At 45.3% G+C, this 144,179-nt stretch overlaps 1 protein-coding gene across 5 annotated transcripts; it reads right to left on the reverse strand.

Moving 5' to 3' along the window:
• Nucleotides 1-904: 904 nt before the first annotated feature.
• Nucleotides 905-118,714, reverse strand: LOC147630901 (nicotinamide adenine dinucleotide transporter 1, chloroplastic-like). 5 transcript variants are annotated; one of them, XM_086809273.1, is made up of 10 exons: nt 118,401-118,714; nt 118,241-118,297; nt 117,387-117,482; nt 100,569-100,675; nt 61,902-61,965; nt 40,272-40,396; nt 9,056-9,150; nt 8,863-8,951; nt 1,605-1,699; nt 905-1,499 (listed from the first exon to the last, which is right to left on the reverse strand). In XM_086809273.1, the coding sequence occupies exons 2-10, from the start codon at nt 118,293-118,295 to the stop codon at nt 1,125-1,127; spliced, it is 1,101 nt and encodes a 366-aa protein (XP_086665399.1). In that variant the 5' UTR covers nt 118,296-118,297; nt 118,401-118,714; the 3' UTR covers nt 905-1,124. The 5 variants fall into 5 exon arrangements, with proteins under 5 accessions (XP_086665399.1, XP_086665400.1, XP_086665401.1 ...); XM_086809274.1 differs by having other exon boundaries at nt 118,241-118,307; XM_086809275.1 differs by lacking the exon at nt 117,387-117,482.
• Between the last annotated feature and the right edge of the window lie 25,465 nt (nt 118,715-144,179).

Below are 144,179 nucleotides of genomic sequence, written 5' to 3' on the forward strand. Positions count from 1 at the left end.
GTTGCCTGGAACCATGGGGTCCCCACTCTTAAAGAGTGGTACAATGGTATGCTCTGTCCAGCTTGCCGCGAAACCCTCACAAATGGCACGATTAAACACATGTACAATCAGTGGAGCCAAAGTATCGCGCGCATATGAGAAGTGCTCTCCAACTAGCCCATCATGATCCTGTGCCTTTCCATTCTGTAACCTGCCTATTGCATCTAGCACCATCTGAATAGTAAAAAAGTGGGGCGGGGGGCTGTCCTGGTGCATCATATAGCTCTCTAGCATAAGCATGCCATGCCTCAGGTGATGCTTTTCCATCTCCACTTACAGTGGAATTGTGAGCAGTTGAGCAGAAAGATACAAAACTCGCCCATTATCTGAAATTGGGCTTAGTATACATTACGAAGGGGTCACGAAAACCTCGCATGCATGTTGTAGAGATTTACCCTGGTCCAGGAGCCATGATCATTAGCACGGTGGGGGAAGAGAAAACCAGGTTATATCTTGCAGCAGAATGTGCCAGGCATTACGCATAGAAAAAAATAAATTATATATATATATACATACATATCAACTCACCCTCGATAAGACCAAAGAACCATATCAACAATCAAATGCTAGGTGCATCTGTTTAGCTCTAGCTCCAATCACATTGCCCATCTTAATAAGCCAATGCCAGATGCTAACTTTGTCTTTTGACTGTATCGCTGCCTTAGACTTAAGACCGATGATTGAACACTTCCATGTGCTTATCTAAAAGAAAATCAGGATTAGAATTTTGAACACACTGGATCAAGCTACTTGGCTTGATATAATCCACAGCCTGTAATAGTGAGTGAGTAGTGTTAATTTTCCGTTTTCTTTGGAAGAATGTTAGTTGCCAACAATTTCGTTAGCCGTACTAAATCAAAGACAATTTAAAAAAAATTCTCATCACAGCGGGAACTCAATAGACCTAAACAGTTTCTAAAGAGAGGGCTGACATCCAGTCACAGTTTTGTAATGATGTACACACATGCTGTGAAGCATGTTTGGCTCTGTATACCAAAAGGCGCCATTTCTTGCTAAATTCAGAATGTAGCACACTCCAAAAAAATGGAGTCGAAGGTACAGAGTTTCAGGTATGAAAAGTTTTGTCACTGGCTCGAGGCATGCAAGTGATCTTTTTGGCACAAAGGCAAAGGCTTCACTTTTGCAGATGCAGAGCTCCCTTCCTCCAACGGGACTGGCGGGGAGTGCTCAACTAGCCTTCCGACTCCAGAACAAGATGAGTTCGATTTGGGCTGTGATTCGGGTGGAAACATCTTTTCCAACTTCCTCATGATGAGCTCATAACTGGTAAACGTGATCACAGCAGCAGGTGTCGTCCTCATGAGATTAGTTGCACAACCACTGTAAAATCCCGCAATTCCTTCTTTCAGGTAAACCTTTCTGATGCAATCAATGACACCTTTGTACCGAACTTCAGCACACTTGGAGCGCCTTTGCTCTTGCAGTCTAGACCTTACAACCTGAGTTATGATTGAAAGAAATGCTGGTTATGTAATCATTGTCGATATGCGAATGTTCACTTGAAAGGGATAAATTCATAAATCGCTTGAAAAAGTGTGCTTTACCTCATGAGGATAGGTTAGAGTTGATGCTATAATCTTGGATATTGAAGATGCCAGCGCAACATCTCCACTGTTTAGCATTTCTGGACTAGTTCCCTCTGTTTATTCAAAAAGGAGAAATAAGCAAAACATAGGTTTACTGGTTTTTTTAAATTTTTAATCAAGCAGAAAATGGCATTCCAAAACAATATGCACTGGAAACACACTCATTTCAAGAAACTGCATTCAGGAAAACTACGTCCCTTTTCTTTCAATAAGTACATAGGTATGTATGTGTGCACGTGTAGCTACTCCAGCTAACCCACTAACCCAAACATGCTTTTGAAATAATTAGTTTGCTCGCCTTGAATAGACTGGCAATGGTCTTCCCAACAAGCCTGCTCTGATCTGATTCTCCTGCTCCCATGCATGCATAACCTGTTTAGTTGCCTTTTGGAAGAAGTCACATAGAATTGATGTGTGAACTACCGCTTTCACCATGCACTGCTTTTGGAGTCTATTTTATCATTAGTTTAAGGCTTGCCCAAACCCTGGGTAAAATTAAGAATACTAACTGTGCAGAAACAGGCTCCAAGCTTCATTCTGCCTCTTTTAATCAACTGAGGTGTCAACCTGGGTAAATTTAAGAATACTAACTGTGCAGAAACAGGTTCCAAGCTTCATTCTGCCTCTTTTAATCAACTGAGGTGTCAACCTGCTGAGAGTTCAAGCCTAGACTCTCATCCATGCCTATCTCCTCTTGTTCTATTCTTCAATTGCTTGGTTGCTTTGCATAACACTTAAAATCAAGAGAACTGCCCTTGACAGAAACTAGTAATATGGACAAATGCTATGGCAGACATGAGTGTGTGAGTTTTGCAAGCTAAATTTGGTTAAGGTTTGATCAATAAACACTTTGAGTACAGGTCCGAAACCTTACGCTTGTTTAATAGTGGCCCAATATCCACCTCCTCCCACTGTCCTTGTACCACACCATGGAGAGGAGAGTAGTGTGTGCCTCCTTGTTAACTTTGGGGTGCCTCAGTCAAAACACTAAACCTCCTATGATTCAACAGTCCAACTAAAAGAAACCCATCTTAACTTGTGTCCAAAAAGCAAAACATGTTGAGATTTCCTTCAATGGTCGAAAAGTCTTCATTTTTATTTTCACCCCAAGAATAGTTCCATATATTAGTAGAAAACAGAACATTCAAGGGGGAGTGCTATGGGCCTCCTTGTTCTTGAGGATATGGTGGTACATGTGCTCGCTGTTCCTGCAAGTGAGCACGACATAACCATTTTCATACAAGCTTCAGTGGCCATTATGCATGTAGCATAATTGATTGATTTCATCTCTGGTTAGCCTCCTCCAATTTGTCATTGACGAGTTAAAATTTGTGTTTAGATTGCAATGCCAAATTGTATGGGGTGCATGATCAAAGGTTCATTAGGTTATTTGTGGGTGACTTCGTGAAAGGGGTGAAAAGATGATTTGAGAGATTCATGCAAGAATCGAGGGTAGCATGAAATTATTTAGGAGGTGTGGTGATAGTCTAGGTGATTTGATGGAGATAATCAAGGAGTGATTAGTGGATCTAGAGATGCTCTCATAGAGCCATAAAAATTGATCTGACCCTTGCTCAATTTGAATGAAAGCCTATTGATTAGTGTGTTTATCTATTGTTAATCTAATCATTGCGCCTATTCTTAATCATGGATTCCCTGCTTAGCTTTGATCTGCCCTTACTCCGTAATTTTTACTAGATCATGGTGCCTTCAAGCAAGGCCCAGTTGGCATGGTCATAGGCCTTCTCAAAGTCCAACAAAAGGACCACCATATTTTCCTCACGGGTCTTGGCCTCTCAAAAGGAGAAGATGTCATTGAAATCAGGGACCCGGAGCAATAGACCAACACTTCAAATATACCAGATAGAGCTTTGAAACACAACGGAAGAACCATAAACATATAAAAACACCGCACTGAGCCGGAACTGCCGGCCTCCCGTAGGAACTTCTTTATTATGTACAAGCTTTACAAAGAATCCAGGCTGGGGGTGCAGAAAGCACCAGATTTTCCACACGTGTCCTGGTTAGCTTTTTCACAAAGCATACAAGAGATTCTGACAAATCCCTCTTCAGAAAAGACAGGCCAAGTCGGTGCCACAAATAAACAGTCCTGTTCCGTGCGAGGGAACCCAGAGGACAGCTCACTATTGTACGGCCAGTATCAGGTTATGGGTCTCCCCTTGCCTCGGGAGGATGATGTACTGGTCTTCTTTTCTGTACAGGATGGATGGCAGTTGGAGAGATGTGACGTGCAGGACCTTATTGAGGGCCCCCAGATTCGTCCAGTCAGAGTTGTTGGCAGGTTAGGGAAGCACCTGTTTGTTGACCCTCCCCTTGGGATGATCACAGAGAGTGTTAGCCTTTGGTTGTATGGTGGCTGCCCTATCAGACATTTGCATTCGGACCCCGGTGAGTGGGTGTGGAAGGATGCTTGTAACCCCTTGAAAAGCATGCCTTTTTTCAGTTATACTACGGTGCGGAATGCTAGACATCTTATCTTGGGACACATTCAGAGTGTCCCTACTCTTAGACCCCATTGGGAATTTTACGGCATTACGACTGACATTCAGAGGGTTTTTTGGCGAAGATTGTGGCATTCTTATAGGAAGCCACATATTTCCTCCTTTATCTGGGTTTCTCTTCATGGTGGTCTGCCCACCAATCAGTGGAGGTCAGTTACTGGTGCTTGCCCAACATGCCCTAGATGTGCAAGAGTTTCGGAGTCAGTTTACCATTGTTTATGGGAATCAGGGAAGCACAGAGGATTTGGTCTGCGATTGCTCACCTCTTTGGTAGGATTAAGAGGGATGTTATCGTTTCTTTTGGTTCTATCATTTAGTTGACACAGTCTGGGCCACAGCTGAGATTCGAGGGGACTGACAGGAGCTTGGCCATTATGGTTAGGCAAGGAGTTGCTCGGCAGTATTGTCTTCAGGATTTGCACTTTCACACTTTGTCCCTTCGGCACAGAGGTTAGCCAGTCCTTGGGAGATTATTGCTAGCATCTCAACCTGGAATATCTTGAAGGCTAGATGCACCGAGGTTATTGAGGGTACGCCCGTTTTTGTTTCTCAGTGTCTTTGCAGGATTTGGAGTGATATTATTCACACCATCATGGCTACCTGGGCTAGAATCCAAAGATCTGTGAGGGCTGCGGAGAGGAAGCGCGGCCAGTTTATGAGAGAGTGGAACATTGGTATCGTTTTCACGTCCTCTCATTCGGGACTCTATTGGCAGCACAGGGCTCCTGATTGGTTGAGATCTCCACCTTTCTTGGTGTGAAATCTCCATTTTGTAAAATTTTTTCATACTTAATAGAAGTCTCCTTTCTGGAAAAAAAAAAAAAGAGACAATACACATAGTGGCTACTAGCAAATACACCACCTGACAGTTGTCAGCCAGCTTAGAGGCGAAAGAAGAGTGAACAATAGCTGCTGCTGGCCTGTGCATCTCTGCATATAAAAGAGAGAGAGATCAAAATAACTGTTGCCGGCCCTATGCTCTCAAGTGCATAAGAGAAAAAAAAGAGGGATCAGCTGCAGTCCAGCTTGGGCTCTCATGCGCATGGCTGTAAAAGACAGCCCCTTCTCCCCTTTCCCGGCTTTAAGCACATGTAGGACAGCCATGGACAACCCACAACATTCCCACCTCAGCCCGGGACAGCCCTGTACGGTTGTCTCCAGCCCTATACGGTTGTCTCCAACCCTGCCAAGCCCATAGAACTCCCCTCAGGTCGACCAGCCCTCAGACACAAATAGACAGAAATGACCAGCTTTCTGGCACACTTAGGATGAGTCGATCAACAGATTTCTGCATGAAAAACAAGTGGACCAGCTCTTTGGCATGATTGGCAGAGTCGACTAGTAGATCCCCACGCCTGGAAGTAGTCGACTAGCACCAGGTCGGCCAGCTCCGCCAAACACTTGAAAAGCATGTGACCAGCAAAACTCGACCTCTCTGCCAGTAATAGAGCTTCCCCGCCAAAAATATCAGCTCATGTGCTTTTTAGGTTCAGAAGGGGGCGCCTACAAGTAAACAGCCCATATAATGTCCAGTGCCCGATGCATTGGCCACCATGTGTATTAAAATAGTTATGCCCAGTGTGTACACCTTATAAACTTGTCCGGTCACTTATAAGTGAGTGTGGACCTGCATCAATAATTATTAGCATGTGAAAACATAAAGCTGTAAATTGAGTTTTCAAGAACACTTACCACCTATAAAACACATGTAGATCGCCTGTCAGACCAAAACAAGTGTGCACACAGTCCAGAGGGTGCCTAGGTGTCCCCGATCCCATGGACAACACAGGCAGTAATCTCAGACATTGTCCAAACAAACAAAACAAGTCATTCAAACATAAAATTAAGGTCATGAACGCACATGAGGGCAACTAAACTAGAAAAAACACCCATCTGCTTAGTTGTATCATTCAAAATAAAATGTCCAGGGATACAAAATCCTTCCGGAATCTTCCCAAAACATAAATACAAGTGAACACATGATAGCTAGTGCTGGGAAAACACGCCATGTCACACTCCATATGCCATAAATTTACTGTCACGAAGCTCCGTATGCCACACATGTACAATAGCAAATAGAAGCAATGAGGGGTTTTGTGACATAGACTACATATAAGATACTTGCTAAGGCAGTGAGGATTAGATTGCAGCCAATTTTGCAGGATGTCATTCATGATACTCAAAATGGATTCTCACACAGGAGGAGCATCTTTGATAACATTTTCTCATTTTGGGAGGCTGTGGAATGGGTTAAAGCAAGTAATCAGCCTCTAGTCATTTTGCTTTTGGATTTTGAGAAGGCTTATGATAAAGTGGATTGGGACTTCCTTGAGGGTACTCTTAGTCATATGTGTTTCTCTTAAAGATGGATCAGGGGAGTTTCATGTATGTATTGTGATGCCCATAGTAGTGTGCTCGCTTGTGGTGATAGGGGTGAGCTGTTTTAGATCTCTCGCTCAAAACGGCAAGGATGCCCTTTAATCCCATTATTACACATCATTGTCGCAGAGGCCATGAGCATCTTCCTCCACTCTACTGCCGGTATTTCTGGATTGAGGTTTCCTCTTCGTAGTCGGGAGGCTGGTTGACTCGGAGTTTGCTGATGACACAACCATGTTCTTGGAGGCCTCACAAATATGTTTATGTTCCTTTCGGTGGCACTGAAAGAGTTTTGTTTGGCAACAGGGGCCCTCATTAATTGGCACAAATCTGTCGGTTTTTGGATTAGTGACTTGCTGAGAGTTGCTTGGGGTGCATAGCGTGGTTTTACTTGGATCAATAGAGGAAGCATTGCTAGATACTTGGGATGCCAGGTTGGGGTTGATATTTCTCCTGCACAATAGTTTGTCCTGGTACTTTTGAGTATTCGGAAGAAGCTTCTTCATTGGAGCTCTAGGATTTTGGATTTAGCATCTACAGCATTGGTGGCTAATCAGGTATTGCTTGCCTCGGCTTGGTTTATTGCCTCTCGTTGGTGCTTCTCTTGTGCGTGCATTGGTCAATTGCGGAGGTTGATCCGAAATTTTCTTTGGTCGGGCTTGGATGGCACCACAGACACTTGTGCTAGGGTAGCCTGGCTTACAATTATTCAACCTAGACATGAGGGGGGGCTGAAAATTATTGATCCAGATGTTCAGTGCAAGGCTTTGCTTTGCAAAACTTGTGGTTTAGAGGCTTCCTACCAAGCACCGAGCCTTGGAAGGATTTTTTCTTATCTCAAATTTTTGGATGTACACCCCATGTTGGGAGAGATTGGCTGCCCAACACACACTTTTTGTTCATGGAGGCAGATATCAAGGCACCATCTTCCCCTCTAATTGTAGCCATTGTTAGAGCATGGAGAAGCATGAGACCTTTCTTGCGAGACAGAGGCTTCCTAGGTGTTTCGATAAGGTTGACCGACAACCTATTATGCGGAATGAGTTCATTAGGGATGAGGCAGTCGGCCACTTGCATCTCGTTACATGCACTGGTCAGGATGGGAGAGATGTGCATATACAGTTCTTGCTTGGAAGACCTTCTCTGGGATCTTTCATGGAGATTATCATTTGAGATGGCTGGGAGTTTTTTCTAGGATTGGTATACCTCTGCAGGTCATTGCTCTCTCTAGGGCCAGGAGGCTACAGATTGCATCATCTATTCTATCATGCCTGGATGGAGATTGAGGAGATGTAGCACGGAGGGTATCATCCCAGACACCAGGCTTAGTCCAGTGAGGATTGTTGGTCATTCGGGGAAGCACTGGCTCATTGATCCTTCTTCTCAGATAGTGACTCATGGCTCTTGGTGTTTGTGGCTGTATGGTGGGTGGTCTATCAGGTATCTTCAGTGGGATCTATGTAAGTGGGAGTGGATTGATGCCTCTGATCCATTGAAAAGCCATCCATTTTTCAGCTTCACTGTCCAGAATGTGAGGCTTCTCATCATTCGACAGATGTGGTAACAGTGAGTGTCTCATTGATCCTTCTTCTCACATAGTGACTCATGGCTCTTGGTGTTTGTGGCTGTATGGTGGGTGGTATATCAGGTATCTTCAGTGGGACCTAGGTAAGTGGGAGTGGATTGATGCCTCTGATCCATTGAAAAGCCATCCATTTTTCAGCTTCACTGTCCAGAATGTGAGGCTTCTCATCATTCGACAGATGTGGTAACAGTGAGTGTGGCCAAAAAGGGAGGCAGAGCAGGAAGAAGGCAAAAGTGGGAGGCTGGACGAGGGTGAAGAGGATGAAGGCGAGGAGGAGGGGGGATGGTGGTTCTTTTTTTGGGGGGGTGGGGGGGCGCGTGGGAGAGGGGGTGGGGGGGGCCCTAGTGCCGCACACGGAATGGAAGAGAAAAGCGCAGGAAGGGGGGAAGGCTTGCTGCAGCTCAGCTTGTGTTACCTGTGATCCAGAAGTCTTGCTGCAAAAGGTCATGATACTTTTTTGGAAGCCCTGGACCTTGAAGCCTGTGTCTCAACTTGAACCTTTACTGAAGCTGTAACACCCTTTTCTGTTCTTTCAGTTCTCACTTAACAAACTTGTCAAGCTCAATGCTATTTTAAAACATGAAGCTTGAGTGTATTCCTTGCCGGAAACTCGTACTTTTCATAGATGAAGTCCCCATGTCAAGCCAAAACTTAAACAGAAAATTTGAAAAGACAGCATTGCCAAAGGGCTTTCAATGACTCGCAACGTCTTACAGGTATGTTGGCTTACTTTTCTCAGCAAAGTGTTCTTTTAACGATTCATACACAGGGAACTGGACTGCTACATGACTTACTCCTGCCAGTGCTGGTACAATCCCACTGCCCAGAAAAGGTTAACATAACATGAGATTGGCCATTTCATATCAAAAGCATAAACCCCTTGCTAAGGACCATTAAAACAGGAATCAATATCTTGACCATACCTATAGAGGCCACGAATACCCTCCTCAGCATATATTCTACGAAGAGCACCAACAGTGCTTGTGTAGGGAACATGACTTGGCCTTAATTGTTGTGTCTGCAAGAAAAAGGAAAACTTAGACATCAACATATATTCAAGAGCGCACATCAGGTGGTGACACCCTTTTAAAAACACTCCCACCAAACACAGTCCAAGTGTGTAATCATTACTAAGTATGCTACATAATAAAAAAGACAACCAGAATATGTAGCCACAAAAAAACAGCCTAGCCAACAGAAGGCATCACTAGCAAGTCACTATGGTGGGTCATGTGCGACCATGCGTCTTAGTCACGGGGCTCCATAGTCGGCTGTCCAAACCCCCAACTCTTGAGAAAACAGAAAAGTGCAAGGTCACTTTACAATTCGTTAAAAAAGAACTTTCAACAAGACATTACACATGGCAGCGGGTTGTGCTGCTGACACCTGCCTGACTGAAACTGATTGAGACTGACCCAGTTGAAACCGGCTGATTTAGCTGCCTCAATTGAATCAGAAACTCTCACTCACGTCTCCTTTGACTCTCTCCGACCCTGAGGCTGCTCTAAACTCAAAGAGATATCACACTTTAGGCTCTTTGCTGACTGCAGCTGACTCCAATCTTCCTCTTCTCTGCGTCCGCTGACATTTCTAGATTCTCAGAACACTCAAACCTGGTAAAGATCTAACACTATAAACACTCAACTGACACTAGCTGACACAAAGCTTTCTCTCCTCTGCGTCTGCTGACACTTCTAGATCCTAAAAACACTCAAACCTAGTAAAGATCTAACACTATAAACAACCAGCTGACACACAACTGACCTTGCATCAACATTCAGCTTACAAGCCCGTCTGATTGCTAACTGCTGATAGATCTCTATCAGTCAGCTCTGACTCAAGATCATTACCCTGAAACCCAGACAAACCAATCCAAGTCCAATACACCTACAACTGATCATATTTGATGCTCAGCTAACCTGATCTAACTCTCTACTCTCTCATCTGATGCTGACTGAGTCAGCACCGACTCAGTATCAACTTTCCGGTCATCAGATTGATACACACAGACGCTCCATCACCATGAACGCTATCAAATCAACTCACTCACCTCAACAGAAACTTCAAAACAAAAGACCTTGCAATCATTCACAGTTGACACAAACCAAACTTGCTGACTTTTTCTTATAGACAAAAACACAACAATGTCTCAACAACCCTGAGACATGGGCACAAACGTATCAAAAGAAAACACCACAGAGCTCAAGGATCCCCCCCCCCCCGGTAGACCCCGGCAACACAACTTCAAACTTTCTGAATCCACTGTCATGAACGACAAGTCTTTCTTACACATATAAATCAGCACTCAACTGACAGAAAAGCAGTTACAATTGAGCAAAAATTAAATTGGGTCAAGTCTCTAACAGAGATGCTCCTCAGAGAACCTACAGGACACACCTCCTAGCTGATCCTCTGGACTTCAGCGCTCCCTCTGCTCTGACTCAATCAATTCCTCTCACATTGCACTATTCTCTTCTTTACAATCTTGAAAATTTGCAAGGACCCCAACCTACCACCTTCGACAGACCTGCAAGACTCCACTCCACTGCAGTCTGCGCTCTCTTCTCTCTCTGGTGGTCGCTCCAACCACCTCGTCTTGGAGAGTCCCTCTTGGTGAGACACCCACCACTTCTCTTTGAAAGTCCCCGAAAACTTTCCAATTCACCCTCTTCTACTTGTCACCGCCTTGCCTTCTGCTGGAATGTTGTGCCGCCCGTCTTCCTCGTTCGCCCATGCTGTTTCTTTTTTCATTTGCACACCTGCGTCTTTCCACTTGGCAGCCATGCTGCTTTTATCATCTAGGATTCTCTACACACCATCGTATACACATTTCTTCTATCTACACATGATGATGTTTGGATTGGTCTCATGATTCTCCTCACAGCAGGAGTAAATGAATTTATTTATGAATGATATCCACACTATGATAACACCTATAGTGCCTTAGCCTCGCCAACTGCGGATACCCATCCCTTGGGTAATCGTGGGGGTACTCCGGAAGAGGGATTAAAGCCAAAACTTGCACTAACGGATTTAAATCCACCAAAGTACACTGGCACTTTACCTTCTCTATGTGATCACACAAATGAGCACATTAGAATCCAACATGTTGCATATAATTTATAGGATGTGGCTCATCGTTGGTGGAGGAAAATTCAAAAGAACAAGGCAATTCTGAATACTTGGGAGGAATTTAAGGATATGTTTATTCAAAATTTTGTGCCACCAGATGAGCAGAGTAGAGCTCTTGATACTTGGTTTTTTATCTCTCAAAAGAATCTTATAGTTCAGAGCATGCAGACAGTATCGAGAAGTGCTTATGAAAATTCCCCAAATTTTACCAGATTTCTTACAGGTTCATAAAGTCGCCTTGGGATTAAATGATAAACTTCAACCATTAATGCACCGTGAGAAGTGTCAAATCTTATCTAGAGCTACATGCTTCTTAGTCCTTCAGCAAACAAAAAGCTCAATGACAAGAACCAAATGTGCATTACTAACCTGGTAGCTAAATAAAAGTTAAACCTGCCTTACGCTTCCAAACTGCTAACAAACCCTGCCAAGATGATGACAATGTAGAACATAGCTACCCCTAAGGCTTCTCACAATGGAGGACAATAGACATGACACTCAACAATCTCTTTCCAATATGAGTTGAGCCTCAATGAGAAGCATCATGGCATGTTAACTTCAAGACAGATGCCACGTGAAGTTCCGATTATTACCCACACTTAAGCATACTGTGTTTGTCTCCAAAAACTGATTTATTAGCTTTCCTCCATTGTCGGGGTCCTATAGCTCTTTCCACTGGTGCTCCAACAGCTTTTCAAATCCACACTTCCTTGCCCACTCATGATGCTCTTTCTTCATCATATCGGGGATGACCATGGGCATGCAGAGGCTTTTCTTAGGCCTTTTGTCTGTCCTCTGGGACTTGTTGATCTTTGTCATGGTGATGTTTTTTGAGAAAGTGCTGCATATAGGTGTGAGAGATGTGCGTAAGAGTGTAGATTTTGTGAATGTGTGTTTTTAGACTCCTTGTGTGTGTTTTTAGACTCCTTGTGTTCTTTGTTGTGATTTTTTCTCTTTTTTGCTCCCTATTTTGAGGTGTTGTCATTTTCAGCTTCCCGCTTTTCGATATGATGTGACCCTTGATTCGTATCATGGCCGCCGTTGACTTAATGGCATTAAAGCATTCTCACTATCTTCCCTTCTTACCGTTGTTGCAAGTGGGATTTTAATGATGTTGTCCTCCATGCAGTTGCTTATGCCGTCCACGTGGCCTTTTGAGTTGTTGACGTGGATCGGATTAGCACACACTTGGTCACTTCCATAAGAGTCTACTCACAAAGCTCTATGGCATGGTTAACTTCAAGACCACCTATAACCACAAAGGGAGGCGATTATGCAACAAGAATATACATAAAGTTACAAAAGGTAACTTAGGAGTTTGTAACTGCCATAGTCACAATGTTTTCAAAAGGTTTTGTTAGGTTTAATTTCGTCTCTTTGGAAGAAAGGATGGGTTTTGAAGTGACACTTGTTATATAAGCATACTGGTAAATGATAGAAGTCACATTTAAGTCTATAACACAGAAAGAGTGACATTCAAGACACATTCTTCACAAAATTTGTAAACAATACATTTTATGCTGTAACTCCCATACTTACTAATCCTCCCAAATGTCATCTTGATTAGGGGATTTGTGGGAAAGCATGATGGAAGAGGGGTCAAGATTTGCAATGGAACTGAAAAATTTGGGAAAAGTAAGAAATGATAGTGAAGAATTTCAGCAACTAGATGTGCAATTACTTGAAATTGAAAAGGTAAATGAGAAATTTGGGATAACATCAAGTGAAATTGGTCATTATTTGACTTCAATTTCAAACATATATATCTACATCTCTATATATGAAAGAGAGAGACCTCGCTTTACACCAACCGTGGCCTCTCCGACAACAAGAATCCCTGGCCCCTCCCATAACACCAACACCAGCACTGGCCCCTTACTTCTCCAACAACAAAGCCCCAGTCACCAGCCAAGCACCCCTCCCGCCAGCAAATGAAAGCCACCAGCCACCCCGCAACTACAAGACCATTGGCACCCCAACAACAAAGCCCCGGAGGAGCAAGCCACCGGCAAACTATACCCGCCAACAACTTCAGAGCACTACCACGTCTGCTGACCAACAAAGCCAACAGCCAGCTTCATCAAAGCCATCGACAAAGTTTTAAGCCCCCCGGTAAGACGCTGACACGCCAACCCCCAAGCCTGCACGACCACATGTAACGCTCGAGGGCACTGGCATACTGACAAGCTCAACGCACCATCTGCAACCCAACAACCGCAAGCAACCACCGGTACATGATATATATATATATATTTATTTATGTGTGTATGAAAGCTTCAAACCTAAGGTTTGGAGAAAAAAAAGCCTTCCAAAAAATGTTTTTACCTAAAGAAATGACTTTTGGGCGAAACACCGTTTCAGCAAGGAGGTTTCATGCTAGTTTGAAACATTTTGTCATAGAAACATTCCATCCCGATTAAAAAAATTACCAGATAGGAGTAAGTCTAAGCGCTCGCTGAAGCTCCCGCCCATCCCTGCTTGCACTTCCTGCACATCTGCGCCCCTCGCCTGCCTGCCTGCTTGTTGCCTTCTCTTGCCCCCCCCCCCCCCCCCCCCCGCCTGCTGTCGCTTCTACGCCCCCCTCCCACGCTGCTCTGCTCGCTGCCCCTTCTTTTGCCCCCTCCGCCTGCTTTCTTTGCTGCGCCCCCCTCCTCGCCTCCTCGCCTTCCCCTCCTCGCCTTATCGCCTCCCCCCCCCCCCTTCTTCGCGCCCACCTCACCTCTGCAACGCCCCGACCCCCCCCCTCCGCCAGCATTTCTCCTCCCCGCCCCTCTTGCGCGTAGCATCCCCCCCCCCCCCCCCCCCCCCCCCCCCCCCCACAGGGGCCATTGTGGATCGAGGGATCATTGCGCCTGGTAGAGCACAGTATGTCATTCTGAGGATGCATGTTGAGCGATTGGGCGTGCTCAACGTCTATGCGCCTAATCATGCTAGTGCCAGAGCAGAGTTCTGGACCCAGGTTACGGATGCATTGCCAGAGGCCGCACATTGGTGTGTCGGGGGAGACTTCAACATGCTTGAGGACCCAGCCAATAGGGTGGGAGGCAATCATGTTACAGTGCACGACACGGAGCTTGCAGCTTGGGACCGGTTTTGCATGTCACTGAGGATCACTGATGCATGGCAGCATGGGGCCTTCTCCCGCTCTCAGGACAGTCTTAGTTTCTCTCGATCGGATCGCCGACAGGGAGGGACTAATCTATCACGGATTGATCGCTTTTATGTGGGCGACTGGTTAAGGGAGCGAGGGGGCTCCGTCGGCATTCTCGCTGGCACCTCATTTGCGGATCATGCGCCAGTTATCCTGACATTGGAGGAGAGGACACGGGAGCCCAGCTTGCAGTTGAGAATCCCAGAGAGGGTACTTACAGATCCCAGTCTCGCTGAGGACATTGAGAGGATCTGGCATGATAGTCAGTGCTCTGACCAGGATGCAACAGGCCAGTGTGCCCAGGGACTCATCGAGCTTACCTCTTTTCTGCACGCTGCAGCTTTGACACGGCTGGGAGAGATTCGCGAGCGGGAGCATCGGCTAAGACGCAGCCTTGCTTCGCTACAGCGCCTCAGGAGCAGCAGCCTGCATGTGAGTGGTTGGCGTCGCAGCTGAGCCAGGCACGCCAGGAGATTAGAGAGGCAGAGGAGCAGAGACATGAGTTTTACTATCGTCGTCAGGCCTCTCAGTGGACGCAGCTTGGTGATAGAGTGACTGGGGAGTTTTTTGAGATCACTGGACCCCGCCATGCTCGGGCAGGAGTCCGTCAGCTTGGTAGACCGGATGGTTTGGTAGCTACTGAGCCCGGGGAGATCAGAGAAATTGCCACTGCATTTTATAGAGACCTGCTTTCAGCGGAGCCAGCCACTGAGGACAGAGATGCTTGCAGACAGACTGTGTGGGCCCATGTGCAGAGGAGGGTCACAGATCATATGCCTACAGTTCTTGGTGCGCCTCTTTCAGAGATTGAGCTTGCCGAGGCCTTGAGGGTCCTGCCGCGACATAGTTGCCCAGGGGAGGACGGACTGATGCCGGCCTTTTTTATGCGCTATTGGGACCTTTTGGGGCCAGGCCTCCGCAAGGGCTTTCAGTATGTTTTGGACACTGGGGTGATGCCACAGCTTTTCAGAGGGCTTGATCTTTCTTATCCCCAAGGGGGAGGGAGTATCAGATGATATTCGGCATTGGAGGCCTATTACGATTCTCAACACTGTCTACAAGGTCTTGGCAAAGGCCTTGAGTTTGAGGATCCAGCCCTTTTTGGGGGAGTTGATTCATGCTACCCAGACAGGATTCGTCAAGGAGCGCAGTATCCTTGACAACATCTTTACTTTCTGGGAGGCAACGGCCCGAGCTAGATTTCTTGGCGAGGACTTGGTCGTGATGCTTCTCGATTTTGAGAAGGCATACGATAGAGTTGATTGGGGTTTCTTAGAGGACACTATGCTTCGCCTGGGCTTTGAGCCAGGATGGATCAGAGGGGTGGCGGCACTGTAACCCTCCCCGGCTCTCCGCCCTCTCTCGCCGCAGCCTCCCCCACCTCCTCCCCTAGTCTTGACACCGAATTTACCTGCCACCGCAGCGCACTCCGCCCCGCCTTTATCATCCGAGCCCTCCCTCCCCCCCCCTTTTGCCTCTCTAGAGCACTCTCGTTGCCCCTAGCAGCCCCTGACCCAAAGCAGAGATAGCCGACGGGATCAATCCGTCGCTTGATTCACCTTGGTGAGAGCAGAGGTAGCCGGTTGACGAGGGAGGTGGTTTCCCCTTCTCTTCGGTCATTCTTATTGACACCATTTACTACTGAGGAGTTAGCAGAGGCATTGACGGCACTTCCCACGAGCAAATGCCCGGGGGCGGACGGGCTTCCAGTCTCCTTCTTAAGGTGGCCTTTGAGCTGCCTTCAATGAGATTATGATTGCAGGTGCCATGCCAGAGAGGATCTCAGAGGGCTTGATTCACTTGATTCCCAAGGAGGGTGGTGACAGATTGGAGATCTGGCAGCGGAGACCCGTCACTCTTCTAGGGACAACCTATAAGATCTTGGCCAAGGCCATCAGTAGGAGACTTCAACCTTTTCTCCCCGACTTGATCGACGACACTCAGACTGGCTTTGTTCAGGATTGGAGCATTGTGGACAACATCTTTACCTTTTGGGAGGCAACAGCTTCGGCCAGGATGAGGTAGCAAGACCTCATTGTGCTACTCTTAAGACTTTGAGAAAGCTTATGATAGGGTGGATTGGAGCTTTTTGGAGGGCACTATGAGCTGGATGGGATTCCCCATGGAGTGGATTCGTGGAGTCTCAAGCTTTACTCAGCCTCACACAGCTAGGTTCTCATTCAGGGAGCAGATTCCCCCTCTCCTGCTTGGTTCGACAGGGCTGTCCTTTGGCACCTTACCTCTTCCTATTTCTTGTTGAGGCCATGAGTAGTTTTCTCTCCGCCCAGGAGACCTGGCTTCAGGGATTGCGTCTTCCCCTCCGCACGCAGGAGGGGCTGCTGGACTCAGAGTTTGCAGACGACACAATAGTCTTCCTTGTAGGAGATGTGGGGAATCTACAGAGATTTGCAGAGGCGATTGAGGTTTTATGCGGTGCATTAGGAGCACATATCAATTGGCACAAGTCGTGTGGTTTTTGGGTAGGCTCAGCACCCGCCCGACTTGTCGACCAATTGAGGATTTCCAGTGGATCCCGAGGGGCCCTCTACTTCGATATCTTGGTTGCCAGGTTAGCATTGATCTCTCTCCCGAGTAGCAACTCGCCCCGCTTCCTCTAAGTATTCGGAAGAAGCTTCTATATTGGTGCTTAGCAAAGCTCTCCTTAGTAGGCAGGGTGGTGGTGGCGAACTAGGTACTTCTTGCCACCATGTGGTACATCACTTCGTGCTGGACCTTTTCTCGGGCATGTATTGGCCAAGTACAACGATTGATTCCGAATTTCTTGTAGGCATATGCTCACTTATGGTAGTGCTACGTGTGAACTGGGCTTAACCAAGGGCACTTTTTCCCATGTGGTTTTTCCCCTTGGATATCGTGTGAAAAGACACTCTATCCATATAGCTTTTGTACTTCTATATTATATGGATGTGTTGACTTGCATTTTGTAATCACCATACATTTGGTGTTTAGCTTCCTCTCTCTCTCTCTCTCTCTCTCTCTTCCCTCCCGCCTGCTGTTCGCCCTGCTCGCTTCCGCCACCTTCCCTCCCGCCTGCTGTTCCCCCTGCTCGCCGCCACCGCCCTGTTCGCTTCCGCCGCCCTGTTAGCGCCGCCTGCTTCGCTTCCGCCACCTTCCCTCCCGCCTGCTGTTCGCCGCCCCCTCTCTGCTCGAACTTTCTTCCCCCACCCACCCACCGACCCACCCACCCACCCACCCACCCACCCACCCACCCACGCTCAGGCCCCCAAGGCAGCAGCATAACTCTCTCTCTCTCTCGCTTCTTCCATGGCTTCCCCCTTGCGCAACCCGACGAAGGCGACCTTTATGGTCACAAACAAGAGGATAACAAATGTGGAAAAAGAGATGAAGGAATGGAACACAGAGATGGAGGGATGGTGGAAGGAGAAAGCCAACTTTCTCCAAATGGTATTCAATGACGGTAAGCGGTGGAAAGAGGAGGAGGAGGACCTCATAGCGGAAGTCAAAGACCTTCACAGGGAAGTCAACACGCTCAAAGGCGTAATTTCAGCTCTTCAAAGGGAGCTTGCAGAGGCCAAGGCAAATGGTGGACTTGAAGAAGGTGAAATTCAGCCATCCATGATAGAAGAGCTCAAGGTTATCAAGGAACAAGTACAGGCAATTAAGGAAGAAGAGAAGCAACACGAAGCAAAGACTTCCTCATGGGTAGAAGTCATTACCAAGACTCAAAAGAAGATGGATGAAGCGGAGAAGTGGATAGAGGTCGCCAAGAAGGGTAAAGGTAAGGAGATAACAATCCCTACACCTACAATCATTAACATGACTTTGGAAGAGGAACTGTAAACCGGCCTTCAGAAAGCAAAGGGCGGTGAAACAAACACTCGCACATAAAACACTTCAACACCATTGAGGACCTAGAAAAGGAAAACAAACAGGGGGAGCTAGAGTGCTCCTGCAAACAGTACACGGACACCGATTGGTCCCAAATCGCAGTGGCGCCCCTTGCGGTATTTCTTTAATTGATTAAAAGAGCTTTGATTACAATATAAGGCTGGGAACTCAGCCGTCAAAATGGAACCCCTGAAGCCTGCAAAGAACCTGCATCTGGCTTCTTGTCCACACGGTATCCCCAAACAAGTCCAGCCATTGTTCATATCAAAAGGCTCTCTCACATTGAGTCTGCATACAGAAGCTTTCTCCCATGATCAAGGCTGCCACAACCATCCATAGCCTCTCACACTATGAACAGCATCACACCCTGACACATCCAGTGCTTCTGCATCACAACACAAACTCCCAAACTGTCTCTCAAAAGAGAACTCGCATCACAGCACAGCAAACCATACAGTCGACACACCTGTACCAACCCTCTCTACCTTCCAAGGGTACTATCCATCTCTATCATGGATTCCCTGTCCCCTGTCCAATCAGTAGCAAGGCTGTACCATACATGTGTCCATTCCTGTACCTTCTGCCTGCATGTGACCTATCTCTTGGAGAAACCCAAAAACATGTTTCCTCGAGAAACCTACGACCTGTTTCCATGTGAAACCCTTAGGCATGTTTTTCTTTGAAACTTTTGTCCTGTTTCCATACATCTAGTTACCTGTTCCCTCATGAAACATCTGGCAACATAGAGATGCCCATAACTATAGGTCCCACTGTTCCTTTCTAGCAGGAAGAAAACAATCTGCTCCATGAGCACGCAGCCATGCGAGCTTGCTTCACTCCCATGCCAAGAAACATAACCAAATGACCTGTACTTGCAGCCAAAAACCCAAGTACATTGCTGAATTTGCAACCAAACAAAAACAGCCCATAAATTGTCCCAAAACAGTCCTGTACCAAAGCTTAGAGAAGCTGAAAGTTCCATCAGTTGAACACCATCATCATGATGTCTATGTTCATGAAAAACCAGCCCCTCCTTTCTGTAAGGCTGCCTGTGTGTCTGGAGAAACCAGCCTGTAAGCTGCAGCCTGACTCTATACTGTCGCTTCAGCCCGCCAGCCCTCCTTCAGAAAAACACACACGCATGGCCTAGCTTCTTATGCGCCGCTTATATCCTGGTGTTGCGCCGCCTGCAACAGTACAAACCTGAACTGTCCCGCCTGTACCTGCTAGACAGAATTGTCCAGGTCCGCCGCCTGCATGTACTTGCACAGTAGGCGCCTGCAGCAACAACCGCCACCTACTCTGTACGGCCTGCAGTCTTCAGGTCTGTACGGCCAGTTCTGTACAGCCTGTCTGTACGGCCAGTTCAGTACGCAGCAAAAAACCCAGATCTTCAGCGCTGGCCGCCTGTATATCCAGATGAGCAGCCCTCCTGACTGGAAAAGCACACCCACATCAAAAGATAGACGCCTCTTTTCTGCCCGACAGCCCCTCTTTTACCCCAAAAAGCACACGTGGCCCCAAAATAGCATAAGGGCCACGTTTTTCTTTAATGAAGGGCTTTATAATAATTTTTAAAGGTTTTTAAACCTTTTAATGCTAAAATCTCTTTGCCCCCTTTCACACATGGGGTTGTCCACACATGGGCTCCCTTTTTGACTCCAACTTGATGCCATTCACACTGTCCACCATGTCCCCGTGCACATTTGCATCTTGTCCAGAGAAAAACACAGGGTCATGACATACCCCCCTCTTGAAAAATGGCAAGCGTCCTCGATTGCACTCAATGGCACAGTAAAGCATCTTATGAGCAAAGACACCCCATATGACAAAAACAATGGCCTTCCAATGCATCTGGGTGATAAAACAATCATCCTGCACAATAAGCCACACTGTCCTCTTGCTTGTTCCTTCAGAACCTACAGCAGAAGTCTAAAACCAAATGGAAACACGTTAACTGTGTTAGCCAAAAACAAAACCATGCATCATTCTACATATGACACACATATGCATGACACATATATGCATACGCAAACAATATGCTCCTCAAAATGCTCTACCTACTCCAAAGTAACAGTCTAAGGGCTGCTCGCAAGCCTTACGCCCATGGGCATCCCGCAGGACCCATGACTGATGGTTAAACATGAGCATATGCAAGCACTCAATGCATCCAAACACTACATCCAGTAAGTACTTTCCCACATATGTCTCATGGCCATCCCGCAGGAGTTACACCCAATGGTGCATCCATGAACATAATAAAGCACTTGATGGATCATACCAATATACATGCAGCACATGACACAATGCAGAGTATTTCCCAATGTATTCTCAATGATACCAGGATCCAATGGCACCAGAATACAAAAATACGTCTACCTCAAAAAGTGTATGCATACATGCACAAATAGAGTTCGATCCATATTTCCATGAACCAAACCAACTCTAGGACTGCTCGCAAGACTTATGTCCTCCATAGAGTCATCCATAGTTGCAGTTAGAGTTCCAGGTGCGCGCGACTGTGAACCATACTCAACCACCATCTCCTCTGACTAGTACACAATATCATAGAAGTCCCATAAGCAGATGTACTGTCAACCTCAGTACCTTCGGGTGAATACAAAGATGTCACCAAGCGACTCCTAGATAACAACTGAGCCTGTCTGTAACAACAAGGGAGCGGAGGTGCTACCCCCTCTTGAGCATCAGGCAATGCTCCAGACCTATGCTCTGCTGAACCTGAATGAGTCGTAACAAGAGTCGACTCCAACTCAAAGGCATCAAGATAAAGCTACAAATCCTGAGGTGAATCTGCTAAGTCACCCTCCTCCATCCACTTCGCATCCATCAGTGAACCTCCTCCATCCACTTCGTATCCATCAGTGAACAGCTCTTGAACTTCACAGGATAGCGACGGGAAACCTTACCCGGTACCTTTCTTTCCTTATGTGCCAGTATATGCTTTAGGAATAAGAACCTCGTCAAGTTCCTCCACTTCCATCTGAGCCTCATCTGATACATCCTCAGGCACCCAAAACCTGCTTGCACTCCACCAAAGTGGTAAGCAAAAGTCCTCGATGAAGCATAGTAGATCACCACTGCTAAACATAGAAAGAAACTGTCGTCCGAACCCATGAAGCCTCTATGAAGATACCACTGGTGACAAACTGTCGAAAGCCATAGCCTTCAACGCATCTCCTGCACCATAACACTTCAACTGCTTCTTGTTCCTGGCCGACTACTTCTTAACAAAAACAGCCCATAAACTGTCCCAAAACAGTCCTGTACCAAAGCTTAGAGAAGCTGAAAGTTCCATCAGTTGAACACCATCATCATGATGTCTATGTTCATGAAAAACCAGCCCCTCCTTTCTGTAAAAACACGGCGTCCTCCAAAAAGCACCCACTTGGCTGCCTGTGTGTCTGGAGAAACCAGCCTGTAAGCTGCAGCCTGACTCTATACTGTCGCTTCAGCCCGCCAGCCCTCCTTCAGAAAAACACACACGCATGGCCTAGCTTCTTATGCGCCGCTTATATCCTGGTGTTGCGCCGCCTGCAACAGTACAAACCTGAACTGTCCCGCCTGTACCTGCTGGACAGAATTGTCCAGGTCCGCCGCCTGCATGTACTTGCACAGTAGGCGCCTGCAGCAACAACCGCCACCTACTCTGTACGGCCTGCAGTCTTCAGGTCTGTACGGCCAGTTCTGTACAGCCTGTCTGTACGGCTAGTTCAGTACGCAGCAAAAAACCCAGATCTTCAGCGCTGGCCGCCTGTATATCCAGATGAGCAGCCCTCCTGACTGGAAAAGCACACCCACATCAAAAGATAGGCGCCTCTTTTCTGCCCGACAGCCCCTCTTTTACCCCAAAAAGCACACGTGGCCCCAAAATAGCATAAGGGCCACGTTTTTCTTTAATGAAGGGCTTTATAATAATTTTTAAAGGTTTTTATACCTTTCAATGCTAAAATCTCTTTGCCCCTTTCACACATGGGGTTGTCCACACATGGGCTCCCTTTTTGACTCCAACCTGATGCCATTCACACTGTCCACCATGTCCCCGTGCACATCTGCATCTTGTCCAGAGAAAAACACAGGGTCATGACAGGAACAACGAAAACGTACACGTGCTTTGCATGTGAGGATTACCGGCCTTAAAGACGGGGATAAAGTTGAAGAGGAGGTCAAAGAGCTTATGGGGTTGATGGGGATTGACAGTCCGGCACACGCAAAAGCCTGGAGAGTGGGCAAAAAAAGCGGAGGCAACGGGGAAACATCAAAGGAAAGAGCTCTCATACTTCGCTTCCCCTCTATTGAGGCGAAGAAGGAGTTCTTGAAGAGACGACCCACTTTAAAGAATACAGGCATTTTTCTTGGTGATGATCTTACTCTTTCACAGCTTGCACATATGAAGGAAGTCATGCCAGAGATTAGGGCGGCAAGAGAAAAGGGAAAGATAGCATTTTATGGAGAAGGGAGGGTGGTCATCGTGGAGCCACGCTCTACATGACGGTGCGAGACCTATGGGACCAAATTAAAGCTGGCAGCCTGGAACTGCAATGGATCCCTCAGACTTGATGTAGGTGCCTTTGAGGACAGCTTTAGAGATAGAGATATAGTCTTCTACTTGGAGACTCACCAGGCCCCTGGCCAGATGATGCCACAGGTGACAGGATACAGATGGGAGACAGCTTGCAGAGTAGAGACGCAATCGGTACACAGTAGTAGAGGATCAGGGGGGGTGGCAGTTCTTTTCAGAAAGGAGCTGCAACCGCTTCTACACATCGTTCGGAGAGATGATCAGGCCAGAGATATGTGGGTGAGACTAAGGGCCGACACAGGCAGATTCCTGTATATTGCCATATCCTATTTTGCTCCTAGTACATCGACATATGCAGCACCTAGAGGGCAGTCTCCTTTCTCTATGTTAGATGATGACATATGGGAGTTCTCTAGGGATGGAGACATCATCTTGTTAGGGGACTTTAATGCCCGGACGGGCAACCGCCAGACAGCCTTTTATGATACCTCAGAGGAGATGCTGAGAGCGCTGGACACTCTGGATATGGGATTAGACAGACGCTCACAGGATGTGGAGTGCACAGAGTATGGGAGATATTTGGTAGATATGGGGACTACACATGGGTTGGCCATACTTAATGGCTTGCAGAGGTTTCCGTCAGCAGCTAGATTTACTTACTTTCCACATAGACATGGTGCTAGCACAGTGGATTATGTTATGGCTATGCCAAGCTTTGTTTCATGCATCGAGGACTTCACAGTTGGATCTCGGCCCATTGGGGTAGTAGTGGATCATGCATTGTTAACATTGACCATCTCTTTTCACTTTACCGCCACAGCTCAGAGGACACGAGGGGCAGATCACACTCGATATACTTTTACTTCAGAGACTGATGCTGTCTACAGAGATGGGATTTATAGACGTCTGTACACAGAGGAGCCAAGGAGACCTTTGGAGGAGCTGACCCATATACTGACAGAGACTTTACAGGATGCACCAAGAGAGGCATATCCACATACTCAGCCTGGACAGAGACAACGTTCTGGGTGTATGCCCCAGAACAGCTGGTATGATGAGGAGTGCAGAGAGACAAGAGCCCCACTGCAGCTGAAGGTTGCTTTGGGAGTCACTACTCACCGACAGTCACGTATTGCCTTCCGGCGCCTTGTGCGAAGGAAGAAGCGGGCCTTCCTTGCTCAGCTAGAGCAGGAATTATACCAGCTGTTCTTGAGCCAGGATTCAAAGAGGCTTGGCGTTTGTTTCATGAGTCCTCCCGTGCTTTGGCCATCACTTCTACAGAGGTCTGGGGTAGTTATGCACCATCTCTATATACAGTTCCTGGACAGACACCTTTTCCTGACCCGCCAGCACCATGCCCACAGACATGTACTTTCTTTACCGCAGAGATGGTAAGGAAGGCCATTGATAGGATGAAGACTGGGAGAGCATATGATCATGATGGATTGGTCGCTGAGCACTTTATTCATGCGAGAGACATGCTGGCAGAGCTTCTAGCAGTGATGTTCAATCGTGCTATGTGGAAAGGCTTACCCGACACTTGGAGTAGGTCCACCATCGTGCCTATCTTCAAGTCAGGGGACCCTACGGAGCTAGGGAATTATCGCACTATTATGATTGGTCACACACTAGCACGATTGTATGCATCCATTCTTGAACAGAAGTTGAGTAGATGGGCAGAGAGAGTTGGCATTCGAGCAGAGGGACAGGCAGGGTTCAGGAGAGGTTTCTCTACTCTTGACCACATCTTGACTCTGCGGGCCATTATTGAGGAGGGCAGGTCGCATGGGCGACGGATTTATTGTAGCTTTGTGGACTTCCGCAAAGCATTTGATACAGTGCCCAGAGCCAGATTGATGAGGCGATTACAGGAGATGGGGGTACCCACAGAGCTCATATGGGGGATTATGGCTTTATATAGATCAGTTGTTGCAGGATAGGTACGCACCCCAGAGGGGTTCTCTACTTTGGTTCACTCCACTATAGGAGTGAAGCAAGGTTGCCCGTTATCTCCTTCATTGTTTGGTATGTATGTATGTGGATGAGGCTTCTGACTACATTGAGAGATTGGGGGACAGAGGAGCCCAGCTAGCAGCAAGTACTTGGATCCCACTATTGTTATATGCTGATGATAATCTCTGACTCCCCTGAGGGTATGCAGCGTCATCTGGATGCTTTACATGAGTTTGCACATGATAGTGGATTGTCTGTCAACCTTGGCAAAACCAAGGTTATGGTGTTTAACACCACGCCACAGTGGGTTAGGCGATCAGCTTCCACATTTACATATGGGCAAGAGATTGTGGAGTATACAGATGCATATACATATCTTGGGGTAGTATTCAGTGGGCCAGTGTTTTCGATGAGGAGAGCAGCAGAGACTAGATTGACTAGAGCACATGCAGCCCTGGGTGGTTTGGAGAGGATGTGTTCGCAGGTTCAGTTTCAGGAACCTCGAACGAAACTTTGGTTTTTTGACACTCTAGTGACATCAGCTATGCTTTATGGAGTGCAGATATGGGGACCTTCAGTGGGCCATCACAGCGCAGGCGGGTGGAGAGGCCTTTGGTATCTATGATTGCTAGGATTATTAGAGCCAAGGCCGTGGTACCTCATGAGATTATTCGAGCAGAGCTGGCGGCTGCCCCTCTGGTGATTGAGGCTCTTACGAGATCAGTCTCCTACATACATGGCTTGTGGGATCTCCCCCGAGACAGATATGCAGCCTCGCCCTGGAGTCCTCCCGACAGTTAGCTTTACAGGGAGACACGGCTTGTTGGTATGGACAGATGACATCTTGGTTCCAGGCACATGGTTTTAGCATGGACACATTGCCTCCCTTCCAGTATTCTCTGGAGGCACCCTCTCTCACTCTCACACGGACAGAGATTACCAGACTCATCCGTCAGGATTTAGTTCAATTGGACATTAGGAGGACATGGATACAGCCGACTGAGGAGCTGGGCACGAAGATGGCTTTCTACAGAGAGCATTTTCGTCAGCTCACAGCAGATGGTTTTGTGATCAGACCCAGTTACATGGATGTACACTTGTCTCATGCAGTACGATGTGCTATTGGTCAGATTCGCACATCCTCACACCAGCTTGAGATTGAGATTGGCCGATATAGAGGTATACCAGCTAAGGCCAGGATATGCCGAGTATGCCATGGGGAGCCAGAGACAGAGCTGCATTATATATGCCATTGTACTGCATACTATGAGATACGTGGTCGTTTCCACTGTTTATTCAGAGAGGGTTTTGGACCACTTTCCAGAGTCATGGGGTACTAGGACCAGAGGTGTTTGGGATTGTTCTTGCTTGAGCTGCGGAGACATAGAGATAGCCTGCTTAGGCGCACAGAGAGCCAAACTCAGAGGCACATTACAGACTTCTTTAGTCCAGCCATCACTGCGCCAGATGGACCACAGCAACAGCAGGACATGGATACCGCCCACACCAGGGGTACACTGATTGATCGTGCGATTGAGCTTGGGTGGTCCAGACGCCCACGACTACGGAGGAGGGCATCCCAGCATAGACGGAGGTTGCAGCGGCGGATTCGGATTATTCTTGCAAGGCATGCGGGACACCCAGTCAGGGTGCTGACCATAGAGGATATTGAGGAGATCCGCCAATGTCCGATGCGGCAGATATTATGAGATGGAGGCACCTCCATAGTGTACTCCTCCGTCCCACATGATATTGTATCCCCTCACTATATTCCACTCACCTCCATAGCGTACCCCCCCTCACTATATTCACACCCTATAAGGGTTTCTATTTACCTTCCAGTTCCAGATTCATTTTCTAGGTGCCAGTAGTATCATCTTTATTTTTCATTTTCTGGGTTTTTTTATCCAGACATTGTATCAGATCCACCATGATGTAACTTTTGGTCTCATAGGTCATTATGGCCTTTTGATGGATGCATTGCCGCGTGTGAGTGTGTGAGTCCACCAACAATTGGTATCAGAGCTGGGCTGCACCCTCTGCCCATATAGTTCTGGCACCGGGTTCCTTCGAAAACCCTACGTTTTTCCGTTGCCTGCGTCCGTCCGTCGACGCTGTGGAATTCCGTCGTTGCAGTCGGTCCGGCAACCTCCGTCGACGTTGGCCGCCCATCACCGCTCCTGCAATCCGATTCAGCCTCCCAATGAGGCGGAGCTAGTGGGGAGAGCACCACCGGCCCAGCTCGACAGCGGCACTCGTAGCAAGTGAGGCAGCTAGAGCGCAGCGCTGCCTGCTCCCCATCGACGGTTTGCAGATCCATCCGTCCTTCCCAGTCCCGGCCGCCGTCCAACTACCGGACTGCTCCTCCCGCAGTCAACGTCACCGGCGCCCACACGGCCCATTCCGGTCATCGTGCACGTCGCCCAGCTGCGCCCTCTCGCCCAGTGCCGACTCAGCCTGGCCACCTGCAACTGACCCTACCCACCTAACGCCGACTGACCCCGGCCACCTATGCTGCTTCAACGTCCCGCCACCTCCACATCTTCAATCACGCTTTCTGTACCTAGTCATCTCAACGGATCAAGTCATCTAACTTGCAGGTATTTTTATTTTTAAAAAATAATAAATTATTGCAGACATTCTAGTGGAGGTTCAGAGAATTTTGGGAGTTTGGCAAAATTTTCCTTTGCATGGAAAATTGCAGGAAGCACCATAAGTACACTTATCAATTTGATACATAATTGCCAAAAATTGAACATGTTGCTTTGGTTGGAATTTGGGGGTTTTTCAAATTAAGTTCAAAATCAGCAAATTAAGCCTCTTCTAGTTACAGAAATTTGGGGCTTTTGTGAAAATTGGGCAATTGATTGCACATTGAAGCAATTGCAGTGCATAAAAATTGGGCCTTTTTATTTTGGAGCATGTAATTAGGGATTATAGCGGTGATTTGTCACATATGTATACACATTGTGTGTAATTGGACAATTTGGTGCAGGTTTATACTTGCTTCAGGTTGCAGGCAAAAATTTGCATAGGACATTTGGTTGCCTGGCAGTGCACATTGGTGCTTGCTTTGCCTGCAGGTGTATTTTGTCGACATGGCTCAAAATGCTGCAGATATATTTGGCGTGCTCACCTAGGAGGACAAGTTGGATGGTTCAAAATACTCCCTTTGGAGTTTCATGATCTATAATTTGATAGTAGCCAAAGGGCTTTGGGGCATCGTGTGTGGTGACGACACACACACACTTACCATACAGCCAGCAACGCCTCAAAGGGGAGGTGCTCAAAGAGCTCCTGAGGTAGAACCTGCTCCCACACAAGAGCAGAAGAGATGGGACTCTAGGGATGCACAGGCCATGTCCTTGATAGCCCTTTCAATGAAAAGGTCTATCATTCCAATTTTTCGGTCTTGCAAGACATCGAAGCTTGCATGGGCCACATTGGAAGCAATGTATCAATACGCAACAAGGCAAGAGTTGCCTACTTGAAGAGGCAATTGGATCTTCTTTCTATGGATGAGGGTGACTCCATGTCAGATCATCTCACCAAAGTGAAAGATTTGCAGGAACAATTGCTCAACATTGATGAGGTTATCCCAGACAGACAGCTGGTCACCAACCAACACTCTTCATTCTTTACCACCTTCCTACTTGGGCTTTCACACGTCTCTCAACCTCTCTATGAGAGGAGGTGGTGATCCCGTCACTTTTGAAGAGCTGGTGGGTTTACTCTTGTAGGAAGAGCAAACAAGAACAAACCTATCTAGCAACCGTGGTGGAGACAAGGCATTTACAGCCAAGGATAAGGGTAAAGCAAAGAGCTTTAAGCATGGGGGAGAACAGTCTAAGGCTGGTCATGGACAGCCCTCTTCTGGTAGTGAAAAGTCTGACAAAGGGAATGCAAACAAGCCTAAAAAGGACAAATGTCACTACTGCCATAAGCCTAGCCACTATATCAATGAATGTAGAAAGCAGATTGCAAAAGAGAAAAAGAAAGATGCAGGCAATGCGGTAGCAGACTCTTTTGATGACAAAGCATAGCAATCGGCTGATGTAATTCAGGAAGAGTACACTTTTTTGGTTACATGCACTAGTGACACACCAAGTGCTTCAGACAATGATATGTCTTGCATTGCATTTGACAGACAAGATGTATCATGATATTTTGATATAGCGGTGCTTCAAGCCACATCACTTCATGCAAACAAAGATGTATTTCAGCACTTGGTTTATGCTTCAAATGGCCGCACTGTATCATATGCAGATCATACCACATATCCAGTAAAGAGAATTGGCAATGTCATACTTGTTGCAGCCAATGGTGTCAATATATGTATGACAAATGTGTTGTATGTTCCAGGGATAAAGAAAAATCTGCTCTCCGTCTCAGCCATAAACGACCAACGTTTAAAGGTTGAATTTGAAGATGGGAAGTGTTTGGTAAAAGACTCATCAAAGGGTTATGAAATAGTCACTTCCGGAACACGATACAAAGGCTTATATAAGATAGACAGCTATGACAAGCATACTTATGATGCAAATACAAAGGCTTATATAAGATAGACAGCTATGACAAGCATACTTATGATGCAAATACAGTGGCTGCCCACACTCTTGCTATGCATGATGCAGAGCTATGGCATGCTCGTTTTGGGCATGTAAATTTTCTGAGTTTGATGCTTTTGATGCTTTTGTAGAAGCATCATATGGTTGATAATATGCCGCCTTTTGAGTCTCCAACAAGACATGTATGTGAGGAGTGTATTTTGGGAAAGATACATCGAAAACAATTCCCTAAGGATGGAGCTGTTAGAGCTGAAAGTAAATTACAGCTCATACACTGTGATGTATGTGGTCCAATGCGGACACCATCCATAGGGGGGCATCTTTATTTCGTCACATTCATTGATGACTACTCCAGGTTTGCTTGGGTTTACCCCTTGAAAGCAAAAGTAGAGGTGTTTACATGCTTTTGACACTTCGTAGCAATGGCTAAAAATATGTGTGGATGTAAAGTCCAAACACTCCGCTCAAATAGAGGTGGAGAATACATGTCAAATGCATTCAAGGATTATATGCTTCAAAAGGGCATCAAACACCAATGTACAGTGCCTCTTATACACCGCAGTGGAATGGTGTAGCTGAGAGGAAAAACAGATCTCTCATGGAGATAGCAAGATGCATGGTTAAAGCACAAAAGTTTCCTCACAATTTTTGGATGGAAGCTATAATGTGTGCAACTCACGTATTGAATAGGTGTCCAACAAAAGTTTTGAAAACCATAACACCATTTGAGGCTTGATATAGCCAAAAGCTAAAAGTGGATTATATGCGTACATTTGGGTGTTTGGCATATGCACATGTGCCAGAACAACTCCGAACAAAGCTAGGTGATAAAGCAATGAAATGCATTTTTGTGGGCTACAACAATGAGAGCAAAGGATACCGTCTTTTATAATCCAACAACACGCAGGATTTTTGTCAGTAGAGATGTGGTATTTGCTGAAAATTCAATACAGCCCATGTACAGCTTGTATAAAAGTCATGATACAGGCATACAGGACATGTTTGATGGACTATTACCCATTGCAATTAGGGGGGATTATGATCAGCCAGCCCCTACACAAGAAAATCCTCATGTAGAACATGTGGAACAGCCAACAATTCAGTCCCCTTCTATGGAAGAAGTAGAAGATCTTGTCAAGGAAGAGCAAATAACCATAGACACAGCCAAGTCGGTGCCAAGATGGTTGCTGAAAACTTTGCAAGAAAGCAAACTTGCAGCTCCACTCAACAAGTAGAACAAGGGCTAGTTCTAGCCATGCATTGAATATGCATCATGGAGTCTGCATTAGCCATGGGTGGACTCTTCTATCATGAAGAACAATACTTGGGATCTTGTAGACTTGCCGAAGGCAAGAATGTCATTGGAACAAAGTGGGTGTACAAAGTCAAAAAGAAGTCTAATGGTACTATTGATAGGTACAAAGCAAGACTTGTGGGCTAAAGGCTACTCTCAAAAAAAGGGAATAGATTATGAGGAGACTTTTGCTCCTACTTCGAGAATGACTACAATAAGATCAATGATTGCATTGGCTGCACATCAAGGATGGAAAGTGCATCAATTGGACATCAAAATTGTATTCTTAAATGGGGATTTACAAGAGGAAGCATATGTAAATCAGCCCATTGGTTTTGTAGTTCCTGGTGAGGACATAAAGTATGCACGTTACACAAAGCATTGTATGGGTTAAAGCAAGCTCCAAGAGCTTGGTATGATAAAATACATGCTCATCTAACCAGCCAAGGTTATGTGATTAGTCCAGCTGAAAGCACATTGTATGTGAAGAAAACCGGTGCCGATATTCTCATAGTCATCTTAAATGTAGATGACATGCTCATAACAGGGACTACCAAAGCACAAATTTCAGATTTCAAGGCTGATTTGAAAGCTGAATTTGATATGTCAGATTTGGGGTCTTTACACTACTATCTCAGCATACAGTTTATGCATAGAGATGATGGCATTGTTATGCAGCAAACTAAGTACATAAAAAGTTTGCTAAAAAGGCTTCACATGGATGAATGTAAGCCAATTTCTACTCCAGTAGAACCAGGTGTACAGCTTACTATGCATGATATTGGTTAGCCTTTTGAGGCCGGTATTTACAGCCAAGAAATGGGATGCCTCATTTACTTATGTAACACGAGGCCTGACATATCTTTTGGGGTGTCTTTGTTGAGCAAGTTCATGCACAGCCCAGGCACAAAGCATTGGCAAGCAGTCAAACGCATTTTTCGTTATCTTCAAGGTACCCTGGATCTTGGTTTTTCTATCCCGGGGGAACAGCTTGCAACTTTATTCATACAGTGATTCAGATTGGGCTAGTGATTATGATACCAGGCAATCCACTAGTGGGAATTGCTTTTTTCTTGGCAGTTCATGCATATCTTGGTTGAGCAAAAAGCAACCCATTGTTGCCACATCTACTTGCGAGGCTGAGTACAGGGCAGTCTTCACAGCTACAGTAGATTGTGTATGGTTGAGGAGATTATTGGTTGATCTTCGTGAGTGTCAGCAGACACCCACCCCTATTCTCACTGATAGCCAGAGTGCAATGGCCGTGGCACGAAATCCCATATTTCATGCACGTAGCAAGCACATTGAGATTCATTATCACTATGTCAGAGAGAGATTACATGCAAGGGAGATCAGTTTATCTTACTGTGCTACACAGGATAATGTTGCAGATCTATTCACAAAGGCTTTACCTTGAGAGAAGTTTGAAGCTTTCCGCAAAGCTTTGGGCTTACTCTCATACAGAGAGTGATTTGCTACCTTGTACAGGTTCACACTTTCACTACAGGGGGGGTTTGTAGACATGTGCTCACTTATGGTAGTGCTACGTGTGAACAGGGCTTAACCAAGGGCACTTTTTCCCATGTGGTTTCTCCCCTTGGATATCAAGTGTGAAAGGACACTCTATCCATATAACTTTTGTACTTCTATATTATATGGAAGTGACACACATGCAAAAGTTGACTTGCATTTTGTGATCACCACACATTTGGTGGAGGTCTCTCTCTCTCTCTCTCTTCTGTGTGAGCTTCTTCTCCCTGCACCTAACCCTAATCTGCAGGATGCATTGCCGTGTGGGAGTGTGTGAGTCCACCAACATTTCTTATGGGCCGGAAGTGATGGGAGGCCAGCCAGGGCCAAGGTCGCATGGAGAGTGATTTTTCAGCCACGTTGTAGAGGGGGGCTAGGCCTCATTGATCCGGCTATTCAGAGCCATGCCCTGCTGGGCAAGCTGACTGTTAGAGGCCTCCTTCCCGGTGGTGAGCCATGGAAGGATTTCCTATTGGCCCGGATTTCAGCCCGCACTTCGAGTCTTGGGGGCCCTTGGCCACAGAGTACCAAATGGATCTTCACACAGATGCGAGCCTGTGGTTTTAGCTTGGCTTCTGAGGACAGATTTGCAACCAGTTTACTTCGTGATTGGGAGCACCTTAGGATTGCCCTAAGACAGATAGCTCCAGTTGCCTCAAAGGAGTAGCTACGGCAGCCTTTGGTCTGGAACCCCTTGATCCGTTTACCCAGTGGCCACATGCTAGGGGCTTGACCGCATGTTTCTTGGGGTGCCTTGAGCATGGAACCAGCTAGGTCTCTTGGGGATTGGATCGCCCACAGGCAATTACCTCTGGAGGTGCAGGAGAGAGGCCTAACAGGGATCCGGGGTAGAGATAGGCTCAACATCGACAACGACTTAGCTATCTCCCAGGAGTGGCTAACTCCCCTAGACCCGACCCCCCCAATGTGGCTAGGCGTGTTTACCAGACACGATATCCTAGCGGCGGTCCATGGAGTAGATGAGGACAGTTGTTTGCTCACTTTTTCTATTGGATCCCATGGCAGACTAGAGAGATATGAGTTTCCTTTGAAGGATCTTAGTGGCTGCACCTTGCAGAGGGTGAGGGTAATTGGTTTTTGGGCACGGAAATGACACATAGATCTAGGTGGCCAGGGAGAGATTATGGCGGCTATGGATTTGGGAGTACCGACCTCTCATGCGCCTTCAGTGGGACCCAGGAGAGTGGACTTGGCATGATCTAGTGAATCGGGAGGAGACTCTAGATGCCCCCTTCTTTGCATATATTGCACGGCTAGGCCGTAGGATCCAGATGCTTGAGATAGATGGCGCCCCGGTAGCAGCAGCACATTGGCAGTCTTAGGGCCTCTCACAACGCTTCCTTTCCGATTTCTGGAAGAGACTATGGGATAGCTTTCGGCCTAGAAAGATCACTCTCTTTCTTTGGTTGATGGCACATAAGAGTTTGGCGGTCGGTACTTGGCTAGCAGTTGGAGGTCGTCTAGCAGCTTGCCCGCGGTGTGGCCACCCCCAGGAGTCTCAGAGACATTGCCTTTGGGATTGCCCGAAGGCTCAACAGATTTGGCAGCGGATTCTCCGCATCTTTGCTATGGACAGGTCATAGACCCAGATCATTACATGGGGCACAGTCACTTGGGCCACAAAGGTTGGAGTGGTCAGGGCCTAGAGGAGGATGGGGGAGGGCTAGGCCTTCAGGTCTCTAACCATCGTATTGCAGCAGTACTAGTCACATCCCCACCTACACGCGATTGGCGTCCATACTCATAGCAGCCTGGCACATTTGGCGCGCTAGATGCACACTCCACCGACTGAGACCATTAGAAGCATATGGCTTGATATCATTCACACCCTCCGCGGTTAGTGGGGGAAGTTACAGGGAGGTTCTGACCGCATGCGGAAGCGGCAGGAAGCTTTCTTGAGGCTTTGGAGGCCTGGCCCTTTCCTCAAAGATAGACACGATGACCCCATTTGGCAATACAGACCACCTGTGTGGTTGTTCCCCGTCCCCCTCCCCCTCCCCCTGTATGAGATAGCCTTCTCCTCACAGAGTGGCCAGCCGGAGCAGAAGCGTCTCATCCCCTTGATGATCATGTGATTCCCGCCCTTAAATGAGGCGAGTCTGTATTTAGCCCTTTGTGGTTGTATCTAGCCCTTTGTGGCTGTTTTTTTTTTTAACTAATAGAAGGATCTTTTTCTTGGGAAAAAAAAAACATGTTCATCCACAACTGGTTCCATATGACACAGATTCATGCAACACAAACACCCAGACAACCTAATCATCTCATCATATACCATCATCATCCCATTTACAATATATTCAAACCAAACCCTCTGTTATCTCCACTCTTGCAAAAACAGATGTCTCAACAACCCTGAGACATAGGTCAAAACAAAAAGAAAACAGAGCATAAAAGGGGAACCTTCTCAATTGGAACCCAGCACCAATCTACACAGCTTCATCTTCAACCACAGATTCCAACTTCAATTATGTATATCTACAACTACTTTGCAAGTCTTCTTCTTCAATCAAACAGCAACAGTTGAGGAAAGATCTGAGTGCATCCAAGTTCTAACAGAGAGGCCTTACAGAGATCCTACGGCAACTCATCCTAGAGGATCCTCTGCCTTCTTAGCACTCCCTCTGCTCTTGATATCCACAGCCTTCTCACACTGTCTCCATCTTCTCTCTCATCTGGACGCTTCCACTACGTACATCCACTTCCTCAGAGTTCCTCCATCGCCTCAATGATCTCGACCCACAAAAACCCAACACACAGAAGATTCACAATACTACAAAGCCTAAAGCTCTCCAGCTATCAAAAACCTCACCTGCAACTCTTTCCCAAGACCTCTACTGGGCTCCCAAAAGAACTCCACCTCCTCGTTGTTTTTTCCCTCCTCTCTTTCTTGCAGAGAATCATGCATACCCAATTTGGAACTCATTCAGTTTCCATTTCCTACTCCTGCCCTTTTCTGGCTCTCCTTGAATGGTGATCTCTCCCTTGCTGCCAAGTGGACAAGCCTTCCATGCATGAGTGGTGGATGCATGTGACAATGCATCACCATCATGTGTATCATCAGCAAAAACAGACCATCCCCATCCATTCCATCATGGGTCCATACATACCATCTCATGTCTTTTCCATTTTCTCATTCCATAACCACCCATACACATCCACTTTCTACATTTTGCTTCTCTTCCTCTGGGCTTGTCCATGTCTCATCTGCATCCATTACAAAATGCCTCACATATTGCCCAAATCCCCATGGTGGAACACTTTAAAGTGTTTCACCCTATTCTCTATGCTCTAACTTCATCTGCCTGCAAAAAATCTCTTAAATAATATCACCATCCTCAACACCCTCCTGGATCAAATGGATATATCATCTCTCTCCATGGCCATTCAACTGAACTTTCCCTTATACCTGCAAACAGTCTTCAAACAACATCCGAGTCTTGCCTCTATCAAATGGTTGCCCAATCCAGGCATACCTATTGTCCAGCCTCCTTCCAATCTCTTCACTCCTGCCAGCTCTGAGTTCTTTACACAACTCAGAATTCCTTGTCAAACTGTGTGCATCCATCAAGCTTAATCACCACAGCCATTTGACTAGATATCCACCTAACCCACATCCACACGCTCAACATCATTGTACATCACATCCACCTGTCACCTGCCTCTGTGAAGCATTTGTATCATCATCAAATACATCCTCTTCCCTAAACACAGCCTCACCATCATCAGAGATCTGTCCATCCAGACCACCACTTAACATTCACATAAACAAGATGATTATCTTTCAGCATAGAACCATGAGTTGTTTTACAACACTCTTCTCCCTACAAAACAACAGCTGCATAAACATCATCATCCAAACTCTGGGTCTTCTTCAAACAGTCAACATCTTACAAGCCACAATTCTCTTCAATTACATCACCACAGCCATTTGACTAGATATCCACCTAACCCACATCCACACGCTCAACATCATTTGCAGCAACATTCTCACCATCCACTTCAAAACAGGTAGCATCAATATCATCCAGAAAGGTACCAACAAAGCATGTAGAAACATCTTCCAGCTCAGCCTGATTACACACATCATCCTTAACATCCATTGAATTCCCTGTCACCTGTATGACACATTCAGATTGCTCCACAATGCCAGCTTTCTCAGAAAGCATCTCAGCATTTAGCTCCCACACTCCATGAGTATCATCACATAGGCCCTCCACCTCTGCTTCCAACAGACTCTAAACCAAGTCTATTTCTTCATCTGATCCATCTGAAGGCTCTGTAACACAAGCATCATAGCTTATCTTCTCACTGGTCAAACCAGTAGCTTCATTTGAAGATCCAGCAAAGTCAGCACCATAGCCTACTCTCCTACTAGCCAAGACATTAGCTTCACTTTCCTCTTCAGTGTGGCTGCTTCCGGCATATTCACATTTCCAATCTGACCTTGGGGTAGTACCTGTCTTGGCACTTGATTCTCGCTAACTCCATCCCAATAATCAACATCTCTATTGACCTCTTGTCTCTAAATGACAAGGTAGACTCCACCTGATTCTCTCCTTCGTTGTAGACACTGAAGTGCCACATGACCCCTCTCTCCACAGTTAAAGCACTGAATTTGATCCATTCTATTCCCTGGCTGCCTCTCTCCTGGTGGTCTCTTCACTTGATTCTGAATGCCATAGCAAGATTCAAACTCCCAACCTGTTCAGTCAACCTCTGAATCTCTTGATGTAAACCTTATTGTCCTTTGTTAGGTTCCATCACTCTTGGAGCTTCCACATGAATCCTTCTTTCTAGATGCCTATCCATACGCAATGGGTCTACCACTGGTCCAACTTGAACTTGATCATATCTGACCTGCAAACTTGCCTCTCTCCTTCCTTGCTAGCTCCTGCTTCCTCATCTTCTTCCTCCATTGTTTTGTAGCTATCCTCACAGCTTCAGCAAATGTATCAGGATCTTTCAACTCCACCTTCTCTCTGATGCTGCCATGCAACACACCAACAAATCTATCCTTCTTTAAAAAGTCAGGTGTACCTGGTTTTCTCCCAATGATCTGAGTATCCTTCTCAAAACAGCTTCAAACCTGCCCACAAAGGCTGGCATATCCTCATGCTCTCCTTGGTACAGTCTGCGAAGCTCTCTCCATAGGTCCTGTGGACTGTTTGCCTTCCCATACCTTCTCCTCAAGGCTTCTTTCAATCTTTCCCAATCTCCTGTTTCCTCTTCTGAAGCTTCATCCTCAAACCATTCTCTGGCTACACCTTCCAAGAGTAATCCCACCATCCTCAACTTGTAGGCATCCTCATCCCTATTATTGCTCAAGGCTGCCAGCTCAATTCTCCTCAGAAACTGGTTCACATCTTATCCCTTCTCACCTTTGAACGCATCATATCCCAAACCAGCCAAAGGTCCTGAGTTGATCACAAAAGTGGCTTCCAACCTGTTGATCAAAGCTCTCAACAAGAACTCTCTGTTACTCAGTGGGGGCACCAAAGCATGTGATGGCGTTGGGTGATGGCCTCTATATCACCAGCAGCAGCCACACAAGAAGGTAATATACTAGAATCAGATCTGGGGAACCCCAAAATCACAACTCCAAGACACCTAACAACTCTGTTGATATCCTCTGATGCTCTGCTGACTCCAACTAACACCTGAACACACCCCATCAGAATATGTTGACTTTGGAACACCTCCAGCCCTTCAAAACGGTCTGACTCATTCAAACCCTCCAGACTCTTAGACCTCATCCACATCCTCTTTCTCTCAGCCCAAACAAGATAGACCAACCCTCCTACCCCTTCTATTGACCTGCCCTGATGCACAACTGACTCCAGCTGCCCTGTGAACTCTCAGCTACTTCAGATACGACTCACACCTAACACATCAATCTTTACATCTTCGCACACAGATGGCTCTCCTCATAAACCTCAATCAAAACCAACAACTCTGACAGGCCCACATCATGCTTGATTCAACCCTGAACCCTCAGACCTTAAACCTTCATCCCAAATGATTTCTCAACAGACTTCAGTCAAAATAACATGTTCATCCACAACTGGTTCCATATGACACAGATTCATGCAACACAAAACACCCAGACACCCTAATCATCTCATCATATACCATCATCATCCCATTTACAATATATTCAAACCAAACCCTCTGTTATCTCCTCTTGCAAAAACAGATGTCTCAATAGCCCTGAGACATAGGTCAAAACAAAAAGAAAAAAGAGCATAAAAGGGGAACCTTCTCAATTGGAACCCAGCACCAATCTACACAGCTTCATCTTCAACCACAGCTTCCAACTTCAATTATGTATATCAGCAGCCACTCTGCAGGTCTTCTTCTTCAATCACACAGCAACAGTTGAGGGAAGATCTGAGTGCATCCAAGTTCTAACAGAGAGGCCTTACAGAGATCCTACGGCAACTCACCTCCTAGAGGATCCTCTGCCTTCTTAGCACTCCCTCTGCTCTCAATATCCACAGCCTTCTCACACTGTCTGCATCTTCTCTCTCATCTGCACGCTTTCATGTACGTACATCCGCTTCCTCCGAGTTCCTCCATCGCCTCAGTGATCTCGGCCCACAAAAAGACCAAAACACAGAAGATTCACAATCCTGAAAACCCTAAAGCTCTCAAGCTATCAAAAATCTCTCACCTGCAACTCTTTCCCAAGACCTCTCCTTGGCTCTCAAAAGAAATCCAACTCCTGGTCGTTTTTTCCCTCCTCTCTTGCCTGCAGAGAATCATGCATACCAATTTGGAACTCATTCAGTTTCCATTTTCTACTCCTGCCCTTTTTGGCTCTCCTCGAATGGTGATCTCTCCCCTGCTATCAAGTGGACAAGCCTTCCATGCATGAGTGGTGGATGCATGTGACAATGCATCACCATCATGTGTATCATCAGCAACAGACCATCCCCATCCATTCCATCATGGGTCCATACATACCATCTCATGTCTTTTCCATTTTCTCATTCCATGACCATCCAGACACATATCCACTTTCTACATTTTGCCTTCTCTTCCTCTGGGCTTGTCCATGTCTCATCTGCATCCATCACAAAAATGCCTCTCACACCGTTTCAAAGGGACAAAACGCATTTTCATGTGACTACAGTAACTGCTGATAAATGGTGTCCCCCCATAGGTAGAACATGAGTGCATACTTTAAAGAGGTCAGATACAAGGCATCCTAGCCGCTCCAAAACATAATGCATGATAAGTATTCGTTGGTTACGACAAGATTTTGGACTGTCTCTCTTCACTGCAACAACATACCATAAGTATTTACTCTTAAGGAAACGCTTCAAGCCAAATCTTAATCACCCGACATTTCGCTCCACAGAAGCATTCCAAAAAGCCCATTGTGCTGCTATCAAATGGTTGGTGCTGTGTCTTGTCCACATCTGTACCTTTTGGAGATCTCTTTCCTATAAAAAGTCTACATTTTTCATCTCTTCTCACCTGCCTCGTATCTACTCCTCACACTTCCCTCTTTTGTTTCCTCTCAATTCCCTTCCCTTTCCCACAGGAATGCCCCTCCACCGGCAGTGGACGTGGAGAGCCACTGCCCACTATGCAGCCATTGATGCCAAGGATCCATATTGATCCCATCACATAATATCATTGTATCAGTTCTACTTTGTTTTTTATGTTTTTCTGTGATTTAGTCACTTCATGGATATATAGTAATACTTCTGATCTCAAAGACCCTTTGATCTTTTGTAGTTGTTCATAAAACTAACGTTCCTCTTTCTTTCTCCTATATTCTGTACTTGTACCTCATGTGGACTTTCCCTGTTTCAAACCCCGGCAAAACACTGTTTCCATTTCAGTTTCTGTTTCTGTTTCCGTATCAGTTTCAGTTTTCAGTTTCCATTTCTCCACATCCCATAACTATGGTTTCTACAAAATATGTGCATGATGGCACGACACACAAGGATATGAAAAAACTACACTAACTACAGCTACTAGATCTGCACTGATTAATAAAAGCCCAAGTCATATGAACTAACCAAACATTTTATGAGCACTAACCACGCAACCGTCTGCTACAACATCCTACCTGCAATCTGGTTTTAACAACCCATAGAGAGTTGGTGACAAGGTTTGTAGCAGCTCCAGCTCCAGCTGCAGCCAAGATGTTGGCACCCAATGACATTTTTGTGATTTTCACCTCATGGCCTTGGTCTGCACACAAATCCCCCCAAAAAAAGCCCCTGTAAACACAATTCATTTTCCAAACCAACTTAACCCTGACCATGTCTCTACTTTCTTAGTCACTAACAAAGACAGTAAAAACCAGAAAAGCAATTCTTAATTCTGCTGCATGCTGCATAGAGTGTCACATGCTGATCATGTACGTATATGTTTCTTGGGGACAATCTTAGTCATACCACTTCAAAAATACAATGATGGAGTCCTGACTCCTACCTATCTGCCTCTACTATCAACAGTCACAGTCACCTCCTTCCTTGAAAGCCACAAGACTTATAGTTGAAAAAGCTTCCAGACTTACATTTCAGTTCAGGTGACAGAAAAGCTCAATCTTGATGACACAACCATCATCCACATAGCTAGAATACCTCATTTACATGGAATATCATACTTCATGCTAAATGATTGAGATAACCGGATACATACAGCTAATATCCAGTGCTTCCGATATGATAACAAGTAAAAACCTTGTTAATTGTAATTGGTCATCAAATCCAGACATGGAGATGTTTCCTAAATAGTGTCATTATAAACAACCACGAGCCAACGAGTACTAAGATGTAAATTTAAACCAGAATGCTGATTGCCTAGCTAGACTTTCTTATGCAGTGCCCCAAAAGGGTGATGAGGGGACAATGACAATTTAGTGATGTCTACACTATCTTTGTGGATCTAATCCACATCACAGTAGCCGAGCAGTAACTATTATTGATTTTTATGCATAGAAGTATGCATAAAAGATTATTTTTTTTATTATAAAAGTGTTACTTTTATCATAATTGATTTTCATGCATAGAAGTATGCATAAAAGATTATTTTTTTTATTATAAAAGTGTTACTTTTATCATATTTGATTTTCAAGCATAAAAGTATGCATAAAAGATTATTTTATTATTATAAAAGTGTTACTTTTATCATATTTGATTTTTATGCATAAAAGTATGCATAAAAGAAATTGTTGCAGAAGCACACAAGAAACCCGCTATCTTCCACTTGGAACATAGGTTAATACCACCTCATGAGGCTCCTTACTAATATAGCCTCAAAGGTCACGACATGGTTGGCATGTATTTTGAGGCTAGGCTCATACCAAGGGTGGCCCATGATGGGACACATAACGAATAAGTTACTTAAGGGCACTTATTTGCAAGAGTTGATGTGAAAAGCTACAATACGTTTTATTATTATCCCAAGCCTCTGTAGGTGAGCCATTGGCTCATAAGTAATGTCTAAAGATTCAGATTAATGCTTGAGCACTGCTGACAGAGAGAAAGCACCATAGGCACCATAGATTACATGAATTGAATGTCTAAAGATTCAGATTAATGCTTGGGCACTGTGTTGATAGATAGAGCACCACAGGCACCATAGATTGCATGAATTGAATGTCTAAAGATTCAGATTAATGCTTGGGCACTGTGTTGATAGATAGAGCACCACAGCCACCATAGGCACCATAGATTACATGAATTGAATGTCTAAAGATTCAGATTAATGCTTGGGCACTGTGTTGATAGATAGAGCACCACAGGCACCATAGATTGCATGAATTGAATGTCAATTACAAAATGCATGTGTTAGGAAGAGGTTAATGCACGTACCTCTTCATGGCTTAAAAATAAGAAAAGTGTTCGTACCTAATAAAATGTCCTAAAGTCACTTATAATGTCCATACATTGAAAAGTTGAATACAACACTAATAAATAAAAATGTTCTATGCATTCTATATATCATCTCGAAGCTCTTGACGAGTGCCACACAATTCTACATAGTTGATCTACAAATCTATGAATATGTGATCATTATATCCATCAAATCTTCCCATTGATGATTAGCTTATTCTCTTTGACACCCATCAATACTCAAACTTCACTTTTCCAAGAGGTTTGGTAAGAATATCTACCACTTGATCATCTATAGAATAATATATCAACTCCACTTCCTTTGCTTACACTTTCTCACAAACAAAATGATAATGAATTTCAATATGTTTTGTTTAAGCATGAAACACTCGACTTTTTGCAATCTGGATGCAACTTTGATCATCACAATGAATAGATGTAGATTCATTCTGGGTAAACATCAATTCTCCAAGTAATCTTCTCAATTTCTTTGTTGAATTATATTCAGCCTCCATAGAAGATAATGCTATTTTAGATTGCGTCTTGCTTTTCCATGAAATAGCGCTCGAATTAAGGACAAAGATATAGGCTGAGATAGACTTTCAATCATCCACACTGCTGCTCAATCGACATCACAATATCTTGACAAAACAAGATCACATGTAGAGACATTCTATACTAAATGTTTCTTTTAAACACCGCCATTGAGAATCTTTTGCATCAACCATGTGTTGACTAGCTTACTCACTACATAAGAAATAACTAGCCAAGTAATGGTTACATAAATGAGACTTCCGATAAGTTGTCTATATAATGTTCCATCAATGTCTACTCATGGTTGAATGCTGAAAGTTTCTGGTTTGGCTCCATTGGTATTGCAGTTGGCTTGCAATTGTCCATATCGAACTTTTCCAACAGCTCCTTAATATACTTGGATTGAGTAAGATAAACTAACTTGCTGTCTCCATACCTCAATACCAAGAAAGTAATAACGAGATCCCAAGTCTTTCATATCAAACTCATTAGAAAACTTAATTTTCACTTGACTTATGAGTGACTTGTTGCTACCGGTAATAATGAGATCATCCACATATATAAGAAGTAAGATAATATGATCTGCTTCATGAATAATATACAAGTTTAGATCACACTTACTTCGTATAAAGCCATTTTGCAATAAAAACCTCATCAATGCGAGAATACCAAGTTCTTGGATCTTGCTTGAGGTCATACAAAGCTTTTGACAGTTTGCATACAAGATTCTCCTTGCCTTTGATAATATAACCCTCTAGTTGTTTGACGTATACTTCCTCTTCCAAATAATCATTTAGAAATGCACTTTTGACATCCATTTGCATAACACCCCAATCATAATGCGTAGATAATGCCGAAACAATTTGGATGGGAGCAAATGTTTCCTGAAAATCAATACCTTGTTTTTGCACATAACCTTTTGCCGTAGGCCTTGTTTATATTATCAATGCTTCCATCAGCTTTATACCAAAGCTTGTACACCCACTTTGTTCCAATTGCTTGCTTTCCTTTTGAAAGTGAAATAACTTACCATGTTCTGTTCTTCATGATGGAGTTGTGCTTGCTTCCATTCTATGTTGAGAATGGAAGCTTCAAGAGAAGACTTACGTTCTGAATTTTACAATATATTGGCCATTAATGCAAACTTAGCATACCTCTTCAGCTTTCTTTCTCTGAATACACACTTTGAGGCTTTCTCACTACTTTTGGACTAATCCACATTTTGCTATCTTCGATGGTCTTTAAATACCATCTTGGAGGCTTCTGCAACACCTTCCGGTTGATTCATCTTCCAAAACATTAATGACTTTCCTTGGACTGTTTTGAGGTGTGTTTTGATATGATAACGCACCCTCATCATGGGCTGGACTGTTAATGTCATCATCCTCAAACCAAGAGGATATGTTTCTATCCTGATTTTTCTAAGAACAAACAGTTGTCTTACTCTCATCCAAAATGACATCATGGCTGATTATAACTTTCCTTCCAATGGGATCAAACAAGTGGTATGCCTTTTCATTTGAAAGCATAGCCAATGAACCTTTAATTCTTGAAAACATTCCAAGGCTTCTGATTTATGCTTCAAGAAATAAATCCAACACTTACGTGAATAATCATCAATAAATGTAACATAATAAGATGATCCTACATGTAGCCCCATGAAAACAAGCCAAATGAAACTAGTTTCAAGCAAGCAGAGATGCATGCACGTGCATTATGCAATGGATATATCTCCCGTTCTTGGAATCTATAAATAGCAGGTCTTCTCGAGCACGAAGCTCGCTCAATGGGAAGCCTAAACTGGGATCCCTAACAGTGGGTTCCATGTCCTAGCCACACTACAGGTGAAACGAAGCCTGGCCCCCGTAGGTGACACAAATCTTGGCCTCAGTACTTTGTGACACGAAGCTCCTTGGCCTCCCATACCTTGGTACGAAACAATGAAAGTTCACTTGGGTGGCCAAATGGTCACATCCACCCAGCTTCTAAACAATCGTCCTCAACTGAAAAGCCTCCAAATACGCTTGAAGAAGCTATGAGTAATCTCCAAATATGCTTGAAGAAGCTATGGGTAATCTCTGAAGTAATCTTCATCAACCCATTTCACGCAAGTAGTTCTTGAACTTCACAAGATATCGCTTGGAAAGCTTACCACCAAGTAGCTTTCTCTCCTTGTGAAACATAATCTGCTCAGTTTGGAGAACTTCCTCTAGCTCATTGACCTTGGCGGCTCTTCTGCAACAACAAGCTCTTTTGGCTCCCCACATGCTTCCACAATAGACTCACATGAAAAGCACTGTGAATCCTCCATTGATCAAGCAATGCAAGCTGGAAAGCAGTCTCATTGATCTACTTGATCACCTTGAAAGGTCCATAACACCTAGTAGAGAGCTTACGGCATGCTCCCTCCTTTCCTAGCCTCTTACGGAGTCTTGCTTTCCCAAATTTCAGCAACACCCAATCATTTTCTTTCCACCTCTCTTCTATGCTTGTTGGAAACCCTCTTATGCTTGCTTACTAAACCTATCCACACTGGTCCAAATTGCATCATTACCATATTGTGTACAAGGAAGATCCATAATGAAATCCATTGTGATGCTTTCCCATGGTTGGTTAGGAGTATGCAAAGATTGAAGTAAACCAGGGGCTTTTTGCCTATCAAACTTACCTTTTGACAGGTGATACATGCACGAACAAAAGTTTCTATGTCTTTCCTCATGCCTCGCCAAAAGAAATATTTTTCAATCATTTGTGTAGTGGGAAATATTCCTCTATGTCCTGCATATGGAGGTGCATGACATTCATCCAAAACTTTTGGCCTTAAGTCTTTTACCACACATAGGCTATTATCCTTCATAAGATAGCCATCTTTAATTATATAAGATGGATGTGCACGACCAGCCATCAAATCAGCCCATTCATCGCCAAAATTAAGATCCAAATGATACATTTCTTGCATACTAGAAAAGTCCCGATGAGAGGCAATTGAAATTGCAGCCACACATGGCTTTCTTGATAATGCATCGGCCACCACATTTTTCTTGCCAGGAAGATACAAAATTTGAAAATGAAACATTGAGAGGAAATTGGCCATCCTCGTTTTCTTTTCGGAGAGTTTAGTTTGCATAAGAAAGTATCGCAAACTTTGATGGTCGGTTTTGACTACAAATTCAGCTCCCAATGAGCAGTGTTACCACACTGTAAGTGCATGAACAACGGCCAATAATTCCTTCTCATAAACGTCAAGTATAAGCTCAGCATCACGCAATCTCCTACTTTCATATGCCACTGTATGTCCCTCTTGATTTAGGACAGCACCAATACAATTGCCACATGCATCGCATTCAACAATGAATGGCTTATGCAAATCAGGTATAATCAAGATTGACCCAGTAATAATGGCATTCTTGAGAGAATTGAAAGCATTAATTTCAACTTTCGTCCATTTGAACATAGCACGTTTCTTGGTCAATTCATGCAATGGCGAAGCAATCATTGCAAAATGGAAGATAAATCTCTTGTAGTATGAGCATAAACCAAGAAAACTCCGTACTTCATGTATGGATTTGAGTTCTGGACAATCTTTGATGGCTTGAATCTTTCTGGGATCCGTTCTCACACCATCTTTGGAAACTATATGTCCCAAATAGTGAATCTCCAAGAGAAAAAATTCACTCTTTTTGCCATTTATCATAAGTTTGTGTTGCCTAAATTCATCAAAGACCACTCTCAAGTGCTTCTTGTGTTCTTCCTCATTCTTGGAACAAGAATATCATGAAAGAAGACACCTGTAAATGCTCTTATGATTTCTGAAAATTCGGTCCATGATGCAGTTAAAAGTAGCTGGAGCATTGGTGAGACCGAAAGACATAACCAAGTACTCATAGAGACCAAAAGAAGTGCGAAAAGTTGTTTTATGTATATCCTCTGGCATCACTCGCACTTGATGATAGCCACTCTTTAGATCAATGCGACTAAAACATGATGATCCATCCAATTTGTTCAAGATATCATCTATTTTTGGAATTGAAAACCGATTTTTGATGGTTATCTTGTTTAATGCTCTATAATCCACACACATGTGAAATGAACCATCCTTCTTTGCACAAGGAGAATGGGTGAGCAAAATGGCAATGAGATTGGCCACACTAAGCCCTTCTCTAATAGCTCCCCAACCTGTTTCATGATCTCCTCTTGCTGGCAAACACTCACACGATATGCTGGCCTATTTGGCGGTGAACTTCCTGGCACTAATTCAATACGATTGTCTTCCGGTCAAATGGGAGGCATATCATCCAGAAGAAAGGCGGCAAAACAATCCTTAACTCACTTAAAAAATTCAGCTTATCATGTGTAAGGGTATCCATATGTACATTAGCATGTTCCACTTCATCACGTACAAAAACCAAGTACAAACAAACACTCTTTTTCATTGCTTTATTGATTTGTACATGAGATACAACAGGTATAGTGTCACCCGACACACCGGCATCTATACAATGGTCTCTACCTTTGTACATAAAACAGATCTTGTTGATTTTGTAGTTTTTGGTGGGCTCAATGAGGAAGTTCTCGTGGTCGAGATAGCCTTGGATGTGAATTCTTAGCTCTCCAATGAGAGGAGTGACCTTCACATCCTTCTCAATAAAGGATGAACATGCATTTATTTCGGGGCCCATTTCACTTACTTCAATCCCCAAGGCGGCACCCATATGAGTGGAGATAAATTTGTCAGTAGAGCATCATCAAACATGAATAAGGCGGGCTGGTCTTTGAGTTGACCCCATGCTTTGCATACCATTCTATCCATTCTTGCATGGCCCGTATTACCCTGCACATCATGTATCATGTTTATACGTGGTTTGGGCTCTTCTTCTTTCTTGCTCTTGTTTGGGCATTGAGGAGAAATGTGGTCTTTACTACCATATCTAAAGAACTTCCCTTCACGCATATATTGCATTCTTTGTTGCGGAGATAACCCAAAAGTGCTCTTTTTGGGTGGTTTCTTCTTCTCCTTTGCATCTTCGAGCTCATGCATGTCTTTAGTATCCTTAAAACCAGAATTTTCAGCCTTATGCTCACCTTTTTGCATTTCCAAAAGCTCTTCTTGGTGGCTGTCCACTCCTTTGAACAAAAGAGCCAACCTTGTCCTTGCTCTTTCCCAAGTTCACATCAATCCTGGATTGCACCCATTTAACATTGGCGTAAACTTTGATTGGGATAAACTTGCAGCCATCGTTGGAAGATGGGTTGCAATCCCGATTCAAACTTCCTCTTCATTTATCTTCATGAAGGGACGTACTTTGAAACCGGCCTCTGGTAGAAACAAAAGTGCGGTAGACTAGCAGTCACCTTTCCAAAAGTAGTCCAGTCAAATAACAAATGAACAGGAGCTAGAATGCTCCAGAACAAAAAGGAAAACGACACCTGTTGGCCCCAAAGCTTGGCGCCCCTTTCGGTATTTCTTTATTCAAATTCAATGGAAAGTTTAACTGAGTACAACAAAGCCAGTCCTCACGGAAAGTAAACCTGCATGTCCAATCTGGCAGCCCTCAAGACCTCTTAGCATAGAGGATTCACATACAGATCTCTGTCCCACAAAAGCAACACACTGTGTTTTCCTCTAATCAACCAAGACAATTCAACAGGGCAGCCTTGAGCACACATCTGGAAGTTCCATAATCATGGCTTCAAACTCAGCCTAAATACCAATCCACTGTCCAATCTCTGTTTCCACCCTTCAAACTGCTATACCCCTCCTCTCACAAAGGGCCAGAAGAAACAACCCTGTGTGGCAGACATAAGCTAGTGGAAAGAAAGGAAGGAAGATATGTTCAGAGTTTACCAACTGTTATGCGCAGTTCTGCTCCGGAGGGATTGACCGTACCAGTCTCTACTAGCAGCCGCCTGTATCAGCAACTCTCCATCACACGTGTGCACTTGTCTGTACGGGTCTGTACTTGCAGCACATGTGTACCTGTCTGTACTTTCCCCCCTTGCAGCCGCCTCAAAACAGTACTTGCAGCAATCCTCTTTATGCACCGCCTGTACCTGATGATGCGCCGCCTGCAGCTGTACAGGACTGAACAGTCCCGCCTGTACCTACTGGGCAGGACTGCAATACCCGCCTGTACCTGTCCGTATAGGTCTGCGGCTGCAGCCGCCTGTAAGATGCACTGTCGCCTGTACGATGCGCTGCCTGCACAGTACTCAACCTGCAGCCTCCTGTACGATGCGCCTGCACCTATCCGTACAAGTCTGCGCCTGGTCGCCTTGCAGCCGCCTGCGCCAGTACGTGCAGCTGCCGTCTGCGCCAGCTATCGTACAGCAACCGCCACCTGTACCAGCTGTACGGGTCTGCACCGTACCCGACTGTACCTGCTGTCCGTACCAGGTGACCTGCACCGACTTGCACCAGCTGATTTGTACTGGCCTGCACGGTTCTCTTCAGGCGATCCTCACGCTTCTTCTCCACGCAGCCAGCCTATACGTGCTCTCCCACACAGCCAGCTGACTAGTCCCCTTTCTCCAAAAAGCAAGAGAGAGTGTGGAGAGGGAGGCGTGTACTCTAAAAGTAGAGTAACCCCCCCTCCAATATTATCCTAGAGGCCCCTTTTAAAGTCTATCAAACTTTCTAAGGGCCTAACCTTAGAAAGTTAAAAACCTTGGTCCCCATTCATATTTGGGGCTGTCCACACATATTTCTTTTGTCCGGACTCCCAAATATGCATCTTGCTCACCAACCACCATGCTGACACTCATGCTGTTCCACTTTCACAGGGTCATGACATACCCCCCTCTTGAAACATGGCAAGCGTCCTCGATTGCAATCTGGTGATACATCAAAATATCCAAAGTGAAATATACAATATGGCAAGATCAGCGTCCCAATCTCTCTAAGCCATCATGCATATGTAGCAACATTCACTGCAAACCAATTGGTGGAGTAGTAGTCCAAGTTGTATACCACTATGAACCATACACAACCACAACATCCAATGTGACTAGTACACATATATCATAGAAGTCCCATAAACAGACGTACTGTCAGCCCATCAGTACCTTCCGGTGAGACAAAAGCTACACCAAGCGACCTCTAGATGTCATCTGAGCCTGTCTGTATCAAGGGAGTGGAGATGTTACCCCCCTCTTGAGCATCAGGCAATGCTTCAGACCCATGCTCTGCTGAACCTAAATGAGCCGTAACAAGAGTCGGCTCCAACTCAAAGGCATCGAGATAAAGCTGCAAAACCTGTGGTGAATCTGTTAAGTCACCTTCCTCCATCCACTTCGCATCCATCGGTGAATAGTTCTTGAACTTCACAAGATAGCGACGGGAAACTTTACCTCGTACCTTTCTTTCCTTATGTGCCAGTATCTGCTCTAGAATAAGAACTTCATCAAGTTCCTCAACTTCCGGCTGAGCCTCATCTAATACATCCTCAGGCACATCCCCATGAAAAGGTCTAAGTAGACTTACATGAAATGCATTGTGAATCCTCCAGTGATCTGGTAGCTTCAAGCGATAGGCCACCTCACCAATCTTTTCCAATACCTGAAAAGGTCCATAATAGCGCATGCTCTACTTAGGGAATAAGCGCTCTTTACCCTTCATCTTCTTGAGCCTAGCTTTTTCAAATCGCAAAGCTGATTTCTTTTGCTTTTGCTGAGTTTTCTGGAGTGCCAACTTAACTCTCCGATAAGCTTCATCCATGTTCTCCACATACTGATCAGCCTCAAAGATCTTATCCTTTGTGTGCAAAATAGGTGGTACCTTCTTCCCTCCTTCCACAATCTCAAAAGGCGCCTTGCCCGTCGAGGTATGGACAGTGTTGTTATAAGCAAACTCCACCAAGGGAAGATACTTTTCCCATTGTTGCTTGTGCTCTGACACATAACACCTAAGAAGATCTAACACTGTAGAATTAGCCTCTTCCGATTGACCATCTGTTTATGGATGAAACGAAGATGAAAACTTGAGAGTTGTACCCATGTTGTCAAACAATCCTCTCCAGAATAAACTCGTCATCCGTGGATCACGGTCATTGATGATAGACGAAGGCAAGCCATGATACTTGAAGATGTTCGCCATGAACAACTTCACCATATGATCAACTTTGATCGTCTTACGCACGGGAATGAAATGAGCCTGCTTACTGAACCTGCATATGATAGCCCAAATGCCATCATTTCCCGTTTGTGTCCCTGGAAGATCATATATAAAATCCATGGCAATGCTCTCCCATATGGTCTATCTGGAATAGGTAAAGGCTGAAGTAACCCTCGTGTCTTTTGACGGTCAAACTTCACCTTCTGACATACGATGCATTGCCTAACAAAAGCATCAACATCTCTTCTCAAGGTTAACCAATAAAAGAAAGTCTCAACTGCTTTTATCGTGGCGTCAATACCTCTATGACCTGCATACGGTGGAGCATGACTTTAAATCATAACCTTGAGTCGTAATTGCCTGGTAACACACAATCTACCATGCATCAACAAAAAACCATCTCTAAGAGTATAATGATCATGTCGCCGACCCTAAGACATCTGATCATAGAGCCTTCCAAAATCCTCATCATGGGCATACTGCTCTTTCATCTCATCAAGCTCATGATGATAAGCAAGTGAAACTGCTGAGACCTGTGGCTTGCGTGACAAAGCATCTGCCACAACATTCTTTTTGCCTTCCACATGCACAATCTGGAAGTGGAACATAGACAAAAAATTGGCCCATCGCATATGTTTCTCAGAAAGTTTAGTTTGCGTGAGGAAATATCGCAAGGTCTGATGATCTGTCTACACAGTGAAATCAACCCCAAGCAAATAGTGTTTCCATGTAGAAAGAGCATGAATTACAACCAACATCTCTTTCTCATAAACCTAGCAAATGCTTCTCGGCATTCTGTAATATACGACTCTCATAGGCTATCACATGTCCTTCCTGCATAAGAACTCCCCCAATGCTGTTTCCACATGCATCACACTGGACAACAAAAGCCTTTCGGAGATCCGGTAATACCAATACGGGATCCAAAGTAAGCTTTTCTTTAAGCTTTTTAAAGGCTGTAATTTCCTGATCAGCGCATCTAAACGGAGTTGCCTTCTTTGTTAAGGCATGAAGGAGCGAAGCAATCTCAGCAAAATACCGTATGTACCGCCTGTAATAGGAACACGATCCCAAAAAGTTGCGTACATCATGCACAGTCCTCAAATCTGGCCAATTAAGAATTGCTTCCACTTTCGAAGGATCCATACGGACTCCATGCTTAGACACAATATGCCCCAAGAAGTGTATCTCTTCCAAGAAAAACTCACTCTTCTTGCCATTAATGGCCAGCCTATGCTTCCGGAGTTCTTCAAACACAATGCCCAAATGCTTCCTATGCTCCTCCTCAGTGTGTGAATGCACAATCATATCATCAAAGAATGTGCCCACAAACGCTCTATGAGGCCGGAAAATCCTGTCCATCATCCTGTTAAATGTGGCAGGTGCATTTGTCAAACCAAAGGGAATAACTAAGAACTCATATAACCCAAAAGTGCTTCGAAATGCTGTCTTATGCACATCCTCGGGTCTAATGCGTATCTGATGATACCCGCTTTTCAAGTCTATCCGACTAAAGACTGTGGAGCCCTGTAAGTGGTCCAATATGTCATCGATCCTCGGAATAGGAAATCGATTCTTGATGGTATTCTTGTTTAGCGCCCTGTAATCTATACACATGCGCCAAGAACCATCTTTCTTTTGCACTAAGAGCACAGGTGAGCAAAAGGGTGATGAGCTAGACTGGATCAACCCTTCATTCAACAACTCTTGTACCTGACTCATAATTTCTTCTTGTTGGGCTGCACTAACACGGTACGGCGGTCTATTTGGTGGAGTACTCCCCGGAATTAGATCAATAGCATGATCTTCTGGCCTTTCCAGAGGAAGTTCTCCTGGCAATGACTCGGAAAAACAATCTTGGAACTCACGCAAGAAATCAGTCTTGTCTTTATCTAGCATAGACAAATTAGATTTAGACTCATCATCTTTTGCATCCTTTACAAAAATCAAGTACGCGGAAAGATGCTTTTTCATTACTGATGAAATTGCCGAAGCTGATACAATAGGAACAAATTCCCCTTTAAGCTTTACATCCAAAATATGCTCTTTCTCTCTATGAGTCAAAGTAATCTTCCTGTTGTATGTATCCACCACCGCATGTACTCTATGCACCATGGCATACCCAACAAAACATCACATCCATCAAGTGGCATGATGAAGAACTCCTCATTGTCCACATAACCCTGCACATGAAGCCTGAGCTTCCCAATAATAGGAGTAACGGGTTCTGCATACCCAAGACAAGCCATATTAGCCTCATACAAAGGTCCCATCTCCTCTGCACGAATCCCCAATTGGCCAGCCAAATCCGGTGCAATAAAGTTGGCTCTAGCACCTGTGTCAAAGAAAATCAATGCATTTTGATCTCTCACTTTGCCCCATGCCTTGCACAACTCAGTCTCTTCACCACCTGGCTGTTCCCCAACAAGATCAAGAACTAACCCTGCAGAAGGTTTTGGTTTCTTAGACTTGGGCTCCCCTTTAGTGTCAGCGTCCTTTTGGGACTTACGCTTGGGACAATTAAAGGACATATGTCCCTCCTCTATACAGTAAAAACATTTCCGAGCATCCATCAAAGCCTGTCTCTCCTCAAGAGTTCTCTTGGGCACTGGTAACTTCTTATACCGCTTCTTTGTAGACCCTTTTGCATCACGCGAAGCATGCCCTGACTTTTCAGATTTCTTGCTTGAGCTTTTACTTCCTTTAAATCCAGATGAGACCCCAGTGAGTAACACATTTGCCATCATAGCATTCTCTATCATTTGCGACATATTTGTTACTCGAGTCTTTATGCAATAGTCACGCACTCCCTTGGGCAGCCCACAGCAATACTTCTCCACCTGCTCATACAAAGACACTGCACGATAGGAAGTAACTGGGAGTAAAGCTTCCCAAAACTTCTTATTATAATCCTCAAGATTTTCACATTTTGATGCATCCAACTTGTGCCATGCTGTCATTACATCCACCTCAAAAGTAGATGTGAGCCATACGGAAGAGAACACCTGCTTAAATTGTACCCAAGAAGATGGTGCTATGTCCTGTAAAAGAAGAGTGGACCACCACTGCAATGCATTGCCCTTGAGAAAAGTCGCAGCTTTTCTCACCTTAGAGGATTCCGTGTAATTACCACAAAAAAAAGCAACGTCAGACTGCTGTAAAAAGGTAGTTGCTTTTAGCTTATCTTTGGCGCCACTGAACGTGTCAAATTTCACTGCAGCTCCCCCTTCCTTATAATCCTTCGCCTTACCCATAGGCGTTAGATTATCATAAGGAAGTGGCTTCACAAGATAGCTACCCCCGGCATTCATGCCCATCATAGGGTCAACATTACCAGTTCCTACACCTGGCATTCCATACATTCCAGCCATGTTTCCAAACATACCACTATGCATACTGGGCTGCATGCCCCCATACATGTTTCCTTGCATTCCGGGCTGCCAACTATTTTTGGGGCACGACAGCAAGAGGGCTCCATGAGCGACAGCCACCCACACCTATCACAGCACCTGAGGCATGGCATGAATATGCAAGAACTTTATATGAAGTACCAGGGAAGCCCCCATCCCTCATCCATCAGCGACTCGCCCGGATCATAGTACTCTTGTCACCATTCGGATGGTTTTGGATGCTATTGACAGACTACGTAATGGAAGAGCCCAAGACCAAGATGGTCTGGTGGGGCAGAACATTTTTCACATGCCAGAGATGTATTGGCACCACTGCTAGTACACATGTTTAACAGGGCCATTTGTGAAGGTTTCCCAAACAGTTGGTCGGCACATACTATTGTACCTCTATTTAAGAGTGGTGACCCCATGATACCACGGAACTACAGGACCATCATGATTGGCCATTGCTTGGCCAAGATATTCGGATCTATTTTGGATCGAGAGCTGAGTAGATGGGCTGAGACACATGGACTCAGAGCACCTGGGCAGGCAGGTTTCAGACGAGGTTTCACGACTTTGGATCGTATATTTACCCTCAGGGATCTCATTGAGGAGGGACGAGCACACGGGGCAAGAGGATATATTTCTGCTTTGTGGACTTCCGCAAAGCCTTTGACATGGTGCCACGTGCCACTCATGAGGAGATTGCATGACATTGGTGTTCCCGAGGAGATGCAGTGGGGCATTAATGTAATAAATGAGGCGGTGATAGGCAGAGTACGGATCCCGGAGGCATGTCGGATACAGTGACTAGCACCATTGGGGTGAAGCAGGGATGCCCACTGGGCCATTGTCACCCACCCTTTTTGGACTTTACATTGATGAGATATTCGACTACATTGACAGGATGGGGGGGGCAAGGGGCCAGTCTGGTAGGGGTTTGGATACCCATACTGCTATATGCCGATGACATTGTACTTATTGCAGACTCCCCTGAGGGTTTGCAACATCATTTGAATGCTTTGCAGTCATTTTGTGCAGATAGGGACCTCACAGTGAACCTTGGGAAGACTAAGATTATGGTCCTCAATACCGCACAGGCCTGGGTGACTAGATCCGACCATCAGTTCACTTTTAGAAGTGAATCAGGAGTACACCAGATCATGTGTACCTAGGAGTCACATTCAGTGGATCACAGTTCTCCATGAGGCAGGCAGCAGAGGCTAGATTGGCACGTGGATATGCAGCCCTAGGGGCACTAGACAGACAATGTGCCTACATTTAGTTTTAGGAGCCGCGCACCAAACTCTGGTTGTTTGACACATTGGTCACGCCTACACTCTTATATGGCTCACCCATATGGGGACCCAGCCTCTACCACACGAGGAGGGAGCCGCTTGTCGGCCAGGTCGGACCAGAGAGAGATTTCTATGATGGATGGCAGGTACTAGAGAAACCACTAGTGACTATGATCGCACGCATGATTCGGAGCAAACCATCGGTACCTCATCAGATTGTCAGAGCAGAGATAGGAGCCGCACCAGTGGTTACCGAAGCCCTGTTCCAATCAGTGACATTTTTGCAGAGGATATGAGAGCTCCCCAAACAAAGATACCCACACCTAGCACTTATCTCTTCCACGCAGTTAGCAGCAGACGGCGATACACGATGTTGGTACACCTAGATGTGTACCTCGCTGAGATTACATGGCATGACGATTGATGCACTCCCTCCATTTGATTACAGCCTGGACTGCCCCTTCTTGGACCTTAGTTGCTCTGAGCAGAATAGGGTGATCAGGATGGACATCGTGAGGCTAGATGCAGAAAGGACATGGTTCAGCCCCCCCCCGCCCCCCCCCCCAAACCACCACCACTAGGCACGAAGATGGCCCACTATCGGGACCATTTTCTACATCTCTCCCCAGATGGCTTTGTGACACGGTCTACATATATGGACACCCATCTCTCACACTGCATTCATAGTGCCATTGGACAGATCCGCACTTCATCACATCAGCTAAGGGTAGAGACTGGCAGATACGAGGGGATGAAGCCAGAAGACCGCATTTGTCAGCTATGTCACCAGGAAGCGGAGTCAGAGGAGCACTACATATGCCGATGTACTGTGTACTATGAGATACGAGGGAGATACTGGTGTCTCTTCCAAGAGGGTTTTGGACCATTACGACGTGATGGAGTTTGAGGATCATAGGTGTTTGGGGCTTTTCTTATTGGAGCTCAGATGCCATCGAGAGGCTCTCCTACGAGCCAGGACAGCACACCAAGATCCACCCCACCAAAACGAGCCATGACAAATTTTTTCAGGGCCAGGACCACCCCGGCAGATACGACCAGGACCTCCACTACCCCCTCGGAGAGCAAAACGTCCTTCAAGAGGAGTCACCCTTCACAGAGCCATAGCACTTTGTCGAGCGAGACGCCCACGCTTACCAAGACCTCATCCACGGCCGCTTCATCACCGGTGGATTAGACCATCATCACCCGCCATAGGAGACGACTGCCCTGCCACTTTAGTCTCTCTATCTTACAGCACCCCATGAGAGAGATAATGAGATGAGCAGATTACACCAGTCTTATGCTAGTTGTAGATATTATACACTTTTGTTGTACCTCAGTAGGAGTATTTTCCTTTCATAGCTGTTTAGGACTATTTTAGGACTTTTTTAGTCCTTTTTGTCTTACTTTTGATGAGACACCATCAGCTGTGTACTATGTTTTGGTCTCATAGGCCACTTTGGCCTTTCGCAGACGTTAATATATCTTTCTTTCTTTCTCAACCTTATTGATTTGCCACTAATCAATGATTAAGAGATTAGTTCAATGAAAATGAGAATTAGTATAACTTCCAACATACACAAGGTTTCCCTAATTCAAACATGTGCCACTCAAAATGGAGATTAGTAGAGAAATGAAGAAATACTATTCCCATAACAAATTAACTTGCTAAATCTTCCCACAAGAAAAATAACAAGCTCAACTCACAAAGAGGTTAGTTATAAATAACAAAAATCTTCACAAAGAAGGTTAGCAAAACATCCCACTACTTCACCCATGATTCCGACACATGAAATTAAGGCGTAGGAAAGTCGCTCTGATACCATGATAAAAGATTGGTTAGCAATCATCATAAGATAAAGCTAAACATCAACATTAGTCTACTTGATTAACAAGAGGTTATATACTCAAATAGACAACACACTAATTAGCAAGGAGTATTCCCAATCTATTGCACAAGAGAGCAAGCATAGATGGCTTGTCTCTAGCATAGAGGACCACTCACAAATGAAATAATACTTGCATAAAAAAGAGACAATGACAAGAGTCTTATTGCCACAAAGACTCACTTCTATATTGCTCTCCCAAAGGAATACACACAAAGGCTACAACGAAGAAGTGTCTGCCCACATAGGGCAAGGGGGTATTTATACACCTAGCCAAGGGGAGGCACCTAGAACAAGTGGGCTTGCCACTTGCCTCCACTAGATCAACCTTCATCACACAACCAAAAGGTGCCTAAGAAGTCTAAGGTCACCTTGAACCACTATGAATAATGAAATCATAGTCTTATGGCTTGTAGGTATTAAAACCACCACCCTAAGGTAGAGTGCCTACAGCTAATGTAGATCACATCTTTCAACACTTCTTTGGGCTTCTCTTTTTCTACAGCAAGCTGCATCTTCAGAGAATTTATTTGCTTCACCATTATTCTCAGGAGCTCTTCTATGCTTGGCGGAAGCGTAATTTTTGTTGGTGTCATGTTGGAAGCTTTGTGCCTCCATAACTTCCTGCTAACTTTCTTCTTGATGTGATGTTTCTCACGACATGGTGGAGACATGGGTGTTTTTTCCAGACCGCAGCATTACCATCCACCAGATGCTCTCACTTCTTTAGGTAGCCGAGTTGGGTCACCAACTTGGTGCTCTGATACCAATGTTACATGCACTGAGGTTGATCGTGATAACACACAACAGGGCCTTCTTTATATCTTTATGTGGTGAGAATCTTTAGCATCCAAATTCGCAGATTAGAGAGAGAAGAATGAGAGAGTGAAGTAAATGACACCTTATTGGGTCCCAAATAGCCACTAAAGGGCCCCCCTTGCAAGTAGGAGTATTTGCTTATATTATTCTTTGGAGAATGTTGTACAATGCTTGAGAAAACAAGCGATATAAATGCCCAATGCAAGGACGAGGAAGACCGTACGTCAGCTGACTATCCACCAATCCGAGGCACTGCAGAAGACTCTTCGGGCCACTTATACAAGTCTAGATAGCAGTAGGACTGCAGATATGTTGGCTGAATGCTGAAGAGGTACTTCAATGTTTGCTTGGAGAGAGTAGGATAAATATATGCTACTGAATTTTGCTGAAGACTGAATGAATAATGAAGACTGATGCACTTGCTTTTATATATCCTCATGATGCTAGTTGGCCAGCAGAAGCTGTCGGCCAGTATCATATTGGACAAAAAAATCCTATTAAATAGCATTTAATGCTATAAAGTGGCATTTAATGCTAGAGCTTGAAAAGACTACGTGTTTCCATGTTGCTCGAGTGCTATAGACCTAGCCGACTGGAGACTAACTATCATTGTGCTGTCGGCCTGTTGTAAATGCTGGCCAACTGGTGTATGAATGCTCCAGATGTCTGTCGGCTGGCCCATACTGCTGCACAGGGCTGTGAACAGCTCTTGGACAGGCTGATGAAGCCAAGGGCCCAGTCCTTTGGCTGGCCCATAGGCATGCAATGCTTATGTTTATGAATCTAATACATACCTACTGCCAAGGCTAGACTTCTACATGCGTTCATCTGATGAATTCTCCAAGTGGGTTAAGAGGACTGACCTCTATGGCTCGGAGACTCACCTGCATAGCTCGTGCTGGATTGTCCTTGGACTGAAGCCTTACAATGGGGTCACGGAATACGACAAATATGCCTATAAAAAGGTACTACTACTGTACAAAATGTTGCACTGATGATCATGCCAGTGTGTCACTGTGTACCCCAATGCAGGGTGCACGTGACACTGCCACACTCTTTTCTATCTCTAAAAACCCTAGCACATAGGCAGCACAGGTGTTCTGCAAGGGGGCCACATACTTACAAATGCATATGTCTCATTCCATATGGATTGCCATTGGTCAGCTGAAAGTTTCATCACAACGCCTACCAGATTGAGGCTGGCAAAGCAGAGGTTATTCTGTGAGAGGCATGGACCATTTGCATGACTAGAGAAGTGGTAATGTCTCAATAATCTATCACTTGCCGGAGGCCACTTAGTTAGTATCAATAATATGGGGCATTGGCGCTTGGGCAAGGTGTATAGATAAGTTGAATGACCATGCTTATTATGATCGCTCTTGAATCATGAATGAGATTTGTTCCCACACAGAACTTGGAAGTTGTTTTGCATCTTGCTCAGTTCATGTAAGTAAATTAATCGGTTTGATATTTACCAACTAGTTTGCTTGGTGAATAACAAAGGAGGTTTTTTGCATACGTGTTTTTTTTTTTTTCAAAAAGAGACTTCTATTAAGTATGAAAAAAACATACAACAATCATAGCTATAAGCCGGAAAAGAATAGAATCACCCCAATATGTAAGGTGATTTCAACCACTGAGGAGCATCATGATGCCATGTAAGACCTATGGTACTAGAGGAAAAGAAGATGCCATGGTCCCACTCCCGCATAAATATCACGCGCTTCGCTTGTGCAGAACGAGAGGGCCCCTGAATGCGAGCCCAAGTAGCCATAAGAGTATGAATGATATCACCCCATATAGTACTAATGCACTGAGACCCAAAAATCTAGACACCCTCGATAGCCTCCGTGCATCTAGCTCTCCAAATCTGCCATGCTGTAATACTGGCAACAATCTCCCAACTGGTGACAATCCTCTATCTGGGGGTGTATAATCAGAGTGAGGAACATCCTGCAATAAACCATGCTGGGCAATACCTCTACGAATGAAAATAGCAAAATTTGTACCACTGCCCTCATAAAATAGCCGCGGACCGGATTGGGAGAGCCAACCAACTACCCCCCAAGTCACATGCATGGCTCGGCCATTCAATTTGTCCATAAGTTGGACTACAAAACCCCAAATCTGTTGTGCAGTGCTGCATCCCCATAAACAATGTTGTACAGTCTTAGAATCTGCCGCACACCTAGGACAGGAAGGTGCTACACCAAAAACCGATCTCCATTGATTGGTGGGGAGAGACCATGTAAGAATAACCAAAAGAAATGAGAGATCTAGCTCCTTCTGTATGAGTGCCAGTCTATGCCAATATCTGCGCTGTATCACTGGAGAAATATCATAGCTCTCCCAATGAGGCCTGAGAGTAGGGATCCTATGCATCTGTCGAGTGAGGAGAAGCCTGGCATTCCGGACGGTGAAACTGAAGAAAGGAAGCCTTTTCAAAGCATCGAAGGCATCAATCCACTCCCCCTCTCCTGGATCCCACTGAAGATATCTGATAGGACTGCCACCATATAACCACAAACACCAAGAGCCATGAGTCACTATCTGAGGAGAAGGGTCAATGAACCAATGCTTCCCCGAACGACCAACAATCCTCACTGGACTAAGCCTAGTATCTGGGATGATCTCCTCCATACTACATCTCCTCAATCTCCCTCCAAGCATGATAGAGTAAATGATGCAATCTGTAGCCTTCTGGCCCGGGAGAGCAATGACCTGCAGAGGTATGCCTATCCTCGAAAAAACTCCCAGCCAACTCGGATGATAGTCTCCATGAAAGGTCCCAAAAAGCCACTCATGCGGAATAGCTACATCAATCTGATCAATACGAATGCGAGAGCCCCTAAGATGCTGAATGGATGCAGCTCTCCGATCCTCCGGAAGACTCTTAAAGGTCTTCCAAGCAAGAACTGTGTATGCCCATCATGACCACTGCATATAACGAGATGCACCAAGTGACCGACCAGCCTCATCCCTAATGAGCTCAAGAGTGTGTTATGGGCCCAAAGGTCAAAACCTGGCTGGCTTGTATTTCGATGCTAGGCTTTTACCTAGGGCGGAATGCATAGGATATAAGTGACTTATGGGCACTTATTGGCAAGGGTTGATGTGAAAAGCTATAATGAATTATAGTTAATTAAGAAGTGTGCTATTCTACTTTATTATTAGCCCAAGCCTTTATAAGTCATAAGTGCACATGCCCACTAGGGAGGGCTCCCTAGGAGATCAAGACCCAAGCAAGTCCTTGGCCATGGCTCTAGCCACACACTTGGATGGGTAGGCTCCAGTGATATGGGATGCCGGGGTTTTCCCGTAGAGTATGGTCGCAGTGTTGGTCTGGTCTCATAGCTCAAGGGTGCTCTTGAAGCTATGGTTGGGTGGTGAGCTGTCTATGTTGGTTTTTGTTTGTGATTTGCCTTGCATAAGTTACTCGAGAGAGAAGGGGCTGCTTCATAGTCGACCGAGGTTCTGCCACCAAGTAGTGCATGGTACCAGTGACTACTCTACCCTTCTGTTGCAACACTAACACCTAGCTCGTTTAATACCAAACTGTTAACGTATTTTTATGCATATGTGTTCTGTATAGGATCTTATATAGGCAGATCCAGCATTGATGTGCTTTAGTTTCACCATACAACAACGCCACAACCTTCTCTTCTCAATAGGAAAAGTAGTCTTTGACACCCAAGCAACAGAGTCACAGACAAGAGAACAATGGTGTTGCCTTCCAATCAAACCATTCCCAAAAGAAGCCAAAAACAGATGAACCTTACAAGAATGCATGTCCTTAAAAAATCATAAAGCCACTTACGATCAGTTAGAACATGTTCTGTTTCCAAGCGGCTTTTCAAATGGCCATAGACTGTGAAGTAAACCTGCAATTGTACATCACAAGCATTTTGATTAATGATGCAAATTCTCAACATTCAGCCAACAATCAAATACATATTGATTTGTTTCTATCAAACTATATACAGAGATAAGTGCCTGTGCAGATATTCAATCGCAAGAATGCATAAGCATGGGCTTTACCCCTCTGCTATACAGCCCCAGGCTTCAAAAAAGAGGGACCGAGTCCAAAGCTTAGAGATGTAGGAAGCAAAGAAAAATATATGCAGAGATAAGTGCCTGTGCAATTGGAACGTATATGGCGTCAATCTCAAGTATGCATAAGCATGGGGCTATACAGCGCCAGGCTTCAAAAAAGAGGGCCTGGGTCCAAATATTGCCTCGCCTAGAGAGGTAGCTATCAGGAAGCAAACAAATAGCATCAACAGAAAAACATTCATTCTTAATAACAACTGATCCCGAATAGCAAGCAAACAATATAAGGTATGATACAATCTGCTACGTGTCCAATTGCCCAGCGGAGCAAGAGAGCAGCCTCTATTTAAAACAAAAAGAAGGCCAGCCAAAATGTAATTTCCTTCTGCAATGAAAAGTGTCTTCTCTCCACCTGTGAACATTTGCAGACATAGAGGTGTACACCTAGGACATTTGCAGCATACTTGAAATTATCGAGTCTACTCAACTGACACCACTGGGAAAACCATCCAAAAAGTATCCATCTGTCATGCAGAAAAGTCACTAACCCATCCAGCTCAACTTACAAAAAACAAGAATAATTATGCACTTATCTAGGTGTCATGCACTCTAAATAATCAGACGAGCAGGCTGCTGGTATCATGCAAGAAAGTCAGGACAATTGGAATTACAAGCTATCAAACCTGTTGTACTTGCTGATGTACCTGTTGTACCTATTGCTGCACCTATTGTACTTGTTGTACCTGAATAAAAAGCATTCGTACCTGCTGTGCATAGGTAATTTGTAAAATTTGGGGCTTTTTGACAATTTTTGCTTAATTGCAAAATTGAAGCTGCAGGATACACAAAAATTTGGGGGTTTTTGGATTTTTGTGCAGTTAGCGCACATAACAGCCCAATTGCATACAGAAATTTGGGGCTTTCATAAAGTTCAAGTATGACATCGTGAGCAAGCTCCTGTAAGCTCCCCCCCTCTCGCCTACAGCCTACCCCAAACCCACTGTACGCCCCGCCCCTCCCCCCCCCCACCCGCCCCGCCTTTCCCCCCTTAGTCGCTTCGCCTTCTGCGCCCCCTCTCCCAACCCCCCCCCTTCTCCCTTTCTTCGCTTCGCTACCCGCCCCTTGCTTCCGGAGTTCTCAGCTTTTACGCGAAGCTTCGGCCTATTCTGGTCTTCACCCTCACGAGGACTCCATGGCAGCCGCTCCGTCATCCCCGATTGAAACCGTCGTTCCTTGCATTACCTTCTCTGAAGTGGATCTACAGACTCTTGCCATGATTGTTGCCTCACTTGAGGCCTCCACCCTAGTCTGCAAAATTGTTGGTAGCCGCCCTATGCGCGGACAGCTCAGGGATCTTTTTCAAGCCAGCCTCATTGGTGAACCTGCTAAGATCACCGATATTCACCATCTGGGGCGCGGATACGACCAGGTGGAGTTCGACTCACCATCGGCATCAGACCAGGTCATGCAGCTGAGCCCCCTTGAAATGCGTACGGCGCAAGCCTTCTTTGCACAGTGCCAGCACGGCTTCAATCCAACGTCTGACCCACTGGCTGGCATTTCAGGCTTCCCACTGATAGTTTGCTTCCCATGCCTTAGGAAGGAGTACCTTCCTATTCTCCCGGTGATTGGTGGTGCCATTGGGAGAGTGATGGAGCCCAACCCCCCCCCCCAACCGCTGCCTCGGCCCTCGCAAGGGTAGCGGGGATCCCATCCCTCTGTATCTGCGTAGCCTTGCGGGAGTCTGTACCGCAGTGCATATCTATACCTAGGCTCCGACGCGACCCCATAGAGCATTACGTGGAGTATTCTAGACTTCTAGGCCAATGCTTCATTTGTAGACACATGGGTCATTTAGCTAGAGCTTGCCCTCGGTGGCAGTCTAGGAGACTGCCACCAGTGGTTCCTTCCCCAAGTTCTCGTGCTGACCCTCACCAGGAGGAGAGAGAGAGAGAGAGAGAGAGAGAGAGAGGCAAGCTCTCAGGTAGCAGAGCACCAAGCCCCGACTTCTGGTGACCCAGCGGCGGACAACGAGTGGCGGACGGTTTGGGCTGCCAAATGACCACCAGAGCCAAGCGCCGGCACCGTGCGCGCCAAGCTGGCAGATCTCAAGGGGATTCGATTCTGTCAGAGAACCGTTATGAGCATTTATCTCACCATTTTCCCATTGGTAGTGCACCCTATCCAGTCCCGGAGCGGGCCCCTCCAGCCCCACCAATATAGCGGCCAATCCCTCGTCGAGATTCTCCCCGACCCCTAGTGTTTAAAGAGGCCGGCCGACCTCTCTAAGCCCCCGGCGGGTCCCTCCCCTCAACCTTCCTCTCCGATGGATCCCTCACAGCAGCACCCCTACTCTGCCTCTACGCCCCTCCGCCCATCGTGACTATGTGCCACGGGGTCTTTATTACCCCTACCAGATGGGATCAACAATCCTCATGCTACATCATGTAGCACAGCAATTGTCCACCGTTGATGAAAAATGTAAACTAGCGAATGTAAACTAGGAAATGTAAACTAGGGGTGTCAGAAAAATTCAAAAAAAAAGGCTTTCTGGCAGAAAAAAAACTAGATGGAACCACATTCACGAATTCCAAGGAAGATATGAGGAGAATATAGTTGGTTATGGTGTGTCATTCACCCATGGTTTCACGTTTGTAACCTTAGTTTACTCTCTCTCCTAGTTTACCACTAAGTTTGCCAACTTCCAAGTTTCCTCACCACCTCCCTAGTTTATGCACTAGTTTCAGTTAATACCTAGTTTCACTCTTTCATAGTTTACAAACCAATTTATCTCTCGTATTATTCCTCACAAGGATAGTTTGCACCCAAATCACCCACCTCTTTCTTCCACCGTTATTTATTCCTTGCTTGATCTCTCTTACACTAGAATGGAGCGCTCGAATATGATCCTAGTGACAGCTTACAATCGCATGAAGACTTGGAGAATGCGTCAAGTTTTTTTGCGTCAAGTTTTTTCAACAAGCGATGAAGACTATGATGAAGAGCGGGCGCAAGATCCAAAGTCACCTTTTGCTCCACTCGATCCACTTCTTTATCTTTCCGGTACATACTACTCTTTTGATAAAAAGAGTTATAATCTGATGATGAATGCAATTCAAGGAGATGTTTCAATGGATTTGGAGACTTTGAAGGCATGTGATACACGAGGGATACTTGATCTAAAAAAATGGAGGAACATGAAAGACAACCTATGCTTAGGACAGAATGAGGATGGTTCTATTTGTCTTTGTTTAAAGTCTTCCCCTAATATAGAGGATAGAGGAAGCATAATCCAACTATGTCATATAACCCGAAATGGAGAGCATCATCATAGCATAGAGATCACCCTTGAAAAATTAAAGTCTACATGGTGTGTGGACATCAGACGGCACGGAATCCCTATCTCAAATGTGAAGGAACTTCTCAATACTTGTGATTGCAAATTAGCCATAAAAAATTTCTTTGATAGGAATGCATGTCCTCAACTTCCTAAAAGTTATCCTTCCCAGCTTGTTGTGTATAAGGGAGGGATTGATAATGTGCATGTGGACAACGCTTTAATAGGGATAATGATCGAGCACAAAGTTAGGCTAGTAAAGCTTCACTCAAGCAAGAACCACGGTCAATCCAAGGTGGTTGTTGATTATGAATGCCATAGAGGTGGAAAACCACATAGATTGGAAACTCAAAACAGATTGAGGAGATCAAAAAGATGTGGCTGTCCATTTAAAGTAAGAGTAGAGTTTCTTAATGATACAAAAAAAGCTTCCATTTCATTAAGTCCCATCCACAAAGGACATGCTCCCGGTACGCGCGAAGATTTGTATCACTTACCCGTCCATCCAAAGGTTTTTGAGTGTTGCATGGAGGATCTATTTGATGTGGGTAGCGCTCGATATGTAGCAAAGATGTCCATGTCAAAAGAGAGATTGCATAAAGAACATGCTTCTCTTCTTGATCAAACTATTTACATATTTTTTATGATTCCGAAGGAGGTCTCCATGATGTCTTACCAGATACACCAACAAGGTAATATGGAGCTACGATTAATGCAAACAAAGTATAAAGATGTGCCAAGTTTTAACTTCTTGCACGAATGCAGACAATCTCTCGAAAGATGACTGGACTTCTACGTACATGGAGGCTTGCATTCTAAAACACAAGGGAAGGTTTGATGTCTAACTTTTAACCATGTGAAAGGTAGGACATGATTTACCAATATGCTTACATTTCTTTGCATATATACAGATTTTGTATTGTCAACCTTATAATCCCCATGCTGAGGATGATAAGGACAAGCCATTCATCATAATAATTTAAGACAAGTGGATGCTAGACATGGCAATGCGATTCTAACTCATGGGCAATTGATAGTACCTTCAAAACCAATGTATTCGGGCTTCCATTATATGCCGCTGTTGTAAATGGATGAGAGGTGATGTGAATGAAGAGAGAAGAATGAGATGTGAGGATATGTGAAAGGATGTGATGTAATATAAATAGATGTGAATGTGGATGTGAATGAAGAGATGAGAATGCAATGTGAGGATATGTGCAAGGATGTGATGTGATGTAAATGAATGTGGATATGGATGTGATGTAATGTAAATGGATGTGGATGTGGATATGGATGTGAATGAAGAGATAAGAATGCAATGTGAGGATATGTGAAAGGATGTGATGTGATGTAAATGAATGTAGATATGGATGTGATAAGATGTGATGTGATGTAAATGGATATGGATGTGGATGTGATAGGATGTGATGTGATATAAATGAATGTGGATATGGATGTGATAAGATGTGGTGTGATGCAAATGAATGTGGATGTGGATGTGATAAGATGTGATGTGATGTAAATGGATGTGGATGTGAATGAGAAGTGATGTGATATAAAGGGATGTGGATGTGAATGTGATGAGATGTGGATGAAATGTGATGTGATGTGAATATATGTGGATGTGAATGTGAATGTATGGATGGATGTGGATAGACGTGCATGTGAATGATTGGATGGATATGGATGAATGAGATGGAATGTGTATGGATGTGATGGGATATGGATGGATGTGGATGGAATGAATGAGATAAGATGAGGATAGATGTGGATGTGATGTAAATAGATGTGAATGGATGAGATGTGATGTGATGTGAGATGGATGTGATGTGGTGTGATGTGAATCGATATAGATGTGAATGAATGAAATGCAAATGTGATGTGATGTGATGTGGATCGGGGTAGTTGTGAATGGATGAGAGGTGATGTGAATGGATGTGATGTAATGTGATGTAGATATAGGTAGATGAGAATGGATGAGATGTGATGAGGATAGATGTGGATAGATGTGATGGGATATAATATAATATGATTGAATGAGAATGGATGAAGACGATGAGAATACATATGACTCGATGTGGAATAAGTAACGTGAATTGATGTAGAAGAATGTGGAATAATGAGAAATGATGTGGAACAATGTGGAAAGAAGAGAGTTCGTTAGAAACTGTATTTATGACCTGTTTTTAAATGATTGTTTTATGTGAAGAATGCTGGGGAAGCATTTTGACCATCTTGTGAATGAGGTCGTGGATACCTAAGTGTAAAGTTACAACAGCTGACCGAGAATCAACGAAGAACGTCTCGCGTAGCTAGGTCGGCCAAGGTCTTGACCAGCCTCGGTTCGATTTAAATGGTAAGCTTCTGTACGGTGGATGAGAGACCAAGGAAGCAGCCTATGAGTGAAGCACTAGGTGACCTACGAAGGATCCTAGAGAGTGCTGACCATACGGTGCTCCGGCTCTGGGTTGCCGAAGATAACCACGCGTGTGTCCACGAAGAAAATGGAACAAGGTGTTAGAGTTGCTTTCTGAACTCGGACATGGATCTGGTTGATTGACCTTGCTGGTCTTCAACGGATGAGTCCATAGCTCTTTTATATGGATCTGTTGGTTGATCTTGTTGATCTTCAATAGAGAGTCCATCTCGATTTTTATAAGTGTATATTTCCGGGTACTATGAGCTAGGAACTATTGAAAAGGCCCTTGAGTGGACAGCTGGTGAGCGTTCTAGTTGCCAATGATGCCATAGGTACACCGATGAAAGAATGATTGGAAATTAAAATTCAACCGGATATTTTGGAGGATTATGATCAATGATACTATGGTTTCATTAAAAGATTGTTTTAAAGACAGCTGCATCTGTGAAACAGGCAATTTCATATTGGGTGTGTAAGTAGTGTGACTATTTTGAAGTTTGCATGAAATGTCAGCTAGGGGACCTGGGAACTCTTTTCCCTGGTACCCGGAACAAAACATAACCAAATTTCTAAATGGATCCTATCACTACAGTGGTTGGGCGGTTGGCTAACCCATGGGATTGAATGGGGTTAGGCTAGACTAATAGATCCCTAAAATGAGACTCAATTCTGTTATGGTACGATAGATGAAGTAAATCCCGGATAGTCTTGTTCTATGGAAAAGAATCAACGGCTATGCCTCTCGATGAGGAAAAAAGCGTTGGTCTCTATGATCCAAGTGCAAGTTTCTTCCTTGATCTAACCATGTGACTTACTGGTTCGGTCGGATCAGTTTGGTTAGTTAAGGCTCTTGACTACATTAGAATAAAAATATCCTGGAGGAATCGCCCGTGCTTTCTAGGCAAGGGAAACTTTTCCGAGTTCGGTTTTGGAACAGTCTCTTGTCCGGATATCCGTGGGCGAGGCCCCGAGTGAGAGGCACTGCCCTGCGCAAGAAGTGCTACTTCCGCTGCTAGCACCCCCGAGTTCGTTGCGCGGAGGGGACAGGGATCTTTCATTGGGTTTACCCTTTGAGGACAAAGTCTGAAGTCTTCATGTGTTTTCAGCATTTTGTTGCTAAAGATGAAAATGAGATAGGTTGCAAAGTACAAACCCTCCGCTCAGATCGAAAGGGGAGGGGGGGGTGCATGTCAAATGCATTTAAGGCATATTTGCAGAAAGAGACATAAAGCATCAATGTACTTTGCCTTACACACCACAGCAAAATGATATAGCAGAAAGGAAGAACATGTCATTGATGGAGATGGCAAGTTGTATGGTTAAGGGCAAGAATCTACCTCAAAAATTCTAGATGGAGGCAATTATGTGTGATATACATGTTTTGAACAGATGTCCTACGAAGGCTTTAAAGTCCATCACTCCTTTTGAGGCCTGGTATGATAGGAAACCTACGGTTGACTATCTCTAGATTTTTGGTTGCGTTGCATAAGCTCATGTGCCTTCACAGCTTAGAGGCAAGTTAGATGACAAGGCAGTCAACTGCATATTTGTGGGCTACAATAGTGGCAGCAAGGAATACCATCTCTACAATCCATGCACACAAAGGATTTTTGAAAGTAGAGATGTATTTGCTGAAAATTCAGCACAACCACTTGCAGAGTTTAGCAAACACTTTGAAAATGGTCCACATGATATGTTTTGAGGGGCTGATCTCCTTGGGCATAGATGGAACATCAAACCAACCGCAAGAAATGCATTTTTTTTTCCAGAAAGAGACTTCTATTAAGTATGAGAAAAACATACAACAATCACAGCTATAAGCCGGAAAAGAATAGAATCACCCCAATATGTAAGGTGATTTCAACCACTGAGGAGCATCACGATGCCATGTAAGACCTGTGGTACTAGAGGAAAAGAAGATGCCATGGTCCCACTCCCGTATAAATACCATGCGCTTCGCTTGTGCAGAACGAGAGGGCCCCTGAATGCGAGCCCAAGTAGCCATAAGAGTATGGATGATATCACCCCATATAGTACTAATGCACTGAGACCCGAAAATCTGGACACCCTCGATAGCCTCTGTGCATCTAGCTCTCCAGATCTGCCATGTTGTAATACTGGCAATAATCTCCCAACTGGTGTCAATCCTCTGTCTGGGGGGTGTATAATCAAAGTGAGGAACATCCTGCGATAAACCATGCTAGGAAGTACCTCTGCGAATGAAAATAGTAGAATCTGTACCACTGCCCTCATAAAAAAGCTACGGACCGGACTAGGAGAGCCAGGCAACTGCCCCCCAAGTCACATGCATGGCTCGGCCACTCAATTTGCCCATAAGTTGGGCTACAGAACCCCAAATCTGCTATGTAGTGCTGCATCCCCATAAACAATGTTGTACAATCTCAGAATCTGCCGCACACCTAGGAGAGGAAGGTGCTACACCGAAAACCGATCTCCACTGATTGGTGGGGAGACCACCATGTAAGAATAACCAAAAGAAATGAGAGATCTGGCTCCTTCTGTGTGAGTGCCAAAGTCTATGCCAATATCTGCGCTGTATCACTAGAGAAATATCATATTGGACAGCCTATGGGTACTGAAAACCAGTCCCCAAATCAGCCTATTACTACTCATGTTGTATCTGCGCTGTATCACTGGAGAAATATCATATTGGACAGCCTATGGGTACTGAAAACCAGCCCCCAAATCAGCCAATTACTCCTCATGTTGTATAGGAAGCTGTTTAGGCAGGGCGGACAGGGATTAACGGATGCACATGACAGTCTGCGTGAAGGTAAAGAGTGCTTAGGATCATGCTCGGTATTACCCTAACCAACAACATACCCCATTCTTACAGGAGGGCATGTGGGTGTACCTTAGAGTCCCGTAGGAGTCTCACAAGATTCTAAGACGAGGAGGATTGGTAAGCATACAAGTTCTCTTTTCGAGATTGTGGTCCTTATAAGATCACAAAGAAGGTAAGTGATGTAGCTTAACGATTGACCCTACCTCCTACAATCAAAATTCACCATGTGTTTTCATGTCAATCGTTTCAAAAATATCTGAGTGAAGGTGATGAGATTGTGCCAATAGAGGAGACCCCTAACCTCGAGGACATGACTAGGTATATTCCTATGGAACCCGAGTTGGTTCTTGATCAACGTACTAGACGGTATCTGTTAGACATCATCTCCTTCTCGTTGGCTTCTTGTTTGGTGTCCTATTTTAGCCTCTAGGACTGACCATGTTAGTCAGAGGGGCTAGTCACCCCTCACATATATTTTCCCACATTATTCCCCATATTATGGAGTCTTGGGTATTTTCCTTGTCGTGGAGGTTTTTTATCACCAGTCGGCTGCCTACTCATGGGCATATATATAACTGGCTTGCCTCCCTCATTTCTCACTACTTGCTTAGCATTGTTTGCTACAGTCCCTCACATACAAGGTTTTCTCCCCTCTTGCTTGGGACATGTATTCCTTTGGATGATGATATTGAGAGCAGGTTCTCACCTGTGTTTCCTCTCCATCTCTCTCTCACTCTCTCTCACTCTCTCTCTTGTGTTTCAACTTTCCCTTCTTCCATGCACATTCTATCATGGTATCACAGCGCTGGTGATCTTCAATGTTGGATGCTCCCTCCTCTCCCTCTTGAGTTTTTGCGTTTTCAGCAAGGTGGACAGATCTGCGTTTTTTTTTCTCAGAAGTGCTGCTGGTCGCCTGCCTCTTCCAGGCGTTTCTTCTCAAAAGCCCGCGGTCCTTCTTCATCAGTTTGACCTCTGAGAACACATGTTTTCTGCACTGTTTTTCAGGGCAGTAGCACATAGTTTGCTGCGTTTTTCTGCAAGTGGCTGTCTACAGCAGTTCTCAGCATTCATACCCCCCCTGTAGTGCTGGTCGCCTGTTTTGTACAAGCCAGCAGCAGCATATTTGCTGCGTTTTTTTCTTCTACAGGTTTCTGATGATGCTGATTTGCTGATTTGAGGCTTGGGTGTACCTATTTCTTCTGCGTTTCCAGATTCAGTCCTTTCTACTGCCCTGAATACCTCTACGTTTTCAGATTTGCAGCCATGGTTGCTGCGTTTTTTCTGAACTGATCTTGCTAGTAGCTCTACCTTCACATGGGCTTCATCTGTTGGACCCGAAGGTACCTTCTCTTCAGCATTTTTCCTCATGGGAGGTGTGGACACTGGTTGACCTAAATTTTCAGGTTTGTAGCCCCTTGTTTGGCTGCGTTTTCTTCTCCAGTGGACACACATAATTGCAGAGGGGGTTTCTTGTTTGGATTGTGGCTTTTTGGAGGCAGTTAGGTACTTGAGGAGGATTCTGAATTTCTGATTTCAGTCAGCATTTTGCTGATTTTTTGGAGCATCTATACCTGTGTTTTGTTCCTGGCCTACACAGTTTCCCAGTTTCTTCATGTTCCTTGCCTTCTGTTGGCAGTGGAGTGATTTTATTTTATTTTTTTTGCTGGATAGTAGTGTTTTGGCTGCGTTTTGCTTCCCATAGGAGTTTTCTACACTCAAAGAGGGCCTATCTCTAGCTACTTAACTTGACGATCACTTTCAGGAGCTGTTTTGTATCTGTGGAGACTTTGTGCTGTGACAAGAGTTAACAGATTTTGGACGAGAGTAGTGATCTTTCCAGAGATCCTGAGCAGAGTTTATTGTTAGACATCATCCCCTTCTTGCTAGCTTCCTGTTTGGTGTCCTATTTTAGCCTCTAGGGCTGACCATGTTAGCTAGAGGGGTTGGTCACCCCTCACATATATTTTCCAATATTATTCCCCATTTTATGGAGTCTTAGGTATTTTCCCCAGCCACGGAGGATTTTATCTCTAGTCGGCTGCCTACACATGGGCATATATATAGCTGGCTTGCCTCCCTCATTTCTCACTGCTTGCTTAGCATTGTTTGCTGCAGTTCCTCAGATATGAGGTCTTCTCCCCTCTTGCTCGGGACATGTATTCCTTTTGATGATGATATTGAGAGCAGGTTCTCACCTGTGTTTCCTGTTTCCTCTCCATCTCTCTCTGCCCCATCACCGTCCGAGAAACCACTTCACCAAAGAGACCTCTTCCATCTATTCTGATCACGTCTACTGCATCCTCTCCGACCTCGATCCCCACATCCCACTTGATGAGCTTACTACACACCTCTCAGCCACCCTCAATACATCCACTGCAGCACACTCCAGAGCCACCCCTACATCACCAGGAGGGACTGTCCCACAGAATAGCTGGTACGACGAGGAATGTCGTGATACCTGAGCCCGTCTATATCGGGAGATGGCACTAGGATCCACCACTCACCAGCAGGCGTGAGTGATCTTTCGACGTCTCACACAGAGAAAGAAGAGAGCCTACCTAGCAAGGCTTGAGCAGGAGCTATACCAGCTATTTCTTGGAAGGGACTGTAAGGAGGCCTGGAGAATCTTCCAGGATCATCGCCTTCCAACTCCGATTACTTCACCCAGTACCTGGCACACCAGCCACCTCTCCCCCATCCACCCGAACCTCGTCCCCACACTCTTCCTTCTTTCACCTCAGCATGGTGAGAGATGCTATTGACAAGATGTAGACTGGGAGAGCACAGGATCATGATGGACTCCTCACTGAGCATTTCTCCCATGCTAGAGACACGCTAGCCCCTTTACTGGTTCACATGTTTAACAGGGCTTTATGTGAAGGCTTCCTTGTCAGCTGGTTATCGAATACTATTGTACCTATCTTGAAAGCTGGTTCACATGTTTAACAGGGCTTTATGTGAAGGCTTCCCTGTCAGCTGGTTATCGAATACTATTGTACCTATCTTGAAAGCAGGTGACCCCATGGACCCCAACAACTATAGGACTATCATGATTGGTCACACCTTGGCCAAGATTTATGGTTCGATTTTGGAGCATGAGCTTAGTAGATGGTCCGAGGAGCAGAGACTCGGAGCATCGGGGCAAGCAGGCTTCAGGAGAGGGCACTCCACACTAGATCATATCTTTACACTACAGGGGATCATTGAGGAGGGGAGAGCTCACGGGCAATGGATATACTGCTGCTTTGTGGATTTCCGCAAAGCTTTTGACACTGTCCCACGAGCGAGACTGATCAAGAGACTACAGGATATGGGAGTGCCAACAGAGATGCTGTGGGGGATCATTACACTCTATGAGTCAGTCACAGGCAGAGTACGCACTCCAGGAGGTGACTCAGAGATCATACACAGCACTATTGGGGTGAAGCAGGGCTGCCCCTTGTCTCCTACTCTATTTGGTCTATACATTGATGAGATCTTGGATTACATAGACAGACAGGGAGGATCAGGAGCACATTTGGCAGGAGTCTTGATACCAATGCTCTTGTATGCAAATGATATTGTTCTTATTTCTAATTCACCAGAGGGGCTGCAGAGGCATTTGGATGCATTACGGGCCTTCTGTGAGGACCGGGACCTTACTGTGAACCTTGGAAAGACTAAGGTCATGATCTTTAACACCTCCTCACAGTGGATAACTAGATCTACAGTACAGTTTACATACAATGGAGAGCATGTGGAGTATGTTACCTCATATGTATACCTTGGGATCACTTTTGCTGGACCTCAGTTCTCAATGCGGAAGGCGGCCGACGCTAGATTGACGAGGGGATATGCAGCCCTTGGCTCGCTAGAGAGGCAATGCTCACAAATACAGTTTTAGGAGCCGAGGACGAAGCTTTGGCTATTTGATACTCTAGTTACACCTGCACTACTGTATGGTGCCCCCATCTGGGGTCCTAGCTTATACCACAGGAGGAGACAGAGGAGAGAGCCGGCCGAGACAGATATAGAGGAGGTATATAATGGGTGGAAGCCGATGGAGAGACCCCTAGTGGCAATGATCTCACGCATGATTAGGAGTAAACCATCATTGCCACATGAGATTGTGCGGGCAGAGATGGGCGTTGCACCGATAGTCACAGAGGCTCTATTCCAAACAGTGACATACTGGCATAGGCTATGGGAGCTTCCACTTGACAGATACCCCCGAGTAGCCTTGGAGTCCTCGAGACAGTTGACACTTGAGGGGGATACAAAGTGCTGGTATGCACAGGTAGGCACTTGGTTTGGCATGCACGGTATGCAGATGGAGGCACTCCCCCCCTTCTAGTACAGCATAGAGGCCCCGTCATTTGCTCTCAGCCGCATAGAGCGGAACAGGGTTGTCAGGAAGGACATTGTCAGACTGGATACTCAAAGGACATGGAGTTCACCTAGTCGTCCATTTGGGACAAAGATGGCCTTCTATAGAGATCACCTCCTATGCCTGACAGAGGATGGGTTCATCATCCATCCACGCTACATGGACATACACCTGTCCTTTGGGGTGAGACGTGCGATCAGCCAAATCCGCACCTCGTCCCACCAGCTGAGAGTGGAGACTGCCAGATATGGGCCTAGGGTGGCCGCACCAGAGAACAAGATATGCCAGCTTTGTCACACACAAAGCCCGAGACAGAGGACCATTACATATGCCGATGCCCCGTGTACTATGAGATTCGAGGAAGGTTCCACTGCCTCTTCCGAGCTGGGTTCGGACCACTTTCCAGGATCATGGACCTCCCGGATCAGAGATACCTGGGACTTTTTCTTCTAGAGCTCCGTAGACACAAGGAGTCCTTAGTGAGATCCAGATCAACTATACTTGCTTGAGGACCAACACACAGAGCTCTCACTGACTTCTTCCATACCAGCACTCCGAGGGCCGATCCACCCATCATACCCAGACCATAGGCTAGTGTAGGAGCTCAGCCGAGAGGTGTGACACTCGACAAAGCCACTGAGTTATGCAAAGCTCGACGCCCCAGACCCCATGGCCCTCGCCCATGGCCACGCCACCACAAGAAGATCCAGGTCATCATCTCCCATCATCTCGCAGGACCTCAGTTTTACCACCTTGTGCACCATGTCACAGCAGCCCATGAGGGATGTATTAGGGTGATATGAGAGCTCTATGCTCATGTACCTAGATCAGATTTTAAAGTTCTAGATTTTTGTTATCTTTCTTTATTACTATTTTGTACCCAAGATTATGTACCTCATGGATATGATGTAACCTTTTGGTCTCATAGGTCATTTTGGCCTTTTGAAGACGTTAATACAACTTTCTTTCTGTCTTTCTCTCTCTCTCTCTCTCATCTTTATTTTTCATTTTTTGGTTTTTTATCCAGACATTGTATCAGATCCACCATGATGTAACTTTTTGGTCTCATAGGTCATTATGGCCTTTTGAAGACGTTAATATAACATTTCATTTCATTTCTCCCCCCCTCCCCCTCCCGCTACGCCCACCCCTCCCGCTGCGTCCCTCGCCCCCCTTCCCCCCCCCTCCCGCTGCCTGCCTCGCCCCCCTTCGCTCTCTCTCCCGCTGCGCCCCCCCCTCCCGCTGCCCCCTTCGCTCTCCTCTCCCGCTACCTGCCTCGCCCCCCTCCCCCCCCCCCCCCCCGCTGCCCGCCTGCGCCCCCCCATTCGCTCTCCCTTCCGCTGCCTGCCCTTCGTCCCTCCCTCCTGCTGCCTGCCTACGCGCCCCCCCCCCCCCCCCCCAATCACTTTGCCCACATCTCTCCCTCCCCTCCTCCCTGCCTGTACGCCTTCTTGCCTGCCTGCACCCCGCTTTTTGACCCCTCCATCTCTCTCTCTCTCTGCCCATGCTGCCATTTAGGTTTCTTGCTGCGTTTTAGGGTTTGGCTGCACTTTCTGAATTTCAGATCTGCAATCTCTCTCTCTCTCTCTCTCTCTCTCTCTCTCTCTCTCTCTCTCTCTCTCTCTCTCTCTGATCTGTCCTATAGGTCAGCTTTGGCCTCGACAGGACGTTAATATATCTTTCTTTCTTTCTTTCTTTCTTTCTCGCTTCTTCCATGACTTCCCCCTTGCACAACCCGACGAAGGCGACCTTTATGGTCACAAACAAGAGGATAACAAATGTGGAAAAGGAGATGAAGGAATGGAAGGCGGACATGGACGGATGGTGGAAGGAAAAAGCCAACTTTCTCCAAATGGTATTCAATTTTTTCTCTATAATGTAGTGATAATGAATCTCTATGTGCTTGGTACGTGCATGAAATACTGGAATTCGTGCCACGGCCATAGCACTCTGGCTATCAGTGAGAATGGTGGTGGGTGTCTACTGACACTCACGAAGATCAGCCAATTGTCTGCTCAACCATACACAATCTACTGTAGCTGTAAAGACTCCCCTGTACTCAGCCTCACAAGTAGGTGTAGCAACAGTGGGTTGCTTTTTACTCAACCAAGATATGCATGAACTACCAAGAAAAAAACAATTCCCACTGGTGGATTGCTTGGTATCATAATCACCAGCCCAATCTGAATCGCTGTATGCATAAAGCTGCAAGCTGCCCCCCTGGGATAGAACAAACCAAGATCCAGGGTACCCTTAAGATAACAAAAAATGCGTTTGACTACTTGCCAATGCTTTGTGCCTGGGCTGTGCATGAATTTGCTCAACAAAGACACCCCAAAAGATATGTCTGGCCTCGTGTTACACAAGTAAATGAGGCATCCCACTGCCTAGCTGTAAATGTCGGCCTCAAAAGGCTCTCCAATATCGTGCATAGTAAGCCGTACACCTGGTTCTACCGGAGTAGAAATGGGCTTACATTCATCCATGTGAAACCTTTTTAGCAAACTTTTTATGTACTTAGTTTGCTGCATAACAATACCATCATCTGCATGCATAAACTGTATGCCGAGATAGTAGTGTAAAGGCCCCAAATCTGACATATCAAATTCAGCTTTCAAATCAGCTTTGAAATCTGAAATTTGTGCTTTGCTAGTACCTGTAATGAGCATGTCATCTACATACAAGATGACTATGAGAATATCGGCATCGGTTTTCTTCACATACAATGTGCTTTCAGCTGGACTATTCTCATAACCTTGGCTGGTTAGATGAGCATGTATCTTATCATACCAAGCTCTTGGAGCTTGCTTTAACCCATACAATGCTTTGTGTAACCTGCATACTTTATGTTCCTCACCAAGAACTACAAAACCAATGGGCTGATTTACATATACTTCCTCCTGTAAATCCCCATTTAAGAAGGCAGTTTTGATGTCCAATTGATGCACTTTCCATCCTTTATGTGCAGCCAATGCAATCACTGATCTTATTGTGGTCATTCTCGAAGTAGGAGCAAAAGTCTCTTCATAATCTATTCCCTTTTTCTGGGAGTAGCCTTTAGCCACAAGTCTTGCTTTGTACTTGTCAATAGTACCATCAGACTTTCTTTTGACTTTATACACCCACTTTGTTCCAATGACATGCTTGCCTTTAGGCAATTCCACAAGATCCCATGTATTGTTCTTCATTATAGAAGAAATTTCAGCTTGCATAGCTTGCAACCAATGCTCAGTCTCATGTGCTTCTTCATAAGAAGAAGGCTCTTCTGAATCAAAGAGACCACCCATTGCTAATGCAGACTCCCCATGATGTATATTTAAAGCATGGCTGGAACTAGCCCTTGTTCTACCTGTGAGTGGAGCTTTTGCTTTCTTGCAAAGTTTTCAACAACCATCTTGGCACTGACTTGCCTGTGTCTATGGTTGTTTGCTCTTCCCTGACAAGATCATCCACTTCTTCCATAGAAGGGGGCTGAATGGCTGGCTGTTCCACATGTTCTACATGAGGATTTTCTTGTGTAGGGGCTGGCTGATCTGAATTTTCCCTAATTGCAATGGGTAAAAGTCCATCAAACATGTCCTGTATGCCTGTATCATTGCTTTTATACAAGCTGTACATGGACTGTTCTGAATTTTCAGCAAATACCACATCTCTACTGACAAAAATCCTTCGTGTAGTTGGATTATAAAGACGGTATCCTTTGCTCTCATTGCTGTAGCCCACAAAAATGCATTTAATTGCTTTGTCATCTAGCTTTGTTCGGAGTTGTTCTGGCACATGTGCATATGCCAAACATCCAAATGTACGCATGTAATCCACTGTTGGCTTTCGGCTATACCAAGCCTCAAATGGTGTTATGGTTTTCAAAGCTTTTGTTGGACACCTGTTCAACACATGAGCTGCACACATTATAGCTTCCATCCAAAATTTGTGAGGCAACTTTTGTGCTTTCACCATGCATCTTGCCATCTCCATGAGAGATCAATTTTTCCTTTCACCTACACCATTCTGCTGCGGTGTATAAGGCACAGTACATTGGTGTTTGATGCCCTTTTGAAGCATATAATCCATGAATGCATTTGACATGTATTCTCCACCTCTATCTGAGCGGAGTGTTTGGACTTTACATCCACACATATTTTCAGCCATTGCTACGAAGTGTCGAAAGCATGTAAACACATCTGCTTTCGCTTTCAAGGGGTAAGCCCAAGCAAACCTGGAGTAGTCATCAATGAATGTGACGAAGTAAAGATGCCTCCCTATGGATGGTGTCCGCATTGGACCACATACATCACTATGTATGAGCTGTAATTTATTTTCAGCTCTAACAGCTCCGCTCCATCTTTGGGGAATGGTTTTCGTTGCATCTTTCCCAAAATACACCCCTCACATACATGTCTTGGTGGAGACTCAAGAGGCGGCATATTATCAACCATATGATGCTTCTGCAAAAGCATCAAACTCTGAAAATTTACATGTCCAAAACGAGCATGCCATAGCTCTGCATCATGCATAGCAGGAGTGTGGGCAGCCACTGTATTTGCATCATAAGTGCGCTTGTCATAGCTGTCCAGCTTATACAAGCCTTTGTATCGTGTTCCAGAAGTGACTATTTCATAACCCTTTGATGGGTCTTTTACCAAACACTTCCCGTCTTCAAATTCAACCTTTAAACCTTGGTCGTTTATGGTTGAGACGGAGAGCAGATTTTTCTTTATCCCTGGAATATACAATACATTTTTCATACATAAGCATAAACCAAGTGCTGAAATACATCTTTGCATGAAGTAATGTGGCTCGAAGCACCACTATCAAAATACCATGATGCATTCTGTCTGTCAGATGCAATGCAAGACATATCAGTGTCTGAAGCACTTGGTGTGTCACTAGTGCATGTGACCAAAAAAGTGTACTCTTCCTGGATTACATTAGCTAATTGTTGTGCTTTGTCATCAGAAGAGTCTGCTACTGCATTGCTTGCTTCTTTCCTTTTCTCTTTTGCAATCCGCTTCCTACATTCACTGATGTAGTGTCCAGGCTTATGGCAGTAGTGACATTTGCCCTTCTTTTTGGGCTTGTTTGCATCCCCTTTGTCAGACTTTTCACCACCAGAAGAGGGCTGTCCATGACCAGCCTTGCTAGACTGTTGTCCCCCATGCCTAAAGCTCTTTGCTTTACCCTTATCCTTGGCTGTAAATGCCTTGTCTCCACCACGGTTGCTTGATAAGTTTGCTCTTGTTTGCTCTTCTTGCAAGAGTAAACCCACGAGCTCTTCAAAAGTGACGGGATTAGCACCTCCTCTCATTGAGAGGTTGAGAGAGGTGTGAAAGCCCAAGTAGGAAGGTGGTAAAGAATGAAGAGTGTTGGTGACCATCTGTCTGTCTGGGATAACCTCATCAATGTTGAGCAATTGTTCCTGCAAATCTTTCACTTTGGTGAGATGATCTGCCATGGAGTCACCCTCATCCATAGAAAGAAGATCCAATTGCCTCTTCAAGTAGGCAACTCTTGCCTCGTTGCGTACCTGATACATTGCTTCCAATGTGTCCCATGCAAGCTTCGATGTCTTGCAAGAACGAATGTGCGGAATAATAGTCCTTTTCACTAAAAGGGCTATCAATGACATGGCATGTGCATCTCTAGAGTCCCATCTCTTCTGCTCTTGTGTAGGAGCAGGTTCTAGATCAGGAGCTCTTTGAGCACCTCCCCTTTGAGGCGTGGCTGGCTGTATGGTAAGTGGGCGTGTGTCATCACCACACACGATGCCCCAAAGCCCTTTGGCTAGCAGCAAATTACGGATCATGAAACTCCAGAGGGATTTGTTAGATCCATCCAGCTTATCCTCTTGGGTGAGCACACCAAATACATCTGTAGCATTCTGTGCCATGTCAACAACAAATATCTGAAAGCAAACCAAGCACCAATGTGCACTGCCAGGCAACCAAATGTCCTGTGCAAATGTATGCCTGCAAACCAAAGCAAGTGTAAACCTGCACCAAATTGTCCAATTACACACAATGTGTATACATACGCGACAAATCGCAGCTGTAATGCCCAATTACATGCTCCAATCTGAAAATCCCCAATTTTTATGCACTCCAATCGCTTCAATGTGCATCTAATTGGCCAATTTTCACAAAAGCCCCAAATTTCTGCAAATGAAAGAGGTTCAATTTGCTGATTTTGACCTCAATTTTGAAAACCCCCAAATTGCAATTTTCAATTTTCCCTCAAATTGAGAAATCCCCCAAATCGCACCTGTAATTTTCCTTTGAATCTGACTTGCATAGAAGTGTGTGCAAAATCTGCATATGACCTGCACAAAAATGGCTGCAAATTTTGTATTTGGGTTTGACCAAAAATGTGTACTAGGAATACCTTGTAGTTGCAGAGTGTAAATGATGTTAGGCGGGAAGCACACAGTTGAGGGGCCTGCAGATGTTGTCGAGGAGGAGCACAGGGACACAGAACTGCATACGGGGCTCAGGTACCACTTGGAGCTGCAGGCGGGTGCATGCACGTGGCAGCCAAGTGGAGGTGTGCAGAGGTTGCTGGAGCTGCAGGTGTCCACGAGAACGCACGCAGCTGGTGAGACAGGCGGATGCCGGCTCCGGGCGATGGCGGACCAGCAGAGGCGCCGGCTGGGAGGGGCGGCGGCGGTACACGTGGAAGGGTAAAGGTAAGGAGATAACAACCTCTACACCTACAATCATTAACATGACTTTGGAAGAGGAACAACGAAGACGTACACGTGCTTTGCATGTGAGGATTACCGGCCTTAAAGACGGGGATAAAGTTGAAGAGGAGGTGAAAGAGCTTATGGTGTTGATGGGGATTGACAGTCCGGCACACGCAAAAGCCTGGAGAGTGGGCAAAAAAAGCGGAGGCAACGGGGAAACATCAAAGGAAAGAGCTCTCATACTTCGCTTCCCCTCTATTGAGGCGAAGAAGGAGTTCTTGAAGAGGCGATCCACTTTAAAGAATACATGCATTTTTCTTGGTGACGATCTTACTCTTTCACAGCTTGCACATATGAAGGAAGTCATGCCAGAGATTAGGGCGGCAAGAGAAAAGGGAAAGATAGCATTTTATAGAAAAGGGAGGGTGGTCATCGTGGAGCCACACTCTACATGACGGTGCGAGACCTATGGGACCAAATTAAAGTTGGCAGCCTGGAACTGCAATGGATCCCTCAAACTTGATGTAGGTGCCTTTGAGGACAGCTTTAGAGATAGAGATATAGTCTTCTACTCGGAGACTCACCAGGCCCCTGGCCAGATGATGCCACAAGTGACAGGATACAGATGGGAGACAGCTTGCAGAGTAGAGACGCGATTGGTACACAGTAGTAGAGGATCGGGGGGGGGGGGGGGGGGTGGCAGTTCTTTTCAGAGAGGAGTTGCAACCGCTTCTACACATCGTTCGGAGAGATGATCAGGCCAGATATATGTGGGTGAGACTGAGGGCCGACACAGGCAGATTCCTGTATATTGCCATATGCTATTTTGCTCCTAGTACATCGACATATGCAGCACCTAGAGGGCAGTCTCCTTTCTCTGTGTTAGATGATGACATATGGGAGTTCTCTAGGGATGGAGACATCATCCTGTTAGGGGACTTTAATGCCCGGACGGAACCGCCAGACACCCTTTTATGATACCTCACAGGAGATGCTGAGAGCGCTGGACACTCTGGATATGGGATTAGACAGACGCTCACAGGATGTGGAGTGCACAGAGTATGGGAGATATTTGGTAGATATGGGGACTACACATGGGTTGGCCATACTTAATGGCTTGCAGAGGTTTCCGTCAGCAGCTGGATTTACTTGCTTTCCACATAGACATGGTGCTAGCACAGTGGATTATGTTATGGCTATGCCGAGCTTTGTTTCATGCATTGAGGACTTCACAGTTGGATCTCGGCCCATTGGGGTAGTAGTGGATCATGCATTGTTGACATTGACCATCTCTTTTCACTTTACCGCCACAGCTCAGAGGACACGAGGGGCAGATCACACTCGATATACTTTTACTTCAGAGACTGATGCTGTCTACAGAGATGGGATTTATAGACGTCTGTACACAGAGGAGCCAGGGAGACCTTTGGAGGAGCTGACCCATATACTGACAGAGACTTTACAGGATGCAGCAAGAGAGGCATATCCACATACTCAGCCTGGACAGAGACAACGTTCTGGGTGTATGCCCCAGAACAGCTGGTATGATGAGGAGTGCAGAGAGACAAGAGCCCCACTGCAGCGGAAGGTTGCTTTGGGAGTCACTACTCACCGACAGTCACGTATTGCCTTCCGGCGCCTTGTGCGAAGGAAGAAGCGGGCCTTCCTTGCTCAGCTAGAGCAGGAATTACCAAGCTATTCTTGAGCCAGGATTCGAGGGAGGCTTGGCGTTTGTTTCATGAGTCCTCCCGTGCTTTGGCCATCACTTCCCATAGACAGTGAGGCTTGGGGTAGTTATGCAGCATCTCTATATACAGTGCCTGGACAGACACCTTTTCTTGACCCGCCAGCACCATGCCCACAGACATGTACTTTCTTTACCGCAGAGATGGTAAGGAAGGCCATTGATAGGATGAAGACTGGGAGAGCATATGATCATGATGGATTGGTCGCTAAGCACTTTATTCATGCGAGAGACATGCTGGCAGAGCTTCTAGCAGTGATGTTCAATCGTGCTGTGTGTGAAGGCTTACCCGAGACTTGGAGTATGTCCACCATTGTGCCTATCTTCAAGTCAGGGGACCCTATGGAGCCACGGAATTATCGCACTATTATGATTGGTCACACACTAGCACGATTGTATGCATCCATTCTTGAGCAGCAGTTGAGTAGATGGGCAGAGAGAGAGGGCATTCGAGCAGAGGGACAGGCAGGGTTCAGGAGAGGTTTCTCTACTCTTGACCACATCTTGACTCTGCGGGCCATTATTGAGGAGGGCAGGTCGCATGGGTGACGAATTTATTGTAGCTTTGTGGACTTCCGCAAAGCATTTGTTGATACAGTGCCCGGAGCCAAATTGATGAGGCGATTACAGGAGATGGGGGTACCTACAGAGCTCATATGGGGGATTACGGCTTTATATAGATCAGTTGTTTGCAGGACAGGTACGCACCCTAGAGGGGGTCTCTACTTTGGTTCACTCCACTATAGGAGTGAAGCAAGGTTGCCCGTTATCTCCTTCATTGTTTGGTATGTATGTGGATGAGGCTTCTGACTACATTGAGAGATTGGGGGACAGAGGAGCCCAGCTAGCAGCAGGTAGTTGGATCCCACTATTGTTATATGCTGATGATAATCTCTGACTCCCCTGAGGGTATGCAGCGTCATCTGGATGCTTTACATGAGTTTGCACATGATAGTGGATTGTTTGTCAACCTTGGCAAAACCAAGGTTATGGTGTTTAACACCACGCTACAGTGGGTTAGGCGATCAGCTCCCACATTTCCATATGGGCAGGAGATTGTGGAGTATACAGATGCATATACATATCTTGAGGTAGTATTCAGTGGGCCAGTGTTTTCGATGAGGAGAGCAGCAGAGACTAGATTGACTAGAGCACATGCAGCCCTGGGTGGTTTGGAGAGGATGTGTTCGCGGGTTCAGTTTCAGGAACCTCAAACGAAACTTTGGCTTTTTGACACTCTAGTGACATCAGCTATGCTTTATGGAGTGCAGATATGGGGACCTTCAGTGGGCCATCACAGCGCAGGCGGGTGGAGAGGTATGGAGAGGCCTTTGGCTATGATTGCTAGGATTATTAGAGCCAAGGCCTTGGTACCTCATGAGATTATTCGAGTAGAGCTGGCGGCTGCCCCTATGGTAATTGAGGCTCTTACGAGATCAGTCTCCTATACATACATGGCTTGTGGGATCTCCCCCGAGACAGATATGCACGCCTCGCCCTTGAGTCCTCCCGACAGTTAGCTTTATAGGGAGACACGGCTTGTTGGTATGGACAGATGACATCTTGGTTCCAGGCACATGGTTTTAGCATGGACAGATTGCCTCCCTTCCAGTATTCTCTGGAGGCACCCTCTCTCACTCTCACGCGGACAGAGATTACCAGACTCATCCGTCGGGATTTAGTTCAGCTGGACATTAGGAGGACATGGATACAGCCGACTGAGGAGCTGGGCATGAAGATGGCTTTCTACCGATTGAGCTTGGGTGGTCCAGACGCCCACAACTACGGAGGAGGGCATCCCAGCATAGATGGAGGTTGCAGCGGCAGATTCGGGTTATTAGACATGCGGGACACCCAGTCAGGGTGCTGACCATAGAGGATATTGAGGAGATCCGCCAGCGTCCAATGCGGCATATATTATGAGATGGAGGCACCACCACAGTGTACCCCCCCGTCCCACATGATATTGTATCCCCTCACTGTACTCCACTCACCTCCATGGCGTACCCCCCCCCCCCTCACTATATTCACACCCTATAAGGGTTTCTGTTTACCTTCCAGTTCCAGTTTCATTTTCTAGGTGCCAGTAGTATCATCGTTATTTTTCATATAACATTTCATTTCATTTCATCTCTCTCTCTCTCTCTCTCTCTCTCTCTCTCTCACATGTGTTTCCACTTTCCCTTCTTCCGCTGCACATTCTATCATGGTATCATCGCTCCCGGTTCAGCGACTCCTCTGCTTATTGCATGTTAAGATTTATTGTCATTTCTAGGAATTATCTAGGTCGTTCCCTGTTTCCGTTCCCCCTCGTTTCCGTTTCTCCTTTTTCCCGTTCCCGTTCCCCTAGTGATGCTTTCGTTCCGTTTCCGTTCCCGTTCCCGTTCCCGTTCCGTTGCTACTATGGTTTGACACAGTACCACGAGAGAGGCTCTTTCAGCGCCTGCAGTCTCTTGGCATACCAGCAGATATGACATGGGGCATCTATGCATTATATGAGCAGGTTTTTGGGCGAGTCAGATGTCCAAGAGGTATGTCCGAGACTATTGCTAGCACCATTGGTGTGAAGCAAGGATGCCCACTTTCCCCCATGCTATTTGGGTTATACATTGATGAGGTGGTTGACTTCATTACACGGGGAGGCGGAGATGGAGTTGATTTAGCAGGTACCTCAGTACATATTATGCTCTATGCTTATGATATTGTATTAGTGTCTGAGTCCCCAGGTGGTCCACAGCAGCATCTACATGCACTCGATGATTTCTGCACACAGAGGGGTCTTACTGTGAACCTTGGGAAAACCAAGCTTATGGTCTTTCATACATCGAGACAGGGCAGGAGTCAGCTGACATTCACTCTCGCAGGATGCCAGGTGGAGGTGGTGACATCATACGTGTACTTAGGGGTTACCTTCTCTGCAGAGCAGCCACACGCTTTACCATGGGTTCAGCAGCCATAGCTAGATTGACACGGGGATATGCAGCATTGGCTATGCTAGAGAGACAGTGCCACCAGGCGCATTTTCAGGAGCCCCGGACAAAGGGGTGGCTATTTGACGCATTAGTCACACCGGCATTGATGTATGGAGCAGCAGGATGGGCGCCAGGCCTTGCTACCCATTGGTGGACACAGATAGAGAGACCACAGGCCCTCATGATGGCACGCATGATACGCAGCAAAACGTCAGTACCTCATGACATTATCCGAGCAGAGTTTGCTGCGCCTCCTATGATGGTAGAGGCCATATTTCAGACTATATGCCTGCTAGACAGATTCAGAGAGATGCCACAGGACAGATTATCATACAGAGCTTTTCACGCATCTAGACAGTTGGCTGAGGCAGGAGACAGAGGATCATGGTATGCACAGGTCACACATTGGTTCTCACAGCATGGCCTAGACATGGATCATCTACCACCATTCCAGTATGACAGGGATGCACCACATATCCGTCTCTCTCATAGTGAGAGGAACATAGTATTGAGACAGGATCTATGGCAGCTCTATACACGAGAGACATGGATATCGCCTACACAGCCTCTTCCACCGAAGATGCTATACTACAGAGATCACTTCATGAGTATCACTGATGATGGATTTATAGAGAGGCCTAGATACATGGAGGGATTTTTACCACACGGCTCCCGAGTGGCTATTGGTCAGCTCAGAGTTTCATCACACCGATTGGAGATTGAGACTGGCAGAGCAGCACGGATCCCCCGAGAGGAGAGGGTATGCAAATTGTGCAGAGAGGAGGTGGAGAGTGAGGAGCATTATGTATGCAGATGCAGAGCATATACAGCCATCAAAGAGAGATATCCCATTTTATTCAGAGAGCCACATTCCCTACGCCAGATCTTTGAGACAGCAGACCAGCGCATACTAGGGAGATACATTCTAGACATACAGCGCCACAGAGAGACATTATTACAGGCTCAGACAGCTCCAGAGGGGGGGTGACAGACACAGATTACTACATTTTTTCAGAGATCCATACCCCTCCCAGCCCCTACACGGCAGGGAATTACTCTCCAGAGAGCAGAGACACTTAGAGCCCGCAGGAGACAGAGGACACCTGGCTTTCGGACACCACGCCTATACCAGAGAGAGATGACAGAGATCAGAGCTCAGTTTCACAGAGAGGGTGCGGAGCGACTGGCTCGCTTCAGAGCACACCCAGGCATGTTCTTCAGGGAGCTGTGGACACCCCCTTCACTGATGTATACCATTTTATACCCCCAGTATGGTACAGGATGGAGCTAGCTAGGTTGCATATCATGATTGTATACTCCATGCATATAGCTTTGCATTCTCCTAGTAATAGAGCTCCATCCCCTGCACACCCAGATTCAGCTTTTTTTATTCAGTACTTTTTCATTTTGTTGGGATGACAGAGGATACCCCATACAGGTACTCCGATTTGTCTCATAGGCCGAGTTCGGTCTTTTGGAAGACGTTAATAAAATCTCTCTCTCTCTCTCTCTCTCTCTCTCTCTCTCTCTCTCTCCATACCCCTCCCAGCCCCTACACGGCAGGGAATTACTCTCCAGAGAGCAGAGACACTTAGAGCCCGCAGGAGACAGAGGACACCTGGCTTTCGGACACCACGCCTATACCAGAGAGAGATGACAGAGATCAGAGCTCAGTTTCACAGAGAGGGTGCGGAGCGACTGGCTCGCTTCAGAGCACACCCAGGCATGTTCTTCAGGGAGCTGTGGACACCCCCTTCACTAATGTATACCATTTTATACCCCCAGTATGGTACAGGATGGAGCTAGCTAGGTTGCATATCATGATTGTATACTCCATGCATATAGCTTTGCATTCTCCTAGTAATAGAGCTCCATCCCCTGCACACCCAGATTCAGCTTTTTTATTCAGTACTTTTTCATTTTGTTGGGATGACAGAGGATAACCCCATACAGGTACTCCGATTTGTCTCATAGGCCGAGTTCGGTCTTTTGGAAGACGTTAATAAAATCTTTCTTTCTTTCTTTCTTTCTCTCTCCTCCCGCTGCCTGCCTGCGCTCTACGCTCTCCCCTCCCGCTGCCTGCCTGCGCCCCCCATCTCTCTCTCTCTCTCTCTCTCTCTCTCTCTCTCTCTCTCTCTCTCTCTCTCTCTCTCGCCGCCTGCCCTGCTCGCCCTGCTCGCTTCCGCCGCCTCCCCTGCTCGCCGCCGCCACCCAGCTCGCTTCCGCCTCCCCTGCTCGCCGCCGCCACCCTGCTCGCTTCCCCCGCCTGCTGCCCTGTTCGCTGTACGCCGCACAGGTCTGCTGGCAATGGCCAGTCTATCTATCCGTTAGGCTGAGGGTGTCCGCCCCCCTTTCCCCACCCAATGGCCAGTCTATCTATCCGTTAGGCTGAGGGTGTCCGCCCCCCTTTCCGCCGCACAGGTCTGCTGGCAATGGCCAGTCTATCTATCCGTTAGGCTGAGGGTGACCGCCCCTCTTTCCCAACCCACCCTTGCTCAGGCCCCCAAGGCAGCAGCATAACTCTCTCTCTCTCACTTCTTCCATGGCTTCCCCCTTGCGCAACCCGACGAAGGCGACCTTTATGGTCACAAACAAGAGGATAACAAATGTGGAAAAGGAAATGAAGGAATGGAAGGCAGAGATGGAGGGATGGTGGAAGGAGAAAGCAAACTTTCTCCAAATGGTATTCAATGAGGGTAAGCGGTGGAAAGAGGAGAAGGAGGACCTCATAGCGGAAGTCAAAGACCTTCACGGGGAAGTCAACACGCTCAAAGGCGTAATTTCAGCTCTTCAGAGCGAGCTTGCAGAGGCCAAGGCAAATGGTGGACTTGAAGAAGGTGAAATTCAGCCATCCATGATAGAAGAGCTCAAGGTTATCAAGGAACAAGTACGGGCAATTAAGGAAGAAGAGAAGCAACAGGAAGCAAAGACTTCCTCATGGGTGGAAGTCATCACCAAGACGCAAAAGAAGATGGATGAAGCGGAGAAGTGGATAGAGATCGCCAAGAAGGGTAAAGGTAAGGAGATAACAACCCCTACACCTACAATCATTAACATGACTTTGGAAGAGGAACAACGAAGACGTACACGTGCTTTGCATGTGAGGATTACCGGCCTTAAAGACGGGGATAAAGTTGAAGAGGAGGTGAAAGAGCTTATGGTGTTGATGGGGATTGACAATCCGACACACGCAAAAGCCTGGAGAGTGGGCAAAAAAAACGGAGGCAACGGGGAAACATCAAAGGAAAGAGCTCTCATACTTCGCTTCCCTTCTATTGAGGCGAAGAAGGAGTTCTTGAAGAGACGACCCACTTTAAAGAATACAGGCATTTTTCTTGGTGATGATCTTACTCTTTCACAGCTTGCACATATGAAGGAAGTCATGCCAGAGATTAGAGCAGCAAGAGAAAAGGGTAAGATAGCATTTTATAGAGAAGGGAGGGTGGTCATCGTGGAGCGACGCTCTACATGACGGTGCGAGACCTATGGGACCAAATTAAAGCTGGCAGCCTGGAACTGCAATGGATCTCTCAGACTTGATGTAGGTGCCTTTGAGGACAGCTTTAGAGATAGAGATATAGTCTTCTACTCGGAGACTCACCAGGCCCCTGGTCAGATGATGCCACAGGTGACAGGATACAGATGGGAGACAGCTTGCAAAGTAGGGACGAGATCGGTACACAGTAGTAGAGGATCAGGAGAAGTGGCAGTTCTTTTCAGGGAGGAGCTGCAACCGCTTCTACACATAGTTCGGAGAGATGATCAGGCCAGATATATGTGGGTGAGACTGAGGGCCGACACAGGCAGATTCCTGTATATTGCCATATGCTATTTTGCTCCTAGTACATCGACATATGCAGCACCTAGAGGGCAGTCTCCTTTCTCTGTGCTAGATGATGACATATGGGAGTTCTCTAGGGATGGAGACATCATCCTGTTAGGGGACTTTAATGCCCGGACGGGCAACCGCCAGACAGCCTTTTATGATACCTCGGAGGAGATGCTGAGAGAGCTGGACACTCTGGATATGGGATTAGACAGACGCTCACAGGATGTGGAGTGCACAGAGTATGGGAGATATTTGGTAGATATGGGGACTGCACATGGGTTGGCCATACTTAATGGCTTGCAGAGGTTTCCGTCAACAGCTGGATTTACTTGCTTTCCACATAGACATGGTGCTAGCACAGTGGATTATGTTATGGCTATGCCCAGCTTTGTTTCATGCATTGAGGACTTCACAGTTGGATCTCGGCCCATTGGGGTAGTAGTGGATCATGCATTGTTGACATTGACTATCTCTTTTCACTTTACCACAGCTCAGAGGACACGAGGGGCAGATCACACTCGATATACTTTTACCTCAGAGACTGATGCTGTCTACACAGATGGGATTTATAGACGTCTGTACACAGAGGAGCCAGGGAGACCTTTGGAGGAGTTGACCCATATACTGACAGAGACTTTACATGATGCAGCGAGAGAGGCATATCCACATACTCAGCCTGGACAGAGACAGCGTTCTAGATGTATGCCCCAGAACAGTTGGTATGATGAGGAGTGCAGAGAGACCAGAGCCCGACTGCAGCGGGAGGTTGCTTTGGGAGTCACTACTCACCGACAGTCACGTATTGCCTTCCGACGCCTTGTGCGAAGGAAGAAGCGGGCCTTCCTTGCTCAGCTAGAGCAGGAATTATACCAGCTGTTCTTGAGCCAGGATTCGAGGGAGGCTTGGCGTCTGTTTCATGAGTCCTCCCCTGCTTTGGCCATCACTTCTACAGAGGTCTGGGGTAGTTATCCAGCATCTCTATATACAGTTCCTGGACAGACACCTTTTCCTGACCCGCCAGCACCATGCCCACAGACATGTACTTTCTTTACCGCAGAGATGGTAAGGAAGGCCATTGATAGGATGAAGACTGGGAGAGCATATGATCACGATGGATTGGTTGCTGAGCACTTTATTCATGCGAGAGACATGCTGGCAGAGCTTCTAGCAGTGATGTTCAATCGTGCTATGTGCGAAGGCTTACCCGAGACTTGGAGTAGGTCCACCATCGTGCCTATCTTCAAGTCAGGGGACCCTATGGAGCCAGGTAATTATCGCACTATTATGATTGGTCACACACTAGCACGATTGTATGCATCCATTCTTGAGCAGCAGTTGAGTAGATGGGCAGAGAGAGTTGGCATTCGAGCAGAGGGACAGGCAGGGTTCAGGAGAGGTTTCTCTACTCTTGACCACATCTTGACTCTGCAGGCCATTATTGAGGAGGGCAGGTCGCATGGGCGACGGATTTATTGTAGCTTTGTGGACTTCCGCAAAGCATTTGATACAGTGCCCAGAGCCAGATTGATGAGGCGATTACAGGAGATGGGGGTACCCACAGAGCTCATATGGGGGATTATGGCTTTATACAGATCAGTTGCAGGACAGGTACGCACCCCAGAGGGGGTCTCTACTTTGGTTCACTCCACTATAGGAGTGAAGCAAGGTTGCCCGTTATCTCCTTCACTGTTTGGTATGTATGTGGATGAGGCTTCTGACTACATTGAGAGATTGGGGGACAGAGGAGCCCAGCTAGCAGGTACATGGATCCCACTATTGTTATATGCTGATGATATTGTGTTGATCTCTGACTCTCCTGAGGGTATGCAGCGTCATCTGGATGCTTTACATGAGTTTGCACATGATAGTGGATTGTCTGTCAACCTTGGCAAAACCAAGGTTATGGTGTTTAACACCACGCCACAGTGGGTTAGGCGATCAGCTTCCACATTTACATATGGGCAGGAGATTGTGGAGTATACAGATGCATATACATATCTTGGGGTAGTATTCAGTGGGCCAGTGTTTTCGATGAGGAGAGCAGCAGAGACTAGATTGACTAGAGCACATGCAGCCCTGGGTGGTTTGGAGAGGATGTGTTCGCAGGTTCAGTTTCAGGAACCTCGAACGAAACTCTGGCTTTTTGACACTCTAGTGACATCAGCTATGCTTTATGGAGTGCAGATATGGGGACCTTCAGTGGGCCATCACAGCGCAGGCGGGTGGAGAGGTATGGAGAGGCCTTTGGTATCTATGATTGCTAGGCTTATTAGAGCCAAGGCTGTGGTACCTCATGAGATTATTCGAGCAGAGCTGGCGGCTGCCCCTCTGGTGATTGAGGCTCTTACGAGATCAGTCTCCTACATACATGGCTTGTGGGATCTCCCCCGAGACAGATATGCACGCCTCGCCCTGGAGTCCTCCCGACAGTTGGCTTTACAGGGAGACACGGCTTGTTGGTATGGACAGATGACATCTTGGTTCCAGGCACATGGTTTTAGCATGGACAGATTGCCTCCCTTCCAGTATTCTCTGGAGGCACCCTCTCTCACTCTTACACGGACAGAGATTACCAGACTCATCCGTCAGGATTTAGTTCAGCTGGACATTAGGAGGACATGGATACAGCCGACTGAGGAGCTGGGCACGAAGATGGCTTTCTACAGAGAGCATTTTCTTCAGCTCACAGCAGATGGTTTTGTGATCAGACCCAGTTACATGGATGTACACTTGTCTCATGCAGTACGATGTGCTATTGGTCAGATTCGCACATCCTCACACCAGCTTGAGATTGAGATTGGCCGATATAGAGGTATACCAGCTGAGGCCAGGATATGCCGAGTATGCCATGGGGAGCCAAAGACAGAGCTGCATTATATATGCCATTGTACTGCATACTATGAGATACGTGGTCGTTTCCACTGTTTATTCAGAGAGGGTTTTGGACCACTTTCCAGAGTCATGGGGTACCAGGACCAGAGGTGTTTGGGATTGTTCTTGCTTGAGCTGCGGAGACATAGAGATAGCCTGCTTAGGCGCACAGAGAGCCAGACTCAGAGGCACATTACAGACTTCTTTAGTCCCGCCATCACTGCGCCAGATGGACCACAGCAGCAGCAGGACATGGATACCGCCCACACCAGGGGTACACTGATTGATCGTGCGATTGAGCTTGGGTGGTCCAGACGCCCACGACTACGGAGGAGGGCATCCCAGCATAGACGGAGGTTGCAGCGGCAGATTCGGATTATTCTTGCGAGGCATGCGAGACACCCAGTCAGGGTGCTGACCACAGAGGATATTGAGGAGATCCGCCAGTGTCCGATGCGGCACATATTATGAGATGGAGGTACCTCCATAGTGTACCTTCCAGTTCCAGTTTCATTTTCTAGGTGCCAGTAGTATCATCTTTATTTTTCATTTTCTGGGGTTTTTTATCCAGACATTGTATCAGATCCACCATGATGTAACTTTTGGTCTCATAGGTCATTATGGCCTTTTGAAGACGTTAATATAACATTTCATTTCATTTTCTCTCTCTCTCCCCTTCCTGTGTTTCCACTTTCCCTTCTTCCGCTGCACATTCTATCATTTATTTTGTCCGGGCCTATGTTCTTTGCAGTGTTTGCAAAACAAGGAGGTTGTTTTGCCCTTGAGGTGTGATCCTTTCACATGGATCATTTATTTGTTGCTGATTCTTGGGATCTGATTCTACTTCTAGAACAGTCTTCTGCTATCTGTGATGCTTTTGAGGATTTTGTTACCACTGCAGTTTATATTCCTGCTTCCCTTCCTCATTGTGAGGAGTCTACCTCTGCCTCTCTTTGTGATGCTTCTGAGGATGCGCTTCCCCCTGCCAATTCTGCAAACTTGTTGTTTTGGAGGATGGTTTTTTGGGCCCAGTGGGATGCTTTCGATTTGTGGTTATTGACCGTGCCTGGGGCACAGCGGAACTTCCAGAGCTTTTTGGATTTGGATCAGAATCAAGTTCGGCTTGTACCAGTCCGACGACATCAGTTTTCAGAGGGGGATGTGGAGTCCTTTCATCTTGCGATGCCCACCTCAGTGGCGTGTACTTATCTACAGCATTGGGCAACGCATGGTACTGAGTTTGAGTAGATGGACCCCATCTTTTCTACAGAGTCTTTACATTTTGCGATGCCGACCTTTTCAGAGGATGCTTTTGTACAGCATTTGGCTACTCTTGGTACAGAGTTGGAGCTAATTGACTCTCTTTCTTTTGAGGTTTCCAGTGAGGAGCAGTTTGCTTCTCCCAGGATTGATTATATACAGGATCTGATCTTGGTTGGTTATGAGGTTTTTCATACCTTCTCCAGGCTGGATACACGACATTCGACTTCGGGGAGTGTTCTTACACTTGGGTTTGAACCATTATTTGAAGCAGCACGTCGCACCCTATATGGTTGTTTTCTTCCAAAGGAGCATTGTACCTGGCAGCTTGTTCACTTGCTTTTGTGGCTGAGTTACTGAGGAGATTGCTTGTGGAGCTTTCTTGGTACCTCTTTCTGCAGTCTTACATCTTTGATCGAGGACGGTGTCTCTGGCTTCTTGGAGTTCACTCAGCATCCGGTGTTGAGAGGGGGTGTTAGACATCATCTCCTTCTTGCTAGCTTCCTGTTTGGTGTCCTATTTTAGCCTCTAGGACTGACCATGTTAGTCAGAGGGGCTGGTCACCCCTCACATATATTTTCCCACATTATTCCCCATATTATGGAGTCTTGGGTATTTTCCTTGTCGTGGAGGTTTTTTATCACTAGTCGGCTGCCTACTCATGGACATATATATAGCTTGCTTGCCTCCCTCATTTCTCACTACTTGCTTAGCATTGTTTGCTGTAGTCCCTCACATACGAGGTTTTCTCCCCTCTTGCTCGGAACATGTATTCCTTTGGATGATGATATTGAGAGCAGGTTCTCGCCTGTGTTTCCTCTCCATGTCTCTCTCTCTCACTCTCTCTCCTGTATTTCCACTTTCCCTTCTTCCGCTGCACATTCTATCAGTCTCAACATCCATCTATTATGAGTACTTGCTCAAATGGAAGGGACAGTCTGAGGTCAAGGCCACGTGGGAGGCAGTGTGTAGTGTAAAGAGTTGCTTCCCCTGATTTATTGCTAAGGACATCAATGATCCTTAAGAGGGCAAGTATGTTACATCCTTAGTCCCAAGCAGGGTTAACATGTCTAACTTAAGGTAAGGCTGACCTAGGACTAGGGGTTAGGCATCACGGGAAAATTAGTAGTATTTATGAGGTGTGGGCTAAATAAATATGTTGGTTTATAGGAAGCCTTTTGGAGTCAGTTTGAGGGAAAACTCCTCAGATTTGGACTTGAGGCCCATGAGACTACCCTATGCATACACCGGAGGGGTGTTTGCTAGTGGTATGGGACATCAGGGCTTTGCACGTGGAGCCATGTCTCGGATACTTATAACCTCCAAGCTCCAAGGTGAGCCGGAATGGCTCTATGGTTGGGCGGTGAGCTAGCTGCTAGTGACTATTTGTTTTCATGTGTTTTGCTTAATCGGAAGTGTCGGCTAGTGTAATATGCAGAAGCTTCGGAGAAGGATCGGTACTTCAAAACTCAGAAATCAGCGCTCTTTTCGCGACGGAATTAACGCACAAACTGAGAGGAGATGTGCAGAAAATAGAGAGAGAAGGGGACACAGTATTGGGTCCCAATTACCCTCTGTAGGGCTCCCACCACGGATGGTGTATTTGCTTTATTAGAATGATGTAAATCTGAAAACAAATACAGAAAACTTGACCTTTTCTTGGCTGGAAAATCCTGCCCTTGATCTTCAGAAGGCCACCCCTTTGCTTGGCAATCTCCTTGGCTTGACTGGCCCTTGATTGGCTTGAGCACTTGGTGAAAACTGAGATGAATGATGGGATTATGGCTCTCTTCTATTTATACTACCCTTCAGGGGCAGTCGGCCAGCATAAGGGCAGGCGGCCAGCATCAGTTATGTCCCACAACTGGATATTCAGCATTTAATGCTGAAAATCCCATTAAATGCTGGGAAAATTCCCATAATTCTTGCGCATCACTTCCTAGGTGGCTGGACATCAAGCGCCTGCTTCTTAAGGGCTGGGCACATCTTTTGCCCACAATCCCAAAGCTGGGCAGCCTGTATGGGCTGCCCCATACATGCCCTACAGCCATTTAAAGGCTGTATGCTCCTGAAAATAGCCTTATCTTTGCCCAAGGGCTGTCCCACAGCTTTTCCATGGCTGGTGGGTCCAGCCTGGGCCTTCCTGGCCCTCATGGGGATGGTTTCACACCATTCCCATGCCCATACTAATCTCCGGGGTAGCCCTATGGGCTGGCCCCTTGTCCTAAACATAATCTACTCAGTGATCTGGCATCCGGTACCATACCAGATACACAGAACCACTGACATCATTCTAGAGGGAGACTCACAGCGCGGACTGGCACTGATTCATGTGCAGGACTGGCACTGATTCATGTGCAGGACAGTGCACACCTGACCTTAGACTCACAGCGCGGACTGGCACTGATTCATGTGCAGGACAGTGCACATCTGACCTTAGACTCCTGTGCAGGACAATGCACACCTGACCTCGGACATCTGAGATGGATCCCTGGCTGACTCGTCCCGGACTGGGCTCACATGGGACCAGTTCACCATCCCAGGTCCTACACCTTCTGTACAGAAATGTCTACATGGCATCCAAGTGCGGGATGCACGTGACAGCTAGACAAGGGTCCTACATCCGTGGTGGCAAGACCACCAACAGTCAATGCGGCTACGAGATTCCCTTGTCCGCAAACCAAAGCTATGTAGCCATGTTGAGAAGATTTGGGCATCCTTTTCTTTTCGCCCAAGAGCTGGAGCAGCCACTACAAATGGGAGTCTTCAGGATATTAGCAATTCTCCCCAGACCTCGACAAGGGATAGGCTGGAGACTTTCCGAGAGCTAGATAAAGGCCCAGGTGGAGATAGTGCGGACAGCCCTCGAGGCCATTGAGACCCAAACAGTAGAGTGCCACTACCACGCCCACGCCTCCTTTTGGACCTAAGCAAGTGACTCACAGGGGATTTCTTCATACAGACAGGCCCCCATCACCACAAAGATGGAGTTCAATGACTCTATCAGCCAGAGGACATGGTGACTTTGGAGCCACCTCAAGTCCAAGCCATTGCTTCCGACTTATATAGACAGCTCCTCTCCTCCAACCCGCCGACGACCACACGACAGAGCCGGGCCTGTAAAAAGCGGGTTTTGCAGTACAACTCAGACTGTCATGACAGACTCCTGCCAGCCCTGGACACCCCCTTCACAATTGGATGATCTAAGCAGACTCTTTAGGGTTTACCCCGCAGAAAATGCCCCAGAGAGAACGGACTACCGGTCTCGTTCTTCATGCATCATTGGGACCTTATGAAGACCGGCCTTCAATGAGGTCATTCAGACAAGTTCTCCATCGGACAAGTTAGCCAAGGGTGTGACTATTACGTCTCGATCAGCTAGGGTTAGGTTAACCCAAGGTGAGGGGCTGTGCTAACCCAAGTTAGGGTTAAGGCTTAGCGGGACGGGGGGGGCCTGGAGGGTTCACACGTATGCTAAGGGCGCAGCTAGATGAGGTCTAAATTAGTCGTGGGCTTATAAATAATAGCCAAGGGCTAGTTATAGCTAAAAGCTTATAAATAAATCTTAAGAGCTAATAAATAAAGCAAGAGCCAATAATAGCATAGTTATTGCTATGTAAACGACCTTGGGGGACACTTATGAGTCATTAGAGATATCCACGCGGCAAACAGGAGAGCTGCCAAGGCCGTGCTAGACCTCAGGGCCATGGAGAAGCAAGTGGGTGGCTCGGCCTAGTGGTATGGGACGCTCTTACTTCCTGAATGTTGTGGATATCAATGATTGCGACGGAAAGATTGTCCAAATCCACTAGAAGCAGGAATCCTTCATCAACTACCGAACTTTTTGCTTGTAGGAGATTCTCAATTGAAGGATGTGTGGAATCAAGATAAGGTGTAGACTAGCATTTATTCCTTGGCCGAATTGGAAGTAGTTGATTGTTATCTTTCCACACGTATTCACCTTATGAGAAAGACTCTAGTTGGGAGTGTGCCTATTAGTAATAAAGTCGACTTCTGACAGGAAAGAGAAACTTCTAACCGAAAGGCGTGGAAGATATAAGTATCTACTGGTTATGAGTAACCATTCTTGAACACAATCTCTCGTTCACTTTTGGACTGGGGAGATCTTGTGGTTTGTATATTGTGCCTTGAGTACAAAGGATTTCTGTCACATGAACAATTCACATGCTTGGACACGCGTGAGCCTTGAGGTGGGAGAGTTGATACCCTAAGCATGTTTGGACTTGTCATGGGGGTGATGAGATGCTGGAACTTATTTGCACCAAGCGAGCTAGTTTTTGCCGACAACCAATGCAAGGATGCCATTTGGTATGACAATTGAGTAGTGTCAATTGAGTAGTGTTGTGAATATGTGCTAGAGTTGTTCTGCTAGAACTTGTTGCACTTCATGACCGAGTGTCCTACCGTGACTCTTGGATTAGAGCGTGACTGGAACTGGTATTTCAACGCTTGGATTGGAGTAGTTGGATTACAACAAACCTTTCAACTCTTAGAGAAGAGTTGGATTGTATTGCCAGTAGGCAGTTGGATCTTTGTAGCTGAAGCTATAAGAGGAGTTTTGTCATGTGCACAAAATGTATCTACCAACACACACACGAGACTAGCTTCAAGGCTTGGATGCAGCTTGGAGCTAATTGGCGTGTTGGGCTAGGGATAGTAGACTGACCGGCGGGCACCCAAGTGTGGATGGGCGGGCGCACAAGTGTGGACATGCGATGACCGGCCAAGAGCCTATAAAAGGGTGGCCAAGGTTAGTCACTTGGTCATAGAGTCTCGCAAGTCTCTGCGAAAGCTCTGCAGCCACGAGCCTAGATCTAGTGCAGACGTGCACCTGCTTCATGCAGCTGAGGCCGGCAACAATCTCGAGGCCCGCGAGGATAGCTCCGTGGCGGTATGGGACGTCACAGGGTAGAGATTGGTCGGTGCGTCTTGCTAGTTAGCTCAGCTCGAGGCTCGGTGGGAACAGCCAAGACTTCTGGGTTTTGCCCACGGCTGTCATGGTTGGGTGGTGAGTCACGCCTGCACCCCCTTCACGTTGTTTGGCTTTGTTTTGCAGGTTTCGAGTCGTGTTTCAGGGTTGCTCTACGAGGAGATCCGTGGGGATTTGACAAGTTTCATACTGGTTTAGGTGAGTTTAATTCACCTAGGTAGGTGTGAGCACTTATGGAGTACCATATGCAAATAGTTAAACACTTTAACACTTAAGGATTTATGGGCATACACAATGCACTAACAAAGCTGAAAATAAAATGTTGCAATAGACACAAATACTGGGGCTGAATCAGTGGATGGGGGTTGTGGCCACTAAAATGCGGCTGTACGAGAGTAGGCAGGGAATGCACCGCCAAACCTGCTAGGCCTTTGGGCAATCGGAAAGGTAGTGTCGCTGGGACTCCCGAAATCACTAGCCAGGTGCCCAACCGCAAGGCTCCGGCCATCATGTAATGCCACTGCAGGCATAGATTAGAAGTTTGCGCCTTGATCTTTTGATGCCCTCACCTTACTTCTAACACAATAGGGAGGTGAAATGCACCTTAGCCAATGCACCTTACACACAAACACAGATAAATGTGTTACCTAGCCTCCCATAACTATGAACTTGCCATTTTGTTTCCAAAACTCACAATAATCTTGCCCAAACGTTTCAAACCCTCGATTCCTTCCTTTTTTAGAGCCCACACTTCCCTCCTGAGAGATACCACCATCTCCTCCTGTGTTTTAGAAACAACCATTTAAACAAGAACCTTTGGACTTACAAACATTTCATTATAAGACCAGCCTCAGCAGAAAGCTTGAGTAATGATTTTGTCCAATGGCATGTGATCATTCTCAGAAAAAAAAAAAAGGAAAGGAGAAAGCCACTAAACTATACAAAATATTTGTATTCCATGAAACCAGTTAAAGCAATCTTTGCAATCAAACCAACCCCAAGAATGATTGCAAGGGGATTAACAGAAAATGCTTGTGCACAAAGTAAACACCATTGAAGCAAAAAGTGTAGACGCTTAAATCTTTACAAACTCATGCAAAATGGTATATAACAACAACTACAGCAAAGTCGTGAAGGTTTGAAACATAAAGAGGAATATTTAAGCATGACTCCTTACAAGCATTGTACAAATGAACTTACTGCCCAATTTGGAAGCAATGCAAGCATAGTTGGTGATAAACCACGATATAAACCCCGAAACCCCTCGTCTTTCAAGATTTGCCGCAAAGTCCCTTTGATAATGCCTCCTGCATCAAACAATAGAAAGTTTACCGATGCAAAGCACGTCCATACAAACCACATACAATACTGCCTTGTATGGCATCAAACAGTAGAAAAGCCTCTTAAAAATGGCACTTCAAAACAGAGAAATCAAATAAATAGAAAATGGTAGACATGATTGACATAAAAAAGAAGAGAGAAATAAAAGCACACAGATAAATTGAAAAAAGATATTTTATCTTGTAAAAGTAGCCAAAAGCTTATAAAAACACAAATTCTGTTCTTCACCATAGGATAAATCAAGGTGGTTAAAAGCATGATTGACTACCAAGATTCAGTAGTATCATTTTTAGCTCGAATGGCAAAGTATCAATCATGTTATTCAAAATGATGCACTGATGAGGCACTCAAACAATAGCCATGCACAACAAATTCAAGAGACCCTAATGACAAATGAAGCTGCTGTTGAAAAAAAAGCTTTTGTTTTTTCCTTGTAACAGCAAAAATAGAAAATTAGCTTTTCATTTGTTGTTCTTTTGAGGAGCTCTGCCATCTATAAAGAGCTGATTTGAGAAATGAAGAAGAAGATTAATACTTCTTTCATTAAGCCTCCTTCTGTCTTCTTCATATCGTGTGCTGCTCCTGCTGCTCTCTGATTTTTTCTAACATACGATATCAGAGCGCTTGGTTTTACAGCTATCCTAAAGTTATTAGAAACAGACAAATTATTTGCAACCTCATCAAACAAAACAAAGCTTTTCAATTTATCATCGACGGCAAGCATCGTGCAGAAAGCTGCCAAAGAGAGGGATTTTCAGACAAGGGAGTTAGCAAGCATCCGATTCCAAGCTTAGAGACGGCAATCTCTTTTGGAAAAGACAGGAATCTGATCGACTGACGACCTCGCCTGCAAGCTCCGGCTCCGCCTCCCCCCCCCCCCCCCCCCCCCCCCGCTGCTTCTCACCATCGCGCCCCCCTCTCCCCCCCGCCAGTCCACCGCTTTCTCCTCCGTCCTCTCCCCCGCCTCCTTCATTGCGCCCCTCTTCGCCATCTCTCCCCCGCCTTCTGCCCGCCTTCGCTCCCCCGCCTCCCTCCTCGTTTCCTCCCCCGCCTTCTTTCCCCCCGCCTTCTCTTCCTTCGCCACCTTCCACGCTGCCTTCCCCGCCATCCCCCCCCCGCCGCTTGCTTCCTTCCCCCGTCATCTCTTCCTCCGCCTCTCTAACCCCTTCGCCTCCTCCTCCCCCACCACCTCTCCCCCCTCCGCCTTCTCCTCCGCTGCGCATCTCTTCCCCTCCGCCTTCTCCCTCTCCTCCCTTCCGTCTCGCCCCTCCGCCCACCGCTAGCTCCTCCCCGCCTCAGCTTCCCCCCCCCCTCCCCCCCCGCCCCGCCCCCGCTATCCTATAGCCCTCCGCCCCTCTTTTTTCCTCGCAGGGCTGTGTCCCTCCCGTTGGTGACCCCGGTTTCTGGCCTTTTCCCTCTGGAGGACTCCATGGAAGCCGCTCCGACTAACCCTGCCGATTCCGGTCTCCGTCTGGAGTTCACAGCTGAAGATCTTCAGTTGTTTGTTTCCACAGTTTCCGCTCTTGAGGCCTCCTCCTTGGTCTGCAAGATAGTGGGTAGCCGTCCGATGCGGAGAGAGCTTCGCGACCTTCTGCAAGGCAGCCTTGTTGGCGTGCCCGCCAAGATCGTCAGCGTAGATTTTTTGGGACGTGGCTACTACCAGGTGGATTTCGAGTCCCCACAGGCAGCTCAGATGGTGCTGGCTCGGAGCCCCATTGCCCTCCACTCATCCCGGGCGTTCCTGGCGCGATGGACTCATGGTTTTGACCCCGCTTCTGACCCGCTAGCAGGCGCGACAGGTTTCCCCGTCACTATCTGCTTTCCTAGACTCCGTAGGGAGTACTTGCCCCTCTTGTCATCCATTGGCAAGGCGTTCGGGCAGGTGGTGGAGACGCCTCAGACAGCGGCTTCAGTGATTGCTCGGGCAGCAGGACTCCCGGCCATTCGAGTTGTGGTTCCGTCACCGGAGTCCCTCCCGAAGACGATCCTTCTCCCTTGTCTTTCTGGAGGACATCTGATACAGCGCGTGGAGTATTCGGGCCTCCCCGGCCAGTGTTACACATGCCGGGAGATGGGCCATCTCGCACGCGCCTGTCCCCGCAAGGGGGTTCATCCTTCACGCTATGCCGCCTCTGGACCCCCTGCAGGAGACCCGAGGGGTGGCCATCCACCTCAGAGACCGGACATCCCTGGCTCGCCACAGCAGGCGCCATCATCTGACGAGCAGGCCCCGGCGGAGGATGCCGCACAGACCCAGGAGGCTGGCGGATGGCAGGAGGTTCGCCGGCGGAAACGCCCGGCCCGCAGGGACCGTCGCAGACGCCAGCAGGCAGCACAGGCTGGCGGACAGGTTGGCGGACAGGCGACTCCGGTTGGCGTACAGGCACCTACCTGCACTTATGCTCCAGTCAGGGATAGGCGGCCAGCAGGTCCCACCCCGATGGACGAGGATTCAGACTCAGTGCCCGTTGAGGTCGCTGGTGGAGCCTCCCACGTGGAGACCCCACTCCCGCCTCCCCCCGCGGGGGGCCCCGCCCCCTCCTTGGAGCAGATTCCTGAGGATCCCGGGCCGCACTCTTCGACCCCCGGCTCCCCTTCCCCTCACCCGGAGAGCACTCCTTCCACCCCCCCAGCCCCCCCCCTCCCGCCTCCCCCGGCGGCCCCCCCTACACCTATCCTCTGGCAGATGCCTCTCCATCCTCTCCTCGCTCTCCCCCCTCCTCGCCGCGAGCCCCCATCCCTCCGTCGGCCTCTCCAAGATACTTCGCCAGACCACCCACTACCCCGGGGCAGCGCAGCTGGGTAGGCCAGAGCTCAGTCCAGCGGCTGTTCCACCGCCACTCCGGGCCGGTGGAGATGGCGATCCTTGCTTCGCCCGCCACAGAGTTCACTCCAGCCTCCCCTGGGGGGCCCCCGCGAGTGATGGGGCTACCAGTGGATTACGGTTTTTTCAGGTGCCTCCACCTGGATGCTGGCCCGTTCGAGACACTGGTCGCGCCCTTGCGAGTTTGCGTGGTGTGCCATCCCTCTCGTTCTCCCTCAGTGGTGAGCAGCATGGTGGCTTTCTCCTTTCCTCTCAGTGTTGCCCCAGACACCGCATGGGATTGCAACTCTGTAGAGGAAGTTTTGCGTGATCAGATACTGGAGTTTTCTCACCACTTCAGTGACTTGGGGCTCACGGACCTATTGCAGACCCGATTACACTCAGCCCGCATGAGCTTGTTTGGTATAGGAGACTGGCGGGCGGATCCGGTCCACACCTCAGTTGAGGCGGTGCTTCTGATTCTCCTCCATGCCGCCCCGAGGGTGCAGCCTACCTTTAGATACATATATGCAGAGGATTGGTCTCACGCCTATGCCCTGGACAGGGCGAAGGCGGAGTGGGGCTGGACACAGAGACAGGTCACCCTCTTTTTGGAGAGACTCTGCACCCGGACAAACAGTGATTATTCTCCCTCCAAGCCGGCGCCCAAGACTCACAGAGTGGAGGGCAAATCATCCGGGCCGGCTGAGAGGGGTGAGCCAGTGGAGGCTGCTTCACTTGCCATAGCTCATCCATGAGGATCCTCTCATGGAACATCCAGGGTCTCGGTGGACATCGCTGCTACATTGGTCGGGGCAGACTTCGCCAGGAGATCCAGAGGGCTCTCGTTGGAGGACCCATAGATATCCTTTTCATCCAGGAGCACCACCTTTCTGCCGGGCGTACCCGCACCTGCGGGAAGATCTTGCCAGGCAGGAGTCACACTTTTTGGTCACCGGCATATGGCTCCCAGGGGAACCAGGGTGGAGTATGCATCTCAGTCAGCAAGCAGCTTCTATCAGAGGTTGTGGACTCTGGCATTCTGGTCCAGGGTCGTGCGCAGTGGATCATCCTTCGGGTTGGGGAAGACCGCATTGGCTTCCTCAACTTCTACGCCCCTAATGGGGCGACCGGGAGAGCCGAGTTCTGGAGCACCATTAGGCAGTCCCTCCCCTTGGCAGACCACTGGTGCCTCGGAGGGGATTGCAACATGCTGGAGGATGCAGAGGACAGGATGGGGGGCAGCCAGGAGACCATTCATGGGCCGGAGCTCGCTGCCTGGGAGGAACTAGTGCTACAGGTGAGAGGCCAGGATCCGTGGACTCTCCCGGAGTTTGGCAGGTTGCAGGGGAGTCTATCTTTCTCGCACTCGGATAGACGGGCCACAGGAGTTAACCTTTCCCGCATCGACAGGTTTTACATTGATGAGTGGGCCTGTGATAGAGGTGGCACAGTGGGCATACTTGCAGGCTCCTCGTTTTCAGACCACTTTCCAGTGCTTCTCCAGATCGAGGACCCCACGAGAGGAGAGCAGGGCCAGAGCGTCCGGATTCCAGATTGTCTCATAGAGGAGCCCGAGATTGCGATCAGAGTTGAGCAGGTCTGGCAGGAGCTGCAGTTCAGGAGAGGATCGGCAGCCAACGATCTTGCCAGTGGCTTGCAGGAGATCAGCCAGATGCTCAGACAGGCTGCCTTGGACCGGCTGGAGGCCTTCAGAGAGCAGGAGAGGAGCCTACGGAGGAGTCTAGCGTCCCTCCAGAGACTCCAGGAGAGGGATCCTACGAGCCCTTGGATCTCAGAGCAGATGGAGTCAGCTCGCACTGAGATCAGATCCATCGAGGAGAGGAGGGTGGAGTTCCGATTCCATGCTCGGGCTTCTTTTTGGACACAGGCTGGAGACAGAGTGACTCGAGATTTCTTTGAGGCGACAGGGCCTCGCTTCAGACGAGAGGGTCTCAGGCGTCTTCGGTAGGCTGATGGCCAGGTTGTGGTGGATCCCCCCAGGGTTCGGGCTATAGCCACAGATTTTTACAGGGATCTTCTCTCTGCTGAGCCAGCAGATGACAGGGTGAGAGAGGCTCGAGAGGCAGTCTGGAGCTTCACGAGACCGGTTGTGCCGGCCCATTTGCAGCACTCCCTTCTTTCCCCCTTCTCGGATACGGAACTGGAGGAGGCTCTTCAGGCATTACCTCGGGGCAAATGCCCAGGAGAGGACGGTCTTTTGGTGGCTTTCTTCCAGAGGTACTGGGGCCTCTTACATAGGGGCTTCAGATTGGCATTCCAGGAGATTATGGAGTCAGGAGTCATGCCGGACAGAATGGCAGAGGGGTTGATCCACTTGATCCCCAAAGAGGGAGGAGACAGACTGGAGATTAGACAGTGGAGACCGATCACCTTGCTAGGCACGGCCTACAAGGTCCTAGCTAAGGCGATCAGCAGGCGGCTTCAGCCTCACCTTCCGGACATCATCCACTCCACGCAGACAGGCTTCATCCAGGATAGGAGCATTCTGGATAACATTTTCTCTTTCTGGGAGGCTACGGCTCTGGCTAGATTTCGACAGGAGGATCTGGCAGTGCTCCTTCTCGACTTCGAGAAGGCATATGATCGGGTGGACTGGGCCTTCTTGGAAGGCACTATGGAGAGGATGGGCTTCCCCCCTCAGTGGATCCGTGGGGTCTCTGCACTCTACACATCGGCTCATAGCCAGGTGCTGATACAGGGCGTGCACGGAGAGAGGTTCCAGCTCTCGCGCTCGGTGCGGCAGGGGTGCCCCTTGGCGCCCTTTCTTTTTCTTTTTGTGGCGGAGGCCATGAGCACTTTTTTGACGGCACAGGATACAGGTTTGCGGGGCCTCCAGCTTCCCATCCGCACCTCGGAGGAGCTCCTAGACTCGGAGTTTGCGGATGACACTGCTGTCTATCTTCAGGGAGGTGAGGAGAACCTCCGCCGCTTCGCCTTAGCCATGGACAGGTTTTGCAGAGCTTCGGGCGCTTTGATCAACTGGCACAAGTCGTGTGGGTTGTGGGTCAGCTCTATGCCCCCCCGACTTGGAGGCCAGTTGACGGTTTTCAATGGCTGCCCCCCGGCACTACAGTGCGTTATTTGGGATGCTATGTGGGCATTGACATATCTCCGGAGCAGCAGATAGCCCCCCTTCTTCTGAGCATTCGGAAGAAGCTTCTGTATTGGAGTACCGCTCGTTTATCTTTGGCTAGCCGAGTAGTTGTGGCCAACCAGGTTCTGCTTGCTACTATGTGGTACATCACTTCTTGCTGGGCCTTCTCTCGGGCGTGCATTGGCCAGGTGCAGAGGCTCATCAAGAACTTTCTTTGGTCCGGTGGCGACGGGCGGCCCGCCAGGGCCAAGGTGGCATGGGCGGTGATCACTCAGCCGAGGGAGAGAGGCGGCCTGGGCATTGTTGATCCTATTTGCCAAAGCCGAGCATTGCTTGGCAAGTTGGTAGTTCGTGGCCCCCTGCCAGGCGCTGAGCCGTGGAAGGAGTTTCTTGTTTCCAGGATGCTCAGCCGCACCCCTTCTCTTAGCGGCCCCTGGACCCCCAGCATCAGGTGGATCTTTACAGAGCAGCGATCCAGAGGAGTGGGCCTTGGCTTCGAGGAGCGTTTTGCAGCTAGCCTTCTGAGGGCCTGGGCGCATCTGAGGCCGTCACTCTTCCAGACTCCCCCGAACAACGATGAGGAGCGCCTGAGGCAGCCTTTGATCTGGAACCCCTTGATTCGTCTCCCCAGTGGCCATATGGTTGGATCGCGGTCTCACGTGTCGTGGGGCCCGCTGAGCTCTGGCCCAGCCCAGTCCCTAGACGACTGGATAGGTTTTCAGCAGCTGCCTCTAGAGGCGCAGGAGAGGAGACTCAGTGGGATGAGGGGCAGAGAGTTGATGAGACAGGACATTGAGGCGGCCATCCCCCGGGAGTGGCGGACCCCAGTACAGGACCCTCCACCTCCACAGTGGATGGGTGTCTTTACTCGGCATGAGATCCTTCTAGCGGTCTGCGGCACAGCGGAGAGAGTCGCCCCACTCACTTTCGAGGTGGGAGAGGGTGGCCAGCTTCAGAGGACACGACTAGATTTGGATGGGCTCCAGGGATGCATTCTTCAGAGGGTGCGGGTGGTCGGCTTTCATCAGAGACAGTGGCATGTAGACCCCTCACCGGCCTCGATAGGGGAGGACTGTTCTTGGAGATTATGGGCTTGGGACAGCAGGCCTCTTATTCGCCTTCAGTGGGATCCAGGTGAGTGGTTTTGGCGAGATCCCTACTTGGCCCCTACCAGCCCAGGCATCCCCTTTTTTCAGTACACAGCAAGGCTGGGGCGGCGGATTCAGAGACACAGGATAGTGAGCACCCCGGCGGCGGCCGAGCATTGGCGGCGACAGGGGCTCTCCCTGCCTTTCTTAGGGACTTCTGGCAGCGCCTTTGGGCCAGCTTCCGGCCCCGGAAGGTGACGCTGTTTCTCTGGCTCACAGCGCATAGAGGACTGGCTGTGGGGGCTTGGCTAGCTTTCGGCAGTCACCCAGCGTCCTGCCCTCGGTGCGGCCATGCACAGGAGTCGCAGCGGCACTGCTTATGGGATTGCCCACAGGCACAGCAGGTCTGGCAACGCGCTCTCAGGATGGTTTTTGCAGGCTCACCAGGTGAGATGCTGGTGACGTGGGGTGCGGTGGCTTGGGCCATGGACAGCAGCCCGGCCCTTGGATATGAGGACGTCCTTGGCAGTGCGACCATCCAGGTCTCTGACAGGGCGATGGCGGTGGTTCCGACGCCAGACTTCTCTTCGGCAGCCCCTCAGAAGGGGGTCGGGCACAGATGGGAGATGATCAGCAGCATGACGGCTTGGCACATTTGGAGAGCCCGATGCAGGGAGGCCATTGACCGCCAGGCGACTCCACCGGCGGAGGCCATGCAGGCCCTCTGGGTGGACATCATTCACACCTTGAGAGGACACTGGGGGAAACTCCAGGGCGACTCGGATCGCATGAGAGGGCGCCGCAAGGCTTTCCTCCGCACTTGGCAGCCTGGCCCTTTCCTCACCGCGAGGGGCGAGGATGTCACTTGGCACTACAGGCCTCCAGTTTGGCTTTTCTCACCTCCCACATGTACTACTAGGTAGGCCCCCCCAGAGAGCAGCCAGCCACGGGGGTGGAGCTCAGGTGTTCACTGTGTTTTTTATCCCTCCTTGCGAGGTGAGCTTTGTAGCCTTATGGCGTTTTCTCATTAACTAATAGAAGGATCGTTTTTCCGGAAAAAAAAAATCTCTTTTGGAAAGAAGCGAGTGGAAGGAGATATCTTCTCAAACCTTGAAGCTCCAAGGATTTTATTTTTTTAAGCAAAATGAAGAGACTGGTGTTTTTGGTGTGCTTCCACAGAAAGCAAAAAAGTTGCAGGCTGTTTTTATCTGCACTCACATCAAACACAATCAGATACCGTGGTGTTTTTGGTGTGCTTCCACAGAAAGCAAAAAAGTTGCCGGCTGTTTTTATCTGCACTCACATCAAACACAATCAGATACCGTGGGTTTTAGCATGCACTAATCATCACTACACGAGCTCAAAAATCGTGGTTCTAAGAGAAATCTTCGTGTCACTCAGAAACTCATCGTTATTTGCTGCAGTGAGAAATTCTCTCTAAACAAGTCATTCCACATGGAAGAATCAAACGAGGTTTTATGCGTTGAATAACAATCTGTCAACAAGGTAGCAAACCATGGATTTCTGCATCAAAAGAATCATCTATGAGCTCAAAAATCCAAAGTTTTATCCTTTGCCATCTTCATAGAGTCACAGAGAATACTTCAGGTTATCAAAGCCCGGTGTCACTAGTTGGGCATTCTCTACCCTTCTGGACCTACCATAGGGTGGACACGACACCTCGTGGCAAGGGACTTACCTCTACACCAAGCCTCAAGGGTCATGTGGACTCGCACCTCATGGTAGAGGACTAATGTCTACACCAAGGGCCAGTAGGCTGGATATGAGAGAAGGGGATTTTGGTCTGCGCCCATATCTAGATTACGGTATTCCAATTGGCCTGGGGACATAATATCTACGGCCGGAATGACTACTTGTTACAAGCTAAATGAAAGTTGTCCAACACATTCTTATGCATGCCTAGAACTGTTTTCGCGTGAAATGGTTTACTACCTGCAAGATATTTGTGTCTAGTTTACGGATAGGGGACACCCTCTCATGAACCGTGTGCTTGAATCTATATTCATACCTTGCTTGTGGGCTGTAGGCAGGTGGTAGGTGTGACTCTAAACTCTTTGTTTAAGCTTATTTGAGTTATAGCTCACTTTGTTGTTTTGCAAGTCCAAACTTCATTAAAGTATGGCCGGACACTTATAAGTGAGTTTGGGCATCCACACTTCATTAAATAGTGGGCGGAAATGTTATAAATGTGTTTGGGCACTTGATAGCAACCGGCCAGGCTCTCATAAATAAGGCGCTCTTTTATATAAGAAAGTGTGGACAGCTTAATGGGCACCCTCTCCACTTATGGGAGAGGTGTGGCCTATGACTAGAAGTTGTGGTGGATTATCCCATATGCAAAAGCATGGGAAGTCGAAGAGCCATATATAGGGTGTGGCGGCACCTTGTCATAGATATCTCCTCCAGTCGGGTTTTTTTTTTGGGGGGGGGGGGGGAGCAATGGCTAGGAGATGGGAGCCCAGCCACCGACATTGCTCAGTGCCCTAGGGTGGTGTGCGTGCTGCTACTACATGACTTTGACAATAGGCGCCTTTTTCATGAAGAGATGTACACATACTTTTTGGAATGGTTTCTTGCTTCTCCAACCCTTGGATTAGCCGACAAATGAGTGCTACACTGTTGTCCAGCCCTTGGGAGTCCTTTTGAGCTACTATCTCTTGGATATGTACTTGCTGAAAATGCTTTTGAGCATTTCTATCACCGACAACTTGACAGAGAGAAATAGTAATAGAATACTTGAGATACATATCAAAATGTCATTAGGGGAATTTTGGACTCAACTTTGGGCCATATCCTGCAGACAACAAGGGCATTTACCAGACGCAATATGCTTGTTTTCCAAAAATTCTCCAACAGGGAATACTCCAGCAATACATCTCCACATGAAATTTTTTTGCTTCAAAGGTAAATTGATGTCCCAGATCTTATGCAGATTTTGTTTCCACCATTTTTCAATTTGATGGATTCCCCAAAAATGATTAGCATAGTCACAAAACCATGGTTCTAGGAGAATCGATCGATACAATCTAGAAACAATGAGCTGTGATAAAGGGATTTTAGGGAATGGTCCATATTCCATTCTTTGCAAAGTCCAATATTCAAGCCACCCTTCAATAGGGTCATCCAATAACTCACCAAATGGCTGTAGCTACTCTCTAATTAGTGTCCAAGTTGGTATGTAATGCATGCCCAAATGCCAACGTCGTCGTGCTTTTGGAAAAGACATTACTCTTCCTTCATTGGTAATGACATTTTGACACAAACAGATTCCCTTTCTGGATAGGAATTATGCCTTTCTTGGAGGGCGCAGAGCAAGTGGACAATCAAATGCTCGACTCCAATGTAGATTTTCTTGTCATAAAGAATTTCCTATCTCTGGGGGTCTGTCCGACCAATGAAGATATTGTAGAATCTTTTGCCAATCTTTAATCGGTCGAGTAGAATAAGGGCATCCAAAAAAAGTTCCAGTTACATGGCCTACCAAAATCTCCCAACAAGTGAGCTCCCATTTACCGAGAGAGTCAACTTTAAAGTTTCAACACATGTTAGAGATCATCAAAGTCCATGGTTGACTCTGTGCAAAGTATGTGAAAATCATAGTGCCTTTTTTGACCAAGACATGATAATGAATATTGAGAATATTCAGCACACCATGCATTTTGGGGGAGCAGATACAATCAGATTTCGGCAGACGCAAGCCTTTTTTTTGGTTACAAGTCTTCCAAAAGACTTCCATCACTTGGGACATAAAAGAATTTAGCTACTTTTTTGTCCACATCGAGAGTGGGAGGAAAAATTGTATGCATGCCATAAGAATTGATTGCACAATTCTAAGGAGAACATGCAAAGGCCATGTAGATAAATGCCAGTAATCCAGCTTCGCATGAAGTTTTTGCATAACCCTGCTGGAAATTCAGTATATTACTTTAGTACAAAAAGGTACTTTGCTACAACCCTAGGCTGCCTTCATAAAAAGGTGTAAACACCCAAAAATCTGGTCCTACTATAGGACTCCTACTGACCCAATCCCTAGGGGATTGAATGAAAAGAATGATGAGCCTTGAGTGCCTTTTATAGGCCCTTGGGAAAAGAGAAGTGCTGGCCGACCAGCAGTCGGCCAGCCAACTGGCTAATAAATCCCAACATGCTATTATTTGCAGCCGCCTTGCCATGTCTGGATGCCCCTTCAGCCACCTTGGTTTCTGGTACAGCCGACCCCTCCTGGAAGCAACCGACAGTACCCTTTTCATTGAAGGTGCTCAGCAATTAGGGTTAGGGTTTGGAGGTACTTCAAACAGAAACGTAAGCGGCAGAGGAAGGAACACGACTACTCACTTGTATTCGGTAGTGATAAAGTGAAGTACAATAGCCACCCCTGGCCATAGCAATGGCACTCTGACTATCAGTATAGATAGGTGTAGGCTCCTCCACTGAAATATCCATATCAATCATGAGACGACGCAGCCAGACACACTCAACGGTAGTAGTGTAGACTGCTCTGTACTCTGCCTCACAAGACGAAGTGGCCACTGTGGTCTGTTTCTTGCTTAGCCAAGAAATACATGAATCAATCCTCTGAATGTGCAAAACAATGCACCACTGACTGAGTAGAGCAGCAAAAATGGCTTACACAGTGCCAAAATGCCCAAAAATGCCCAAAATTACTGCACCCAAAACCTTGCAAAAAACCTGTAGAGATTTCTTTGCAAGAAAATTTGCCTATATCTGCCAGAAAATTTTCACAGAGAAAAATGCTCAAATTTCAAAACTTGTAAAGCTTACCACAACTGTGATTTTTGCAGGTACAAGTTGACTGTAGGTAAACAACAGTTCGAAGCAGGCGCAGCAGGTTCTAGTCTGCTATACGGAGCAAGTACAGTTGACTGTACTATGCAGGTACACGCAGCAGGTACTGTACGGATACTACAGTCGACTGGTTGGCTTCAGGTCTGCGCAGCAGGTACTGGACTGCTGTACGGTGCAGGTACTGATGACTGTACAGCTACAGTACTGTACGATGACTGTACGGACTGTACGGAGCTGGGCGAGCAGGTACACAGCAGTAGGTTCTGTACAGAGTTGGGCGAGCAGCTGACAGCAAGTTTAGGTCACCTGTAGGTACTAGGCGTGACTGTACTGAGCAAGCTGCTGTACACAGCAGTGTACGGAGCAGAAGCTGTTGCTGGTCAACTGCAGGTTGTACAAGACAGCAGTACGAAAACAGTCGGCTGGCAGTGCAGGACTGTACGGGCAGTTGACGGCGAGGGCAGCTGGTGGCCTGGAATAGTACGGGCAGGGCAGGCCAACCTGGAAGCTCTGATACCAAATGAAGGTGCTCAGCAATTAGGGTTAGGGTTTGGAGGTACTTCAAACAGAAACGTAAGAGGCAGAGGAAGGAACACGACTACTCACTTATATTCAGTAGTGATAAAGTGAAGTACAATAGCCACATAATGAAGTGACCTAAAAGATGTGTTCACATGGTCTGGCCATAAAGTGTGCCAGGTGGACCAAATCACTTATAAACTATCATAAGTGAAACTAAGCTAAAACTGGGGAAAAAAACCTCCACTAACTGAAGTAAAAAGTGTCCCACTAATCTACTGATGATCACTAGCACTCCTCTGGGTGCATACACAGCATAAAACCCAACATTCATGCAGCCGACAACATCCTGGTATTCTCCAAGTCCCCTCTAGCCAATCTGCACTCTGTGCTCCATAACCCTGGCTCTAATGGTCTTTTTCTGGTTACCTCTGCTGGAGAATCTCTGAGAATGTCCACGGCATATTCATGCACATGACATTGTGGTAACACACAACAAAGCCTTCTTTGTACCCGTGAGTTTATGCAATTCCACTTTGAGAGAGAAGAGAAGAGAAGAGAGAGAGAGAGAGAGAGAGAGAGAAGATATTTGAAAAAGCATGGTGAGTTAATATTAGCGCTTCAAAATGCGTGCTTATAAAAAGCATAGGATGAGTGCTATTATTAGCTTTTGTGAAAAGCACATGGGTGCTTTCTGGCCAAATTGGTATTTTTTGACTATTTTTGGGCTAAAAATGGATAAAGCAAGTGAAAAGCAAAGTTGCTTTTCAGGCGCTTTCCTTTCTCCTGAGACTAGAGTCCTTTTCTTTCGCATTGATTGTGAAGATTAGGCGATCAATGATGCTTTAGTAGTTGAACCATTCCTCTATTCTTCAGTTTTAGGGGTATTTGATGTTTCCGCTTTCTAAGTAAACATTGTCCTCTTTTTACCTAATGACTCCCTAGTCGATGATCGCATGGACCTTTAGAACCATTGGGATTACGAGGAGTTTGAGTTGAGTATGTTTGTGGAAGCTGTGTTTTGACCAACTTCCAGAGTGGAGATTGTTGGATAAATGTAATCCCAACTCCTTAGTCCAATTTAATATGTGGTGGTTAGGCTAGTGGTCAGTGGTTGGTGTGTAAAGCCTACAAATGGTCGGTGCATGTTGTTCATGCAACTCATGCAACTAAAAATAGGGTAGAGGAGTCTCTAAATAAGGTACAAGTCGTGATCAAGTGATTATGTAAGTTTGGTTCATGTCTAATCATAATTAGTGTCTTCTTGTGTTAATCTCAAAGCAATTTTCTGCATATACCAGTTTTTGTCCCTCATATTCATGATGTTTTGTACATGCTTTGATCCACCTTGAGTATGTTTTGATCAATCTTCATAGTTGAATTATCATATCCAACATTTGGTATCAGCGCTTGACCCAATTAGGTTTAGTTGATTAGCAAAAATCTTAATCAATCTCTTAATCACCATAGCCAGTTTTTCTCTGTTTGAACCACATGCTGTAGATTGCCTTCATGCTTGTACCTGAGGTAATGATACCTTAAAATTTTAATATAGCCTTCTTGCCTTGCTCCCACGCATGCCCTAAATCGAAGATCATAGGCGGATTTCATCGCAGCTCCACGAATTTCACATCGCCATCAGTGCAGCCCGTTTTTTGCTAATTGAATCAATTCGTCGTTGTCTCTACAAATTGGCCTAATTCCTCTGAGGTGATTCAAGGTCATCATGTGAGGATTCAGCATACAAAATCTTGAAGCATATGGTCCACCGTAGCTACTGTACGGCTTAAATCATCTATATGAGCAAGTTATCAACATCAAGCATCATATTTCATCATCATGAGCTCCAAATTCTCCGACAAATTTAACAGAACTGGGTTTCATACCTCGCAAATCAAGGTGAAGGGCTACCTCATGAAGAAAAATCTATGGAGTACGGTCAAGCCACTTTCTGATGATAAAGCAGGTATTCCTGCTGCAATTACAAGGGCTACAACGGCTGCACTTCAAGCAAAAGATGAGCAAGCACTTGGTATGATCATTACTTCTTTAGAAGATGATTTTATTCATTATATTGATGATGTTGAGTCAGCTATGGAAGCTTGGGAATTACTAGAACGTACTTTTGGTGCAAAGGCAAAGCATTCCAAAATCAGTTTGAAGATGCAACTCTTTGATCTAACCATGGAGAATAATGAAAATTTAGCAGCTTTAATTAACAGGTTGAAGAGCTTAATGACACAATTGGTTTATGTTAAGTCTCCTGTTCCTGAAGAAGATGCTATTGCTATCCTGCTTAAAAGCTTACCTTCAAGCTTTAGGCAAATTGTGACGGTACTTAAAGAGAAGGAGCCAGTCCGTTCTTTGGAAAGTATCATAAATTCTTTGCAGGAAGAAGACAAGAAGATTACAAAGGATGTGATAGATCCTTATGCATATATTGTTACTACGACATCGGCAAAGAAAAAGTGTACTATTTGTGGTCATACAAATCATCTTACTAAGGATTGTTTCTCCAAACATCCTTGTGAGTATTGTGGAAAGACGAATCATCCATCCTCAAAGTGCTACCAAAAAGATCAAAAGCTAGCAAAGGCACATGTGGTTGAAGAAGTCAACCAACAGGAAGAAACAAATCTTTGTTCTAGTCTTAGTATAAAAGATGTAGATGATGAGTATGCTTTTTAGATTATGTCATGTATGTGGTTGAGTCAAGACTTATGTTGTTCCAACTTGACGAGTTGTAGAGACGAGTACATCACCCTATGTTGTTGTTAAGGGGAGACTCTTACTCATTGTGTCAAGGAGGTATGTTAGTCTTGTTCATGTTCTTGTAAGAAGTTAGTCTTAAGGGGAGATTGTTGGATAAATGTAATTCCAACTCCTTAGTCCAATTTAATATGTGGTGGTTAGGCTAGTGGTCAGTGGTGGTTGGTGTGTAAAGCCTACAAATGGTTGGTGCATGTTGTTCATACAACTCATGCAACTAAAAATAGGATAGAAGAGTCTCTAAATAAGGTACAAGTCGTGATCAAGTAATTATGTAAGTTTGGTTCATGTCTAATAATAATTGGTGTCTTCTTGTGTTAATCTCAAAGCAATTTTCTGCATATACCAGTTTTTGTCCCTCATATTCATGATGTTTTGTACATGCTTTGATCCACCTTGAGTATGTTTTGATCAATCTTCATAGTTGAATTATCATATCCAACAGCAGCATGCCATCCTCAATCCCTAGTAGTAGAAACGTGGATCCAAGTAATAAACTAGAAGCTAGACGGAATCATATCAAAACCTTGGAGGAAGCCATCGCCATCCGATTTGCAAAGTTGTTTAATGACAAGATGGCCATTTCCTATCTGGATGTCTAGAAGACCACTTCTACTGAGGCGGGACCTAAGGATAAAAGAAAGTTTTATCCTCCAAGTACCATCCAGAACCCAAAGACCTAACCACGGACCTACTAGTCATTTCATGACCATCAAAGCTCCCTTCACAAGAGCATGGTGAGGGGCTTTGCCATCTATTGTATCACTTCAATAATACAGTATTCTTCTCTCTCTGTTATTGTGCGATTTGAGATTTAAAGTTTTGTGCTCTGACAAATCCTACTCCTTGTGAGTGTTCTCTTGCATACACCACATGTTGTATCCTCTTACTACAAGTTGTTGACTTGGATAGGGTACCCGCCGATGCATTTTTCGAGAGACATTTCAGGAGTCCACAGAATTATGACTTAGTAAAATTGACGAGACATATGACCACGGCTATATAGTGATGTGTTGATTGGTGGAGGGTTATCCTAGGTCTACCCCGGACCAGTAGATCACAAATGCTTTTTATTTTTCCATCTATCATAGTCATAATGAGAATTTGAATTAGCTATGCTTGGGACCAAGAGACAATGAATTGATCCTTGGTAGCAATGCAAGATGCATGTTTCTCCAAAGAATCTTTACTTTTGCCATTGATCTTCCTTAAAGGGAAGTATGTAACGTATATATGTGTGGATGTATCCTCTAGGTACAATGATTGCTAGTAGCTAGAATTGTCTCTATGAATTTAAGTTTATCCAATTTTCCTTGAGAGTGGACTCAAAAGAATTAGGGTTAGTTGGTCTAATATGGGGTTAGAGGGTCCAAAGAAAAGCAGGCTGATTATAGTGGTCAAAGGTTATAAAGACTTATAAGTTAATAATCACTTAAGTGCAAAGAAGCCATGACAATGGACCACACAATGGCAATGGAAGGCATCATATCTTATTAATTCCTTGTTCACCTTAACCAAGGGTAAAGGGACATATTCCCATCATTTTAGCTTACCTTGAGCACCAGGATAAGTTCCACCAGAGTTTCCATACACTTGCAAGCGTGTCTTCACAACATCTAGGGGGCAGACAAAAGTGGCAGCAATTGCACCTGCATGGGGCCCAGGGATAACAAATCAAGGAGCCATTTTCCAATGGTATGGTGACCAAGCAGGACAATATCATCATCAATGCAATACACTACTTCTAAGCTATAACACTGCTCAAGCCCTGAGAGGGAAATAAGCACCTATGGGCTATAATTGGTTTACATAAACACAAGCTTTGGTTCAAACAAACATAAGTACCCTTGTAAGCCACTTATAACTGGTTGAAGTAGACTTCAGCAACAATATTAGCAAGTTACAACTGCTTTAGTGAACACAAGTACCAATAAAGGCATCGTCTTTTAGCTGCTTTGAGTACTATTAGAACAACCATATGAGTCATAACTGGTTCAAAACATTTAAGTACCATTCGTTGATAAATATAATTAGATATGTATAGCAGTGTGACTGGTTTAAGTAAGCATAACTAACATTAGATTAGTTAATTCAGACGGATAAGCATGCTTCATAACAGGTTTAAAAGAACTAATTACCATGTTTTGACATGTGTTATGGCTGGATTGAGTAAGCATAAGTAGCATTGGATTATTAATGGTTGGATGGACGGATGCACTTGCTGATGGAATCAAATGTATAGATGGACAGATTCATTTGAACATGCCGCCATAGCTGGTTTAAGAAGGAGCACCATAATTTGGCATGCATTCTGACTGATTTATGAAAGCATAAGCACCATATTTTGTGATGGACAGATGCATTTTGGACTGGTTTCAATGATTAAAATAGAGAGCTATGTGAACACCTGCCCCAGCTCCGGCCACTGCATGGAAAATCTGCGTACGATGTGTTTCCACCATGCCTTCGATCCACTTCCGCATGAGTGTCTTGTTCGTCAGAGCAAGAAAAAACTGACAGAAAAACTCTGCAAAGAATGTATATGGCGAATCAAAACTGGCACTTACTGGAATTCAAAGCTCTCAGAAATTTGTGGCCGCGACCATTTGAAGCCTTGAGCAGCAGCTCGGCACAATCGATTCAGGGAAGAGGGAAATTTGATCGCGATTAGCAGAGGCTTCGGTCAATTGGAGGACAAAACAAAGGCGATTAGCAGAGGACTGGGTTAATTGGAGTGCCCAAAATGAAGGCGATTAGCAGGGAGAATGGTTGCCTGCATGGAAACTACGGTGCCGTTACACATATAAGTCCGCCATGCCCAGGGACAACAGGCTCTATCTCTCTCTCTGTGTGTGCGCACGAGCGCGCGCGCAGAGGATAGCGTGCAGGCGAACAGAAGCACAGGAAAATAAAAAAGAGAGGAGACCCCGAATTTTTTTTAAAAAAAAATGTGTAAACTAGAATATGTTTAAATGAAAAAGTTAATGACACGTGGTAGCCTCTCTTTTTTCCACGTGGCGTCAGCCGGGCTGACAACTTTCCGAAATCTCAACAATATCCTGGTTTTATAAGTTATAACTAAGATACATGAAAAAACATTCGTAAACCGGTTTTCCTTAATTCTGGCCGGTACAAATACACTAGAATGCCGTTTTTTTAGAGCAGTGGCCCACATTTCATACTTCCACGAGCTTCATGAGATTGATTGAAGTTAATTTAAATGTTTCATACTTCCACGAGCTTCTCATGAGATTGATTGAAGTTAATTTAAATGTTTCATACTTCAATAGCTCAACTTGATTCACATATGGTCATAGGTCGTAAGGGCGGCATTTCCACCTACAAGTGTGCAAAGGGCTTAGCTTGAGGCCCACATACCACTGTTTGAGGGATGAAAGGTGACCCTAGCCTTTTCTCGGCCGTCATGATTGATCAAGAGTACTCATCCTTTTTTCCCAAATTTGTGACCTTGCTAACGTGTGACCTTGTGATTGTACAATTTTTAGAAAACATTCTACAGCTTCTAGCAAGTGGCTATTCTGTTGCAATTTTTTTTTAGGTGAGGTGATGTCCCCTTCTAATTGCACACATGTTTTTTTTATTCTAGAGCCAAATCTAAATGTAAGGTGAGGTTCACTACATAAAATAAAGTGCATATTCTAAGGTCACTTGATTGTGATTAGAATATCCAACATGACTAGGTGTATCTGGTTGATAAGCCCATTTTGGGGATTGATTCTTGTAGTGGATCACTTGCTCACACCATGTTAAGTGTGAAATACAAGATCTATTTGCATATGCAAAAGTACAACAAATGGGTTCAAGTTATCCTCAGCAACTTTTTGCATATGAAGTTCACCACACTAGAAAAGACTTTTTGCAAAAGTTTTTAAGAATAATTCTTTGCTACTTCTATTAGATTTTTCTCGTGAGTTTGAAGTTCACCATAATTCTTTGATTTTTCTCGTGAGTTTAACATAGAACAATCATGGTGTCGAGGCTTTCACACAAATGCTATTCAATCCATTTATTCATACACGACCAAAACCTTTGATGATTTGGCTCGCTTTCTTCACACCAATGGACTTCTCTTTCAATCATTTTGAGTGACCTTATGTCCCATCAAAAGTTATATGTGAACATAAAAAACACAAATAATATTCTCTAAATCCGTTGTCTTGGATGTCAGACTTTTAACTTCAATGAAAAAGAAAATTAAGTATATACATTAAAAAAACCCAAGCAATATATCTAATGTTTTGGTTTGGCAGATTTTGATTTAGGGATTCAACAAGTAATATTCTTTAAAATCCAAGCCATATTCTTTAAAATCCAAGAAGGCATTGCAACTTTTCAATCCACTTTCACTAAAGATCTTAACACAACATGTGTTAAGGTCTTTAAAATCCAAGCAAGCATTACAACTTTTCTATCCCCACTTTCTCTAAAGACCTGAACACAACATGTGTGTGCTTCTTACAATCGTACTTGCAACATGTGTGTGCTTCTTACAATTTTTCTTGCATTGTACATGGAATACATGGAAGTCTCAGTAGCAAAAAAATATTTGTATGATGTTAATCCCATTTTGAATTAACAAATATGCTCCACCCATTGAGGACATTAATAAGTGTTATGTAACAGCACTATAAATGTTGTACATTAATAAGTGTTATGTAACAGCACTATAAATGTTGTACATTATGAGATACTGGTGGACAGCCAAGGCTTTAGTTAGTAAGTTTTGGGCACCCAAGTTTGAATAAGGGCCAATTGTATATAAAGCAATTTCTCATTATCAGGATCTTTGTACCACTTAAGAAGAGATTTAACAAACTCATACACTTAAAATCCATCACAAATTAACAACAAAAGCATAGCATAAACGAATAATTGATAAGCATGGAAAATAACCATCAACAAGAGTATTGGGTTGAATCTCCCCTGGCGTGAAAAGAGGCTCCCATACCTTCTCACCCATATTTTTTGTATTGATTATTTACGATACCCCTTTACAAAATTAACTCCCTTACAAAAATAGCTTAAGGCTTGCAAAAATAGAGAGCTTGCACGACATGTGCATAAAAATAGCAAAAGAGGTAATAATAATGTTTGAGCCTATATCAAAAAGGTAAGCATACCAAAATGATATGTATAAGGACATTGGCAAAGCCAATACATACTAGAATATAAATATGCTAAATGGGTGTCACACGCTCTTGGAGATCCCATTGCGGTCCAACACATGTCCCACTCGAACTAATGTCCGCCGCTCAAATATCGCATGTCCATAAAATAAATGTCAGCGCACACAAACTGATTAATAAATTAATCCTGCCCATTTAAATTGAGCGCACATAGTTGACTAAACACATTAGTCCTCAAAGATATCAATCATAACCCAAACACAAAATATACCCCTGATACATCACATATGGAATTAAATAATGATGTCACCCGCATTCCAATGCGTGAGTAATGAATGCACAAGCGTCCCCATTTGATCATAGAGAAAATAAGCACACAGCGTGGAACACATCCTAACACTTATAATAGAAAGACACAATCCACCTTTGTGCTATGAGAGCTCTTATCTTGTCTTGTGTGTGTGTGTGTGTGTGTGTGTGTGTGTGTGTGTGTGAGAGAGAGAGAGAGAGAGAGAGAGAGAGAGAGTGTGTGTGTGTGTGTGTGTGTACCCTAGTGCATGTGCCTCTTCTATGCTTGGGTGTGGGAGAGTGAGAGAGAGAGAGTGTGTGTGTGTACCCTAGTGCATGTGCCTCTTCTATGCTTGGGTGTGGGAGAGTGAGAGGATGGTTGACTTGCATTGTGGTGTGAGCGACTCCGCGGTGATAGAGTAGAGGGGGAGATTGGAGGATTGGAGCTTCTACAAGCGAGCTTGGAAAGCCTCAAGGGACGTGAGCTCGGAACTTGGTAGGTACCTTACAACGGTTCTTGTTCCATTAGTGAATGTATGGAATTCTCTTGGAAGGAGTAGTAGAAGATAACATTTTTAGCATCACTGCTGGGGAAACCACCATTGTTTCTTCCATCTTCTTAGACCTCCAACTCCCACTATGCAAGTTTCATTGTTGCCTTTACATTGTGGAAGTGCATTGTAAAGTATTGTGTGGATAAGGTTTGTGTGGAAGTTAAGGAACTAAATTAGTTGTGAAATTTTATGCGTGTGAAGTGTGTGAGAGCACTTGGTAATGCTTGTAGAAAAGCAACAATTGGGTTTTCTTTTAATTTTGTTATTTTTATCACCAATTTTGCTAACGTGAGTTAGCAATTGGTGATATTATTTTTCTGTTCCTTCAAAATATCACAAAAATAAGGAGCCATTAGTTGTGTTTGTTACTTGCATTACATTTCTTTTGCTAGGCACGACCATTCTGGATTCATTGGGCAGGGAAATCAAATTGCAAAACCACTCAAAAAATCATTCTGTTGGCTCAATTGAAAAACGTGTGAAAGTACAGGAAAGCATAAATTTTTTGTTCGTTTGGGGTATACTAAAAATTTTAATTTTTTTTAAAAAATTTCTTGGAAAATTAGACAAAGGTTATTTCCAATTTTTGAAATATCCGGGTTTGTCGATCGACATGTGGCGTGTTCATTCGAGCGCCCGTGAATGTTCAAATTCCTTAAAAAATCTATTTTTTTGCCCAGAAAATTAGTAGTTCCATTAAAATTGGAGATTTCGATTGGATTTGAAAATTTTCCTCATCGATGGAATTCTTGGGGTATATATTTTTATATAATTACCAAACTTAAAAAATTCTAGAAAATTATTTTAGAAATCCTTAAAATTGGTATTTTTGAAATATTAATTGTATTTTGGTAAATTTTATTGCTAAAAGTTTTTGAAAAAATTTAGATTTGGAGTGCCATAAGATAGAATTTGGTGGATTTCAAAATTAGTAAATTTTGAAGCCCTAGGAAAATAGAAAAAATAGAAAAAAATCATGATAGTTCTTTTTTCTCGTGAATTTAATTTTTTTGAGGATTATTTAGTGTTGAAGTATGTTTTTTACGTGCTGACATTAGATTGATGCAGGTTATTCGCATATAATTAATGTGAGTGTGCCTCGTATTTATAGTTTTTTTTTTTAGGATTATTTAGTGTTGAAGTATGTTTTTTACGTACTGACATTAGATAGATGCAGGTTATTCGCATATAATTAATGTGAGTGTGCCTCGTATTTATAGTTATTTTTGTTTGGATTAATTCTAGACGGTGTTTTCATGATTTTTTATCGTTGTTATTCAAACATTTTTTCTTATGTTAAGTCAATTCTAGCCAATTGATTTGCTAGATCATTTTGGTCAAGGGTGGGAAAGTGAAGTTGGTTCGAGTGAATCGCGATTTTTTAAGAACCTTATTACCATGGCTCCTATTGACTTTTGAGTCAATGATAATGTCGATGAGATGAGTGATCATTCCAACTCAGGTAGGGAAGATCTTAAATTCCAAGTTGAATAAGAGGAGGCTGTTGGAAAGTGAATTTATAGAAGTGACAGAGCATCTAGAAGAAACTATTACTAAATGCCATGACAAGATGGAGTCACTGAAGATGCAGATCTTGACTTTGCAAAAAGCTCTTTTGGGGCACCTCCTGCTCCTACCAAAGCAGTTGCTCCATGGTTTGCACACCAAAGGTGTATGGCAGTGAGAAAAAGGAGAAGACTCACGAATGTGTAGATGCCTGGCTTAATAGGTGGACTACACACTTTGCCTTTCATCCATTCACTGATGCGCGCAAAAGCTGCAGATGGCACAGGGGTTATTAAAGGGAAGGGCATTAACTTGGTGGAAGGATCTCAAAGAAGATTCCTTTCCTACCACTTGGCAAAGTTTCAAGGAAGTTTTCAAAAAAGAGTTTGTCCAACCAGAGGATGAATTCGAAATAATTGCCAAGCTTGTTAAAAATAGCATGGGAAATCAGTCTTTTGACAATTATGTGCAAAACTTTAGACAATTGGTTGCCAAAGCCAAGTCTAATGATCATACCTTGTGTGGGATTTTCGTCAATGGTCTAGCTCGTGACTATCAATACGAGGTAAAAAATACAAGATCAAAACGACTGAAGATGCTATTCAGGTAGCTTAGGTTTTTCATAAGACTATGGTCGGTGCCAACACTTCAAAACCATTGTCTAATGAAAAGAAATCTACATTCACTTTTTCATATAGTGGATAAAAAAGAAAGTTGGTTTTTACACCAAAACCAAAAAATTCTGACAACGCCAAGCAAGAAGCAAAAAATTGTAAGCAAGGATAATATCACATGTTTCAAGGAAAAGGGACACATGAAGAAATTATGTCCTTTGAATGGAGCTCATAGCAAAGAAATCTGTACACATTACAGAACTTCAAGGTAAATTTATTTCGTGTTTATGGATCAATAAATGGACATCAGGTTCATATTTTGTTTGGTAATACTCACAATTTTATTGATAACATTGGTAGAGAGGATGAAGTTGGAAACCACACACAATGATCATATGTATAAGGTTAGGATGGTTGGAGGACAAGTCCAATTCTGGGACAAGAAGGTGTTAAAACTACCATTAGACATCTAGTTGTACTCAGATAGACTTGATTTTCATGTCATAATATTAGGTCATGTAGACATCATTTTAGGGATGGAATGGTTTCTTTAAAAAAAATAAGGATTTTTCTATTGATTGGGTTAAACATTTGATGTCTTTCCATCACAATGGAAACCTTGCTACCCTTAAGGGAAACATTGCTGTACCCAAGGAAACTTTTATTAATGAGCTTGAGTTAATGGAAAATCTTTTTAACTATGAACTTTTCCAATTGGTTATGGATCCAGTGTCTTCTTCATGAACATTGTTTCTTTAGATGTTTGGGAAAGTAAAATGTTAAATTCCATTAAGAGCAAATTTCAGGATATATTTCTTAATGAACTACCTCATGGATTACCTCCTAAATGAGAGGTGGACCATAAAATTGAGCTAGTACCAGGGGTAGTACCTGCTAGTATTCCTCCATATCGGCTTAGCCAGACTGAGGAAGACGAGGTAGCCAAGCAACTAGCTGAATACTTGAGGATGGGTCAGATAAGACCAAGTAAGTCTCCTAGGGGGGTACACCAGTTCTCATGGTTAAGAAAAAAGATCAAAGTACGTGGCGGATGTGTATTAATTACAAACGTCTTAATAAAGTTATAATTAAAAACAAATACCCATTGCCTAGAGATCAAATGATCTTATTGATAGGTTGCAACAAGGAGCTAAGTATTTCACAAAGCTTTATTTGCAAACCGATTATCATCAGATTCGTATTGCAGAGAAAGATGTTCCTAAAACTGTTTTTAGGACTCGTTTAACGGCCATTATGAATTTTTAGTGTTACCCTTTGGTCTCACTAATGCACCAGCAACTTTCCAACAGATGATGAATGATTTATTTCGGGATCTGTTTTAGAAAAATGTGTGGTGGTTTTCTTAGATGATATTTTGATATATATTAAAACTTTGGCTGAGCATGAGGATCATCTTAAAGAGGTTCTAGGAAGGGCTCAAGAAGTAGAAACTGTATTGTAAATTATTTAAGTGTGATTTCTTCAAGAAGGAATTGTTATACTTGGGTCATAAGATCTCTCGAGATGGCTTAAGTATAGATTTGGATCAAATCCAAAAGGTTTTGGAATGGCCAGTTCTGCGTACGGTCAAGCAGTTAAGATCTTTCTTAGGTTTCGTGGTATTTCTTTGAAAATCTGTCAAGGATTATTCAAAGTTGACAGTGCCTTTTACAACCTTCTTAAGGGTAAAAATAAGAAGTCCAATTCTTTGATTGAGTGGAATGAGAAGCTATAGGGAACTTTTGATACTTTGAAAAATAAAGTTTGAGATGCACCTGTGTTAGCCTTACCAGATCCTATCAAGACTTACATTGTTGAGACTAATGCTAGTGATCATGCGGTAGGCACAGCTTTGTTCCAGGATGGGAAGCCTATGGCCTTCGAGAGTAAGAAACTCAACGATGCACAAACTAGGTACCCAGTTAAAGAGAGAATTGTATATGATCATTTATGCTTTAAAGGCATGGAGACATTATCTCTATGGGTCTCAGTTTATGGTCTTTGACAGATCACCAGTCTTTGTAGTTCATTTGTGATCAACCGGACTTGAAAGGTAGAAAGGCCATATGGGCTGAGTTGATGCAGGACTTTGATTTCATGATTAAATACAAGAAAGGTATCTTGAATTGCATTGCTAATGTGTTGAGTCGAATTGGTGAAGTTAATGAACTTAGCTTCACGGAAATTACTTCTAACTTGTATGATTCACTTAAGGAAAAATGCAGTATAGATATTTTCTTTGGAAAATATTAGAATTTGGCAAAATCAGGGTCCAACTCCGAGGTAAATAAAAACCTGGTGAATGAAGGAAAAGCCAACCAATTTTTTATTCGGGATGGTCTTTTATTTCGAAATGATAAGGTTTGCGTGCCGGAAATTAAACTAAGGATCCTATTTGAGTGCCATGATGCACCATCAGCAAGACATCCTAGCATACAACATACCTTGGCTATGGTTAGAAGGACATTTTATTGGCAAAAAATGAAAGATTTTATTCAGAGTTATGTGCTCCGATGTTATCAATGTTAGATAAACAAGGCTGAAAGCCTTAAATCTGCTTGGTATATTACATCCTTTGGATATTCCGTTGTCTCGAAAGTGGGAAAGTATTTCCACGGATTTTATTTACGAGACTTCCACGTACCAGCAGAGGTTACGATGCCATTTGGGTAGTTGTGGATAGATCGATAAAGATGGCTAGGTTTTTACCCACAAAGACAATAGTTAAAGCGTCGGAATTAGCTTACCAATTTGTCAAGCAATTGTTTAGACTACCTTCTGATATTGTGAGCGATTGGGACTCTAAGTTCATGGCTCATTTTCGGCACCAAGTTTTCAAGAAATTGGAGACTACTTTGAGTATGAGTTCTTATGAGGATCAGCCTGGGTAAACAGAGCGTGGGAATCAGATTAGAGAGGATATGCTTCGTGCATATATATCTAGAAAACCATCGAGTTGAGAAAAATATATTCTAATGATGGAATTTGCCTATAACAGTTCTAAGCATACGGCTACTGGCTATAGTCCATTTATGCTTATGTATGGGTATCAACCTAGGGCACCTGTTGATGTATGGGTATCAACCTAGGGCACCTATTGATGTCCGGTAAGGACATTGAGCTTGATGCATCGAGGGATTTCTTGCGTGATATGCAGGAAATATTGACCTAAGCTCAAGATTCGATCATGAGTGCTTAGGATAGAGCATGGTTTTATGCTGATAGGGGACACTCACCTTGGTCTTTTGAGCCAGGAGCGTTAGTTTATTTGAAACTTCCTAAAGATTCTCAGACTTTGTCAACATGAAAATGCTCAAAATTATCTCCTAGATATAGTGGTTCGTTTTGAGTTATACGTTGGATTGGCACGGTTGTGTATGAATTAAAACTACCTCCTCATGTCAGAGTTCATCTAGTCTTTCATGTCAGTAGACTAAAAGAGAAGCTGGGAGGTGAGGATATAGTGGTTCGTTTTGAGTTATACGTTGGATTGGCACGGTTGTGTATGAATTAAAACTACCTCCTCATGTGAGAGTTCATCTAGTCTTTCATGTCAATAGACTAAAAGAGAAGCTGGGAGATGAGGATAACACAGTTACTCCTCAAGAACTCATTGAAGATGAAGATTTATCCTATGTTCCACATGAATCTGAAAAGGTACTTGAATTCAGAGAAAGAAAACTTTGTAGTCACTTAATCCTTGAGGTTAAAATTAAGTGGACAGATAGGGAAATTGAGGATTCGACTTGGGAGTCAGTTGAGAACGTTCAGTGCATGTTTCCTTCTTTTCATTTGCAAGAGTACAATGTTTTGAGAGAGGGGAAGTATGTTATATGCACATTATATGTGCATATACTAGGAGGCTAACCCGCCCTAGGCATGTGAGCATGGGAGAATGGGAACATGCTCTAGTGGGCCAAGGGTTAGATTTAACCTTGGGTAGGGTCAAGTAACCAAGGGTCACACATGGGAATGGAGAATCAAGAGTCACTTAAGTGCTCTCCTATATAACAGGGGCATGGGGCACTCTCAAGGGATGTTCCCTTGGGTTGAGGTTAGGGTCAGGTAACCAAGGGTCACACATGGGAATGGAGAGTCAAGAGTCACTTGAGTGCTCTCCTATATAACAGGGGCATGGGGCACTCTCAAGGGATGTTCCCTTGTGTAGAGCATTGTATCTACTCTCTTGCCATTTCATGCTAGAGCTATGTGCTGCTAGATTGAAGTTATACCTCTTGGTGGTATTGGACACCTAAGTTAGGTATGTGGTACTTCATTATATTTATGTGTGCACCCTTGGGCTCGAGGGTGGTTGGTCGGATGAGTATATGGCTGGTTTATGCATGTTTATGCATAGTGATTAGCTAGAGATATCTTTAGGGTTTTAATAGTGAGTTGGCCTGATGAATTATTTTCTCATGCACTTAAGGTCGGGAAACTTATTGGAGACGACCCTACCCCTAATGACAGTGCATCTAATTACCCAGGAACTTCCTACCAGAAAAGTGTTGGTTCATGTCACTTGACGAGTACTCAATTGAGTGTTGTAGCTTGGAGAAATCTGACCATTATAGAAACCAGTAGTAGCGAAGAATCCATGGAAGGGGGACTAAGGTTCTATGTACATGGAGAGGAAGGGAAACCCGCTTCTCTTGTGAAGTCCAATGGAGTATTTGGTATAGCCAGGGGATTCTTTGGTCTCCAACCCGGCATAGAAGATGAAGCTCAATCGGCAGACAAGGGTCCATCTCAATGAGTACTGGACATGGTTTAAAACTAGAATTAACAACACCGACAACCCTAATGTCTGGCCTTCAGGAACACTAACACCTTGAGACTTAGTGGAATTATTCCGAGGGTTAAGCGAGACGAGGAAAATGATGTTAAGACCGGTCAAATCTTCTTCCCCACATCTAAGGAATTGGAGGTTGACATTAAGATGGTTGAAGCAGAGCACTTCTGAGCTTAATAAGACAAGAGCTGGATACACGTAGAATGGTGGCGCAACAGGGGCAAACTAATAATTTGCTTCTATTATGGCCACATGGCAAGGAAACAAAAACATCTAGAGATGTCACCGATAACATGGGGGTTGTAATAACAGGAGGAGGAATCCCAGTCCTAGAACCCATAAATGAGGAACCCAAGGCTGAGGAAGGCCTTGAAATGCAAGAAGAAGAGGATGATCGACCTAGGGCATTTGCAGCAGGATCAGCTCTATACAAGGGAGGAGATAAATGAGATGATCAATAATCTCACATTCTTGCAGAGAACTCTTGATTCAACAAGGGTGGGCTGAGGCCACTAATGAAGAGCCAAGTGATGAGGAATTGTCCAGACCTAACTGTAGACCAAAATTGGATAGAAGGACCTACATAGGCAAAGGATGAGGTCTACATAGGGGGGAATTGCTCCTCAGAGGCCAATAGTGGATCCCCACGTAGATCTAAATACGGACACAAGGGTGGATTTATTGAATATGGCTACGAAAATGGGAAGAGGCATGGTTAGGAAACTAGGCAATGCCCTTGAATCCAAACCGTCCCCGATGAAACTGTACATTATTTCAAAACTCATGTAAAAGTTCTCAAGAGATGGGGACCCAATCCAGCACCTAGAGATCTTTGAATCAATGTGTGAAACCTATGGGCTAGTGAACGATGTGACTATGGTACACGCCTTTTCTCTGACTCTAGATGGGAAGGCCCACCAGTGGTATTGAACCTTAAATCCTAAGGATAAAGTCAATTTCACTCGGCTTAAGAAGGTGTTCATACCAAGCTTTGCTCAAAGTGGTGATATATGCAGTCATGTGGTCAGCTCCATAACATCAAGAAAAAAGAAAATGAATCCATGAGGGATTATGTTTCTCAACTTAAGCACCTAAACTCAAGATTTAAATTGAGGGAAAGGTTAGCTGATGACCTGTTTTCGAAGAAGAGCATGAGATCATAAGATGCATGATTATTTGGTGTAAGCTGGACCAACAACTACCCTGGATACTTCTTGTAAGTTGGCTATCGAGTATGAAGATAACATGCTTGAGTTGCCGCAACAACCAAAAGATGCCAAGGCAGCTTCGGTGTGGTAGCAACATCATGTGTCTCTAGTCATCAAGACGCAAGACCTAGAAACAAGCAAGTTGGCAACATGACAGTTGAAGAACTCCAGTACTGCCATCTTGGAGAAGCTGAAAACCAGGGATGGGAGGGAAGCATCGGGAAATGCCCCTCTCTACCCCTGGAGAGAGTTAACTTGGTGCTCAATTTGTAGACAAAATCATATGAGCACTGAATGTCCTCACCTAAGACCGAGATCGAGGCAGTTTCTCTATTGTGCTCATTGTCAAAGACTAGGAAACCATGATACTGCCATGTGAAGATACCCGAGGATCTAACCCTTAGCACAATTTCCAACTCCCAGAGTGCCATTAGCTTTTACCAGTACCACCAATGCAACCCAATGGGCTGTTGTAGGGTAGCTGAATTGGGTCCTATTTACCAAGAAGAATGCTCATGATGCAAGATATGATGCCATTACCGCCACATGTTCTACCACCATAGCCACCACATGCCAAGATTTAACCAGGTGTTGATTGAATGGAAGATGGGAAAGCTATGCGTGAAGTAGAAGTGAACAATGACTACTGTGAGGAACCACCTGAGATCACACCAGAGTATTATGTCCTACAAAATAGCACACCAGTACACTAGTGTTTCAAAAACCACGGTACAGTGGAAGGGAAAAGACAAACTTGACTATGAGAAGGGGACCCATATATAATGTTCCTCATCATCGAGTAGTGAAGTGTCCTCTGAAAAATGTAGCTAATGCTGGTTAACCTCGGCTGATTAGCGGCACAGCCAACGCTGTCTTGTGTCAAGTGTTGTGTTGGAAAAGACAAACTTGACTATGAGAAGGGGACCCATATATAATGTTCCTCATCATCGAGTAGTGAAGTGTCCTCTGAAAAATGTAGCTAATGCTGGTTAACCTCGACTGATCAGCGGCACAACCAACTCTTTCTTGTGTCAAGTGTTGTGTTGATCATCTGATCAAGGATTGCCCTTATCACACCAATGGTAACGCTTCTACATCTAACCATGGCACCATTATAACTATAAGCATGCAACCTAGAAATATCATGCCAGTAAATGTTCTGATGCACACGCAAGCCAAATAGGCGGACAAAGGGAAAAACTCAGAAGGTATTATAACTTCTAAGGCTGGGAGAAGGAGAAGAGTGAAAAAGGTGGAGAAGGGTGACATCTTAGTCGTAATTTAGGATGGATCTGAGGAAGGTACCATTGACACCGGCTCCACCCAGTCAGTGGGAAGGAGACATTCTATTGCCGAGACCCGATTCGCAGACACAAGGAACTGCCAAAAGAGAGACCAGCGACCCCCAAGGGTGAATATCTGAATGATGCGGAGGAGAAAATAAGAAAGCTCAAAGAAGCTAAGGCCCTTGTAAAGGAGTGTCAAGGCAACCAGAAAGCCAAATTGAGGGCTAACAAGGCTAGGGATACATGTGCCAAGTCTAATTCCCGAAAGGGTTCGAGGAAGTTAGATGTACCAACTCCAATTCTGGAAGAGTTCGAGGAAGGTACTAATAGTGATCTGATGACAAGGATGTTTGCAGAGGCAGATCAAGAATTGTCGACCCATTCATTCCCCACAGGATTGAGTATGAGACAAATACGTGGAAGGAGACTTCACTTGCTAGAGAACCGACAGATATATGCAATCTCTCAATAGTATTGACCACAACTATCAAAATGCCACTTGGACCATTGCTACGTAACATGCCGGCATTTTGGGAATATGTCAAGGATTGGGTAGAAGGAAGAATGAACCCAATGACCACTACAGAGGAGTGCCTAAGGAAAGGGAGGCACCCATATTCATCCAAATAACTGTCAACCAATTGGGAAGGTATTATGAGGGCGATGACCTAGTGCCTAAAGAAAGGGAGGCACCCATATTCATCCAAATAACCATCAACCAATTGGGAAGGTATTATGAGGGCGATGACCTAGTGCCTAAGGAAAGGGAGGCACTCATATTCATCCAAATAACCGTCAACCAATTGGGAAGGTATTATGAAGGCAATGACATGAATGCCACAATTCCAATCTACCATAATGGGTACTAAGCACTTGCTATCCTGGATGGGGCTGCGAGTGTGGCATTATCACCAAGCAATGTTGGGAAAATTTGGAAAAATTGGAGTTAGAAAGAGCGGACCTAATTGTTGAAATGGTAGATGGAACATCCTCAAGGGCAGTGGGATTATTGAAGCTTAAGGTCTTTTCATTCTGTTACCATCATGAATTTTTTGTAATGGACTTTCTGCACCAACCAGATTCATATGATATTATCTTGGGCATACCCTTCATTGAGGGAAGCCAAAGTGGTGCACGATTGGGCATTAGACCAAGTATATATACAAAAGGATTTGTAAATTCTGAAGATTGATCTCCATACATGGAAGGCATATACCCCATGGAAGGATAATTATTTTGGCAATATATATATATGTATATATATATATATATATATATATGTATGTATGTATGTATGTATGTCGATCACAACAAATCGAACTACATCCTTACTGTTGAAATTTGAGCATAATGATGAGCTATGGTGGATCAAACACTAGAATCAACATCATTAACAAAGTGATTAGTAAATGATTAAGACGTAATTAGTGAATAATTAGCAAATAGATTAATGTAGGCATGGATACTCAAAAACCAGCAAATTCTCATTAGGGCTATGCCTCAATTTATAGAGTTTACATCAAGCATCAAATCCCCTTGATTTCTCCATGATTCACTCCCTGAATATCTCCACCTTTTGCCTGATTCTCTCCACCTCTTCTCTTTTCCCTGAATATCTCCCAGAATATCTCCACACTCCTAAATTCCCTCATGCTACCCATTATTCTCTCCCAGTAGATTCTTCTCACCTTTTCACAGGTTCTTTCACAATTACATCTCCTCTTTTATAGCCTCTATCCAAGAGCTTGTTCCCACACACACCCTATTCACTTGTATTTTCAACACCTCCCCTCAAGTGAATAATCCTAGCACACCTAGACCCTATATCAAGTTTGCCTCCCCTTACTTGGTAGTCCGCGACCAGTGTCTACTCCTCCCCTCAAGTTATCTCAGCACACCTGGACCCTGTATCAAGTTTCTTTCTTACTTGACAGTCCGCGACCAAGTGCCTCAAGTCCCTAAACTCCATAGTCCTTGACACTCTCTCTCTCTATGTGTCCAAGGCTACTATAAGTGCCCGCGACCTTGACTAAAGTGCTCACACATACATCTACCACGTGGCCTACATCATCGGTGGCTCAGAGGTGGTTTTACTTTATTGGGGCAGGTTACATTGGGTTGTGGGGTCTCTCTCTCTCTCTCTCTCTCTCTCTCTCTCTCTCTCTCTCAGAGATTTTCACATGGCTCCTCACTCTTTGGAGCCTCACATCTTCTCTTCTCTTCAGTCTTCTTGTCGTGGCAGCTTCTCTCCACACGTCCGTCTCTTCTTTCAGTCTTCTTGGGGCAGCTTCTCTTCTTGTGGCAGCTTCTCTTCTCATGTTCATGTCTTCCTTCAAATCTTCTTGGTGTGGATCCTCTTCTTGGGAAGAGATATTCTTCTTCTTTCATGGCTGGGGCCATGAGCTCGTCCGTCAGGTCATTTTGCTCCATGTGAGCAACATGTTTCAATGTTTTGCTGACAGTTCCTTTGGGTTTTTTATGTTTATTTTGTATCATCATGCAATGCAAACCCAAATTTATGCGGGAGGTCTTACCTCTTGCCTTAATCTGGACAAGGGCAGTGTCTGTTTCCATTTTTACACTGATAAAATAGCATTCATTCTCATGCACATTCCAAATGCAACTCTGGCTGTGAATAATCTTGTATTTGAATGAGATTTACAGGCATTAAGCAAGGGTTAAATGCAAAATGATGATTTTCACAAATTTTATCATCACAATTTTCCAGAAATTACACTAAATTAAGGGTAACCAATTTGTACGGGATGGTTGGAGTATCAAACCAACTCCGATTTGCAATCTAAAGTTATAGGGATCTGTATCAGATACCTAATGGTTAATTTGAACCCTCAATTGCACCAAAGTACAGTGATTAGCACTGATTAATCACTGATTAGCAAATTAATGCTCTAGTTTGTGTGCAGAAAACAGAGTATGCGGGGAGCTCAGATCTGGTGCCTTCCACTTCAAATGAGCTCAAATGCTTTCAAAGGCATCAATAGCAATGAGTCTAGTAGAGGATTAAGCCAAGAAACACAAGATTTGACCAAATAATGAAAGCTTAATCTCTGTTTTACCAAAGTCACCTGCAGATTTGATGAAGAGCTTGGATCTCACTGTAGACTTGATGAAATTGATTTCTGTCTTCACCAGCTTGTAGAGCATGCTTGATTACCCCTTGGGCTAGAAGGAATTGAAGCAATTTGACTTGATGGAGTAGCAATGGCAAAATCTGCAGAGAAAAAAGGCGCCTGTAAAAAACGCGAAATCTCCTGATTCCTTCGGCGGTTTGCTGCGCCGTTTCGATAGGCTGGTAGCCAGGGGTGTTGGCTAGCTTAAGCTAGAAGCTTGTGACCTAATGTGATGTGTGCTAAGTGCTAGAGACCCTCCACTGGCTGGGGGTGAAGGGGAAGAGTGAAAACTCACTAAAAAACTTGATTTTTTACTAATTACCTACTAATCCTGATTAATTCACTAATGGGCTCATAAATCTGGTTGATTCTAGGCATGGCTCTGATACCATGTTGAAATTTGAGCATACTGATGAGCTATGGTGGATCAAACACTAGAATCAACATCATTAACAAAGTGATTAATTAGTGAATAATTAGCAGATAGATTAATGTAGGCATGGATACTCAAAAACCAGCAAATTCTCATTAGGGCTATGCCTCAATTTATAGAGTTTACATCAAGCATCAAATCCCCTTGATTTCTCCATGATTCACTCCCTGAATATCTCCACCTTTTGCCTGATTCTCTCCACCTCTTCTCTTTTCCCTGAATATCTCCCAGAATATCTCCACACTCCTAAATTCCCTCATGCTACCCATTATTCTCTCCCAGTAGATTCTTCTCACCTTTTCACAGGTTCTTTCACAATTACATCTCCTCTTTTACAGCCTCTATCCAAGAGCTTGTTCCCACACACACCCTATTCACTTGTATTTTCAACACTTACAAGCCTGCCAACCAGTTAAAGAAAGCTCACATGAAGAGGAAGAGAACGAAATGTACGTGTCCCTTCTATATCCTTCAACCAGTTAAAGAAAGCTCACATGAAGAGGAAGAGAACAAAATGTACGTGTCCCTTCTATATTCTTACAAGTCTACCAACAACCAGTTAAAGAACGCTCACGTGAAGAGGAAGGGAAGAGAATGAGATGTACGTGTCGTTTCCACCTCTAGACTTTAGTGAAAACTAGATGCATGTACTTGCCACAGTATATGTATTGCCCCCCAGAGGAATAAAGTATGTTGAATCGGGAACCATTCCTACTACTTCAATGCGCATGGTGAATGTGCAACTCATGGAAAAGGAGTAAAAGATAAGGCCTCAAGTGTAGGAGTTCTTGGGATGATGCAAGGTTTTAACAACACTAAACGCCTCAGGAAATGGCGGAAGTAAAAGAGGTGTATCGCTCAATGCAATGCCATGGTTGCGAAGTAAACCCACAGATGCCTAATGGCTAAGATATCTCGAGGTCACGAAGGTGCATGACGAGTTCTCTAAGAAATGGGGTGAGGAGTTGAGTAAGATCACCTTGGAAGGGAAGCAAGAAGAGAAATCTACTCTTCAAGAGTCTGATATGCCTAAACTTTCTTACCTCTCGCTGGATGAAGCCAAGCGAGAGGCAAGGAAGGCGATGGCTTGAAAAGAGGGTGACAATGACGACGAGCCAGCCAGTGCCATAGCATTTCAAAACTTACACCATCAAGGTGTGGAAAGTAGCTTAATGATTCATCGATTCTCCTCATGCTTGCAATCACATCCACTATTTCACTATTGATCTACTTATCTTCTGCAGCTTATAATCACAATCTTGTACTCAATTGCTTGATTGTCGACAATTGAGATCCCAAGTCGTGAAATAGTGTGCTATTTCATGGTGTGAAATCCATACTCTGCTATTTCACGGTGTGAGATCCATACTCTGGTATTTCATGCCGCGAGATCCATACCCTGCTATTTCATGATCAAGTACCCCTTTCTGTCGTGAAATACACATGTCTTATGTCTAAGAAAGGACTCTATCTGCTGTTAGCCTTTGCTCTTGTTCATTATCATCTTCAAACATCTATGTTCTAGTTCAAAGATAAAAGCCAACACAAGTCACCACTAACCGCCTCACCATTTCATGTCGTGAAATGCTAACTTTGCTATTTCACGACCACACTGCACTTTTGTTTCCGCTCACCATACTAACCATCTTTCCATCATGCATGCACACCTTAGGATTACTTGCATAATTTTACATCTTCAAACAAATCTGCCATTTCATGCCTTGAACTAGGTTGCATTTCACATTGTGAAATGCCTTGGGCTTGGCAGAACGTGAACTTATCACTTTTTGGATGCTAGTTTCAAGTTTTTGACCTCCCCATAGCATAGCTAACTACCACACACATGTACCAAGCGATCTTGAGCTCTTACCAACCGCAATAGAGGGTGTCACTCTCATGATTTTGTTTGAGATGGCTTCCAAATCCACCAAAGGAGACTCTGACCTTGATTATGAAGAGACCCCTGCTGTCACTCAAGCAAGTGCTGCAGATCTCCTGCGGGCAAAGAAGAAGAAGACAAAGTTGAATCCTGTGTTGGAGTCACTGGAAGGCAAGAAGAGGGGTCATCGAGGAATCAAACTGTCTTATCTCGGCCCCTATGCCAAGGACATGGACGGGACAATGGTCCAAAGGGGTGTCCACATAGAGCAAGGGAACCTCCTCTTCCAATATCATAGCCTAGAATTCCTCAAGCTTTTGGAGGATAGAGATGTGCAGTACAAGATGGAGAAAGTGGGGTTGGGAAGGATGGCTGAGGTACTCCCCAGAACCTTCAACCATGCCTTGTGTGTAGAATACCTCAAGACATATGACAAAAACACAAAGAGAGGAACCATCACCAAGTCCGATGGATCCAAGGAGCAAATCCATATCAAGGAACACATGATCAGAGAAGCCCTCCACTTTCCACCTCTAGTCGTAACACATCTCCACCACATTGATCAGATGCCTGTAGAAAATATGCTGAAGAAAATCTCCTACAATTCTAATGAGGGGCAGAGTACGACAACATAAAGGAAGAAGTGATGAGAAAGCCTACCGTGCAATGTCAATGATTATGCAAATCAAGCTTGTGGATAGGTACAATCGAATTCCCCTTCACAAGATAGCCCATGTGCATGAGGAGATAGAAGATGATTGGGCTTGGTACCTCCACAAAGAGACAGAGCAATACCTCAAATCCCACCAATCCAAGTTTTGTAACCCCTATCTCCTCACCAAAATTCTAAGTCATACTGGTAATATTTCGATACCAAAGGCACCTCAAGAACAAGCTGTCCCACAAGCCCAATAAGAAATAACAAAATCTATACTCCAAACCCCCCCTCTAGCCCGGTGGCCTTAGTATTCAAAAACCTCTCGCCTCTGCATTATATGATACTACCAGATCTACCCCCATCAGATGAAAAGGGAGATGTCATTAAGGAAATCAACGAAGCCACCTCAGCACCTCAAGAGCCTAGTCTGGAGGAACAAACGGAGGAAGCAGAAAAGGCAAGAAGAGAGTGCCAGCCCCAACAAAAGAAGGTGCCGTGAGTTTGAAAACCTCCAAGGAGCAAGATCATTCTTAGAGCAGCTATACATGCCAAAAGATGCAGATACATTCCTAGAAGAAAGCTTGGAAGTGATGGACCAGCTGCTCCATCTCCAGCTTCAGGAAACGGAAGGCTCCACCTCTATTAGCACATATATATGGTCACAACAAAGAACAGCTAGTGTGGCGATGCCACCTAATGGCCACACATCTATTGCACAATAGACATGCAGAGCTATGGAAACAAATCACAGCCACACCATCAGCCAAGCGCAAGCCCTGAAAGACCAGCTTGTTGCAACAGAAGACACACACACAAGGAAGTAATTATTAGAAGTTTAAGGACTATAGCGGACCAAGAAAAAAGCTAACAGCATTGGAAGAGCATTATAAGTTGCTAAGGAAGACAATCATCAGAAGGCATAAGGAGACTGAGACACTCAGCACTTAGGTTGAACAGGTTAAAGAATAGTTCCAGAAGGCAGTGGAACACAATAAAGAGAAAGAAGAGCAGCACAAATAACAACTGAAGCAAGCACATGCCACCTTCAAAGCTAAAGAATCAGAGTATACCAATCACATAAGCAAGCTTAAAGAGGAGAAGGCTGCCTCTCAATAGAAGGTGACTAGCCTGCAACTGCTCACAACAAAGCACATGCAAAAACGATAAGGGAGCTCAATGAGGCTATTAGTGAGAAACAGACATAAGGTACACAAAGCTCACAACTACTCGGGATTCAGGAGAGGCTGCGATTTCCATGCTCCTCAATGCCAAAGATAGAAGAATCTAGAAATCGGAGGAGTAGCTAGCCCTCAAGGAAGTGAGCAAACTGATGAGTTACAACAACAACTTATCAAGCGAGCCTCAGAGATAGGCTCATTGTTGGTGACTCCTCTGGCTCCTCCTCAAACCCTTACCTTGTTTTTGTCTACACTAACACTCTCGCTGCTTCAATATGAGATTAACGTGATAGAAGACCTGAGTTTAGGAGAGTTAACACTAATACATGAGAACATGGAAAGGGATGCTGACCCTACCTTAGTAATGGGCATACTTAGAGGTGATGTGATGCTTGCTAACCCCGCTGGCCTTTTATTTTTCCAACTACATCCCCTAATGTTGAACCTTCGGAGTTGGTATCGAGTGTTGCAACAATCTGCCATCCTAGATGATAGTATTGACAAACTTGACCTGTTCATCGAAGATGACATGCCATCCACATCGACCAACTACGAGATTGTCACTATCAATGGGTGATTTGCCATGGGTGTGTTGAGGTCTATGATACTTATCAATACCTAAACCTTTATGATTCTACTTTATATCACCCCTTGGGTATCATAAAGCTATACAAAAAACATATAAACATATGGAGGATATGCTAACTAATGTACTTTATGATTTTGATCATGCTTATATAGAATATCAAATGTAGCCCGAGAATAAATCATGGAATTCCAAGAGTTTATGAAAAATGTTAAACCTCCCCAACCACCACCAAGTTCAAGGGAAGGCCAAGAAGAAACCCCATGGGTCCTCCACCGTTTTGTAACATATCCTCTCTAGTAAGCTTCTAAATCCTTATCCTAGTGTATCTCCTATTAACAAAATTGAGGTGGAGTGTATATTTTTGCGTTGCTCTTTAACACCTGTTAAATTTCCCTCTAACACTCTTGACCCCAAGGAGTTGCTAGCAAAACTAATGTATCTTCACATAGGAAACTTGATGAAGTGCATACTTTACACCCTCCGTATGCCATAACAGCTTTTACTGATGAAAATGTACTGGAATCTTTGTCAGCTTCAGTCATGCCGTAACTTCTACATGCATGGCTTTGAAACCCACTTTTAATGAGGTGCAGAGTACAAAGGCCTAATCCGAGTAGGGAACCCACTATTAAAACCAAAATTGATGTTCAGAGTACTCATGAAGATAACACCTTTTGAGCCCACACGCAAGATCCTACCGGAAGCCTACTCTACAATAGGGTCAAGGAGGCAACCATATGTTCCGTACCCTCTCTGAGCCTAGATGCCAGACATGGAGGAATTGATGCAGATGGGCGAAGAAGGAACTTTGTGGGAGAATGTGGGAGCGGCACACCAAGTTAGCAAATCCACACACCTAGCAAATCTACTAAAAATTAGAATTGTTGCATTTATGATAAGTTATTATTTCCACAGGTGGCGAAAGCAAAATCCACTGCATACAAGGAGTGGGTATTATGCAATAGAAACATATGGTGACAGACCCTTGCTTGGAAGATTTTTGTATACAACCTGATTGGCGAAAGGAGCACCTCACCTTACCAGAATATAATTGGGAGTACCGAAGCTCCACACCACCTTACCAGAATATAGTTGGCAGTACCGAAGCTCTGCACCTTACCAGAATACAATTGTTAGCAGTGCTAAAGCTCTGCACCTTACCAGAATATAATTGTTGGCAGTACTAAAGCTCCACACCAAACCAAAGACTCGACCCAATGTACATGCCAATCAAGTGGAGACTCACGCGCTAAACGAATTCAATGAAGCAAAATAGACTACTCACATGTGTGCTATAACTTTCCACAATTCTCGCCCTCAATGTTTTCGGATATATCTAGACAAAAGAACCAGATATCCTAACATAGATTTGAGCATGGCAAAGAATCTCGGATCCAGACATGGTGGTTGCTGCATTTAGATTTTTGAAGTTGATCATGGTTCTAATCGACTGACCCCCAAAAGAAAGATATAATGGGCATGATGTAAAACAACTTTGTTTTGGCGCATGAACAGAGGCTTGGAGGAACGAGGGATGATGCTCTACTACCATCGCCTCAAGTGTCTACCAGGATACATGCATGTAACATTTGAAGATATGGTAGACACCGGGTTCTAGACTTTCCACTCAGCATTCAGAAGAACCCTCAAAAAGCTTCAATCACACAGTAACTTCTACATGCATGAGTTTGGCAACTAGGTCTTTTCACCTAGATAAGAGGTTTTGAGGACAGAACCTACATCACGTAGGGGGGGATGTTAATCCCATTTTGGATTAACAAAGACGCTCCTCCCATTGAGGACATTAATAAGTGTTATGTAAAAACACTATAAATGTTAGACATTATGAGATACTGGCCAACCAAGGATTTAGTTAGTAAGTTTTGGGCACCCAAGTTTGAATAAGGGCCAGTCAATTTCTCATAATGGAAAGACACAATCCCCCTTTGTGCTATGAGAGCTCTTGTCTTGTCTTGTGTGCGTGAGAGATATTTGCCAATTTTAAAGCTTCAACTTCCTGCTCTGCATTGTGGCAGAATGCTTGAGCTTTCTCCTGAATCAAGATATATTGCATTCTGAGTTGACTTAATACTGGATCTTTAGAAGGACTTGACTGCTCACGTTTGCCTTTAGAATTACTTGTTACAGATTGGCCCTGATCTTTCTATGTATTCTCTTCAACTGGTTGTTGAATAAGACCAAATGGTCTAGCTCCTCCGCAAGAGCGCCCTGCGCTAGATTGATCATCATTATGTCATTGTTGAAAAGATGCAGGGGAGAAGAGAGCTTGAGCTCTTACAAGCACACACACACTCACAAAACCCTAATAGAGAACACACAAGGTGAGAGGCTGAAAATCTTCTTCTTCTACACTCAACACTCAACACACCATATACAAAGATAAGAGTACACACCATATGAAAGGTACTCAACCAAATACATACTAGGGTTCTCTATAGTGTGAACCCAACTAAATGAGCTAGCACTATAACTAAATGAGTTGGGTTCTCTATAGTGTGAACCCAACTAAATGAGCTGGCACTATAACTATGCCAGTCTAGAATGGCTGTCACACAGCCTATCATCCCACTGGCTGCATATCACCCATGATCTTACCAACCATGCCAGTGGTGTAAGTGTGGGGCCTATCCCCCAGGTCATCAGTGTGTCCATCGCCTCACTAGATGAGCTCGATATCTCAACACTCCCCCTCGAGCTCAACTCCATCTCATGTACACCAAGCAAAGCCCTGAATCTGTGGAGCTTCTCTGTACCCAATGCTTTGGTGAAAATATCAGCTACTTGATCCTATGTGCTGACATAAACAAGGTCAAGTTCTCCTGCCAAGACCTTCTCTGTGAAAAAATGGTAGTGGACCTCTATATGCTTCGTGGGAGCATGAAAAACTGGGTTCCTGGCCAATTGTATACTACTAATGTTGTCACAGAAAATGACAACTTGTCTATCCACTAATAGACCCAAATCTGCAAGTAGCTTTCTCAACCAAGCTACCTCACATACTGCCATAGCAGCACCTCTGTACTCGGCCTCTGTTTGGATAGAGCAACCGGAGGCTGCTTCTTACTGCTCCAAGTCACAGCAGCACTTCCCAAAGAAAGCAAAGAAAGCAAAGAAAGCATGAACCCACTAGAAGATCTTCTATCTAAGATACTACCAGCCCAATCAGCATCTGTGTACACATATCTCTGTCCCAGTTTCATAAAATAGTCCACAATGCAAAGTAGACCTCACATACCTCAGTATGCATCTCAATGCATCCAAATGCGGCTTCCGAGAAACTTGCATAAACTGACTCGCCAACCCAACAGCATAGCTCAAATCTGGCCTGGTGATCGTCATGTAGATCAAGCTTCCTACTATGCACCTATACATAGTAGGATCCTCCAAGATCTCTCCTGAATCTGCACTCAGCTTGCCATTCTGATCTAATGGCAGTGAGATAGACTTATAGCCTATCATACCATACTTGGACAACATGTCCAAGCCATACTGTCTCTGTAGTAATCCAATACCATGTGGTGACCTAATCACCTCAATGCCCAAGAAATATCTGAGCTCCCCCAGATCCTTCATCTCAAACTTCTGTCTAAGCAAGATCTTTATATCAAAGATCTCTGCATCATGGTCCCCCGTAATGATCAAGTCATCTACATAGATGACAACAAGCACAACCCCTCTATCACCGTGTCTCACATACAAGGAGAAATCTGCATTGGCTACATGAAAGCCAATAGTGACAAGATATTCAAAAATCTTGTTAGACCATGCTCTTGGTGCTTGTTTTAAGCCATACAAGGCTTTCTTCAACCTGCACACATGCTCGGGGTGACTCTTTATGGCTGAAAAAGGCTCTTTATGGCCTTAAGCAGGCTCCTAGAGCATGGTATGAGAAGACTCATGCATGCTTGGTTGCAAATGATTTTTGCAACAATCCAACAGAGAGTACCCTCTATGTGAAGAGGAGTAAGGACAACATTTTTGGTCATCATTCTATATGTTGATGACATGCTACTCACGGGACCCGATATAGATCAGATTTCAACCTTTAAGGCTGCTTTGCAGTCATCATTTGAGATGTCAGATTTGGGGCCCTTGCATTACTATTTTGGGGATTCATTTTATGCAACACAATGATGGCATTGTTATGCTATAGTCTGAATATTATATACAGAAGCTATTGAAGAGATTTAATCTTGAAGACTGTAAACTTGTGGCTACACCTATGGAGACAGGTACTCGACTTAGTCTTCAAGATGCAGGAGACTTTTTTGATGCTAGTTTGTATCAGGAGGCTATTGGATCCCTTCTTTATGTGTGCAACACAAGGCTAGATATACAGTATGCGGTCTCATAGTTGAGCAAATTTATGCATAGGCCAAGTACAAAGCATTGGCAGGGGCTATAAAGCGGGCTTTTTTCTATTTATAGGGCACTCAATATTTTGGATTATTTTATCCAAAGGGAGGTGAGTCACAACTGCATACTTTCAATGATTCAGATTAGGTGGTTGGATGTTATGACACACGAGTGTCCACTAGTGGGTTTTGCTTTTGCCTTGGTGATTCATGCATATCATGGTGGCTCAGCAAGAAGCAGCCTGCAGTGGCCACTTCTAGCAGCTGCTGTGAAGCTGAGTACAGGGTAGCTTTTATAGCTACATTTGAGTCTGTGTGGCGCAGATGCCTTATGGTGGCTGATTTGGGTGTTGACAGTCATCTAGCACTATGGTTTTCACTGATAGTAGCCAGAGCGCATTAGCAGTTGAGGAACCCAGTATTTCATGCTCACACTAAGAACATTGAGGTGCATTACCACCATGTCAGGGAAAGACTCTCTGCATCAATGATCAGCTTGGTCTATGTGCCCGCACATGGCAGATTTATTCACGAAGGCTCTTCCTCTCGTGAAAAGTTTGAAGCTTTTCGTAAAGCTTTGGGCTTACTGTCTTTTTAGGATTGATTGGCCATACCCTGTACATGTTTACATTATTACTCTAGGGGCAATTTGTAGCATTATATGGTAGTGATGTGTGTGAACACACTTAGGACCGTCGGGGTACTTT

This window comes from Cibotium barometz, chromosome 15 (genome assembly GCF_041138505.1).
Source record: "Cibotium barometz isolate CiBa-2024 chromosome 15, ASM4113850v1, whole genome shotgun sequence".
NCBI classification, from domain to species: Eukaryota; Viridiplantae; Streptophyta; class Polypodiopsida; order Cyatheales; family Cibotiaceae; genus Cibotium; species Cibotium barometz.

What these genes read in the sequence shown, in the direction of transcription:
- LOC147630901 (XM_086809272.1), bottom strand. Translation starts at nt 118,316, where the DNA reads ATGCGGAAGTGGATCGAAGGCATGGTGGAAACACATCGTACGCAGATT. An exon ending in AACTTATCCTGGTGCTCAAG is followed by an intron (nt 100,676 to 117,386) that starts GTAAGCTAAAAT and finishes TGTTTGATGCAG; the next exon opens with GAGGCATTATCAAAGGGACT. An exon ending in AGAACACTTTGCTGAGAAAA is followed by an intron (nt 1,700 to 8,862) that starts GTAAGCCAACAT and finishes TTGAATAAACAG; the next exon opens with AGGGAACTAGTCCAGAAATG.